Source organism: Anolis sagrei, chromosome 5 (genome assembly GCF_037176765.1).
Source record: "Anolis sagrei isolate rAnoSag1 chromosome 5, rAnoSag1.mat, whole genome shotgun sequence".
NCBI classification, from domain to species: domain Eukaryota; kingdom Metazoa; phylum Chordata; class Lepidosauria; order Squamata; family Dactyloidae; genus Anolis; species Anolis sagrei.
The window spans coordinates 98,518,177-98,619,612 of record NC_090025.1 but is presented as its reverse complement, the minus strand read 5'-3'; the positions used below and the strand labels follow the sequence as shown (position 1 = coordinate 98,619,612).

Sequence of the window (101,436 nt, the reverse complement as noted above, 5' to 3'; positions counted from 1 at the left end):
TGACGTTTCGCCTACATCTATGGCAAGCATCCTCAGAGGTAGTGAGGTCTGTTGGAATTAGGACAAAGGGTTTATATATCTGTGGAATGGCTGGGGTGGGGCAAAGAGCTCTTCTCTGCTGGAGCTAGGTGCGAATGTTTCAACTGATCACCTTCATTAGCATTTGAAGGCCTGCCTGAGCCTGGGAAAATCTTTTGTTGGGAGGTGTTAAGATGTGCCTGGTTGTTTCCTCTCTGTTGTTTTTCTGTTGTAATTTTAGAGTTTTTTAATACTGGTAGTCAGATAGCCAGAAACAACAGAGAGGAAACAACCAGGCACAGATTAACACCTCCCAGCAAGAGATTTTCCCAGGTTCAGGCAGGCCTTCAAATGCTAATGAAGGTGATCAGCTGAAACATTCACACCTAACTGCAGCAGGGAAGAGCTCCTTGCCCCACACCAGCCATTCCACAGATATATATAAACCCATTGTCCTAATTCCAACATACCTCACTACCTCTGAGGATGCTTGCCATAGATGCAGGCGAAACGTCAGGAGAAATGCCTCTAGAACATGGCTCTATAGCCCGAAAAAACCCACAGGAACCTAAAGAAACTTACATTGAGAAAGGAAAGCGTGGGTGACCATCCCTTTCAGAATAGAGAATCACCCCTCTTGTATCCTCAGGAGTCCCCTTCACACACCAATACATTTATTGGGTTGTTGTAGGTTTTTTCGGGCTATATGGCCATGGTCTAGAGGCATTCTCTCCTGACGTTTCGCCTGCATCTATGGCAAGCATCCTCAGAGGTAGTGAGGTCTGTTAGAACTAGGAAAAAGGGTTTATATATCTGTGGAATGACCAGGGTGGGGCAAAGGACTCTTGTCTGCTGGAGCTAGGTGTGAATGTTTCAACTGACCACCTTGATTAGCATTTGAGTACCTGGCAGTGCCTGGAGCAATCTTTTGTTGAGAGGTGATTAGATGTCCTTGTTTGTTTCCTCTCTGTTGTTGTGCTGTTCTAATTTTAGAGTTTTTGAATACTGGTAGCCAGATTTTGTTCATGTTCATGGTTTCTTCCTTTCTGTTGAAATTGTCCACATGCTTATGGATTTCAGTGGCTTCTCTGTGTAGTCTGACATGGTGGTTGTGAGAGTGGTCCAGCATTTCTGTGTTCTCGACTAATATGCTGTGTCCAGGTTGGTTCATCAGGTGCTCTGCTATGGCTGATTTCTCTGGTTGAAATAGTCTGCAGTGCCTTTCATGTTCCTTGATTCGTGTTTGGGCAACGCTCCGTTTGGTGGTCCCTATGTAGACTTGTCCACAGCTGCATGGTACACGGTAGACTCCTGCAGAGGTGAGAGGATCCCTCTTGTCCTTTGCTGAATGTAGCATTTGTTGGATTTTCTTGGTGGGTCTGCAGATTGTTTGTATGTTGTGTTTCCTCATCAGCTTCCCTATGCGGTCAGTGGTTCCCTTGATGTATGGCAGGAACACTTTTCCTCTGGGTGGATATTCTGGGTGGATCTTGAGAACACAAAAATGCTGGACCACTCTCACAACCACCATGTCAGACTACACAGAGAAGTCATTGAAATCCACAAACATGTGGACAATTTCAACAGAAAGGAAGAAACCATGAAAATGAACAAAAGCTTGCTACCAATATTAAAAAAAATCTAAAATTGCAACAGCAAAAACAGCAGAGAGAAAAACAGGCAGGGACATCTAATCACCCTTCAAGAAGAGTTTGCTCCAGGCACAGTCAGCCCATTGTATGCTAATCAAGGTGGTCAGTTGAAAGATCCACACCTAGCCCAACTTACAAAAGCCCTGTGTCTCACCCTGGTCATTCCACAGATATATAAACCCCTTTTTCCTAGTTCCAACAGACCTCACTATCTCTGAGGATGCTTGCCATAGATGCAGGCGAAACGCCAGGAAAAATGCCTCTAGAACATGGCCATATAGCCCGAAAAAACCCACAACAACTGAGAGATTCCAGCCATGAAAGGCTTCGACAATACATTGGAATAAAGAAACTTACATTGAGAAAGGAAAGTGTGGTTGACCCTCCCTTCCAGAGGAGAGAATCGCCCCTCTTGTATCCAGAGGAATCCCGTTTCTGGTTCAACCTCCCCACCATCACACTCACACCAATGCATTCATTGTTTACATTCATCACAAATGACCTCATCACACTAGAGCAGCATTTCTGTTGTTCCTGGGGGTTCTGTGTGGGAGGTTGGGCACAATTCTATCATTGGTGGGGTTCAGAGTGTTCTTTGATTGGAGGTGAACTATAAATCCCAGTATAAGGACCAAGTAGCAACAGTAAGAACTGACCATGGAACAACAGACTGGTTCAAGATTGGGAAAGGCGTACAGCAGGGTTGTATACTCTCCCCCAACCTATTCAAATTGTATGCAGAACACATCATGCAATGTGCAGTATTTGACGAATGCAAGGCTGGGGTAAAAATTGCTGGAAGAAACATCAACAACCTGAGATATGCAGATGATACCACTTTGATGGCCGAAAGCAAGGAGGAGCTGAGGAGCCTTCTAATCAAGGTGAACGAAGAAAGTGCAAAAGCTGGATTGCAGCTAAACATTAAAAAAACCAAGTTTATTGCAACAAGAATGATTGACAACTGGGAAATAGAGGGAGAAAACATAGAGGCCGTGACAGACTTTGTATTTCTAGGTGCAAAGATGACTGCAGATGCAGACTGTGGCCAGGAAATCAGGAGACGCTTACCTCTTGGGAGGAGAGCAATGTCCAATCTTGATAAAATAGTAGAGACATCACGCTGGCAACAAAGATCCACCTTGTCAAAGCAATGGTATTCCCCGTAGTCACCTACAGATGTGAGAGCTGGACCATAGGGAAGGCTGAGCGAAGGAAGATAGATAGGTGTTGGAGGAAAGTTCTGAGAGTGCCTTGGACTGCGAGAAGATCCAACCAGTCCATCCTCCAGGAAATAAAGCCCAACTGCTCATTGGAGGGAAGGATAGTAGAGGCAAAGATGAAGTACTTTGGCCACATCATGAGAAGAAAGGAAAGCTTAGAGAAGACAATGAAATGGGGAAATGGAAGGAAAAAGGAAGAGGGGCCGACCAAGGGCAAGATGGATGGATGGGATCCTTGAAGTGACTGGATTGGTGACGTCCGACAGGGAGGTCTGGCGTGGACTGATCTATGAAGTCACGAAGAGTCGGAAACGACTGAATGAATGAACAACAACAACAATAAATCCCAGTAACTACAACTCCCAAATGTCAAGGTCTATTTTCCCCAAACTCCGCCAGTGTTCACATTTGGGCATATTGAGTATCAGTGCCAAGTTTGGTCCAGATCCACCATTGTTTCAGTCCACAGCACTCTCTGGATGTAGGTAAACTACAACTCTCAAAGTCAAGGTCACTGCTCACCAAACCCTTTCAGTATTTGCTTTGGTCATGGGAATTCTGTGTGCCAAGTTTGGTTCAATTTCATCCTTGGTGAGGTTCAGAATGCGCTTTGATTGGAGGTGAACTATAAATCCCAGTAACTATAACTCCCAAATGTCAAGGTCTGTTTTCCATCCGTGTTCATATTTGGGCATATTGAGTGTTCCAGATCCATTAAGTTTGCTCCAGATCCATCATTGTTTGAATCCACAGTGATCTCTGGGTGTAGGTGAACTACAGCTCCGAAACTGAAGGTCACTGCCCATCAAACCCTTCCAATGTTTTCTGTTGGTCATGGAGTTCTGTGCCAAGTTTGGTTCAATTTCAACATTGGTGGAGTTCGGAATGCTTTTTGATTGTAGGTGAGCTACAAATCCCAGCAACTACAACTCCCAAATGTCAAGGTCTGTTTTCCACCCGTGTTCATATTTGGGCATATTGATCAGAGACTGGATGGTCATCTGTTGGAGGTGCTTTGATGGTACGATTCCTGAATGGCAGGAGGTTGGACTAGATGGCCCATGTGGACTCTTCCAATTCTATTATTCCATGATTCTAGGCAACCAGAAATATAACTTCCAACTTTCTTTTCACCAGATTTGACTAAAATATCCATGTAAATATCTAGAGGAGCCACTAGGTGGCATTCAGAAACCTTTTACTATTTCCAAATTTTTCACAACCCCCATTTTTAGTTAGGGAGATCCCATTTGGGGTCAGGACACACAATTTCAGTCCACACACAATAACGATATCACACTGCTGAACATGTTGGAGCCCTGCTTGCAGTGGAAAGGAGAGAAACCAGATAGAAACTGTCTCTTTCCACTGTTACCAGAGCAAGAGAAATTCAGCATTTTGAAAATGCTTTTAAAAAGGAGTGAGAAAAGAATCCAACACTTTTCACCAATCAAAACAGTTGTAAAATACAGGGAAAACTGTAGAAATGATACTGTTTCCAATGAAATTGATTGCATCCACAAAAATATACACTCAACATATCTTCTTCCCAGTGGACTGGTGGATTCCTTCAAGTCTTTATATCTAGAAATACTAATTTTTGAATCATGGTTTTATTCTAGTTTCTAACTTGATTTTATTGCAGCTTAAAAACTATATATTTCATTATATGATCTCAGTTAAGTCCATATATAGAGAGAGGGAGGGAAGGAGGGAGAGAGCCAAAGGTTAAGTCAGTGTATTGTTTTAAGTGTAATTTTGGAAGCAAAATAAATCTTTAGTTTTTCATTAGTTAGAGTTGTGAATTTTTGGCAAGGCTGGTGGCCACCTTTTTGGCTGAAAAATAAGGAGAAGTCAGCAGGGAAAGTCAACTGACAGCTTTTTTACAAGGACAACATGAGGAAGAAATCAGGGACTGCAACAACAACAACAAAAGGTATACTTTGCCACCCTTGTTTTAGTGTTATTTGCACTGTGTTTCCATCTTAGAACATAGCAGATGTGATTTTTAGTTAAATTTGAGTGCTGAAAGATGCTGCCTTCGTGAACAAGAGAAAGGAGAGAGGAGACAGAAATGATAGCACCTGTGTAGTTTTAAATCTATATAAATAAAAATGTAATGTTCATTTGTGGGATTAACATAACTCAAAAACCAGTGGACAAATTGACACTAAATTTGAACAGCATACACCTAACAACCCAATGTATGTCTTTCACTCAATTTTTTTTTTTGATTTTGTCATTTGGGAGTTGTAGTTGCTGGGATTTATAGTTCACCTACAATCAAAGAGCATTCCGAACTCCACCAATGATGGAATTCAACCAAATATGAACACAGATGGAGTTTGGAGAAAATAGACCTTGACATTTGGGATTTGTACTTACTGGGATTTATAGTTCACCTACAATCAAAGAGCATTCTGAACTCCACTAATTATGGAATTGAACCAAACGTAGCATACAGGACTCCCATGACCAACAGAAAACACTAGAAGGGTTTGATGGGCATTGACCTTGAGTTTGAGAGTTGTAGTTCACCTACGTCTATAGAGCACTGTGGACCCAAACAATGATGGATCTGGACCAAACTTGGCACAAATATTCCATATGTTCAAATATGAACACAGATGGAGTTTGGGGAAAATAGGCATTGATATTTGGGATTTGTAGTTACTGGGATTTATAGTTCACCTATAATCAAAGAGCATTCTGAACCCCACAAGTGACAAAATTGGGGCAAATTTCCCACACAGAACCCCCATGACCAACAGAAAATACTTAAGGCCATCCAGTCCAACTCTCGTAATCAAAGCCTTCCTGACAAAGAGTCGTCCAGTCATAAATATAGATAGATATATATGATTCACACACAGAGAGATATAGTATTATAGATTTGAAACAGACCCCTAAAGAAAGACAATTATATGTTGCATGTTCCAGAGTAGGCAAACCAGACAATCTACACATCAACACTGACAAAGAAACAACAAGAAATACTGTTTACCCACAAGCATAAAGAAATTCTATATATTAGAAACCCACACTCACATTACTTTATTTTCAAGATCACAAGATTGGGCCACAGCAGGGGACGGCTAGTCAAGTAATAAAAATATCATTTAATGTTATGACAATTTCACTATGTAACAAAATTTGAAAAATGTTCTCTCCTGGTTTGCAAGTGTTTGTTGTTGTTCATTCGTTCAGTCATCTCTGACTCTTCGTGACCTCATGGACCAGCCCACGCCAGAGCTCCCTGTCGGCCGTCACCACCCACAGCTCCTTCAAGGTCAGTCCAGTCACTTCAAGGATGCCATCCATCCATCTTGCCCTTGGTCGGCCCCTCTTCCTTTTGCCTTCCACTTTCCCCAGCATCATTGCCTTCTCCAGGCTTTGCTGTCTCCTCATGATGTGACCAAAGTACTTCAACTTTGTCTCTAGTATCCTTCCCTCCAATGAGCGGTCGGGCTTTATATCCTGGAGGATGGACTGGTTGGATCTTCTCGCAGTCCAAGGCACTCTCAGCACTTTCTTCCAACACCACAGCTCAAAAGCATCGATCTTCCTTCGCTCAGCCTTCCCTAAGGTCCAGCTCTCACATCCGTAGGTTACTACAGGGAATACAAGTGTTATTTCCTGTTTAATTGTGTGGTACTTACTTTGAAAATAGTTGTCATACTCTAGAAACTTCATTTTTGTGGCTGCCGCAAACTATGTTTTATTGGTTGAGACTCTATGAGATATTCATTGAAAAACTATAGCAAAATCTGCTGCAGGATGTCCCATAAAAACAAAGCGTTTGCAGTTTAATAAACTTTTTCCATGTTTTTATGACATAATCAATTAGGAAGTAACATTTATAACACAGGAATAAAATTGTGTTACATAGTGTTATACTATTCAGAAGTTAAGATTTTTTTAAAAAAAATTGTGATCAGGAAAGTTGATAAAAGTTTGTCCTGAAAAATCAGGCAGTGGGAAATAGTTTTGGTGGCAATGCTGCTCTAGTGCATTTCTGATTGCTAAGCTAGTCCTGTGGATTTGTTTCAGTAAACACAGCTGAGTATTCTTGGTAAAAACAAGCAGTTTTATCATTTATCTGTAACCAGAAACTCAAGAATCGCCTTTGACAAGAAGATGCATTGTGCCAGAATTTGATTTTGATTTGAAGAAGGCATATCAAGCAACCTTTGAAAGTGGTGGGTGGGGAGTTCTGCTTTAAAGGGAAGTGCTTTGTTCCTCTTTCATGGAAGTGAGGCTGATGAGTTGAAAACTCTGGATCTCAAGCTGCAGAACAGGAAGTTTTCTTAGTCATCTGAAGAGTCAACCCTTCCTGACAGAAATGTTTCCATGGTTCACCCCCCCCCCCCCCCCAAAATCAATTTCCACCACCTCGCTACACAATGATAGACAACAAAAAACCTAAACATATGCCTGGGCATACATTTTATTTTCATGATAACAGCAATGTAAGGGGAAAGTAAACATCATGGATAGATTTTCATTCTGCTTCAAGCACCATCCTGTTAAATTGCTTCCATGCATACTTTCAGGAATATGTCCAGTAATGTCCATTGCATATCTGACCATTCTGTTTTCAATTATTTATTATTTTATTTATTTACAGTATTTATATTCCACCCTTCTCACCCCGCAGGGGACACAAGGTGGATCACAATGCATATATACATGGCAAACATTCAAAGCCAGAGACACACAACATATATAGACAGTAGGCATGTGCAATCCATGGTTCTACATGGTTCTAAAATACTGACAAAACTAAAGTTCTGGTGGTGAAAACTAGGAGGCGTTGGTGCTTTGCTTCTACAGTGTTGCTAAAGTTCTGGTGGTCAAAATGTCAGAATTCTAACAAATTTTTCAAAAAATCATTATAAATGGCAGTTACTAATTGGTTCTGTCATAAAAAATCATCAATAATGAAATAATAATGAAATGTTGAAAGTTTTGTTAGAGTTCTGAAATTTTCACCACCAGAACTTTAGCAACTCTGTAGAAGCAAAGCACCAGCGCCCCCTAGTTTTCACCACCAGAGTTTTAGTTTTGTAAGTGCTTTAGAACCATTTAGAAGCATGGATTTCACATGCCTAATTGACAGAGGCTATTTAATTTCCAGCTTCATGAGGGTATGCTTTGAATTCTGGCCACCAGGAGAGCTGTCGTTCCACTGTCCAATTGTGACACAGATGGAGTACTTCCCAATTCTTTTGCACGCTGCTGGAGAGTTTTATGGCATCGTAAATTAGTTAAATTAGTCTCCCCGCATAAGCAGTACCTACATTTCCTACTTATTTTTATTTATTTATTTATTTATTTATTTATTTATTTACAGTATTTCTCACCCCTAGGTCTTTCGGGATGCAAAGGTCGACAGCCAACTAGACAAATGGTTAGGAGCTTACTCTGACCCAGGCTGGCTTTGAACCCATGACCTTTCAGTCAATGGAATGTCATCTCCCAGGGTTCCCTAGAATCATGAATGGCAAACCAAATACTGCTATAATACAGCATAGCACAGTGGTTCTCCTACCTATAAATCTTACATTATACCAATCACTTTGGGTCAGAAAAAAACAAACATGGGTTTTCTTGGGGACATGTATACATTTAATATTTTTTATTTATCATTTATAATCCATTCCAAGGCCATAAAGATTGTAGAAATATTGAAATGATTCTTTTATACACTGAAAACTGCAATATTGTTCATAGTCTTCCTTCTGCATTTGCAGTTTTGACTTGCAGATTTGATTATTCATGGATTTGATTAAGAGTGTTCTCTAGGTCCTCCAGTGCAACTTGGTGGTCAGCTTCCTCCATTCATGCTGGAAAAAGTAGTGAGTTTTTAGAGAGAACACCTCTCTATGAATCTCTAGGGTCCTACCAATGTGCTTCTATGTTCAGTTTCCAGTGGAAGTTGACTATAGCGTTGTGCTGGAAGACCTAGAAATTCCTGGAAACTTCTCAAGTTATTTGTGCATTTTTACTTTCACGGGATCCTGTGCCCCTTACCTTAGTGAATGTGGAGAGCTGACTGTACTACCAAAATAAGACCATTGATAGTCTGTGACGGATAGCATCTGTTTGAGGTAAGGTCATCATACTTGTAGGTAGATCTGTTGAGAACCAATGTATAATAGGTATGTGATTCCTCTCTACTACGCGCTAAAGCTAAGCTCTTGTGTTTTCCTAATTGCTTGTAAACACAAAGATATTTGGTGGTGGCCTCTTAGCTGTGGAACTCCCTCCCTATAGATATTAGATCGGCCACCTCCCTTTTAACATTCCGGGGAAAAAGTCAAGACTTGGCTTTTTGAACAAGCATTTGCAAATGCAGAGTAACTGACACAGGGGAATGGAACAAGTAGACAATGAGTCCGGACTACGTTTTTAACAAGGAGACACTATGAATTTATATTTTACTAGCCGTCCCCTTCCACACGTTGCTGTGGCCCAGTCTGGTGATCTGGAAAATAAAGTAATTAGAAAGTGTTGGTTTCTAATGCATGTAATTTGTTTATGCTTGTGGGCAAACAGTATTTCTTGCTGTGTCTTTGTTAGTGTTGATGTGTCGATTGTCTTGTTTGCCTATTCTGGAACATGCAACATATAATTGTCCTTCTTTAGGGGTCCCTTTCAAATCTGTGATATTATATCTATGTGTGTAACTCATATTCATCTATCTATATCTATGGCCGGATGGCTCTTTGTCAGGAGGGCTTTGATTATGTTTCTTGCCCTGGTGAAGGGAGTTGGACTGGATGGCCTTAAGTATTTTGTTGGTCATGGGGATTCTGTGTGGGAAGTTCCCCCAATTCTGTCATTGGTGGAGTTCAGAATGCTCTTTGATTGTAGGTAACTACAACTCCCAATCTTCAAGGTCTATTTTCCACCGAACTCCATCTGTGTCCATATTTGGAATATTAATGCCAAGTTTGGTCCAGATCCATCATTTGAGTCCACAGTGCTCTCTGGATGTAGGTGAACTACAACTCCCAAACTCAAGGTCAATGCCCACCAAATCCTTCTAGTGTTTTCTGGTGGTCATGGGAGTCCTGTGTGCCACGTTTGGTTCAGTTCCATAATTTGTGGAGTTTAGAATATTATTTAGAATATTATTTGAATTTAGGTTAACTACAAATCCCAACAACTACAACTCCCAAATGACAAAATCATAATGTTTTGAGTGATCGTCACTCCTTGTGATGTTTTGTTGCCAAATTTGGTGTGATTTCATTCATGGGTACTTTTGTTTTCAAGGTACTCATTACGCACAGAGCATTTATATATATATAGATTGCCCAGATTTACCCCAATGGACAAAAGTAGCAGCTACCTTCAAATGCAGAAAATATTTTTTTTTTGCTTCTTGCAAAACCTTTTTGAAGAAGAGCTCTACCAGAACCAAGATAGTTATGTCCGCAGCTGAAGTTCTGCAATCTTGAGAGCAGAAGAATGGAAATGGACTGCACTTTATTTTTTTTTAAAAAATCCAAGATATGAACCATAAGAATATGACAGCTCTGAGATGTAATAGCTGATGTTGGAAACCAGCCTGAATTTTTTTAAAAATCTGCCTATCTCATCAAGCATCTGAAACAACCCTTACTTTTATATACCACCTTCCATTCCTTGTAGAAAATAGGCAGTGTACACTGCCTTCACAATGGTCCTTCCTCAGACAATAACTAGATCGAGAATTTCTTAGCTTCAGCAAGTCCACTGCTTTTGTTCCAAGGAATATAGTAGAGAATCTTTGAAACAGAAAACTTGGGAAATTGCGTTACTAAAATTGTTCCTTCTTTTCATAGGCTTCAAATGGCACACTTTCAAGAAATGCTTGGGTATGGGAAAACAGCAGCACAGTGGTAGGAGGATTCAAACAGCATGCTGTTATGCCTCCTCTTCAATAAACTTACTTTAAAGGCCTTTCTGAAAGTAAGTGGGATTTATGCACTGAATTCTCGGTAGGCATGTCATCTAGCTTGCCCAAAAGGTCTTTCAAGCTCTGCCACTTCTTGGGTCATGGGGTGTCTCGACTGAAGGATCATAGAAAAAATCCTGCTATGTCTGATCAAAACCAAGGACTCAAGACACCATCAAGCATACTCCTTCTTAGCAGTTATCTTTATTGAAGTTAATCTCTTATACCTAATTATATTTCAGTAAAAAGCCCTGGAATATCACCAGACCACAGTCAAAGGCTTTGAAATTACAAGAATCTTATTCCAGCTCCAAACTGAACTCCATCACAGATTCTGGAAAACAAAAGAAATAATTAATGTACTAATCCCCTCTCTCATGTGATTTTAGTTTTATAAACATAATTTACATGTCATTAACCTTTATTATGTTTTAAAGCTGATGATACCAAATTCTAATTTTGCACTCAAAAATAGTTTCTGCACCAGCATCACTCCCAAAGAAATTGACTGCTGATCCTTGATGGGTTTCCAGAAAAGAAAGTAATAATTGTAGCTAGTGGACAAAAGTATGGTGCTCCTTCCTGGTACATTGGTGGAATATCCCTACCGATCTTCTAAATCAGGGGTCCACAATCTTTTTAAACAGAGGGCCAGGTCACATTCCCTCAAACTGTTGAAGGGCCAGATTATAATTTGAAAAAAACACGACTGAATTCCTATGCACATGGCACATATCTTATTTGTAGTGCAAAAAACACTTAAAACAATACAATAATTAAAATAAAGAACATTTTAAACAAATATAATCTTATTAGTGTTTTAATGATAAGTGTGGGCCTGCTTTTGGCTGATTGTTGTTGTGTGCTTTCAGGTAGTTTCAGACTTAGGTTGACCCTGAGCAAGGGCCGGGTAAATGACCTTGGAGGGCTGTATCCAGCCCCTGGGCCTTAGTTTAGGGACCCCTGTTCTTAATCAAAGAGATGGGATTGATTGAATCAAACCCAGATAAGAGTGAGTTTACAGACTGGAGGTGCATCTACACCAGGCATGGGCAAACTTCAGGTGTTTTGGATTTCAACTCTCAGAATTCCTAGCAGTCTGGCTGTTAGGATTTGTGAGAGTTGAAGTCCAAAACACCTGGAGGACCAAAGTTTGCCCATGCCTGATCTACAGTGTAGAACTGATGTAGTTGACATACCTTTAACTGCCATGACTCAGTGCTAGGGAATTCTGGGAGATGTAGTTTTACAAGTTGTTGTTTTAGCCTTTTCTGCCAAAGAATGCTGGTAACTCACCAAACTACAAATCCACAGATTACATGGCATTGCGTCATGGCAATTAAAGTGGTGTCAATTTACGAGTTAGACATCCAACTTACATACGACTTCTAGTTTCAAATGGAGCTGAGATAACAGGAAGCAAGAGGAAATTTACCTTTTTGGAAGGAAAATTCACTTCTGGAAGAGTTACTATGGGAAAAAGGTGTCCCCACTGAAGCTTCATCACCAATCCAGATTTCCACAACAACTCATAATTTTCAAAATTTAATTGTCACAAGGACAAAAAGTGAATCTTCTAAGGAACACAGCAAAATAAACCTTACGGGGTATTCATCTTTCTCTATGCTATCCAAAACTCACTCACTCTCCCTCTCCCCCGCCCCCTCTTTATATATATTTGGCTAGTGTGACACTTAAAATGTACTATTTTGACTTACACACAAATTCAACTTAAGACCAAACCTATACAACCTATCTTGTTAAAAACTTGGGGACTGCCTGTAAGTTAATTCTACAGCACACCTTGAGAATGCTCCTGGTAAGCTGTAGGTAAGCTGTAGAAATGCATGGTCACAGCCTATATTATTTTTTAATAATGATTTTTATTGATAAGTGGCATAAAAGATATTAAACAAAAGGAATTTTGTACACACAAATAATTAAAATACCATATACCTTCCCAAGATATTGATTTTGATACAGCGAAAGTAGCCAATATTATTAAATGACAACAATGTGCACAGGTCTGCATTAGTGTGTCAGCATGCATGTTGCCACCATTTTAGATATAGACTATGACAATCCACTGTCAGTTGAAACAATGGACCAGGAGGACCTATTGTATTGTATAATGGATCTCTTGGGAACTTAATACTACAATATACTCAATCTGGCAGTGTCCTTAAGAACTATTTGAAAGCTATAACTAGTACAGAATATCACTCCAGGACAGGGAGAAGAGATCACACTATTTATTGTGCAAGCAGACTGCTTATTGCTTTGTTTCTGAACTTGTTTCAAAGTGCTGCCTATGACCACTTTGAAGTCCCCAAAGTCCTTCCATATTAGCCAATATGCCTTGTAGACAGATATGTCAAAATTTTGTGCCTTGACTGACTTGTGAACTATGACCAGATTTGGGTTGTTGTAGGTTTTTCGGGCTATATGGCCATGTTCTAGAAGCATTCTCTCCTGATGTTTCGCCTGCATCGATGGCAAGAATCCTCAGAGGTTGTGAGGTCTGAGGATGTAATCTGAAACATTCACATAGAGTTCATTGTCCCACCCTGGACCTTCCACAGATATATAAACCCATTTTCCTAGTTCCAACAGACTTCACAACCTCTGAGGATGCTTGCCATAGATGCAGGCAAAATGTCAGGAGAGAATGCTTCTATAACATGGCCATATAGCCCAAAAAACCTTCAACAACCCAGTGATTCCAGCTATGAAAGTTTTCAAAAATACATTATGACCAGATATTTTTTTTTTGGTATTACTATATACAGTGATTTGGTCTAACTATATACAGTGATTAAGCAATTGATATTTAATTTTTACTGAAAGTCGCAACACACTATCAGAATTCAGACAATAAAACTACATATAAGATCAATAGTTTCCATGAAAAGATTATCACCAATCTAAAATAAAAACCCCTAACATACCTGTCTCCACTTTGTACTCCCATTGGGATACAATAATTGAGTTCTAATCGAGCAATGTTTCCAAGCCTGAGAACTATTCCAGCGCCGTAAGACCACCGGATGCATTCTGCCAGTTTCCGAAGATGGGCTTGAGGACCATCACCTGATAAGGAAGAGGAGTGCATAAATATAATCAGTGGTTATTTAGATGCAGTGAATCTTTGGGCTATTAAGCTGAATTTATCTGCATTGGTACCTGGATTTTTAAAAACTCGTCCAGGTGTGCATAATTCAAATTAAGTATTTTGCGGATATGGCCACACACTTGGGGTGACTGTCTTACCACTGCTATGGTCTATTCCAGGGGTCCTCAAACTTTTTAAACAGGGGGCCAGGTGACAATCCCTCAAACTGTTGCAGGGCCGGATTATAATTTGAAAAAAAAACATGAATGAATTCCTGTGCACACTGCACATATCTTATTTGTAGTGCAAAGAACACTTAAAAGCAATACAATAATTAAAACGAAGAACAATTTTAACAAATATAAAATTATTAGTATTTCAATGGAAAGTATGGGCCTACTTTTGGCTGATGAGATAGGACTGTTGTTATTGTTGTGTGTTTTCAAGACGTTTCAGACTTAGGTTGAAGCTGAGCAAGGGCCGGGTAAATGACCTTGGAGGGCCGCATCTGGCCCCCGGGCCTTAGTTTGAGGACCCCTGGTCTATTCATTGAGGCAGATTACTATATAGTCGTCAACTTTATTTCTGGAAAAGTACTGCTCTACTAAGGAAATGTATACGGGGAGCTTTGCAACCTTTTTTTCACTTAAATAGATGCAAATGTTGTTTTATGAAGTTTGATTTTTGTTTGTCAGACTTCAGTTTACTTTTTGATCTGTACAAAAAGCTGTCAAGTACAGTTTTATTTAAATACTCCTTCTTGGGGGATTCTGAAATGAATCTATTTGGCAAGTATCCATCTAAAAAGGAAATACGGTGTTACCCCTGCAATTTCTGTAAGTAGTTACAATTAGCTCTAGATAGTCATCGTAAATTAAGTCTATGAAGTAATACTAAATGCCCCCGGTGGCGCAGTGGGTTAAAGCCCTGTGCCAGCAGGACTAAAGACCGACAGGTCGCAGGTTCGAATCCGGGGAGAGGTGGATGAGCTCCCTCTATTAGCTCCAGCTTCTCATGCGGGGACATGAGAGAAGCCTCCCACAAGGATGATAAAAACATCAAATCATCCGGGCGTCTCCTGGGCAACGTCCTTGCAGACGGCCAATTCTCTCACAACAGGAGCGACTCCTGACATGACAAAAAAAAAAAAAAAAAACTAAATAGATTATTATACAATTCTCTGTGGATTTATGATTGTGGCATTTATAAATTAAATGAACTGTTAAGGCCTGATCAAGTATTTTGACCATTTTCAGGACACAATTTATCTGCTCATACAGTGTGACAATAACAGTGGGACAAAGTTGGAAATATAGTCAGCTGACATTAATTCATTATTTTTATATTATTAAGATCTGTTTAAAAAAGAAACATAACAGCATACATTGTTGTCTCCATCAACCCAAGCTTTCTTTTAGATATATAAACAGACAATATTTGAAATGCTCAACAGATTTTAACTCAATGAGGTATAGAACACTAGGTTTCCAAAAGGACACAGTGTTTAATAATAATAATAATATTAACTCAATGAGGTATAGAATACTAGGTTTCCAGAAGGACACAGTGTTTAATAATAATAATAATAATAATAATAATAATAATAATACTTTATTTATACCCCACTCAATCTCCCCCAGGGGGACTCGGTGCGGCTTACATGAGGCCACGCCCAACAATACAGTAACACAATACAATACAAAAGCATAACAAAACCAGAAAATAAAATGCATAAAATGCAAAACCAATATTATAAGCAAACAGCAAAAGCAAATCAAACATTAAAACACAGAGGATTAGGCTGGGCAGGGTCGAACTCAATTATAAAATTTTAAAACACTTGGAGAAAGGACAATATAAATTATCAGGATGAGGCTCCGGGGATAAGGAAGGATTTAATTGCGCATATTGCATATATTTCATATAACCAGTCCAACAGACTCATTTAAAGAACTGCAAATCTCAGTTATATATATTTATTTACCATAGTGAAGGTTGCAGAGATTGCCAGCATTGAGGAAAAAGTGTGTCCGAAAGAGATCTCCAAACCCTCCTCGACCTGGTCGAAAAGGAAGAGGTGTGTACATATGGAGGCCTCCCGCCCAATAAGCTTCACCTCCTAGGTAGTCACCTAAAATAGAAAAGCAATACAAAATATTCATCACGTTGAAATTCCAAGGAAGACTTGTCAATTCAGAAAGAATTTATACACTAATTAAGCTCCTGTTCCAAAAGTAAGTTAAAATATACCTAAGTTCCTTAGCGGACATTTGTGTAACCAGGGCAACACAACACAAGATTTCGGCCAATACCAGAGACAAAGAATTTACTCTTAGAATTAGATCTGTAACCTTGGCTAATGGAGAACACAAAATGGCTGATCTGTGTGCAAACCAGTGGGTAGAAAATCATCCAAAAAGAGACAGATCCAAAAATCGTCCAAAAAAGAAAAAAAAACCCTATTAAAACAGCTTTTGAAAGCATTAATTAGCCCCAGTGGAATTCTTAAAAAGAGATATAAATATATAAATGTTTGTTTACAATCAGCCTCTCCTTTTCAACTTTCTACTGGGATTAATTACTGCTTTCAAAAGCCATTTTCTCCTCCTTATACATTTCTCAAGACAAGACCATGGCAATTCTACTGAGGAGGATAGTTAATGTTGTCAATAACAACAACATTTTATTATGGTCCAAAGACCCTTATTGCACTGTAGGCACAAAAAGTATAAAGGTAATGAGATTAAGAACAACCAGTTGATTGAACACACTTGACTGTGTAATCATCAGTAATCATCTTCCTTGATTCTATAATTTGCTGATAGACCTGTGCATTGTATGTTTTTGCCCTGTTTCTCCTTCTGTTCCCTCACCCCCTATTGTTCTTCAGTATTTATATTTACATTTTAAATGTACTGAATGTACCAAGTTCGTAATGAAAATGTGACTTTGCTTTCCTGTGCTGGTCTATGACTGACATAAACAATTTGATTTGATTGATAGAACACACAAATGGATAAAATTTACAACAGTATTTATTTGATTTTATTTATTTAAAACATTTATATTCTGCCCTTCTCACCCCGAAGGGGACTCAGGGCGGAGCACAGCATATATATGGCAAACATTCAATGCCGGGACAAGAATTCATATACGCATACATAAACATTAAAAACATTTATCTCAATATTAAAATACATTGTTTAAAACCGTCTTAGTCATCTGCGTCAAATCTAATTGGCCTGGTAATCTTTCCTATTGCTGCTTTATTGCCCTGTCCCAAAAGCTTGGTCCCACAGCTAAGCTTTTACCATCTTTCTGAAGGACAGGAGGGAGGGGGCCAATCTGATCTCACCAGGAAGGGAGTTCCATAGCCGGGGGCAATCACCAAGAAGGCCCTGTCTCTCACGCTCACCAATCACACCTGTGACAATGGCGGGACGGAAAGCAGGGCCTCCCCGGAGGATCTTAATCCCCGCTATGGTTCTTAGGGGGAGATGCGTTTGGATAGGTAAATTGGGCCAGGGTCGTTTAGGGCTTTCTAGGCCAAAGCCAGCACTTTGAATTGTGCCTGGTAGCAAACTGGCAGCCAGTGGAGCTGGCGTAACATGGGAGTTGTATGCTTTCTATATGCTGCCCCAGTTATTAACCTGGCTGCCTCTCAATGGACTAGTTGAAGCTTCCGAACAGTCTTCAAAGGCAATCCCACGTAGAGTGTGTTGCAGAAGTCTATCCTGGATGGACAACTGCTTAAAATAAAAACTGCTTAAAAACATGTTGGCTAAAAACATAGGTAAAAGACTACAAGAAGTGATGCCGTGTTTCAGCTTGTGTCTAAAATTGGGAATTGTCTAATTCTGGCTGCCTCAGAAAGAAACTTGGCAACTGCCAAGGTCACGTGTTGTCCTGTTATCTTTGATATGAAGCCACACATCTACAGATATCTTATACACTAGGTATCCACCAATGGAATGACATTGTCGAAGGCTTTTATGGCCAGAATCACTGGAGTATTGTGTGGCTTCTGGGTTTAGGAGAAAATGCTGCTAGAACATGGCCATACAACCACACAACACCCCAGGAATGACATTCTTTTTCTGCCCCCATCCCATCTTCCATGAAATCTTCCCTATAATGAGTTGGTAAATTTCCCAAAGCAGACCTGGCTATGGAAGGGATGTGGGAAAATTCTCTGGAACTGGCAATTAGACACCTAATACTAGATGTTGTCTTCAAGTAATGCGATACTGAGGTGGAAATTGATACCAAAACAGAACTTGGTCTGCAATCACAACGACAAATTGAAGACAGATGTTTAAAGAAAGACCAGTTTGTCATTTCTGCTCCCAAATGTTAATAACCTTCAAACACCAGCCTTCTCTGGAAATGACATCTTACCCCAGCAGCCCTCCGCTCTTCTGATTTATAAGCTAAAATAGGGAGTTTCTAGTCAAAAGGAGCAGGGGACTATTAAACAGATTTATGCAGTAAGGAAAAGTGCTTTTGTTCCTTTAGGAACCACTCATTCAATGAAACCATAACAGCTGCTATTAAAGGAAAATGGAAATCCATCCAGCACTTTTAAATAATTTTAAGCTTCCGAGTGGGTTGGAGAAAATATTACACCATTACAATCAAATAGCAAGTTTGGAAATTGTACTAATACTTACAAAATTAACATGTGATAGCTCTGATGACCAGTTCTATTCACATTCACATAATATAATATAATATAATATAATATAATATAATATAATATAATTACTTTATTTATATTGCGCCCTTCTCACCCCGAAGGTGACTCAGGGTGGAACACTGTACACATACACGGCAAACATTCAATGCTGCTTTGCATAGAATCATAGAATCAAAGAGTAGGAAGAGACCTCATGGGCCATCCAGTCCAACCCCCTGCCAAGCAGGAATATTGCATTCAAATCACCCCTGACAGATGGCCATCCAGCCTCTGTTTACAAGCTTCCAAAAAAGGAGCCTCCACCACACTCCGGGGCAGAGAGTTCCACTGCTGAACGGCTCTCACAGTCAGGAAGTTCTTCCTCATGTTCAGATGGAATTTCCTCTCTTGCAATTTGAAGCCATTGTTCCGCGTCCTAGTCTCCAAGAAAGCAGAAAACAAGCTTGCTCCCTCCTCCCTGTGGCTTCCTCTCACATATTTATACATGGCTATCATATCTCCTCTCAGCCTTCTCTTCTTCAGGCTAAACATGCCCAGCTCCTTAAGCCGCTCCTTATAGGGCTTGTTCTCCAGACCCTTGATCATTTAGTCGCCCTCCTCTGGACACATTCCAGCTTGTCAATATCTCTCTTGAATTGTGGTGCCCAGAATTGGACACAATATTCCAGGTGTGGTCTAACCAAAGCAGAATAGAGGGGTAGCATAACTTCCCTATATCTAGACACTATGCTCCTATTGATGCAGGCCAAAATCCCATTGGCTTTTTTGTGGCCACATCACATTGTTGGCTCATGTTTAATTTGTTGTCCATGAGGACTCCAAGATCTTTTTCACACGTACTGCTCTCAAGCCAGGCATTGTCCCCCATTTTGTATCTTTCCGTTTCGTTTTTTCTGCCTAAGTGGAGTATCTTACATTTGTCCCTGTTGAACTTCATTTTGTTAGTTGCATAGACAATACACAGGCAGAACAGAAGGAGGTGGTTTGTTTTGACTCAGTGTCCAGCTGTTTTTGGTGCCATGGAAGGTTCGGCTCAAGCCCAGAGGGTGCTGTTGCTCTATCCTCTATGACCAAGAGCCCTCGGGACTTTCTCCTTCCTTTTGGTCACCCAGCATTTCCTGATCTTCTTTCTTTATGGCATCGTAAAACACCTCCCCCACCTTTAGTGGTACCTAACTGCTTTGAGATTGTGGCAGGGGAGGGGGGAGGAAGAGAAGTTTAAATGTTGTTTCAATAATACAATCCACAATCTGGTGCCTCGGATATGATGCACTTCAACTTCCATCAGCCTCTACCAATGAGGTATGAATTTTGAGAGCTGGAAGCCAAAATATTGGCAGATAATAGGTTGGAAAATGGCAGTGCAGTCTTTTGCTGTTAAAATTGAAACAGTCACAAATCACAGTGGTCATGCTCCCAAGTAGTTTTTTTCTACTTCAAGTTTATCCTTCACATGTTAACATGTTAAGAAGCTTTGGTACGAGATATACAAAAAGCTAGGAGAAATCCTCCAGCTAAAATTCGAGTTTAAGCCAGAATATTTCTTGTTGGGAATGACAGATTTCAAGTTAGATACGAATGACGATAAGATCTTTTTTTTATTTAACTACGGCAGCAAGAATCTGTATAGCCCGTTTGTGGAAAAATAAAGAAACAACAACCCTTAACTCTTGGATTGAGAAGGCTATGGACATTATGAATATGGATCTGTGAACTCAGAAAGTATCTCAAAATAGATCACAATCTAACAGTACGGATTGGAAGAAATTCTTTAATTTTTTGGAAAAAGAACAAATAATTTTTTTCGTAAAATAGGAATAAATGAAGGACCTCCAGCGCCAAGATATGGTAGATTATAGGATAACCTTTAATCCAACGTTATAATGTGAATGAAGGAATGTATATTTTCACTTGAGGGATCTGGAAGTTAGAGGGGGAATGTAACAATAGATGTTTGGTATTGTTGTCAATATATGGTGTTTTCTTATGGGTTTTTTTTTGTCTTTTTAGTGTATGGGTGGCTTGTCCAAATTTGCATAAATCAATAGATTTTTGCAAATTATTATTTCTGTATGTGAGTCTTGTGAGCATTGTGGATGTGTATTTTTATGTTTGTTATGTGCAGTTCATATATAATAAAAAATGTAATTAAAAAAAAGTTTATCCTTCACATTTTGATGTCACCCTTCCTTTAGCCAGCATTGGACTAGCTTCCTTGCATCTTGCAGGCCCCACCTACACTGACCATTTAATGCAATCTGAAACCACCCTCAAACTGTGGTGGCTAGATAACTCCCACAAAAGTGCACAAACGAAAGGCCTTAATGTGCATCGGTACTCTGTGGTTTGTGTCATCTCCATTTAATAATAATAGTAATAAACTTTATTTATACCCCACCACCATCTCCCCAAAAGGGACTCGGGGTGGCTAAAAAAAAGGCCAAGCCCAAAAGTACAGACAACAAAATTCCATCAGAATAAAATACGTACACCAGCAAAATAAAATAAAACAAGTTAACACACTATAAAATCGAACAGAATGGGCGGGTCGAATGGACGACGTAAAATGATAAAACCGTGAATGAGATAGGACAAGAAAATATGTAATTCAGGGGAGCCCAAAAAGAATAAACAGTGAAGTAGGCTTTCAGTTTAGGCCGTAGGGAAAGTGCATCATAGGGACAGCACTATAGATGGAGCAGACAGAAATGGGATAATTGGTCACTCTCCGAAGGCACACCAGAACAGCCAAGTTTTAAGGTTTTCTTGAAGTCTGCTAAGGTGGGGGCTTACCTAATCTCACCAAGTAAGCCACAAACTGGTTTCAGGATTCCCTATATAAACATCTGATATAGCAAAACCACTTTCCTGAATATTGTTTTGAAACTGCATTAATTAAATGGTCAGTGTGGATAGGGTCTCAGTGAGTATCTCATCTGGCACTGATCAGGGAGAGATCTGTTTAATTTTTACAGTATTAAGCATCCTTAATCTATTCTCTAGGCTCTGCTAGCAGTAAGAGAGTGTCATTGTATGGAAAGCAGCTTCTTACCTTCACTCTGAGGACCAATGCTGTACATACTGAATCCACGAACACTAGTTGGTCCGCCAAGATAAAATCTAGAAAGGCCAAAAGGGGCATCATTACAAATAGGAAAACATTCCCCAGTCACGTTGAAATATAAGAGAGTATGAGATGCCTGGATGTTCCTGCTGAAGCTGCCAAGCAAATACATCATCTTTTAATAAACTGATAGTTAAATCTGATACATGTAAATCCCATACATGTCTACTCAGAAATAAGCCTCACTGATAACTCTGTATTGTGGCACAAGTATACAAAATATTGCTGCAAGCAAAGCGAATGTTGATGTTTAATGGAAGATAATCACGAACATATCTTTTGTATCTGGAAAAATAGAATGCTAGAGCATGTCCATTCACCTAATGCAAAACTGGCCACAGGGTCACATTGGAAACCCTAGTGATTCCTAGAGACATGTGTGCTCTCTAGGAATCTCTAGATCCCTGATGGCAAAGCTATGACACGTGTGTTAGCACTGACATGCATAGCCATTTTGAATGACACGCGGCCGCATGCGGCCACATACAGAGAAGTATGGGGCCGCATGCCAGGTGCAGTAGCCAAAGATGAATAGTTTGAACCTGAGCCATATAGATGTGCATATTAAGCCCACATAAGATGCTTTCCCAAACTGAAGATATACTAGAAGCAAACAAAGGACATTGAATACTTGCCTGTCCGCAATACTGGATGGTTTGTCTCCAATTGGAACCAACATTCCACCCCACAAAGAGGCTGAAAAAACCTTTAACGAGACATATTTTTACAGTTAGCTTGAGAAGTTTTACAATGACTTTGGTGCAAGGCTGTGTCTGTATGTCAGTGTCGGCTTGCACACACATCATCCAGAACATGTGTACACATTCTCCCATACTTTGCCTTTTAAAATCTTTATCTCATTTTGGAAGCATTTACCTTAAGAAAAGGTTGGTTGCTCATAAAGACATCTGTCATTGTCCCTAGATTGCTCTTTCTTTTCTGAGTATCAAATTCCAAGCCATATCACCCGCCCACTGTCACTGTGATTGTGTTTATTATAATTTTATGTTGTTATGTTTTCACATGTTTTATGTAATTATGATGTCATTGTTTACTGTCTGCGTTTTCGGGTTGCGTTTTCGGTTTTATGCTGCTGTAATTTGTGTTTGGGTTTGGCCTCATGTAAGCAGCTCTGAGTCCCCATTGGGGAGATGGTGGTGGGGTATAAATAAAATTTATTATTAATAATTATTAATAAATGATAATAATAATAATTATTAATAATAATTAATAATAATAATCATAATCATCATCATCACCAAACAGTTAGGAAATGTGTTCAAGTTTCAGAAAGTTCTTGTCATGTGGCATGGAGGACACTTATTATTCAAAAAAAGCATGTCTGATGTTTCCACAGGCAAAAAACCCCCAAAAAACCCTCCATTAGCATGTTTTGTGAACTCTGGCACAAGGATCCTACAAAATAATCATTGCAGCCACATCGGCACTTTCTGAAAAATGCATATTCCCCATCCTTTCAATATTTTTAGCATGAGTCCTGAACAAATGTCACACTGTGCTACTAAAACAAAAACAGTGTCATTCCAATGTATGAACTGTAACTCAAAACCCAATAAATCAAAAGGTATTCCTCCATCTGAAAATCATTTCAAAGGTTCTATAACATTAGAGCCAATATGGCTTTGTTTTGCATATTTTAAGAAGTATTTTGTGGAAATATGTTTTAAGATGTGTATTTTAAAGAATGTTTTTATATGAATGTGTGTTTAGCAATGTTCTAACCCACCTCGAACCATGAGGAGAGGCGGCAAGAAATAAAAATTATTATTATTATGGTTTCAGCATTAGAGTATAGAGACTAAAGTCCAAGGCCTCTTCTACACTGCCATATAAAATCCAGATTATCTGCTTTGAACTGGAATATATTGCAGTGTAGAGTCATATAATTCACTTCAAAGCAGATAATGTGGATTATCTGATTTGATAATCTGGATTGTATGGCAGTGTATTATTATTTATTTATTTAAAACATATATATTCCGCCCTTCTCACCCAGAAGAGGACTCAGGGCGGAGCACTGCATATATACGGCAAACATTCAACTTTTTTTTTTTGTCGTGTCAGGAGTGACCTGAGAAACTGCAAGTCGCTTCTGGTGTGAGAGAATTGGCCGGCTGCAAGGACGTTGACCAGGGGACGCCAGATGATTTGATGTTTTATCATCCTTGTGGGAGGCTTCTCTCATGTCCCTGCATGAGGAGCTGGAGCTGATAGAGGGAGCTCATCTGCCTCTCCCCGGATTCGAACCTGCGACCTGTCGGTCTTCAGTCCTGCCGGCACAGGGGTTGAACCCACTGCACCACCGGGGGCTCCCATTCAATTCAATGCTGGGACATAAATTCACATACAATACAAAAACATGAAGGGTTTTGAATCCCCATTTGGCCATGAAACCCACTGGGTGACCTTGGACAAGTCACACACTCTCTGCCTCAGAAGATGGCAATGACAAAACTTTCTCTGAACAAAAATTGCCAAGATAGGTTCACCTTAGGCTCATCATTGGTCAGAAACATACTGGAAAGCACACAACAATGAAATGAATGTCATTAATTCCCATTACTCTGTAACATCTGTTGAAAAACTTCATGGACTTACTGAATCCCACAGGAACTGTCTATTCATCTGAAGTTCAAAGTCCTCTTTTAGAAAGCTCACATCACCACCGGTAAAACCAGCCAGTTCCTTAAAAAATAATAATAGCGTATCAACTAATTTGAAAGTATAATGTCTAAAACCGAATAATTAAACAAAAACAACATATACTCCAAACCCCATAAACTTTTATCTAATCATCTGTCATTTCCAATCTTGGTGCTATTAGAAATATTGAGGACTTGTCAACTGTGCTGGACATTCACAATCCACCTGGAGACCTCAACAAATACAAACACTTTTTTGAATCTCTTCAGGCAGATACAAGACAAGCACACGAAGACACTTTATTAGATCAGGCATTAATACCTGGTTTATTTTCAGCAAGGCTCCTCGTTTCGGCAGGATGGAAGAGTTTCGAGAGTCAACTACCATGGCATGCTATGGAAAACATCAACAACAAACAGTTATTACATTTTGTAATGTAGAGGGGCAAATCGCATATAGACTTATTATAGGCACCGAAAAATTTACTTGCCATCTCTTAATATTTATCACCATTGGTTTAGAAAAAAACATTATCTCTGTTGTGTCAGGATGGGTTTTTTTTCAAAAATCATATTGTTATTTTCAGTTGAAATCAGAATTATGCAGTATTCTTAGCTGGCCTTTTGTTTGAAAGTTACTACAGATGGAGCAAAATCCTCAGGTACTCTGACATATAGCTGATATAGAGAAGCTGCTTAAGATTTGAAGTTGTTTTCTTTCTACCCCACACCAATTTTCTAATAAGGCTAAATTCAAGTCCGGCTGAAACAAAACTTGAAACAAAGTTATAGCTATATGGGTCACCTCATCTCTCCGAGGTGTGAAATAGAACAATTCCCAGGCAATGCATTACAGATGTTGAACATCAATGTGATATCAAATATCAACACTTTACTGACAGAGCAGCTCAACTTTATAAACCACCCTTATGTGCTATTTGGCCAAATGCATTATATACTTCTTTCCTTAGGAGTTCTGGAAGGAAGATTTAAATTGTGATGACAGGAATCCCTATAGTGAGTGATTCAGGAAAGATTGGGGCCCCAAAGAGGAGGGCAAAGGAGAGCAGCAGCCAGACCACCTCCACTCACCGTCCCTGCCTTCCCCTAGAAAGGGAGGCCCACCCCTGCCACCCTGAGGCCAGGAGAAGGCACCTGGAAAGGTTTCATGGCTTCACCTCAGATTAAAAGGGTAGCAGGAAAGGGTGAGCCATCTTCCCAGGGAAGAACATTATGCAAAGAAGGAATCTTAGAAGTAGAGGACACCACATGTGCCATGCAGAAAAAGAACAATTAAAGTACCCCCGACAGATGGCCATCCAACCTCTGCTTAAGAGCCTCCAAGGAAGGAGCCTTGTGGACCGTATTTTAGTTCTTGCAGACCATTGGTAGTCTGCAGACCACTGGTTGGGAATCACTGGTTTATTTGAATGCTGGTTGTTCATTGTAACAAAAAACGCTGAAGATCTGCTTCTACATCTTCAATGGCTAGTTTCTTTGTGAAACTGGTAATTAATTAATTAACATAGCATGAAGGCACTGGCATGCATGTCTGCATGCAAATAGCACAGGAAATACTTGTGATTCCCCCCCTTCCCCCGCCCCTTTGTGGCTAGCTAGATCCCAGCCACACTGGTAAACATGCATCATTGATCTCTCTTAGGCCCCTTCTACACTGCCAGATTATCAAAGCAGATAATAGATAATCCACATTATGTGCTTTGAACTGTATTAAATGAATCTACACTGCCATACAATCCACTTCAAAGCAGATAATCTAGATTTTATATGGCAGTGTAAAAGAGGTTTTACTATATAGTGCCCTGAAAAGAAAAGATAAATTCTGTGCAGGAAAAAGGTTGCACTTATCCGCTACTTTATAAAATCATAGTATTGGAAGAGACCACATGGGCAATCCAGTCCAACACTGTTGGACCTCAGCCTGTGACTGTGTTTCAGGATCAGGGTGCTTTGGATGTGGGGAATGATGTCAATGGGTTTCAAGATGGCAATGGTTTTGTCAATTATATTGATGCAGAGAATAACCAGGAGATCCCTGTTCAATGTGTAGTTTCCCATGAGAATGTTCCTGGGGGGTGTGGGGATGATGGTGTGCTCCCTGAATTGCTACCAGAGAGTTTCCATGATTTGGAGCTTGAAAACAGCTCAGCACCAGGTGCTGAAATTAATGAGCAAATAGATAGACAGGAGGAGATTAAGCAAAACAGAAAAGCCGAACAATGACTTCGGCATTCTGCCAGGCTTGAGAGAAAAAGATAAGGGATTCTAAACTAAAGCGAAACCAATTTCTGAGTGCTTGGAACATAGCTAATAAGGAGGTAAAAGTCCCAAGTACAGAATATGTATTCAGATGAAGCATCATTTGGAATCAAGTCAAGATCTTGTCCTTGTTTCATGGAAGCCTAGCTTGGAAGATTCATGTTTAAATGCCTTTTGTTTCATGGTTTTGATTCTTGGATTCTATGATTTTGTATTAATGCCTTAGATTCATATTTCCTGGTTTCTTGGATTTTATTAGAGAAGTTTTGACTCTGTTTTCATGGACTTTGCTGTACTATTTTCCCTGGACTACTTTGTTCCTGCTGATCTTCTTACCTAATTGGATTTACCTATTTCTTTAAAGTGCTTTTTATTTTATTACTTTTTAATTATTTTCAATAAAAGGATTGTTTTCCTACTCAACAGTGTGGTGTTAAAGTCAGAGGGCTTTTCCTGTTCTGGAGTGCAACAAACACCTTGCCATGCAGGAAAACGCTGTGATGTACATAACTTAAAATTCTTGGCAAAAATACCAAATAATCACAATAAAAATTGCTTTAAAACTAGGCATATTTATTTCATTTGGTACCATTAATTCAGGATCATTAAGAAAGGTATCTTTCTTCAAAATCACAAAATCTTACAGACACAGAAGACTTGAGGGAGTGTCCACTTTCTTCTCGAACAGAAAATGACGCAGTTCTGGCAAGGCAGCCAAGCTCTCTCCAAACACCTTCCCATTTTACTGTGTGGTTAGTCTTCCAAATCGGAAACTGTAAAAGAAACCATGTATGACTTTGAAGGAGAGAAACATTAGAAAAATATTCAGCATTTTCCACTTATTTGTTTATGGAACAGAGGCAAGGTAGGCAGACAAAAGCACTGGGTTTATTACTGCTGCAATAGCCAATCTCAAAAGCAAACCCCGACTGCTTTCAATTGCACTCCTACACGGCACTGACTCTCCACAAAGCTATGGAATTCAGACACCTTGCCTGTCCATTTATCAAGTGCTTGCTCAGTCTGATAACCTTCAGAAAGACAGAAAAAGCTCTCTAAAATTTCCAGCAACGACGGTTCTATATGGGGACAGTTGCCAGACACAGAGGTGTAATGAACACAGAGTATCACATTTATGCCACATTCTCCAACCCAAGAATAGACAAGTGTTGCTTTTTTAAAACCTACATTGAACTCTGTTGATATTCCTCGGTCTGTTTCACGAAGGGAACTCCAAGGAAATTGTCCAGTTACTTTGTACAAATTGAGAGAAAAGCTAGACGTAAACATAATAAGAGATTTGAGGTCATAACAACAAAATAATAACCTGGAATATAAATGTATGCTTAAAATATGGAAGTGCAGAGCTAATTTTTACTTTTTCTGTGCCAGCAAAATGACCATGGTTCTTATTACTGCCAAGATTGTATTAAGGGTTCTATTTCCTGGATCTCTAAAATCATTACAAAGACAATGCAATGGGAGTGACATTATTTTCTCCTTATCACCCAAAATGCGCATTCCTTGAATCTTTACATGCTTATAAAATGATCCACTTTCACATCACTATTTATTTATTTACGGCATTTATACGCCGCCCTTCTCACCCCGAAGGGGACTCAGAGCGGCTTACAAGATATATTTTCATACAATATATTATATTATTAGCATAGTACAATATCAGTGTTATATATTACTATACCATTATTTTGTAATACTAGCCATCCCCTGCCATGCGTTGCTGTGGCCCAGTCTGGTGATACGGAAAATAAAGTAATGGTTTCTAATATGTGTAATTTCTTTATGCTTGTGGGTAAACAGTATTTTTTGGTGTTTCTTTGTCAGTGTTGATGTAGAGACTGTCTGGTTTACCTACTCTGGAACATGCAACATGTAATTGCCCTTCTTTAGGGGTCCCTTTCAAATCTATGATACTACAGCTGTCATATACATATGTGTGTGTGTGTGTGTGTGAATCATATATATCTATATCTATGTCTGGATGGCTCTTTGTCAGGAGGGCTTTGATTATGTTTTCTTGCCCTGATGAAGGGAGTTGGATTGAATGGCCTTAAGGCAGCATTTCCCAACCTGGGGGTCGGTTGTGAGGGGGTGTCAGAAGGGTTATGAAAGACCAACAGAAAACACAGAAAACACACCCCTCACTACCTCTGAGGATGCTTGCCAAAGTGCAGGCGAAACGTCAGGAGAGAATGCCTCTAGACCATGGCCATACAGCCCGAAAAAACCTACAACAACCCACAGTATTTTCTGTTGGTCATGGGAGTTCTGTGTGGGAAGTTTGGCCCAATTCTATCATTGGTGGGGTTCAGAATGCTTTTGATTGTAGGTGAACTATAAATCCCAGCAACTGCAACTCCAAATGCCAAGATCTATTTTCCCCAAACTCTTTCTGTGTTTGTATTTGGGCATATGGAGTATTCATGCCAAATTTGATCTAGAGCCTTCATTGTTTGAATCCACAGTGTTCTCTGGATGTAGGTGAACTACAACTCCAAAACTCAAGGTCAATGCCCATTAAGTGCTTTCTGTTGGCCAAGGGAGTCCTGTGTGCCAAGTTTGGTTCAATTCCATTGTTGGTGGAGTTCAGAATGCTCTTTGATAGTAGGTTAACTATAAATCCCAGCAACTACAACTCCCAAATGACAAAACCAATATTTTATGAGTGATGGTCCCTCCTTGGATGAGTAGGTGTCTTGTGGCCAAATTTGATGGCAATTCATCCAGCGGATTTTGAGTTATGATGTCACTCAAAACGAACAGCATTTTTATATATAATTAGTATATATATAATTAGTATTATTACATGTAATGTAAATATATAATTATAATTATAATATTGTATTATTATTACGAGTATTATATTGTATTACATTATAATATTATAAATATTATATGTATATACAATATACTATATTATATTATTCGTAAAGACAAGATGGAACTGTCTTCTGTTCCCCTCTGCCTTCACTCTGGCCAGAGCAGCAGTTGGTGCCAGAGGGGGGAGAAAATGAGTCTGGCATCAGCTTTCCCCACAAAACTACGAACACAGGATTGAAGCATAACATCATTTAAGAATCAGCCAGTCCCAGAAAATGAGGCACAATTCTACTGCAAGTCTGATTGGCTTAACTGCCTGCTTAAAGAAACTTCTGCTTTCACATACTGCCAATGAACTAAATGATACTCATAGGACAATATGCCATACAATAAACTTGAACAACTGCTATTGATTCAATGGAATTTTCACCCAAGTACCTCCGCACAGGATTGCAACCCCAAGACCTATGTACATGGCATTTCAGCCTACAATATACTCCGGAGATGGCTTACTTTCTTTCAAAGTGACCAGGTTGGGGTTTGAAGAAAGAGAGACCGTAAGACGTTTCTTTTGTGCCATAGGAGAACTGAAATGTCACCTTCTCAGCTCGACCAAAGATGTTAGGCAATTTGAGTCCCAGCACCTGTAAAACGCCAGAATAAGCAATGTGTGATATTGTTGTTGTTGTTATCATTATTAACGTTATTTATACCATGCCTTTTTCCCCGTGGGGACTCAAGGCGGCTAACAATCCCTTTAAGGTAAAAGGTAAAGGTTTCCCCATGACATTAAGTCTATTCGTGTCTGACTCTGGGGGTGGTGCTCATCTCCATTTCTAAGCCGAAGAGCTGGCATTGTCTGTAGACACCTCCAAGGTCATGTGGCTAGTATGACTGCATGGAGCGCCGTTACCTTCCCACCAGAGCGGTACCTACTGATCTACTCACTTTTTAAAAAATATTTTATTGCGTTTATATTTATTTCATTTTAAAAAAACACAACTCTATAATTCATATAATTATTTCTTCTCCTTTCGCTAGTTGTGTTACCCCTTGTGCTCCCTATTGATCTATTCACATTTGCATGTTTTCAGACTGCTAGGTTGGTAGAAGCTGGGGCTGACAGCAGAAGCTCACGCCGCTCCCCAGATTCGAACAAGTTTAGCAGCTAAGCAGTTTAACCCACTGTGCCACTGGGGCCTCCCTTTACTCAAGTTTTAAAAGCGCAATATAAAATATAAAGAACAAATAGAAAAGTATGGTAAAAACAGTTTAAAATAGAATAAATACACTGAAAATAGCCTTTAAAAATTACAATTCTCACCCACCCCATCACACCCACAACCTCCCCAAAGCCTGCCCCTTATCCTTTCCCAAATACATCTTTGCCAGGACACTTGTGCATGTAAGCATTTTATACAGTTATCTAGACATTATTGGAAATAATTCTAAAACTCCCAAATTTTAATCGTTATCCTTTCCCAAATACATCTTTGCCAGGACACTTGTGCATGTAAGCATTTTATACAGTTATCTAAACATTAATGGAAATAATTCTAAAACTTCCAAATTTTAATCATTAGGGTTATTTCTAATGGCAAATAATTATCAAGCAGAATTAATGGTTCTATTCAAAATATACAGCAACATTCATTCCTGTAAATGTGTCATTTACCCAACTATAAAGCATACAGATTTTATCTCAGGGTTCTTTTGATTCTACCTTGAACCAAATTGAGATAATAAAATATTTCATATGTAATTGAAAAGAATATTTGAAAGTCATCTTAAAATAATATATATTTATGAGTTCAGCACTCTACATACAATATAGACATCCAAAGGTTTAGAGACACTAAGGGCAGGCATAGATTTTTTTAAAAAAATCAACACATACAACATCATGAGTAACATCTCATTGATTTTAAGAAGATTCCCTTCCAACAAAGTTTGCTTGGGGATTTTAGAATAAGAGAAACTGTGTCCACATCACAATAATTAAAACTACAATTGATTATGTGGAACCTACCATGCTCCCTTCATTGTTGCCAACCATAGTGTTATAACTTCCAGTTAATCTTCTTAATTCTGTTACTTCAAATGTTACATCTAAACCATTTGGAAGGGCATCATCACCTAAATTCATATAAACACAAGGTAAAGAATGCAATATTCGCCTTTTGTAAAATAATATTAATAAATTTCAGAAACAACAACAGCATCACCAGACTATTTTGAGAACATATGTGTTAACTGTTGTATGCCTTCATTTTTGACACATAGCAACCCTAGAGTGTACCCACAGCAGGCCCTGTTCAGACAGGAATTTCCCTTTCACTGAACAAATAGAAGTCCACAAGAATAATGCTGGATTCGTGTTTTCTGCTGCCCTGGAGACTAGGGCTCAGAGCCATGGGTTCAAATGACAGGAAAGGAGATTCCACCTGAGCAGTAGGAAGAACTCTCTGATCGTAAGAGCTGTTCAACAATGAAACTCTCTGCCTCAGAGTGTGGTGGAGGCTCCTTCTTTGGATGCTTTTAAACAGAGACTGGATGGCCATCATGTCCGGGGTGCTTTGAGCTTTTCCTGCATGGAAGGGGTTGGACTGGGTGGCCCCTGTGATCTCTTCAACTCTGACTTTATGATTCTATCTCTGCTAGTGAAAATGGAAATGTCAACCCCAGGCCACCAGAAAGTGGAGATTTAAGCCACCTCCCTTTGCTGTTTGTCTCACTTTCTAGCAACCTTTTAAATATTTGCCATACGTCAGCAGGAGACTTAAAGACACCAGTAAAAATATGCACACAGTTATACTGCTTCTTTTTCCCTTCTGGATTTTTTTAAAGCAGGGAAACTTATATGGTAGCAATTAGCAAATTTGAAAGTTTTTGTGGACAACTGTAAAGAAAACATCATACTACATAGGCATGGCTCTTAGAAAGAAACCTGCAAAATTTCAGAAGAGCAGATGGAAGATTTTGGAGTGGAGCCAAGTGATTTATTTTCCTTTCCCATATTCCATGGCTCTCTTTGGCAACTTCACAAAAATGGTGAATATCAAAATGAAAAGCTATTGAACACCATGTTTTACTATTCACTTGGCACCAGTCATACAGAGTGCAATAGGCCAAGTGAAGACATACTGTCCATATCCTTACAGAGAGAGGTCAACCCTTCTGTTTAAGGAGCTCCATTGGCTGCCGTTTACCTACTGAACCCAATTCAAGGTGCAGGTGCTTACCTACAAAGCCCTAAATGATTTGGGACCTGCCTACCTGCATGACCGCATCTCCGTTTATGAACCAACGCGCTCCCTTCGTTCATCCAAAGAGGCCCTGTTCGTGATCCCACCTGCATCGCAGGCGCGTTTGGTGGGGACGAGGGACAGGGCCTTCTCTGTGGTGGCCCCCCCGACTCTGGAACACCCTCCCCAAAGACATTAGATTAGCACCCTCGTTGGCAGTCTTTAGGAAGAATCTGAGGACCTGGCTATTCCGATGTGCCTTTCCGGAATAGGATAACCTCCAGCACTATGTCCCAGAAGCACTTTATTAGAGTTTAAGACTCTCTGCACTCTGCACTTGCCCAGAAATCCAACATACCACCTGCCACACCCAGCACTTTTTTAATCTGTACCCATCACTGGCCCGGCCCTGGTTTTTATTGCGTAATGATGTAATGTTTTGTTATTGCTTATTGCTTATGTTTTTAATTTGCTTTAAATTGTATTGTTATTGTTTTGCTGTTGTTGTGTTGAGGCCTTGGCCTTTGTAAGCCGCATTGAGTCCTGCGGGAGATGCTAGCGGGGTACAAATAAAGTTTAATAATAAAATAATAATAATAATATCCCAGGCCACATAGAAACAATGGCTTGCTGTTTTCATCTACTCTAGGCCAGCTGGTTGTTGTGAAGCACACTGATATAGAATTGTTTGTGCATTAAAAAGTGAAACATACTAAGCAATTTAAATCTATACGGCAATACAAAGCACTGATAATAATTACCTTGACACGTATCAATCAGAACATCCACCTGTCTAAAAATTCCTAAGCGTAGCAGCTTCTCACGAGCTTCATGTGACTTCCTCATAACCTTAATTAAAAACATTTAAGATTTAATTTGGCATTTCACTACAATAGCATAATGTTTGCTTAACAGTTATCTGGCAATTGTACAATATTATACATCAAATAAAAATTGATGTAAAAGGTTTATTTTGTGACCTGTGCCTTTTCATTCAAGAAATAGATTTCCAAACCACAGAAAATATTGTCAAGGTATATTTTCCTTGGATTACCTATTTTTTCAGAGATATAACCAAGTTAATTCTTTTTCAACAAAACACCAAAGAACCTCATGTCAAAGTTAAATTTAGCAGATTTTATTTAACATAAGCCTCCACAATTCAATTTATTCATCTTTTAAAATATGTCAAGAATTTTGGTTGTCTTTAATCCAAAATTGTATATAGAACTACACCTATAAACATTTAACTTATACTAGCCATCCCCTGCCATGTGTTGCTGTGGCCCAGGCTGGTGATCTTGAAAATAAAGTAATATATGCAATGTCTTTCTGCTTGAGGGTAAACAGTATTTCTTTCTGTTTCTTTGTCAGTATTGATGTGGAGATGGTCTGCTTTGCCTACTCTGGAACATGTAACATAGAATTGTCCTTCTTTATGGGCCCCTTTCAAATCTTTGATACTGCATCTGTCATATACATATATGTGTGAATGGCTGAATGTCAGGAGGGCTTTGATTATGTTTTCTTGTGCTGGTGAAGGAAGTTGGACTGGATGGCCTTAAGGTAGCATTTCTCAACCTGGGAAGTCAAGACCCCGGGGGGGGGGGGGTCACCCGGGGGGGGGGCGGTCAGAAGGGTGACTAAAGACCACCGGAAAACACAGTATTTTCTGTTGGTCATGGGGGTTCTGTGTGGGATGTTTGGCCCAATTCCATCGTTGGTGGGGTTTGGAATGCTCCTTGATTGTAGGTTAACAATAAATCCCAGTAACTACAACTCCCAAATGTCAAGGTCTATTTCTCCCAAACCCCATCTGTGTTTATATTTGGGCATACTCAGTATTCATGCCAAGTTTGATCCAGATCCATCATTGTTTGAGTCCAGTGCTTTCTGGATGTAGGTGAACTACAACTCCAAAAATCAAGGTCAATTCCCACCAAACCTTTCTAGTGTTTTCTGCAGTCAGGGGTGTCCTGTGTGCCAAGTTTGGTTCAATTCCATCGTTGGTGGAGCTCAGAATGCTCTTTGATTGGAGGTGAACTATAAACCCCAGCAACTACAACTCCCAAATGACAAAATCATAATTTTTGAGTGATGGTCACTCCTTGTGTTGTGAGACGTTTTGTTGTAAAATTTGGTGTGATTTCATTCATTGGTTCTTTTGTTTTTAAGGTACTCATTATTCACAGAGCATTTTTATCTATATAAATAAAAATATAATGTTTATTTGTGGGATTAACAGAACTCAAAAACCACTGGGGGAATTGACACCAAATTTGGACACAATACACCTAACAACCCAATGTATGTCCTTCACTCAAAAAAACACTGTAGTTGGCCACAGCAACGTGTGGCGGGAACAGCTAGTGTGTGTGTATGTGTTTGTGTGTGTGTAGATATGTAGATATAGATAGATAGATAGATAGATATAGAAAACACCTCCTTTGTTAACTGACATATATCCGTACCTTGGTTTGAATTAAATGAAGATACCAACACATTTTATATTTGGTAATAATTCCAGGCTTTCAAATATTTCAAAACACATACACCCAAATTGTTTCACTACTTACATCAATGAGATTTTTAGCCTTGAAAACGCCCCCAATTTCATACATGATAATGTCATCTTTAGTCCTTCCAAGTCCATCAAAGTGTACATGCTGAACCACAACCTAAACATAAAGATAATTTAGCAAACAACCCTACAGAAAAAGTTAATAAAAAGAAAATGTCAAAAATACAATGAAAACACAGGAATTGCGTGGTTTGTTTCATTATTAGGTAATAATTCCAAAATGATACATAACATTGTATTATCATGTATTGAAGTCAAACATTTTTACTTCTTTAGCTATGAAGATGCCAGCCTCAAAAAAATTTATTATTGAAAATATATTTAGTTTATGTTGACATATATGCCTGGCCCATATACATTAGGTTCTTCTCCTTACCCCTTTTTTCATTTTTCCATACTTAAAAAAGGGGAATGTTACCATCAAAGTCTAGTCAGATTATTTTACTAGATTTTGCATTTGACTGAACTTAAATACATTTTGCATGTGTTTATTAAAGCTTCAACCAAAGTTTTCATCATTAAGATAAATGCAACTTCTTCTCCCGTCCTGGTTGCAAACTTGTTTTTTAAAGCTTCAAGTGACCAGAAATCAACAAATAGCTGAACTTTTATCGGACTCGTGTGCAGTTTTGCATTGAAAAGATTGATTTGGAAATGCGGGGGGGGGGGGGGGGGGCAAGGGGAAGGTTATGCCACTACTCACATCTTTATTTTCAAGAATTTCTTGTTTAGTTTCTGGTTCAACTTCTATTAGTTCAGCTTCTTCTCCTATACCACCAAAATCAGGACCGCTCACTGGAAGAGGCTCCAAACTCTGAACAAGATACAGATTCACACTATTATTATACATTATTTACAGATTTTATATTCCGCCCTTCTCACCTCGCAGGGGACTCAGGGCGGATTACAGTGTACACATATATGGCAAACATTCAATGCCAAATTTTGACATACAAACATATACAGACATACACAGAGGCTATTTAACTTTTTCTGGTCGCCAGGGGAGCTATCGTTTTCATCACCCATCTGCGACGCTGATGAAGCACTTCTGCGTTCCCGCATGCGTCCCCGCTGGAATGCTTTGCTGGAGTCTTCTTTATGGCCTCATAAATCAGTTAATTTAGCCTCCCCACACTTTAAGGCGGTACCTTATTTTCCTACTTGACAGATGCAACTGTCTTTCGGGTTGCAAAGGTTGACAACAGGCTACACACAACTGGTTGGAAACCCACTTCAACCCGGGCTGGCTTCGAACTCATGACCTTTTGGTCAGAGTGATCTTAATGCAGCTGACACTCAGCCAGCTGCGCCACATTCCCGGTATTTAAGTGTATAAATATGTTTTATTTTTTATTTTAATGTCTAATGTAATTTTATATTTTATATGTTTTATGTCATACTGTGGCACTGAATTATTACCAATTTGGAAGTTGCTCTGAGTCCCCTTTGAGGTGACATAGGGCGGGGCAAAAAATATAGTAAATAAATAATATATAGGTCGCTGTGAGTTTTTGGGGTTGTATGGCCATGTTCCAGAAGCATTCCCTCCTGATGTTTCACCCACATCAGTGGACAAGTCTACATGGGACCACCAAACATAGCGCCCAAACACAAATCAAGGAACATAAAAGGCACTGCAGAGTAATTCAACCAGAGGATTCAGCCATAGCAAAGCTCCTGATGGAAGTCATTACCAGGTAAGATTAGGCAAGCTGCCACCCTAGCAGCTTTTAAGAAAGAGCTAAAAACTTGGCTTTTCCAATGTGCCTTCAGAGAGTGTCCATCCAAACCCATGTTTGTTAGTTTCCATCTACAGTTTGTTTACACGATGCACTTTCCTCTACCCCTTATGAAGCCCAAACCCCACTGCTCCCCCTGCTCGGGCTCCTCCTTTACAAATACACTTTTTCTACTTTCTATCTCACCCAGAGTTTTAACATTTTTAACATTTTATATTGCACATTTGGCCCGCCCTTCGTGATTGATTTTATTATGTTATTTTGCATTGTCTATTTTACTTTGTTGCATTATGTATTTTGTTGTGTTTAATTTTCTATTGTTTTGTATATTATTTTGTTGTATTATTTTTGGGCTCGGACTCATGTTAGCCGCCCCGAGTCCCCATTGGGGAGATGGTGGAGTGGTATAAATAAAGATTATTATTATTATTATTATTATTATTATGAACCCACCTGGACAGAGCATATTATTTGAGAACACAGAAATGCTGGACCACTCTTAACAACCACCATGTCAGACTACACAGAGAAGCCATTCAAATCGACAAGCATGTGGACAATTTCAACAGAAAGGAGGAAACCATGAAAATGAACAAAATCTGGCTACCAATATAATAATAATAATAATAATAATAATAATACTTTATTTGTACCCCGCTACCATCTCCCCAAGGGACTCGGTGTGGCTTACATGAGGCCGAGCCCAAACACAACAATACAGGCAATAAACAACAATACAAGCAATTAAAAATAAAACATAGACAATAAAATATATTACATTATCAATAAGACAACACAATTAAAAACAGTGGGGAGGCCAAATGTAGAGTTAAAATTGGAAATAATGTTGGGACGTAGACGAAAAGGTGATAGTGGTGTTTGTGGAAGGGCATACGAGCAGACCCAAAGAAATGTAAAATGCTTTGGAGGACAAGGTGCTATAGGATTGTTATTCCAGGAAGGCACACTGGAACAGCCACATCTTCAAGCTCCTCCTGAAGACTGCCAAAGTTGGGGCCTGTCTGATGTCTTTAGGGAGTGCGTTCCAGAGTCGAGGGGCCACCACTGAAAAGGCCCTCTCTTTCGTCCCCACCAATCGCGCCTGCGATGCTGGTGGGATCGAGAGCAGGGCCTCTCCGGATGGTCGAAGGGATCGTGTGGGTTCATATATGGAGATGCGGTCACGCAGGAAGGCGGGTTCCAAACCGTTCAGGGCTTTGTAGGTAAGAATCTGCACCTTGAATTGGGTCCGGTAAATGAATGTCAGCCAGTGGAGCTCCTTGAACAGAAGGGTTGACCGCTCCCTGTAAGGAGCCCCAGTTGGCAACCTGGCTGCTGCCCGTTGAACCAATTGAAATTTCCGGGCCGTTTTCAAGGACAGCCCCACATAGAGTGCATTGCAGTAATCCAGTCTAGAGGTGACTAAGGTGTGGACCACTTTGGCCTGATCCGCCTTCCCGAGGTACGGTCGCAGTTGGCGCACGAGTCTTAATTGTGCAAAGGCCCTCCTGGCCACCACCAGTTTTTTAAAAAAAACAGGAAACAATCAGGGCCAGCTAACACCTCCCAACAAAGGAGTAACCTGGGCAGGAAGCAGCCAGGCTTTGAAGCTATAAGGCTTTTCAATGCTAATCATGCTGGCCAACTGGAACATTCACACTTGCCTCAAATAGACAAGAGTTCTTCCTCCCACCCTGGGCATTCCACAGACTTGCCTAGTTTCCAACAGAACTCACAACCTCTGAGGACGCCTGCCATAGAAGTGGGCGAAACGTCAGGAGAGAATGCTTCTGGGAAACTGACAGCAACCCAGTGATTCCGGCAATGAAAGCCCTCGACAACACAAATAATAAATGCAGCTAGACCAAGAAAACGGGGAAAGAGCAAACACCAGGCTCCACTGCCTCAAAGATCCTCCAGGCAGGCAGGACACTCTGCCCAGGCTCAAGGACATGTCGCTATGTGAAGTACTTCCAGTAGGAAAAGCCCTGCAACAAGGCCCAGTTATAACTGCGAAGCTGAGGGCCACTGCTCTGTCGGGAGGGAGGGAGGAAGGAAGGAAGGGCAGGGCTCGGGACAGACTGCCTGAAGGCGAAGCGGGAGAGCCTTCCTGCCGGGCGCGGCCTTCCTTCCCTCTCTACCCCAAGGTCGCCACCACTCCCGCTCTCCCCGTCCGGGAAGCAGACATAACAAGCCTCTCACCCGCGCGTGGACCGTCCCCATCGCTCCGTAGAGCCGCTGTCGCCGGACTCGAGGAGCAAAAGCGGAGGAAGGCGATACCAGAGGAGTGTCAGAGCCGGACAGTGCTGGAGGGCGCCATGACAGGACCGCCGCCGGCCAAGCCGCGCCCCTCGGGCGCCTGGGATTGGTTGGGGCGCAGGCGGAAGAGGCGGGGCTTCGCTAAGCGAGAGCGAAACGGAGACCCTAGAGATAGGAAACTAAAGAGGACGAGAAGGGATTTGTTGTTGTATTGTCGAAGGCTTTCATGGCCGGAATCACTGGGTTGTTGTAGGTTTTTCGGGCTATATGGCCATGTTCTAGAAGCATTCTCTCCTGACGTTTTACCTGCATCTATGGCAAGTATCCTCAGAGGTTGTGAGGTCTGTTGGAAGTAGGAAAATTGAGTATATATCTGTGGAATGACCAGGGTGGGACAAAGAACTCTTGTCTGTTGGAGCTAGGTGTGAATGTTTCAACTGGCCACCTTGATTAGCATTTGATGGCCTGGCAGTTTTTTGGTGTGGCTTGTTAGTGCCTTTTCTAGATGTCCTAATCATCCACAAACCAGATCAACAATTGGGTTACACAGTTTACAGAAAACACACACAGATATCTACATAAAAGCTCCAACTATCACCCAAGTAAAAAAAGAAACACCATTAAAGTCTTGGCAGACCCTGCAAAAAGAATCTGCGAACCCCACCTCCTCCAAAATGAACTGAACCACCTAAACTGGGCTTTACAGGCCAGTGGATACTCCACCTCAGACATCAAAAGAGCTGCAAGACCAAGAAGCCATGAGAGTAAAGACAAAGATCCACCCAGAGGAAAAGTGTTCTTGCCATACATCAAGGGAACCACTGATCCCAAAGGGAAGCTGATGAGGAAACACAACATACAAACTATGTACAGACCCACCAAGAAAATCCAACAATTGCTACATTTGGCAAAGGACAAGAGGGATCCTCTCACTTCTGCAGGAGTCTACCGTATACCATGCAGCTTTGGACAAGTCTACGTAGGGACCACCAAACGCAGCATTGCCCAAACACGAATAAAGGAACATGAAAGGCACTGCAGACTACTTCAACCAGAGAAGTCAGCCATAGCAGAGCACCTGATGAACCAACCTGGACATAGCATTTTATTTGAGAACACAGAAATGCTGGACCACTCCAACAACCACCATGTCAGACTACACAGAGAAGCCATTGAAATCCCCAAGCATGGGGACAATTTCAACAGAAAGGAAGAAACCATGAAAATGAACAAAATCTGGCTACCAGTATTAAAAAACTCAAAAATTACTTGAAACTGCATTAGGGGGTCAGTATAGTAGACTCAATGTGTTGTCTAAGGCTTTCAAGGCCACAGTCACTGAGTTGCTGTAAGTTTTTTTTTGGGGGGGGGGGGGGAGGGCTGTATGGCCATATTCCAGTAGTATTCTCTTCTGACATTTTGCTTGCATCTGTGGTAAGTATCCTCAGAGGTTTGTTCAGAGGTCCCTCCCCAAAGATCTTAGACAGGCCCCTACATTGGCAGTCTTCAGAAAGAACTTGAAGACCTGGCTGTTCCGATGTGCTTTCCCAGAATAGGAAAGCTCCAACACCAAGTCCCATAAGCACTTTATTAGAACCAAGATTGCTGCACACCGCACACTGCACTTGCCCTATAAGCCTTATATGCCACCTGTCAAATCAGCACTTTTAATCCTGTACCCATTACTCTGGCCCGGCCCAGTTTTATTGTGTCTTAGTGTATTGTTTATTGTGTTGTCTACACTGCTTTAATTGTTTTTAATTTGCCTTAGGTTTTGTATTGTTATATTGTGTGTTGAGGCCTTGGCCTTTGTAAGCCGCATCGAGTCCTTCGGGAGATGCTAGCGGGGTACAAATAAAGTTTAATAATAATAATAATAATAATAATAATAATAGGCAAGTGGAGTGTATAGATCTGCAGAATGTCCAGAATGGGAAAAAAGAACCCTTGTCTGTTTGAAGCAAGTGCAATTAGCTAGCTTGATTAGCACTGAGTAGCCTTGCAGCTGCAAAGCCTGGCTGTTGTTGCCTGGGGGCATAAGTTGTTTCCTAATTAATTCTATCATAAAAATATGGTTATACCATAAAATATGGGGAAAAGTTGATTAAACTGCAAAAACTTGGTTTTGCAGGGCATCCTACAGCACATTTTGTTATAGCTTTTCAATGAATATTCATAGTCTCAACCAATTCAACATAGTTTGTGACAGCCACAAAAATAAAGTTTGTGAAGTATTACCACTTCTTTCAAAGTAAGGACCACACGATTAAATAGGAAATAGCACTTTCAAACCAGGAACAGAACGTTTTTCAAAATTTCTTAGATAGTGTTATGAATTACATTATAACAATCTACACTGACCCTATAATATGAATCTACATTGACCATATAGTGCTGTTTCAAACTGCATCATAGGACAGTGTAAATGGGGGCCACATCTAAGTGAGCATATATTAAAACCTATCACTCCACCTCATATCAGACCTAAGTCAGAAACAGCAGGAGGCGCTGCCTTATTTCTGCATTGCCCCTTTGCTCAAAGACTGAATCTACACAGCAGTGAACTGCATTATATGGCAATGTAGATGGGGCCTAAGAGGCTGAAGTTCTTGGTTGTGTTGACAGTTCACTGCCATCGAAATAGTGCATTTTTAAAGAACTCTATACACACGGATAAGCATTGAACTATTTCTTGGCATGCCCCTGCAGAAAATGCCACACGCATACTTTCCTTTGAAATGTAAAAATATGAAAATGGGGAGTGAGTCACGTTTTTTTGTGGCAGGGAAAGATAAAACACTGAACTAAGCCAATAAAATTGTGCAATAAACTTATCGCATGATAAAAGTTTGTTGTATCTACAAGGGGATGGATCTTAAGCCTGCCTTCAGGCGCCGGCCAGGAACATTTGTGACATTGCAACTGAAGGTTCTCCTTCATTGACCCCTGCAATCCCAAGGAAGGTGGATAACCTTTATAGGATTGATTTACCCTCATCAAGTTGGATAGCTAGACCGCCTATCCCTAATACGGTTATAGCCGAGGTAGTGAATGGTCAAAAGGGCAAGAAGTTAAATCCTACCCCTTCTGATAAAGAAGGAAGAAAGGTGGACGCTATGGGTAAAAAGGCCCACATGGCCGCTGGACTCTTCACTAGGATGGCTCATTATGCCACTTATATGAGCGCCTATCAGACTCATTTATGGAATAAAGTGATCCCATACATAGACCTCATTCCAGAAAACGAACAACGTTTCCCACGAGCATTCCACTCAGAAGCTCTACTTTTAGCAAAGTACCAAAAGGACTTCGCCAAACATATGGCTGAAACTGCTGGGAAGATTTTCAGTAACGCTACTTCAATAAGAAGGCATGCTTGGCTACGTGCGTCAGCTCTATCGGAGGACTGGGGAGAGTGGAAGGTTTATGCGTTCCCTCCGTTTCCCCTCTTACATCGGGTGGTATCGAAACTAGCCCAAGACCAGGCTCAAGGGATCCTAGTCACCCCATGGTGGCCCAGACAACCATGGTTCTCCCTAGTAATGGAAATGTCCCAAAGGATTTTCAAACCACTTCCTCAGAGGGAAGACTTGCTGACAGAGAAGGACGGCCAGGTGTTATACCCGGATGTCCAGAATTTGAAGCTAACGGCTTGGCGTATATTTCCAGCCCAGTAAAATTAATTATGGAAGCAGCCCAAAGACAATCCACAAGAAGATCATACATCTATAAGTGGTCGAGATTTTCGAAGTTTGCAGATGTTGCACAAAGAGGAACAATGATTGGTAATTGGTAGAGAGGCTTTCAGTATGCCTGTCTTATGAAGCTAAAGTATTAGGGGACCCTTAGTATATTACTCAATCAGAAAGGTAAAGTTCCATTGATTTCAACAGAAAAATATATATGTCTAATCCCAACAAGAAACAATCAAAGACATTTAACGTTGTCTGCTAAACATGGGTTTTTTGTCAGGTCACTGGGGCTTGGACTAAGAACTTCATTACTTAAGCCTCTGAAGTTGGGATCAAGTCAGGCTATAGTTTGGGAAAGAAATGAGCTTTTAAAATGCAATAGTCAAATACTTTCCCATATACTTGCACACCTATGTATGTAAAATGGGAAGATAGAGCCATATGCACTATTCTGAGCTATGGTAACTCAGTGCTATGGAATCATGGGAGCTGTAGTCTTGGAAGAACTTTTGCAAAGAGTACTGGTGCCTCAGCAAACTGCATCTCCTGGGATTCCACAGCATTGAGCCATGGCATTAACTTTATAATGTAGATGCAGCCAATAGGTTTGGAACAGAGTATGTTGGTCTTTAAAAACAATTTGTCCCCAGATTACAAAACAAGAGCCAGCATGGAGTAGTGGTTTGAATGCTGGTCTGAGACTAAATTTCATTTTTAAAAGCCCCGCAAAGTGCTATTTTCCATAGTCTATTAATTTATATCAGAATCATAAATATATATAGTTTTTGAGAAGCCGAAGAAAGAACCCTGGACTCTGGGCATAGTTTTTACGGGGACAGCACTAATCCTTTTTATGTGTGTACACACACACTTTGCACTCATTTCAACCTCCCCCCATTAGTAGTTATCTTCATTCTGCCTGGACAATTTTTCCCAAACAACACAGAATACAGCAGCAAACAACTCAGAAGCAGCTCAAGAGGCATTGATAAGATTTATAAAAAGAGAGGAGAGGGTTCTCTGAGGTGGTACTGTTAAAAGAAAGTATGTTATGATCAGTTTGCTGTTATAAGTAGACATGGGAAACAGTATATTTTATTTTGTTGCCTTAAAAAGATCAGTAATTGTAACAATACTTCTATTAATTCATTTTGGAAATACAGTCAAGATTTTAGAAAGAGTTAAGTACAACACTTTTCACAAAACAAACTGTTAAAGATAGGTCTTGGATCAAAAAGCACCAACATTTATATAAATAAATCAAATTCTGCACTATTATAGTGCACGGGGAGCCTTTTAAAGTAGTTCCATTTCTTCCTGAAACACAGCACTTCTTTTGGTTTTCATTAGCAAGTCACAACCAAAAGACTGCCTAAATGTTTGGACAAAATTAAATTTACTCAAAGTTGACAATTAAAATAATCTGAAATACCATACTTCCTGCTCCATCTGAGCATTAATGTTTTGCCAGTTTATAAGCAATCTCACAGGTAACAAGCAATCCCCTAAGCAAATTCTATTTGGTTGATGCTTTGACAGTTTTAACAAGAAGATAATTTAATACAATTATCATAAGAGAGCATTAAAACAGTCTTACAAGTATTTGGGGGGGGGGGGGGGGAGAAATGGGACACAAGTATTTATAACAATGATCTGATTTTTGAAAACAGGACTGAAATCTGGCACCATAAATAAATGTTCCTATCACTTCAAGCACTGAATTTGTGAAGTAAAGAATAACCATGTATTGCTACCAACTATTTCAGAGAGAAATGATTTGCTATATTCCCAACATGCGCTGTTCAAAATTAAAACAAAATTGAAAAATAGTATATTTTTCATTTTATCCTATTGACAGCTATGAGTACAAGAAACTTAAGGCCCTAACTAATAAATTATTGGCACCTTTTGACATTTTTGTCAATACAACCAGACTAAAAATGATTTGAATGTAACGTAACACAGGACAGAATGACTACTGTGATTATTTTATGGATTTCACATGCATTTCTCTTTTCAGAGTTTTGCTTTATACATTTCCTGTAGTTCTTGTAAATCTGGAAACAAATAAGAGCAAATGAAGCCTTCTGAGTTCCCAAAATTTCATGTCACGTAGCATCTGTGTATTAATTATGTGTCCTGATGATATTTTCAGTCATGTTCTTCCTTACTAGCTTCCGTTAGTGATAAAGGCTGTAAACTAGCTTCTCAAGTAGGATATTTTATAATCTATTCTTGTTTACTGGGAATTAATATAGCCCTTAAAGTAGTCCTTCACATATCCATCACACTGAAATCAGGGTTAGCTTTTAGCTTCTGTTAATTCCCAAAGTTATTCTGGGAATTACATGCTGTTTCAACAGAAAAACAAATGTTCTGTCAACAGAAACAGTGCTCCTACATGATGATTCTGAAAAAGGATGCCTTGCAATAGGGAGTGTAACCAAGATGATACTTTGTATCCATGCAACACATTTAGACATAAGGCAATTGAAAGGATTCAAGAAACTTCCAAAATGTTCCCATATGCGACATCCCCTTAAGTACAAAGTGTTTTTCTTAAGTGCTAACAGCATTATAAAGACAAATAGAAGAAAATCTATTTTAAAAGTTAAATATGATAAAAATCTATATTTTTCCTAAGAGTGCTTGTCCCAATATGAGCAGAAGAAGGTTCATTTTTTCCCTGCTGAAACATCTTGTTTTGGGCAGACAGTGATCTATTGCACTAGGATCTTTTTAATCCTAAAACAGTTATCAGGAATCTAGACCAGAGCTGCACATTGATCTTTCCACACACGATTCCTCCAAGGCAATTAGTCATCTATTGTAAACAAAGTCTTCCAAGAGATTGTTTGGCAAGATGCTAGGAGAAAATGTGCCTCCTCCACTGAAATTTGCTTATCTGATGCTGCGGTTTGTGAATTAGTCTTCAGAAGCAGTCTGGAAGCTCTTCTCAGAGGAAGAGTCAAAATCTACTTCCACCCCAGTTTCTTCAGGATTTATGAAAAAGGGATGAATAGAGGCAAATCCTTCATTTAAACCACCTGCAAGTTCCTTCTTAGCTGATTCTTCACAGTAGGGAAGATCCCAGAGCCACTCCTCAAGATGTGAAGAAGAATGGGATATTTTAGGAGGGCAAGAGGATGACAGAAGATTTGTGTTCACTGGCTCAGTCTGGCATTTTCGAAGCACCATATCACTTTCTTTACTGCAAAGGAAACAGATAACAATTTTTCAGCAATATTATTTTTTGGTTATACATAAAGATGGGGTAAAGTCCCCATGTGTGCCAAGAAATGGCTGAAAATATATTTTTAAACAGAAAAATGTTCACGAAAGATCTATCTCTATGTAGTAAAAAAAAAAAATCCAATGAGTTTCAATGATCTGCAACATCTATATATATAAAAATGCTCAGTGCATAATGAGTACCTTATAAACAAAAGAACCAATGAACAAAATCACACCAAATCTGGCAACAAAACGTCTCACTACACAAGGAGTGACCATCACTCAAAAAATAATGATTTTGTCATTTGGGAGTTGTAGTTGCTGGGATTTATAGTTCACTTACAATCAAAGAGCATTCTGAACGCCATCAACGATGGAATTCAACCAAACTTGGCACACAGGACTCCCATGACCAACAAAAAACACTAGAAGGGTTTGGTGGGCATTGACCTTGGGTTTTGGAGTTGTAGTTCACTTACGTCTAGAGAGCACTGTGGACTCAAACAATGATGGATCTGGACCAAACTTGGCAGAAGCACTCAATACGCCCAAATATGAACACTGGTAGAGTTTGGGGAAAATAGACCTTGACATTTGGGACTTCACAGTTCACCTACAATCAAAGAGCATTCTGAACCCCACAAACGACAGAATCGGGGCAAACGTGCCACACGGAACCCCCATGACCAACAGAAAATACTTAAGGCCATCCAGTCCAACTCCCTTCACCAGGGCAAGAAAACGTAATCAAAGCCCTCCTGACAAAGAGCCATAGATATAGATAGATAGATAGATAGATAGATAGATAGATATTATTCACACACAGAGAGATATAGTATCATAGATTTGAAAGGGACCCCTAAAGAAGGACAACTATATGTCACATGTTCCAGAGTAGGCAAACCAGACACTCTCCACATCAACACTGACAAAGAAACAGCAAGAAATACTGTTTACCCACAAGCATAAAGAAATTATATATATTAGAAACCAACACTTTCTCATTATTTTATTTTCCAGATCAACAGACTGGGCAACAGCAACGCGTGGCAGGGGACAGCTAGTATATATTAAAAAATCACTGTACTGAATCTACAAAAACTTGCACAGGTAAATCGACTTTTCTGCTTCCTGTCCCTGTCCCTCAAACTTCTGTGTCCTCCGAAAAGAGGCCACTGGATGTAGTGAATGTGGGACCTCTCCATCCCACTCAAATCCCTTAATCCACAAGAACTTTTAAGGGTTGAGGGATCATAGAATCATAGAGTTAGAAGACACTTCAAGGGCCATCCAGTCCTGCCACGCATCCCTCTTTTCCCCTAATGATTTTGATAAAACCAAAAAGCAGGTATCTGGCTACTTGCAGTTTTGTATTTTGGGGGAACTGCAATCCACAAGTGAGTCCCAGGGATTTAAAATCACACTTCATATCCCACAAACTTTTTGCTGTTGTGTACAAATGCATCTAAAACCTCTTAAATTCTTACATCTAACGATTTTTCATTTTTTTTTTGTTTTCCTTAAAGGAAAAATGCAGCTCATTGCTCTGATACTTTCATTTGAGCTATGATAGGCAAGGCAGAAAAACAGGGTTAGATGTGATACTCAAGAAACACAAACATGTATCTTGTTTTGTAGTTAGCAAAAAATCCACTTGCAGACATCACTTAAAAAATTAGTAACTGAAATAATACATGAAAGGACAAAATATACAAGCATTGCTTTGTAATGCTATATATCCAGACTATATCTCACCATTATATACCCAATAACAGGGCCAAAGTGCATGTAAATAATGTATATGACTATCTTAAAAAAAACAGATACCTGTTTAAAGTGAGGAAAAAAAGCTACAATGTGTAGAAAAGGTTAAATGATTTGTCCCAACAAAGCACATATAAGCAACATGAAATATACCTGGGAATACTTAGTAGTCTTTCCCTTGCTTTGGAATACACAGTACCCATAATTTGACTGAGTTGCTCTTGCATCCATCGCACATCATCAGGAATATCAGGAAACCAGTCAACTAATCTGTAGAGATAATAATGTTTCAGATTTGTGAGAAAAGCCATTTGAAATCAAAAGAGGAAACAAACTATTCTTCTAAAGTTGCTTCTTGACTACATTATGTTTCATTTCAGTCCTTTCCAGCATTATTTCTGGTCGTGTAATGTGTTTACTTTACTATCATTCTCTTTCTACAAAAATAGTTTTTTGGGAAAAATAAAACCAAAGATACCTCAAGTGAACAAAGCTGTTGAAAAATAAGCTCCTTTTTACAAAATCGTTTTATGCCTGTGCAGCTCACTTTTCCTTCTTATCATTGCTCCAGCTAACAGGGGTTTTTTTTAGCCACAAAGAGAAGATGGTGAAGGGGAGTATGGATAAGTACATATTTTATGTCAAAATATGGATCCCTTCTACACACAGGCACAAAATGCAGCTTGGCATAAAAATATTGGTTCCAAGCTGCATGGTGGCCACAAAAAGCTTCCCTAAGCCACTTCCATGGGTGGACACCAGCCCGACAGATTACCTGGGAAGGAATCCCACTGGAGCATTGCAGCACACCCAAATATCTGGGAGTCACTCTGGACCATGCTCTGACCTACAAGAAGCACTGCGTGAACATCAAGCAAAAAGTGGGCGCTAGAAACAATATCATATGAAAGCTGACTGGCACAACCTGGAGATCACAACCAGACACAATGAAGACATCTGCCCTTGCACTATGCTACTCTGCTACTGAGTATGCATGCCCAGTGTCGAACACATCTCACCACACTAAAACAGTGGATGTGGCTCTTAATGAGACATGCCGCATTATCACGGGCTGTCTGCGCCCTACACCACTGGAAAATTACACTGTCTAGCCAGTATTGCACCACTTCACATCCGCCGGGAAGTAGCAGTCAATAGTGAAAGGACCAAGGCAGTGACATCTCCAGCTCATCCCTTGTTTGGGTATCAGTCAGCACATCAACGACTTAAATCAAGAAATAGTTTTCTAAGATCTACAGAGACACTCGCTGGAACACCTCAGCAAGCGAGAGTCCAAAAGTGGCAGGCTCAAACCCAGAACCTCAATCAAAAGTCTGCTCCAGGCACAGTCAGCCCATTGTATGCTAATCAAGGTGGTCAGTTGAAACATACACACCTAGCTCCAGCAGACAAGAGTCCTTTGTCTCACCCTGGTCATGCCACCGATATATAAACCCTTTTCCCTAGTTCCAACAGACCTCACTACCTCTGCGGATGCTTGCCATAGATGCAGGCGAAAAGTCAGGAGAGAATGCCTCTAGGCCATACAGCCCGAAAAAACCTACAACAACCCAGATTAGGAGGTGTTTATTTAGAATGTGTATAGGCTGTATGTTGTAGATAAAGGCGTAATGGTTACTTTTGTATATAATAAAATATTTTTATAATAGCTTTAATTTAATTTTGTGTTCTTGTATTTTATAAGTTTTTTTTTCTTTTTTTGTATGTTTGAATAAAATAATTTACAAAAAAAAGAAAAGAAATTCATTCCACTTGCACTTCCCATTATATTTGTAATAAAGAGATATCACTGGCACATCTTGCAATGTATTTTCAATTTTCTAAGAAAAATTTTCTAAGAAAATTTTCTAAGAAAAGCAAAGGTGGTCTGCAAATTAGGAATGTTTCTAAGAACTATTCAATGAGATATTGAATCATGTGAACAGATTTAAGTACCTAGGAAACGTGCATAAGGAATATTGTTCAACCTAGGGGCTATATTTGAATTTGGGAAGGATCTTGGGCGCTCACTGCAAAGGCTAAAAGCCTGGAGGAGACACAGCAAAGAGGACAAGGCCAGATGGAATCTGGATTATTTACTACCAAACACATGAAGCATAACTCGGTTCTATTGATATGCTTCAAGAATAAGCCTCCATGTAAAAGCTTCCAAATGTGCCAAGAACAGATTAACTTTATGCGTATCTATTCAAGCATTAGCTTTAGTACAACAGTGCCCAGGCTGTAAGACACGTGAATTTCATGCAACGTACTTCCTGAACTCAGGATTTAGTTCCACACAGCAGGTTTCTAAGCTTTGAAAACCTCTTACATGTTATCTCTGAAGAGAGATAATGCAAATAGGACCCAGGGGTTCCCAATTCTTGAACTATATAAAAAAAGATTTCCAATGAATCTCATCACACTCACCTCAAAGCTACAAAATATGCTGACTCAACTGGTAGGGTATATGGCAGCATCATATAGGACATCAGTCGCATTGGTAGAAATTTAGAAAGCTGGGCGTAGAGTCCACATTTTTCTTTACAAGCTTCCTGCAAAGCTGTCATTTATACAATCATTAATCTCAAAATGAACATAAAATAATGGCTTCTAGATTCTAGAAAAATGAACAAGCACTTTTTTCATCATTAATTGTCCATAAAAGGGCTTCTAATTCTAGAAATCAATGAATACTGCTGACTTCTAACATCTCTGTATACAAAAGTTCCAAGTCATCCCCAGTTCTATTATTTTAATTGGAAACAGATTTAGTTGACTCCCACTGAAACAGATACGACAACCAGCTCTGTTGTAGAAGAGACCCCATGGACCATCCAGTCCAACCCCCTGCCAAGAAGCAGGAAATTTGCATTCAAAGCACACCCAACAGATGGCCATCCAGCCTCTGCTTAAAAGCCTCCAAAGAAGGAGCCTCCACCACACTCCGAGGCAGAGAGTTCCACTGCTGAATAGCTCTCGCAGTCAGGAAGGTCTTCCTAATGTCTTTTCTTGTAGTTTGAAGCCATTGTTCCACATCCTAGTCTCCAGGGCAGCAGAAAACAAGCTTGCTCCCTCTTCCCTATGACTTCCCCTTACATATTTATACATGGCTATGTCTCCTCTCAGCCTTCTCTTCTTCATGCTCTGCTCTTTAAGCCGCTCCTCATAGGACTTGTTCTCCAGACCCTTGATCATTTTAGTCGCCCTCCTCTGGACACATTCCAGCTTGTCAATAATAATAGTCTGACCTTTAATGGGTCTTCAAGGCATTTCTGACATTTCTCTAAGGCTAAGAGTTTATGGTTTCCTCAAGGCCACCCAGTGAGTTTTAATGTCTGAGCAGGGTTTCAAGTCTTGTGCCCTGCAGTTTAGCCCAATATTCAAATCACTACACCATGCTCACTCTGTACTGAATTCCCTCACTGAGCTGGAACTTACAACAACAGAATTTTGGCTGGATTGTGGCAATTGTCTTTTGTAGCTATCATCAAGCTCTTTTACCTTTGCGAAGTCTTGGAGGTAGTTTCTCATAAATGGTTTTATCCAGTGGCCAAGGTGATAATTTTAGCTGCTCCATAAGCATGTCTTCATTTTCCATTTCTTTTTTCCCTTGATACAGTTCAATGGGAGGTTTATCCGTGTAATTTGGTATCTGTACATATTCCCAATGGCCTTGCCTTGTTAAAGACAAGTCAACAAAGACTGAATCCTGCAGTATATCTGAAGGGATGAAAGAATGATAGAATGTTAAGTGTCCTTAATGCAGCACCAAGAGAACTTAAACATTTGTGACAGTCCAACTTTCCAGTCAAAGATATAAACTTTCAAATTTTGAAATAAGAGGTTCATATGTTCCGGAACGAACTAGCATTGAGGATGCAGCACTGCCATCTAGAATTTTCTAAATGTATTAAAACTAGTCGCTAATCACTGGTAAAGTGGAGGTCTTATACTACTACTGTTATAGTAAGAATGGAGTTGTGTTAGCCTCAGCAATTTTAACTGGTCCATAGGAATACAGACTATATAGTTAGAGAAGAACTTTGATAACATAACAGTCACAATCACATCCTAGTTATGATCTTTTAAAATTCTTCATATAACACTATGTAACAAAATTGGAAAATTGTTCTGCTCCTGGTTTGAAAGTGTTATTTCCTGTTTAACTGTGCAGTACTTACTTGAAAGTAGCTGTTATACTCCAGAAACTTTGTTTTTGTGGCTGAGGGTAATACTATTATTTTCTTTCTGTCTAGGCACTTTGTTTGTAATTTTCCTTAATGTAAATAAGCCATTTTCAGACCACAAAAACAAAGTTTTTACAGTTTAATAAACCTATTCCATGTTTTTATAATATAGCCCATTAGGCAATGACACTTATAACCCAGGAACAAAGATTGTGTTACATAATGTAATAGTTGCATTCCCTGTCCCTTGGAACAGTCCTCATAACTCTGAGAAGCAGGTGCATGGGTGGGTGAAGGCATGAGAGTGAGGAGGCTTCCTTTAGCTGCCACCAGCTGAGAGATGCCTCATATGTCTGTCAAAAAGTTGTGCAGGCAGGTGAGCTTTCACCCACCCACACGCATGATGAGGAGAGCTATAGGGGCACGCACGTCTGCCAGCAATCAAAGAAGGCCCTGGAGCTCTTGCCTGCCTGAAAATTTGAAGACAAAATTGATAATATGCAACAAAGCATAACAGCATGCAGCTTTTTGGAAGTGTATGGCCCTAAAAAAAGGATATTCTGTGCAATCAGCAGTATACTCTGTTATTTTTAATGTAACACGCCAGCTAGCCTACTGCTTTAGTAATTTTATGCTCAGTTTTCATGTCCTTGAAAAAAAACATGCTACTCATACACACACAGAGACACACACACATATATATGGACAAAACCTGTCACTAAGAGCAAACAGGGTAGTAGCTCCTGGTAAGCTTAGCATTATCATCCGATATGCAATTAAAACTGAAGAAGCAATTCTACTTTCTCAGATTCTATGCAGGCAATGCTGGGTTCCTATTGCTTCTGGTCTACAAACCATGCTAACAGGGCTAACAAGTTAAAAATCCAAAATCATTTTCGTGGAGAGGGGCACAGGGCTTCCTTCCTTGACTTCATTCATGGGGATGACAATATGGTAGTGTTTCTCAACCTTCCCAATGCCATGACTGTTTAATACAGTTACTAATGTTGTGATGATCCTCAATCATAACATTATTTTCGTTGCTACTTCATAACTGTAATTTTGCTACTGTTATGAATTGTCATGTAAATATCTGATATGCAGGATGTATTTTCATTCACTGGACCAAATTTGGCACAAAGACCCGATATGCCCAAATTTGAATACTGGTGGGGTTGGGGGGATTGATTTTGTCATTTGGGAATTGTAGTTGCTGGGATTGATAGTTCACCTACAATCAAAGAGCATTCGGAACTCCACCAAAAATGGAATTGAACCAAACTTGGCACACAGAGCTCCCATGACCAACAGAAACTGGGAGGGTTTGGTGGGCATTGACCTTGTGTTTTTGGGAGTTGTGGTTCACCTGCATCCAGAGAGCAATGTGTACTCAAAGAATGATAGATCTGAACCACTCAATATCCCCAAATGTGAACACTGGTTAAGTTTGGGGAAAATAGACCTTGACATCTGGGAGTTGCAATTGCTGGGATTTATAGTTCACCTACAATCAAAGAACACTCTGAACACCACCAACAATAGAATTGGGCCAAATTTCCCACACAGAACTCCATGCCTTGAAGGGACTCAATGGTGTGAACCTTCTTCCAGCATCGCAGGCTCTCCCTTGCCCACACATGCGCACTACGCTGCCATGCACCAAGCATGCCTGCTCTCCCCTCCCCACTTGGGCTGAGAGGCCAGCCAATCACTGAGGAGGAGGGCTTTTGGTGGGAGAAGGACAGGCAGAGAGATCTTCAGACTTCTCTGCCAAAGGAATTCCTAAGGTCATCAGAAATATATGTTTTCTGATGGTTTTTCGTAACCTCCTGAAACCCCCTTGCGACCCCCAGGTTGAGAAATGTTGCAATATGGGAATAGATTATCCTCTAATGCCCATATCACAGGAAGTGTAGGTCAAAGCCAGCATTTTAAAACGGATTCAAAAACAGTATGAGAGCCAAGGGAAATGATATCATATAACATATTTCAGTAAATTCTAGAATCAACAAACAAATTAACTGAATATTTAATTTTTTAAAACATTTGTTTTAGATGTGTTACAGTAATCCCATCTGGCTGTAATACAAGACTTGAGTGTCAATGTATTTTGCAACTGCAGATCTCAATACATTTGCAGATTTGATTTTTGTGGATTTGATTATTCACTTATTTGATTACAATGATCACTAAAGGTCTTGCAATGTGACTTCATGGTCAGCTTCAGCTGGAAGTAGATCACAGTAATAGCACAGAACCTAGAGATTCCTAAAAAGAACACGCCTCAGGTGCAATTTAATGGTATACTTCTGGTGAAAATTGATCATAAGAGTCAGATGGGAAAAGCTAGATATTCTAGCAATGTTCAGGGGAAAAATAGCAGAGATTTTTCACATTTGCAGGAGTCCTGTACCCCCAATCCCAGTGAATGTGGAGGCCTGACTAAATTACCAAATATGCTTGCCTCTGTTCCCTAACTGTTATAGAAATGAAATAACATACAGTGACATACCATTTTCTCTCAGGTACCTAAGAGCATCTGAATATCCTTGCTCACAAATTTCTCCAAGTACCTGAAAAGAAGGTTACACAATATTTGTAAACTGAAGAAAAAGATTTAAAGTGCTGGAGTAAAGATATTAATATAAACATTTTTTATAGATGACATAGTTGTGAATGTGAATGATAACATATTGCACGACATCAGATGAATCTATCTTTCCACATTTACAAAAATGTTAAATATACAAGGCATTCTTGACTACTACCATTCTTTTGTAAGTATACACTAACACATATGTTAATTGACTTCACTTTTGATTTCGTAAAGTAGATGTTGAATATGATGCAATACGGTGAAGAAAAATCACAATAATGCATGCATGGCGGACTGTTCTCACTGTTGACCATTTTCTCAAACACCAGTCAATTAAATATGCAATTCTCCCAAGGAGTCGTTCCCCGCAAGGTTAGTCCAAAATTTGGTTCTCCAAAAGGATAACCAGTGATACAGCAAAAACCACCAGGCCACCTAGTATTGCTAGTTTCAGAATCCTACACAAACCTAAAAAGAAAACAGAACATTTAGAAACTACACAATTGAGACATTTTAAAGAAAGATGTACATAAATATGCAGTTTCTAGATATCAGAATCCTATTTAACATGTATCTTCATTTGGTGCATCCAATGTGATACCAAATATCCAACTATATATATCAGGCTGAAACACACTACATAACTGTAGCCATGCTAGGGACTAAAAAAGAGAGATAGAAGGACTCCAAAGTCTGCAGAACTTCCCAAAATTTATCAGATACAATTCTGTCTGCTGTTTTTGACATTCAAAGCTACTGATTCTTTTATATGCACCAATTTGGGAAAATACCTCTTCTACTACAGAGGATTAGCCCATTTAAAGCTTTTTGTAGCTACAGGCATGACACTGCGCTAAATTTTCTGCAACACATTTTTATGTTCTGTACCAGTCAAGACTCACATAGTGCTTCTGACATACAATATCTATAACCCTTGAATGGTGTCATCCTGGACTTCTACCAACCCTGTCTGGATATGCTAGTGTTGTCAGAGTATAACACAAAATCTTGCAATACCAGCCTTGAATTTATTTCTGTGTCAACTCACATCAGAGTTTGGAAGTATGAAGTTACAAAAAACATACTGCCTACATCTAGCTATTTTTGATGGAAGCAAAATAGGCAATAGTTGGATCTATGTGAAATATAATGGAGTTTGGAACTGCATGATATGGTCAGTGTAGACCAGGCATGGGCAAACTTAGGCCCTCCAGGTGTTTTGGACTTCAACTCCCACAATTCCTAACAGCCTCAGGCCTCCTCCTTTTCCACCTCAGCCAGTGACCGAGGTGGAAAAGGAAGAGGCCTGAAGCTGTTAGGAATTGTGGGAATCCAAAACACCTGAAGGGCCCAAGTTTGCCCATGCCTGGTGTAGACCCATATAATGCTGTTCAATGCAGTTCAAACTCCATTATATAGGTTTACACACTGACTATATTATGCAGTTTCAAACTGCATGTTATGGCAATGAAGATTCAGGCATAATTGAAAGAGTAATTTAATGAGTATCCATAACCCTTGCATGGTGTCATCCCAGACTTCTACCAACCCTGTCTGGATATCTTGTTGTTGCCAGAGTATAAAACAAGATCTTGCAAGACCAGCCTTGAATTTATTTCTGTGTCAACTCACATCAGAATTTCGAAGAAGTTACAAAAAACATACTGCCTAAATCTAGCTGTTTTTGATGGAAGCAAAATAAGCAACAGTTGGATCTATGCTGCCATATAATGGAACTGCGTGATATAGTTAGTGTATATCAGGCATGGGCAAACTTGGGCCCTCCAGATGTTTTGGACTTCAACTCCCACAATTCCTAACAGCCTCAGGCCTCTTCCTTTATTGTCATAATGAGTAACAGTTTCTGGTTGCTTTCAGAAAGGTCATTTTGAGGGAATTTCAATGTGATTTCTTTTTTTTGGGGGGGGGGGTTAAATTTTATGCCATTTTCATTTATTTTCAAGATTTTTCTTTCAAAAACAATAGAAGATAGTAAAAAAGTAACAAGCACATAACCAACAATGTAAAAACAGTGAACTGAAAAACAGCCAAAAAATTCCTTCCAAATATTATAATGTGTAGCAGGAATAAATTACTCGAAAAATAAGTTTCCAAGTTCTGAGTCCAGGACAGCAGTTGAAAAAAGATATATGTCAACATTTCCTCACAAGTTGAATCTATTTCACTGAAAATTCACTACAACTCCTTTGGAAAAACTGAAAAATATACCAAGAATGACCGATACGCTAAGTATATACTCTCATAACGGCCACCCTCCAATTCATCATTCCCACCGGTTGCAAAGATCTTTAATCCTTCAATATATGGATCAGATATGTGTATATGGATCAGATATATATACGTGGGGTGGGGGTGAGCCAGTATTGTGTGGTGATTTTGAGTGTTGGACTAGGACACTTCCACAGTCATATAACCCAGAATATCAAGGCAGATAATCCACAATATCTGCTTTGAACTGGATTATCTGAATCCACACTGCCATATAATCCAGTTCAATGTGGATTTTATACAGCTGTGTGGAAGGGGCCTGAGAGACTAGGATTTGAATCCCCATTTGACCATGGAAAACCACTGGATGTTCTCAAGCAAGTCATGCTCCTCTGAACAAATATTGCCCAGAAATTACAGTGATAGGTTCCTTTTAGGGCTTTTAAAAACAAAAACAACTTAAGAGACATATAACAACAACATATGGATTAACACCACCACATTTAAAGTCCTTCTGTCCTGCAAACTTACATCCATAGGGAACACAAGGCATTCAATATGGTGATGTCAATCAATGGAGAAGGTATGTGTAGACATTGTTAGCCTAAGTACATGGATGCCATAACATAGGAAGGCTGCTGTTGCCAGGATTCACGTGGAAATCAAAATGTGTCTAATAGCTCTTAAGTAGTTTTTCAGGTCAAGGATTATACCTGTATAGGGTTGTATTTTAATCAGATTATCACTCTCTCTGTACGTGTGTACATGCAAATGCTGCACCTTATTGCTATTCAAGACTTTAACCTGCTCCCAAAATTCAAAGCAAGATAAACTTTAAATGGATATTCAAATAAAATAATTCTACCTTGCCACTTTGAGTCTCTTTTAAGAAAGGAATGCAGGATGATGATAATAATAATAATAATAATAATATGGATGCAGATAGATGATGAGTCACTTAAGGTAGCCTGCAAATTGGCATGAGACGGTTATGAAGTATCTTCCTAAATTTCAACTCTGATCTATCCACCCATGAAAAATAGTAGATATAATTAAAATAATTCACATAAGAATAAAATGCATTGGAGAACTGAAATGAATTCATTTTGCAATATGATAAAACCAAAAAAAGGACACTGAAGAAATCCCAAGTACACAAAGAGCTAATCTTGGGAAATCATAATGATTTCATGTAATTACACTGAACAGTATTTATACACTATACCTTTCTGGCATATGAATTGAATCAAAACTGCTCTAATCAACTGACCCCTAAAATACAAGGGTACCGCTTTTTATATTTGGCCTTTCTAATATTCTTAAGCTTACAACTTCCATCATAAGTTTTGATAGATCATACTAACAGATCTGGGGGATCAAAGATTCAGAAGGCTATTTACATTGTTTACTATTAAAAGGAGTTGCTTTCAGTGAATTTATTACAGATGAATTTACCACAGAGGGTCTCAAATTTGCGTATGCTCTTCCTGAGACAGTTTTGTATTTATATAGCTATCACACGGGAACACAGAAGTATATATGTTAAGACCTCTAATGAGAGAATTCATTTTGCAGAAAACAGAGAATATACATTACCTTGGGTTCTGGGGGGAAAAGTGCTTGAGTTAAACGATAGATGTTCCCTAAGCTAAATTGAATGCTGGTGTTGGTTAAATTCATTTCATGGAAGTTTGCAGAGTTCCCCTTGGGACAAATATCACACTCTCCAGAGAAAGGCGAAATTGTGATGGTATTCTTTGAGTTGTACTGAGGTAAGTTGTCACTTATTCCACCATCCACATAGCGCTTTAAAGTTGGGAGAAGGGGAGAGAAAAACAAGAAGACTTATTTCCATAAGTAAAAATTAGCTGGTTTACTTGATTATGTTACAGATGCCAGGAAGGACTGAGAGAGAAAAGATGTATGGCCTTGTGTTACTTTGATAGGCATAGTACTTAGGTGACACTGTATAACCACAAATAGATTTTGGTTTTAGGATTACAATGTGCAGGAGGCTGTTGAGTACCTGTCACAGACCCCATCTGTTTGTGACTTATATATTTTCACTATTTTGGGCAGACATGGATATTAGCAGCCTTCCAGATTGTTGTTATGCAATTCCCATCAGCTTTGCCAACGTAGCTAATGATAAGGAATGCTGGAAGTTGTAATCCATCACCTGCAGGACTACAAGATTCCCACTCTTGGTCTAATGTTTCATGATCTTTAATCTTCGGCTATGTCCATTACGGCTCAGTAATCTTATTCTACATGACCAAAGCTGACCCATTTACAAAGTTACTTGGAGTAGAGACAGGTATAGTACAAAAGATATATCTCAAGATGGCGTTCAGTGTCATTCAGAATATATAAGGATGCAGTTCTCAGTTAATATGCTTGCCCAGTAGCTTTTGCATCATGAAAAGCAATCGTATATTATCTCTTTTTGGATTACACAGTATGTCCATTTGAGGAAACAAAATGTCTATGGTCAGCAAAAATATAAACTTTACTTCTAGAAAATATTATAAGTCTCTTTGATCTTTCATTAGACTTACATTTTTCTTCCACTGCATTGTGGGATACTTTGCATCCCACAATGCAAGTGGGGTTCTATTTTTCCATTTTACAGGTCTTTTTTGTAATAATCACAACCTCCTCCTCCTCCTCTTTTTTCCCCACTTATGCACATTGCAGTTAAATAAGTGACATCACTAAGTGGAAAGCCAATTCAGAAAATGTGTAGAACATCAGGCATATCACGTTTGTAGTTGAAGTAAATCCTTTTAGATGACATAATTGTCCAGCCATAAGGACCAGGCAATCAGATTAACCTGACTCTATCCAAACCACAGATTTAGTGTAATATACTATTGAACATCTTGTATAGGATTTCCACTTTGAAAAAGTAGCAATGTGTTTAAATCAGTTTATTGCAAATTTCACCAAATCATTGTCTATTATTTGTGGGTGAGTTTTTAAAGGAAAGAACAAGCAAATAAAATCTCCATAAAAAAGAATAGGATTTGTTTTTATCTTCTAGCAGGTATACATGAATTCTTTGCATTATGTTTTCGTTCCTTTTACTAAAGTAAGAAGGACAAATCACACTAGCAAAGATCAACATTGGCATACTTTCTTTCACTCGAATTGCAGGCAGCCTTTAATAGGATTGTTGAAGTTCTAAGTATGGCCTTGAAATACACTACTTAAGAAAGGGCCTTAACACTCTTAAGAGGATAATAATTAATTACCATTTCATCTTTAAGATTGCCTCCTCATCTGGATCCTACACATACTTTCTAGTAATTAAACATATGAATGCAGTATACACATGTATGTATGTATAACACACTTTCAAAGATGGTTCACAGAATTCTAATATGATCATGATCCAGCAGCAGTAGACATATTCTTTTGTCCCACACTCAACATAAAATACATATTGAGATTCTTCATATGTACACTGAACACATATGCATTCTATTTCCTTAGTCTTCACATTTTTACTCGGTACACGTGCTGCTATTGTTAACTAACTTTATACTTTTTTTCTATGTAATTTTGATGATGTTGCTTGTTGTTTATGTTCTGGTTTTATTTTGCTGTAACATGTTGTCCGGGCTTGGCCCCATGTAAGCCACTCCGAGTCCCCATTGGGGAGATGGTGGCAGGGTATAAATAAAGATTATTATTATTATTATTATTATTATTATTATTAAATCCACAAGCATGTAGATAATTTCAACAGAAAGGAGGGAATCATGAAAATGAACAAAATCTGGTTACCAGTATTTATAAACTCGAAAATCAGAACAGTAAATAAAGAGCAACAGTCAAAAAGCAGGGGAATTCCAGACAAGAAACAATCAGGGACAGTTAACACCTCCCAACAAAGGACTCCCCCAGGCAGCAACCAGCCAGGCTTTGAGGCTGCAAGGCCATTAAATCCTAAGCAAGGTGGCCATTTGCAACATTCACACTTGCCTCAAGCAGGCGAGAGTTCTTTCTTCCAACCCGGACATTCCACAGATATATAAACCTCACTTACCTACATTCTAACAGACCTCACAAACTCTGAGGATGCCTGCCATAAATGTGGGTGAAACGTTAGAAGAGAATACTTCTGGAACATGGCCATACAGCCCGGAAAACTCACACTAACCTAGTTTAAAGTAGTTTTATTAAGAAGTATTAAGCATTTACCATAACAAAAAGTTTCTGAGAAACAGGCATATGTAGATAAAAATAAACAAGTACTTACCACTCCTCTAAATGAAGGTGGAATGAGGCCGCAATATATTGGCACAAATGAACTACAAAGCAAAGCCTGTGGAAAAAGAATAGTCAGTTTTACAACTCATTTCTGGTAGTTTAAACTAAGCTAAACTGAATGCTGGTGTTGGATGCACTAAATGAAGGTGCACGTGAAAAAATATTTGAATATCCAGAAACTCCATATTTAATGGGAACGATGTGGTCTTCCACTGATCTAAGGGAACAAACAGATCATTTTCAAAATCTGTATTTTGGAGGAACTCTTTCTAACCCGATTTGTCAATTGGAGAAACGTTATGTTCAATCAGGGTAGCTAGCTTTTCAGTAACACCAGGGATGTAGAAAAGAGACAAAGTGTCAGGATATTGAAAAATCTTTCTATTCAATCAAATGAATTTCTTTCTAATCTAGTCTTCTTCAGAGGAATACAACTATAAAATCACCTGCAGGGATTCTAAAAAGAGTGATTTCTGACTTTATGCTTGGAACTGATCCCTCTCATCTTCTCCATGGCTCCGTTCTACTAAGTTGTTCCATGCCAATGAGCTAGGTAGCATGGGAGCAGAGGGTGAAGGGGGGTGCGATTTCAATTGTCTTTCTCTACAATCTCCTCATATTTGTATGAATATGGATGTGCCTTTGTATGGTTAGAACAAGAGTATATAGCGCTGACACCCATTGTCACTTTTGGCATCCATCCCTCCTGGCTTTGGCTTCATTCATAGAACGAAGATATGGCTTTATAATTGCATGCTGGATTTTTATCCACAGGATGAAAACAGCTCTGCACTCTGTCCTAAGAGAAAAGGTAGAAATGCATGTACAAAAAAATAAAAAAGAACCCACATTGCCTACCCAGAGCTCCTGCACATTACAAATTCTACTGGAACCAGCCAACCTCCCGTATCTCATCACTACCCCTCTATAAAATGAATTTATTCAAAAGCAGAGCCCCTTAGGTCACACACTGCAGAAACATGTTGACCGTAGGTAAACCAACTATTCAGTAGCATCATTTCTCTGCCATTGCTAATATTCTTACTGAGAAGACCTGTACTGCCATCAGAAGAACACCCTGGTCTGCACAGGACCCTCCCTATGTGCTTTTAATATATGAAGTGAACTGAAGGGAGAGCAAGTATTTCCCTACCTACCATTGTGCATACTTTCAAAAGGAAACAGGCTTTCCATACTGTAAAGGACGTCAAGCTTAATAGTATGCTAGGTAAGAAAGTTGCAAACAGTGAGGCCGCCATGTAGTCCAGTGCTATCTCCACATACAAAATAGGTTAAGTTGAACTTTTAAGTAAGCCAGAAAAGGTACATTTTTAAATGTAACTTCTGCCATTTTTAAGGGTTTGGATAGCATAGGGAGGAGTTAACACCCTTGTTTTGCTGTCTGTGTCCCTATTCAAAAGATTCACCTCACTTTCTTACCTTATAACAATGGGATTTTGAAAAATTTGGGTCATTGTGGAAACAAGGATAGGTGATAAAGCTATAGGTGATAAGACACCCCTTTCCAGTGATATATCTTATAGGGGGAATTTCCCTTTCAATTGATAGATTTCCTCTCCTCACTGTCTCAGGGACAGAAAGTGAGATAAAAACTTTCTAAGGACACAGACAAAAAAAAGCCCACACAGTGGATCTAACCCCACACCAAACTAAACAAAAGTAAAACAATAAAATTTGAAAGGAGTTCTACTTCAAATGCAAATGAGAAAGATGCTTGTCTTAACATACTATTTATTTCTACCTGTGTATTGTTAATGCTTAAATCGTTTCAAATATTGCAAAAGGCCCGAGGCATGCTGTTGACTGGTGCACAGTCTCCCAGATCACCTAGAGACACTCCCAACCCCTAACGTTTATAATTAAGGGTTGGATATAAGTCAAATGTTTGTAACGTGGGGACTGCCTGTATTTGACAGAGACTGGGGGATGGGGTGGGGGGACTTTTGCTACACCCATCCAATTTATGTATACTGACAAGGAGAGTTCTTTGTTTAGACCTAGCTAATGAAATGTGTTGTTTTCTTTATGTTAATAATAGGAAGATACAGTAATCTAAACTTTCAATTGAATGGACTTTAAGTAACTGCAAAATGTAAAGGTATTTAAAGAGAAGAGTATTTAAAAAATATGTGAAATCTTATCTTCCTGCATTTCCACAAAAATCAAATTCACACAAATTAGCTCTTGCTTATTGCATGCTCTTGCAATGGGGTCTGTTTCTGAGCAAACATGTAAAAACTTTGCTTTATATATTTGGTACAGAATTTGGTAGTAATTGTATTTGTGTATGTGCCAAAAAGCTGTGACCACAACAAAGCTTTTTTTTATACACAGCTCTGTTACAGAAAGTCACTGATAACAAATTTATTGGCTGATTTGTATGATGTTTTTAAGATGTTTTTACTGTCTTACTACTTTAATTGTATTTTTATGATGTATACATTGCAAGCATCGTTGATGCCTATGTGAGGCCATCCTGAGTCCCCTTTGTGGGGAGGGCGGGATAGAAGGATATGAAATAAATAAATTAATTAAACCAATTTACACAATTTTACAAAACACACGTGTAAAAACTAAATTTAAGAGTAATATTCAGCCACTGGATCAGTAATCTGGACATTATTCTAAGCAATGTTAAAACTGCAACATTCTTGAGTTATATTCTATCTTATTTACTATTACTAGTTTTATTTCTGATAATTTAAATTGTTTGACTTGTTATGTGTTTTATTACTACATTAGTTACAACATTAGCTCATATACTACTAATTTATTCTTCAACCTGACCAACTCTCAATCATAAATCTGCCACCCCCTTTCACGCAGACCATCCATACCTCTTACTTATCCCAACTCTTAACAAATGAAGCACCAACTGTTTGCCACACAAATGAGCCTTTGTACAAACCGTTTGTATGGCTTTTCTTTGGGCACTGAATGTTTGCCATATTTGTTAAAAACTGCCCTTAGTCCCTTTGGGGAGATAGGGGGGGGGGGGTCTATAAATAAAGTTTATTATTACTACTTATGTTATTGTTTTGTTGTAATCTGCTCCAAGTCCCTTTGAGAATTGGGGCAGGATATAAATAAAGCTTCATTCATTCATTCATTCATTCATAACACAGTGTCTTCATGGTTTTTTAATAAACTTCAATAAGAACTAGAGCCATACCTGCACAACTTCTTCTTTAGATTTAAAGTTGGATACCAACACGTTTTTGCCATCAGACACTCTGGTAAGTGAAATCTGAAGCTTTCCTGATATCAACTGATGAGTGTTTTCTGGAAGATTTTTGCAGAGTCCATCTCTTATTATTTTCATCACATTGAAGGATGGATGAAGAGGGCCAAGATTTCGCTTTCTTGCTTCTTTGGCTAAACCCAAAACATCTGCACAGGCTTCAGCTAAAAGATGAAAAATTATATGTAAGATGGGATATATATTTTAGGTGCTTTGAAAAGACAAATTATCTCAGTGGCTCTCAACCTGGGGTCCCCAGATGTTTTTGGCCTTCAACTCCCAGAAATCCTAACAGCTGGAAAACCCAAAAATAAGCCACTCTAAGCTCCCTGGAAGAAAAGCAAAACCTAAAATATAAATAGGCCAAGGATAGGATTAGTAAAAACGAGGTGGTCAATTGATTGGTGAAATATTGTCAAATATTTAATTTTGCCTTATTAAAATATATATACTTTAATCAAAAAGTTCATTTATTATGGAAACAGTCACATTAGGCAAACATTATAGCTATCTGAAAAGTGGTGTTCACCATGTGCCTCACTTCCTCAAATCAAATTTGCCTTGAACAAATTCACAATATATAATTTTAATATTTATCCATTTTATTTAATAAAAGTTCTATCCATGTAAGGGTTTGCTGGTTAGTTCCTCTCTTTGGCTTTCAGCATGGAACACCAAAGTTAAAATTACTGAATTTCAAAAATAAACCCCCAAAAAAACAAATTAATATACAAATCAAGCAACAACTACGATAAGAAGACAGCAGAACCAAAAACCTAGCTTTAGAGACAGTTCTGCTAAATTAGCAGCAGTCCAATTCTTCAACTGGTAAATCAGTTGAAAATATTTGACCAGTAAATTGATTGACATGCATACAAGTCAATGACAAGGCGGAAGAGAGAGGAGGCTTTATATGTAATGAATTGTTACATATCATTAGCATTTACTGATTTATTTAGTACCAACAATAGTTTGAAAATGTATTTTAGCAGCAATGTTTCATGGATACGAATAACTTCATCATTCCAAGTCAACCATAATTAAACACGTTAATCCTGGCTTTGATTTTCTTTAATATTTCAGCAAAAACTTGCACATTACAAGCTTTTTCTAAAGCACTGTCTTTTGCTGAGATCAGATTATATTCATTCATTTCTTTCCCCCCCTGAAAGCTACTGAAGAATTGGAAAAGGCTAGTGTCCTGTAGTAACCTCCTGCATGAAGGAAGATAACCAATCGCACCATATGTCAGCAGAGTCTCTGCTCATTTTCTTTACCCAATCACAGGACAGCAAATGCTGCACACCACCAGTTTATTACTGCTGCTTTTCACTCCCTTCACAGCTTCTGTCCCCTACTTTACTTCCAAAGAGGAAGGGAAAAGCAGTGTTCCCAAAGGAATGTGCCCTATGAATGCCAGCCAAAAAAACAACAAAAAACAAAACAGTCTGAAGATCAAAAATGCCAATACAAATCAAACACAAAAGGAAGTCAACAGTTACATCTACAATCTTTTACAGTCAAAATCTTTGATGACACCTATGATTTACTTACAATTACCTGCCACTGAACTGGGGATTCTAATCAAATGTAAATAAGTTATTTAGATTACAGTAGCAACATTAACCGGTGGCGCACCAAGTGTTTTTAGGTCTGTCATTCCCTTACCAGTGGCTGTGCTAGACAGTGCAATATATTCTTGGCCACAAATTCCTTCTACTGGGTTAGAACAACCCAAATAATAACTTTTGGGGGAAATATATGTTTATATGTATACCTAAAACCATTTCCAAGGCAAAAATCTGATGATAATTGTTCACATGTTTCCTATGTTGTTTTTTTTAATAAACTGGACTAGCAAGAAACTAAATTTAATCAGCGGCAGCAGTGGGTACCTAATATTTTTTTTTCTTTGTATGGGAGTGTGTATGCAATTGCTTGCTGACTTACAGTGACCTCAAGTTTCATAGTATTTACCTGGCAAGAGTATTCAGAGGTGGTTTTGCCAATTCCCTCCTCTAAAAAATAGCCCACATCAGCTTGGATTCCTTGGCAGTCTCCCATGTAGGCACTAACCAGGACTGACCCTGCTTAGCTCCCAAGATCAAAGGGAATCTGGTGCCTTGAGGGCATTCCATGGTTTAAATCAAAGCCATCTCCCTTACCCCACCTACTTTTCTATGAAATTTGAGTAAGGAGCAAATGCATAGAGCAATTCTTCAGTCAAATTAATCAGGATGAAAATCTTATGCATTACTGCTCTAGTCAAATTCCTAGTCTCTCCCTGTTCACATGTCTATGATGTTATTTCTGAATCTTCAGTCATCCACTGTGCATCAACCTAACTCAGCCATCATTCATTCTAATTGCTCTCAATTAAATGTCACAGGCTCTTTTCTAGCATGGTAAGTAGTTATTAATGTCTTTGGAGTATCAAAAAAAAAAGGCAACAGTGAGTGCTAATATCCAAGTCTCTCTATGCTTTCATCTATTATTCAGTTTTTCACATAACTTCTCATGTGACAAAAATCTAATTAAATGTGTAAAACCACTACACTATTATTTAGAACACGGGTCCTCAAACTAAGGCCCGGGGGCCGGATACGGCACTCCAAGGTCATTTACCCGGCCCTCGCACAGGGTCAACCTAAGTCTGAAATGACTTGAAAGCACACAACAACAACAACAACAACAACAACAACAACAATCCTATCTCATCAGCCAAAAGCAGGCCCACACTTCCCATTGAATTACTAATAAGTTTATATTTGTTAAAATTGTTCTTCATTTTAATTACTGTATTGCTTATATGTGATTTTTGCACTACAAATAAGATATGTGCAGTGTGCAAAGGAATTCATTTATGTTTTCTTCAAAGTATAATCCAGCCCTTCAACAGTTTGAGGGACTGTAACCTGGTTCTCTGTTTAAAAAGTTTGTGGACCCCTGATTTAGAAAAATAAATGCAGTACAACATTTTTTCTTGATTGTTGTAGAAAACCAATTTGAAGCTGTACATTAACTTACAAAAGTAAAAAAAAAGGTATTTTAAGATAAGGTAAACCAATTATTTAGAAAGCTTAACTCTAAATTCAAGTAAATTTCCTACAACTTCGATAATCTGTGTTTTGTCCATATATTTATATTTACCTGTCACTCGAAAAAGGGTGTCCCTTCCCTTGACAAAATACCCCAGTTATTAAATTTTCTATAAAAATCTTTGAAAGATACTAGACAATATGGAAAATATAGTTTCAATTATTTAAAAAGGAACCTATGATAGGGTTGAGTTTTTGCCAACTCTTCTCAATTGAAAGTGAACTCATAGTAAGTAAATCTTAAGAACTTTACTCTTGATCTGCTATTAAATATTGCGCTTAGGTTCATAATAAACACTGTCACAATTTTAGAGAGAATGTGGAAAGTTTTCTGTCTCTAGTTATTTGAATATTCTGTAACTTTCATGATAACACCCCTCATCCTTAGGACACTAGGCAGGATCTAATCATGATTATCTTCTACACAGAAAGGGCCATCTTGCTCTGATAGACTAGAGTTGGCGAACAAAAACTGAAACAATTCAAGACAAAACAGGAACCACTTACTCAAAACTGAGATAACCCCAACCCAAAATTTCTGATAGAACTGAAAGTTTACAAAACAGAGCCTTCGTTCAATCCTCCCTATGTATCTGAAACATTTATCAGACAAGTCAAGGAGTCCTTTTGAACAATGTGACAATGTGCGGAGGTACAAAGAGATTGGGGAATTCTCAGCAAGGAGGTCAATAAATGATGGGCGAACATGTAATGACCAATGTTTCTAGTTTGCCAAAGATATGTCAGACCTTGAATGCTTAACACAAAGTGACATACACATTCTCTTTAACACTACAAAGAATTTGGGGGCTCTCTCACTTCATAGATGCTGTGAGATTTTCTCCTTCTGATGAAGTGAGATTCTCTACATGCTGAATGAATAGTAGATCACTTTCTCTTGGCTTTAAGGACACTCAGAAGCTTTTCTCACTGCTTCCAAGAGTTTTTGAAATATGTAGCCACCTCCAAATACAAGCTAAAATTTGTGCAGCCTTCCAGACAAGTTTCCCTAGCAGAAATGGAAAACTTCCAGATTTCGATCCAATTCTGGGTGCTGAGACCATTTGATCTTGACACCTTCCCCAGGTCATGCCTCCTCTCCTCAGATCAGTCTAATTATAACTGTTATGGCAGTACTCCATGCAGCGCAGCAATGAGAACACCTTGCTATACACCCTACTTTAAATGCTGCCAAAGATTAAGTGCAGTTTGCATATATAAGAAATAATGGAAAGCTACTTTATTTTCCTAATGTATATATAAAAGTTTAAAAAATGTGTGCTGTATAAATGACCTCTGAGTATTCCATACTTAAGAATTCCATGCTAAGTATTCCATGTTTAAGGTATTGAATTTTGCCTCTGCTGTAAGCCACCTTGAGTCCCCTTTGGGGTCAAGAAGGGCAGGATATAAATATAGTAAATAAATAAATAATAAATAAATAAATAAATAAGAAAACGCTATGAAATTCATGAGATTGCTATTAGTCAATAATAACTTGAAGGTGTGTACACATACACACAAGCCCCAAAATGAGCAGTAGGTAGTGGAAAAATGTTTGGGGACCATTTTGTTACACATTCCTCCACTCTTCAAAAATATTGACAAAGGGGATGCAAGGCCTCATATGGGCCCAATTAATTTTCCTAATCCCTGGAAGCTGACTACTCATGCATTGTACCCACTCAAAGAAAGGAAGGGTTGTAGTGAAAGCAAAAATAATGAAAAAAAGTTGCCATGATATACCCTTTGAAATCAATGTGGCATGGTTTACATTGGCGAATGTACTGTTGACTGTTGGGAACGAAAGATTATTAATATAAGCTTTGCAACTTCCACCTGGATAAGAGAAAACAAAGCTCTATAGATGAACATTACCTTAAGAACCCTCACAGCCTTGCTTCATACTTCTACAATTTGATAACAAAGACACCCAGTTCAAAAATACAAGTGTAATGTAAATATAAATGTATGGTATATACAATCATACAGGTCACTTTGTCCCTGTGAGTTATTTCCTTTTAACCAATCTTCAATCAGTAACAGTGGTTCCCATCACAAATCTCGGTGGAAATGATGTTTCGTTTATAAGAAATAACCTAAAAGAGGCACATATTTTATTTCACTGTTTATATAAAGTTTAAATGCATTAATACTCTTGCTGTAAAGAATATATAAGCGACACTTTTTCCCTCAACTGCACTTCCTTCCAGTTAGTGAAGCAGGGCAAAATATTCAACGTTCAATACATTAGCAGCATTCAGTAAACATAGTAAGCCAACAAGATAGCAAATTAATACATGTTATTCAATTGCTCCCAGCAAAACCTAAGTAAACATATGGTATACATTCCATCTATGGTTTATAGTCAAAAACCAGAACTCATCACTCTCTAGACAAGCTAGATCAGTCCCTCCAAGTGTTTTAGACTCCCAGAAATCCCAACCATCTTACTGGCTGTTAAGAATTGTGGGAGTTGAAGTCTAAAACACCTGGAGGGCTGAGGTTTGCCCATGCCTGAGCTAGATGCAGAAGGCAATAACAAACTGGTTTATGGCTCTGATTTTTACAGGTAAAGAAAATCTGAGTTACTACTCTAAATGGCAGTACATTCTCCTGGGACATGGTTTAAATAGACCGTTTTGCAGTAGGAGCAAAGTAGGTTCTCTCATTATTCACTCCACTGACTTTGGAGGAGGGAAGAGACAACCTATGCTAGTACACAAGGACACTGGGAAACCATGGAAGAAACTGTTTTTAGCTGATCCTGAAACCTTTACCTTTTAAACACTCCATCAAGCTTCAAAGGTTGGCAAAGTCAAACCCTCTCTGAATAATCTTGCCAAGAAAACTCCTGTGATAGCTTTCCCTTAGGATCACCATAAGTCAGAAATTACTTGAAGTCACACAACAAAATTGTGCATGAGATTCCCTTCTGATCTTGGAAGCTAAGTGGAAAGAGAACTGGTTAGTACTTGGATGGAAAACTACCAATGAAACGAGGTGCTGTACCAGATGAAGGTATTGGTAAAGCCACCTCTGAGTATTTCTTGCCTAAGAAAACCGCATGAAATATGTGGGGTCTCTGTAAGTCAACAGCAACATGAAGAAACTCACATACACTTGTGGCAGGAATCAAGAAGCAACCAAACAATATGCACCATTCAAAAAATGTGTAGCCTAGAGTAACATCTAAACATGTCACAACCCAATGTCTTTGCTCAACTTTCATAGAATCTCTTGCTCCAACATTATGTTGTTAGTTTTAAAAATATAACTATAAAATGTTCAAAGAGTTTTTTTATATATATCTTCTTTATTTTGGAATCAAAGTAATGAGTAGACCAAGGCTACAGGAATTAACTTTCAAATACTATCTGTCATCCTTAGGATTGACCAAGATACAGTTATCTACTGATGCCAGAGCAATAGTAACATGTCATGATTATTTTAAGACTAGTGTAATTGTTCAACATTATGCAACGCCTCCTACATTGCACAACTCACTCAATGAGTTTGGGGAGGTGGTGTTTCTCAGTTCCAGAAGATTCAATGCACAATTTTCTTGTTGCCTTCTGATATCCCAAATCGCTGCAAATTATGCAACAAGACATTCTGCTTTTCCATTCATATTATACAGTCATCATTCTGACATTATAGCTTCTCTAGTCTACAGACCTCAAATTTCCAAACTTTCCATTCTGGCTCCACACTGAAACCCCAGTTTCTCTGATCTAGAAGTCCTATCAGTCTCGAATGCGGAAAGGCTGTTAAAAGGAGAAGAGTATACTGCACATGGTTGAAGTAACTTTCTCCATTGTTACTATGTTGAAACCCTGACATTGAAAACAGGATGTCACTGATCCCTGACTCAAATTAAGCTAGAGTTCTCAGTATTGTCTTGAAGACTTGCTCCTTTTTAACAATTGTAAACAGTCAACTTTATAGCCGAGACTACCAACTTGGTTCTTTTAGCCAGTTTTATGCACTTTTCAGTATCTGCTTGAAAAGAGGAAACCTGAGCAACAAAAATTCAATCTTGTTTCATTACTGTATTTTAATGTTGGAAAAACTTCACATGTTGATTCTGCCTGTCGTGGTTTTGCCCTAAAAGGGTAACAATTCAAATGCAAAAGCAAAATAATTTAATTTTAAAAGCAAAAGAATTTACATTCTCTTGGTGGACCCACTTTAGTTTATCTCTATTCTTATTTGCCTGGCAATTTGACCAGAAAGGCTGTAACTATTCAGATATTTCAAAAAAAAATGGCAGATGCATCCTGCTCAGCACTCTCTTCAAAGACCCAAATGCTACAGTGAACAGTTTATGACTCCATCTACACTGACCATTTAATGCAGTTTCAAATCAGTATTGAAAAAAGTGGTTTTAATGTGCAGATTATTACACAGGAAATCCTGGACCTAGTCTGAGGCATAGATGGTGGATACACAAATGCACTGATGCACATTAAGGGCTTTCTTTTGCACAGCCTTGTGGGAGTTTGTTATCTGGCTGCTACAGTTTGAAGCTCACTTTGAACTGCATTAAACAGTTAATGCAGATACAGCTTACTTTAAGGACAAGCCAAAAAAGGAAGTATGAAATCATAAACAGGTCGAAGTCTTTAATCAAGCATTCAACAAATAAGGGCTTCTAAAAATTTGAGCTTTTTCTTGAAACTTTGTGACCTGTTGAAATATACTGGTCAACAGGGCTTATCCTCATCTTCCACGGTGTGCAACTTTTTAAAGTGCTGTTGAAGACTCAGATTCTTGCAGGTCTGTCACTCCAAGGGTTGCCACAAGTAAAATTCAAAGTGTTGGCTTTGGCCTATAAATCCCTAAATGGTTCCGGACCAGCTTACCTATCCAAATGCATCTCCCTTTATGAGCCAGTTAGAGCATTAAGATCGGCTGAGGAGGTCCTTGTCTCAGTCCCTCTGCCCTTGTGGGCGCAACTGGTGGGGATGAGAGACAGGGCCTTCTCAGTGGTAGCCCTTTGGCTGTGGTACTCCCTCCCCAGTGAGGTTAGATCAGCCCCTCCTCCTGGCATTTAGGAAACAATTTAAAACATGGCTTTTTAAGCAAACATTCAAGGAGTGAGATGAAATAGTCAAGACAACTTCAGGATTGGTGAAGCCCCTTAGTTACAAATATCCAACTTACAAAGGACTCCTGGTTAAGAATGGGGGTGAAACAACAGGAAGTGAGAGTTATCTGCCCCTACAAAGGCAAATTCACTCCTGAAAGAGTTTTCATGGGGAAAATTAGTCTTCAATTAAGCTTTGTCACCAAGCCTTATTTCCACAACAAGCCAGATTTGTCAAAATTCAATTGTCTCAGGAATAAAGTGAGGTGAAATCCTCTAAACAGTGACACAGACTGCAAAACAAACATCACCACTCTTCCCTATGCTATCCAAAGCTAATATCTCTAGATCTCTATCTCTCTATATATCTATATACCTTTCTTTCTTTCTTTCTGTCTCTCTCTCTCTCTCTCTCTCCCTCTCTCTCTATATATATACAGACACATATTTGGCTGGCGTTACACTTTAAAATGTGCCTGTTCAAACTTACATACAAACGCAACTTCAGAACAAACCTACAGAATGTATCTTGTTTGTAACTTGGGGGCTGCCTGTATATAATTAATACTAACTATAGGGAATATACACTGCAAAAGATTATGAATATCAATTCATCAGAGTATCCCATTATTTATGGATTATATATAAATACTAGACCCAATAGGCAGGCTAAAACCTTTTTATTCAGACAGGCTTTTAAATATAGCATTTAAGATCTAGTCAGGCGGTGCTATGGTTTTTAACTTTGAATGTTTTTGATGGGTTTTAACTGTGCATTTTAAAGTGCTGTTTGTGTTTAATTCTGTTTTATATTTTAATATTTTAAATTGTATACTAATGCCTTAGTTACATCCTGTCTGGATTACTGGAATGCGCTGTACATGGGGCTGCCTCTTAGGAGTGCTCAGAAACTTCAACTGGTCCAAAGAGCTGCTGCCAGGTAGCTCACTAGGAATGGCTACAAGGAGCGGACAACCACCCTACTGCAGTAGCTCCACTGTCATTTGGGAGTTGCAGTTGCTGGGATTTATAGTTTACCTACAATCAAAGAGCATTCTGAACTCCATCAACGTTGGAATTGAACCAAAAGTGGCACACAGGACTCCCAAGACCAACATAAAACACTAGAAGGGTTTGGTGAGTATTGACCTTGAGTTTGGGAATTGTCGTTCACCTACATCCAGAGAGCACTGTGGACTCAAATAATTATGGGTCTGGACCAAACTTGGCATGGATACTCAGTATGTCCAAATGTGTACACTGGTGGAGTTTGAGGAAAATAGACCTTGACATTTGGGCGTTGTAGTTATTGGGATTTATAGTTCACCTACAATCAAAAAGCATTCTGAACCCCACCAATGATGGAATTGAACCAATCTTGGCACACTGAACTCCCATGACCAACAGAAAATACTGGAAGACTTTGGTGGGCATTGACCATGAGTTTGGGAGTTGTTGTTCACCTACATCCAGAGAGCACTGTGGACTCAAATAATTATGGGCCTGGCCCAAACTTGGCATGGATACTCAGTATGTCCAAATGTGTCCTCTGAAGCACTTTATCTATCCATTGGATTGATCCCCCCATATCACTTTTTAAAAACCCCATGCCTAAACATACCCTACTCCAGGGGTCCTCAAACTTTTTAAACAGAGGGCCAGGTTACAATCCCTCAAATTGTTGGAGGGCCGGATTATAATTTGAAAAAAACATGAATGAATTCCCTTGCACACTGCACATATCTTATTTGTAGTGCAAAAGACACTTAAAAACAATACAATAATTAAAATAAAGAACAATTTTAACAAATATAAACTTATTAGTATTCAATGGGAAGTGTGGGCCTACTTTTGGCTGATGAGATAGGATTATTGTTGTTGTGTGCTTTCAAGTCATTTCAGACTTAGGTTGACCCTGACCAAGGGCCGGGTAAATGACCTTGGAGGGACGCATCTGGCCCCTGGGCCTTAGTTTAAGGAACCGTGCCCTACTCTGTACACGCCCAGGGTTTTAAAATTTTAATCTACATCTGGTCCTGCCATAATGTTTTTAAACCTTTTGTGTGTTATTGCTTATATTTATATTGTTTTATTTGCTGGTTTGTTGATGTATTGTATTTGATGGGCTTGGCCTCATGTAAGCTGCCCCAAGTCTCTTTGGGGAGATGGTGGTGGGGTATAAATAAAGTTGTTATTATTATTATTATTATACTGGTGGAGTTTGAGGAAAATAGACCTTGACATTTGGACGTTGTAGTTGTTGGGATTTATAGTTCACCTACAATCAAAGAGAATTCTGAATCCCACCAAGCAGGCCCGTAGCCAGGATTTCGATTCGGGGGGGGGGGAGGGGGGCTGAGTTTGTTTCGGAGGGGGGGGGGGGCTGAGTCTGAGTGAAAGAAGGTCTACCCTAGGAAATCTTTTGTATCATTACCCCAATACCCCCATGCATATGGGATATATTGAGTATCGTGTTCAGATCATGATACGAATAAACATAACAGTTTAACAGATGATCTTAGGACAGTAAGATCATCTGGGGAGGCCCTGCTCTCGATCCTGCCGGCTTCACAAGTACGCTTGGCGGGGACGAAAGACAGGGCCTTCTCAGTGGTGGCCCCTCGGCTGTGGAACGCCCTTCCTACGGACATTAGATTGATCCCCTCCCTATTGGCATTCCGGAGGAGAGTGAAAACCTGGCTGTTCGAACAGGCATTCAACTAGGCAGTGCAATTGATTATTGGAACATAGAAATGGATATGGAGACTGGATTCTGATTTTATTGATGAGACGTGATGGATTTGTTAAATTGATGTATTGATGTTTGATGTTTAATCGCTTTGTTTTAAATGTCCAATGATTTTGTACTGTGTATATTGGAATTGTTGTTAACCGCTCTGAGTCGCCTAAGGGCTGAGAAGAGTGGTATACAAGCGAAGTAAATAAATAAATAAATAATGCACCAGTAAGGCCTTTTTGCGAACCACCATGAGAATTTGGGGGGGGGGGGGGTGAAGCCCCTCAAGCCCCCCCCCCCCCCCCGGCTACATGCCTGCCACCAAGGATAAAATTGAGCCACATTTTCCACACAGAACCCCCATGATGAACAGAAAATACTGTGGGTTGTTGTAGGTTTTTCCGAGCTATATGGCCATGTTATGGAGGCAATTTTTCTCCTGACGTTTTGCCTGCATCTATGGCAAGCATCCTCAGAGGTAGTGAGGTCTGTTGGAAGTAGGAAAAATGGGTTTATATATCTGTGGAATGACCACAGATGTTTGCTCTCTGTTGTTTTGCTACTAAATTACAGGTGATTTTACTCTGTTGTTTTGCTAATAAAATGGGTTTTGCTAAAAACCCATTTTTCCTACTTCCAACAGACCTCACTACCTCTGAGGATGCTTGCCATAGAATTGCAACAGCAAAAACAGCAGAGAGAAAAACAGCCAGGGACATCTAATCACCTTTCAAGAAGAGTTTGCTCCAGGCACAGTCAGCCCATTGTATGCTAATCAAAGTGGTCAGTTGAAACATTCACACCTAGCTCCAGCAGACAAGAGTCTCAACCTGGTCATTCCACAGATATATAAACCCTTTTTCCTAGTTCCAGCAGACCTCACTACCTCTGAGGATACTTGCCATAGATGCAGGCGAAATGTCAGGAGAGAATGCCTCTAGACCATGGCCATACAGCCCAAAAAAACCTACAACAACCCAGTGATTCTGGCCATGAAAGCCTTCGACAATACGGTAAAATGACTTTTCTGCTTCCTGTCCCTCAAACTTCTGTGTCCTCCCAAAAGAGGCCACTGGATGTAGTGTATGTAGGACTTCTCCAGTTGAAAGATTCGCACCTAGCTCAACTTACAAAAGCCCTTTGTCTCACCCTAGTCATTCCACAGATATATAAACCCCCTTTTTTCCCAGTTCCAGCAGACCTCACCTCTGAGGATGCTTGCCATAGATGGAGGCGAAACGTCAGGAGAAATGCCTCTAGAACATGGCCATATAGCCCGAAAAAATTCACAAGAACTGCATGGCCATATAGCCCGGAAAAACCTACAACAACCCAGTGATCCCGGCTATGAAAGCCTTCGACAATACAGAAAATACTGTGTTTTCTGATGGTCTTTGGCGACCCCTCTGACATCCCCTTGTGACCCCCCCCCCCGGGGGTCCCGACCTCCAGGTTGAGAAACGCTGCTGTAAGGTGAGAGCTAACGAGGGATGGAACCTGTCTAACCCTGTGGTATGGACAGACACCAATTCTGAAGAGGGCTTCCCTTTTATTTGGCTTCCTCGCCCTCCCTCCTCAGAGCAGTCCTTCCTGCCAGGTATTCTGAGGGAAAGGCCTCGCTCTCTGTCCCCTGAGGGAGGGAGAAGACTCACCCAGAGTTCCGCCTCCGATGAGGACGGCGCCGGTGAGGGCCCCCGCCGAGGCCCCGTAGATGCGGCGGGCGTCGCGGATGAGGTGCGGGGCGCGCTCCTGGAGGCAGGTGGCGGCGCCGATGTGGTAGACCCCCAGGAAGCCGCAGCCCGCGAAGGACACGCTCCAGCCGCCCTCGCCTTCGACGCCCTCCGCCCCCACCATCCTCCGGCGGAGGAAGCTCCCAGTCGCGCGCTCGGAGGAAGAGGGAGGGCGCGCGCTCTCCTCAACACCGCCGATTCATAATAACGCAACGGCGCTCCGCGGCGCGAGCCGGCAACGACGTCGCCGAAAAGCCCCGCCCTTTTTCCCTCGTGCCAAAGAGGTGGTCTCAGCCACGGCGGCCAATCGCGGGAGGGATGCAAAACAAGCCGCGCCCACTTTCTGCGTGGTTGCCAAGGCTCTGTCGCTTTTGGCTCGGAGATGTAGGTCACGTGGCAAGGTGCCAGGCCTGCGTCCTCGCGTCGCCTCTAGGCCTGTTCCTTGGCAGCAGCTCCCGAGTGGGCGGGCTGGGACGCCACCACCAAGCAGGAAGGAGGCCCCCAGGCCCTGGGTTTGCCAGCCTGAGAGAATTAATACCACTTTCACTGCCAGGGCTCCATCATCACCATCATGAATGTATTACCCACTTCTCCGTGTGCCTCCAGGCAGCATTGAAACAAGACTTGAAACAGTAGTAATACATATACCACAACAGACAGAGTTCAAGAACAGCTTGAGAACACTGAGAACTGGGAAGCCTTGGCCCTTGAGCGCTCCATCTGGAGGTCAGCTGTGTCCAGCAGTGCTGTAGAATTCGAAGAGGCACAAATGGAGGGCGAAAGCGAGAATCGTGCCAAGAGGAAGGTGCATCAAGCAGGCCCGTAGCCAGGATTTTGATTGCGGGGTGGGGGTAGGGTTAGAGCTGAATTTGATGGGGGGGGGGGGGAGGCAGAGGATCTACCCTAGCAAACCTTTTGTATCATGATATATTGATATATTGATCATGGTGATTAGATCATGATATGAATAAACATAACAGTTTAAACAATGGGTTGTAGGTTTTTTCGGGCTATATGGCCATGTTCTAGAGACATTTTCTCCTGACGTTTCGCCTGCATCTATGGAAAGCATCCTCAGAGGTGGTGAGGTCTATTGGAACTAGGAAAGTGGGTTTATATATCTGTGGAAGGACCAGGGTGGGACAAAGAACTCTTGTCGGCTGGAACTAAGTGTGAATGTTTCAACTGACCACCTTGATTAGCATTTCATGACCTGGCAGTGCCTGGGACAACAACCCAGTGATTCTGGCCATGAAAGCCTTCGACAATACAGTTTAAATAAAGTACCAGGGAGCCCCCGGTGGCACAGTGGGTTAAAGCACTGAGCTGCTCAGCTTGTTGATCAAAAGGTCGCAGGTTCGATTCCGGGGAGCGGTGTGAGCTTCCGCTGTCAGCCCTAGCTTCTGCCAACCTAGCAGTTCGAAAACATGCAAATGTGAGGTCAATAGGTACCGCTCCGGCGGGAAGGTAACAGCGCCCCATGCAGTCATGCCGGCCACATGACCTTAGAGGTGTCTACGGACAACGCTGCTCTTCGGCTTAGAAATGGAGATGAGCACCACACCCCAGAGTCAGACATGACTGGACTTAATGTCAGGGGACTACCTTTACCTTTACCTTTAAGGCTTTCTCATGGACCACCCTGAGAATTTAGGGGGGGGGGCTGAAGCCCCCCAAGCCCCCCCCCCCCCCCCCCCGGCTACATGCCTGGCGTCAAGCCAACCCCGACCGGGACTGCCTTCTACCTGGAAACCGATGCCCTCACTGCAGGAGAGCATACAGAACAAGACTAGGGCTCCACACTCATCTTCGTATCCACCGCCAGGACACCGATCTTGGAGGACAATCCTACTTGGACTACGAGGATTCACCTAAGAAGAAGACAAGTAAGAATTTTATTGTATTGTCAAAGACTTTCATGGCCAGAATCACTGGGTTGTTGTAGGTTTTTCGGATAATAACAATAGGAGTCTTTCACAATCTGAATTAAATATGGGTTCTGTTTAGCATCTTTGGTGCCTGTTGCTCCGAGTGTACTATTGTGCGCATATGGTGCTTTTTGTCATGGCCTTGGTGCCGTACAATAAATTATTTTGATTGACTGATTTAAAAAAAATCATTATTGCAGGAACTCAGAATCACCTTCTCACCGCAAACACATTCTTTACTGACAGCCAAGAACTTTGTCATATTCTAACATTAGGTTCTTGAGTTACGAAATGGGACCAGAATGCACTTCCAGCATTATATTCCTTCAGTGAGCTAGATAGTGTGTTAAGTATTTGTTTTGGTGCAGATCCAAGTGAGTAAGAAGTCATCATCACTTTTTAAAATTTGAGAGTCATGGATTCCCCCCCCCCCCCCCGACTAGTTGTCTAACTTACCAATTCTGAAAAATACAAGCACTTTGAAGACGTATATGCTCAAAAATCCTGCAAAAACAAAAAAAATGTATTTAATTAATTTTTTAAACTCAAGAAAGGGGGTTGCACAAACTTTATAAGGGCAAGAAATTTCACAATTGGAATGAAACCGCGAAACACATGCTCCCATGTCCAAATCAAGTAGTTATTTCTCCATAAATGATTGCTATTATAACAATGTCTGAACATATACATGTCATTCTAAGAAAGAAATGTGTTTTTATCTTTCTATCATGATGAAACTCATGTTCTTTGACAGAGTAACTGGTAGAACACTGAATATAAAAAGTTGAGCTCTGTGCTGTGTTAGAATTTACACCTTAGTTGTAGTGTCAGAGGCCTTTACTAATAACAAGTTTTGTTATTAGTAAGAGCAGGATCCTGCTAGATGGGGTCAAAGTCTGGAAGAACTCCTGGATTCAGCTCTGAACCTGGAGGCCCAGGTTTTAGCAGTGACTAAGAGTGCTTTTGCACAGTTAAAGTTGTCTGCGCCCTACACCACTGGAGAAATTACACTGTCTAGCCGGTATTGCACCACCTGACATCCCCCTCAAATGCAATAAATACAGCTTAATGGTGTAACATTAGAAAATGTTCACCATTTCCGCTTCCTTGGCAGCCACCTCTCCACAAAAGTCAACATTGACACTGAAATTCAACATCGCCTGAGCTCTGCGAGTGCAGCATTTTTCCGAATGAAGCAGAGAGTGTTTGAGGACTGGGACATCCGTAGGGATACCAAGGTGCTTGTTTATAAAGCTATTGTCCTCCCAACCCTGCTATATGCCTGCGAGACGTGGACTGTCTACAGATGTCACATGCAACTCCTGGAACGATTCCATCAGCGCTGCCTCTGATAAATCCTGCAAATCTCTTGGGAAGACAAGTGAACAAATGTCAGCGTGCTGGAAGAAGCAAAGACCACCAGCATAGAAGTGATGGTCCTCCGCCATCAACTCCGATGGACCGGCCATGTTGTCCGGATGCCCGACCACTAACTCCCAAAGCAGTTGCTCTATTCTGAACTCAAAAATGGAATATTGGAGAACAGGAAAAGAGATTTTTATGGCATCCTAAATTAGCCTCCCCGCATAAGCGGTACTTAAATTTCCTACTTGACAGATGCAACTGTCTGTTGGGCTGCAAAGGTCGACAGCAAGCTACACAAATTGGTCGAAAGCTCACTCCGATCTGGGCTGGCTTCGAACTCATGATCTTTTGGGTCAGTAGTGATCTTAATGTAGCTGACTCCCAGACAACTGTGCCACAGTCCCGTTGCATTGCTTTTTGCACTTCTCTCCCCTTCCCTCACTTTCTTTCCATGTACCCAGTGCTGTTTTTCCTTCCTCTCCAGCTTTCTCGTCTTCTACACAGGCCCCTTGTACACTATCATGTAAAATCTACATTATCTCTTTGAACTGGATCATATGGCAGTGTAGACTCAAATAATCTTTGGGCTTGACCTCATGTTAGCTGCCTCTAGTCCCCTTGGAAGATGGTGGCGGGGTATAAATAAAGATTGTTGTTGTTGTTGTTATTTGAAACACAACAAGATGAGTCCACAACAAACAAGATCACTCTGCTGGCTGTTGTATTGGATCACATGTCGGAGACTTCCCAAGTGTCTAGGACTATGTGATATATTGGCGAATAATGCATGCAGATCCCAGTAGGGTGGTCTTTTGCAGCTGGTAGATGGTAATCTTGTCAGCGCCAATTGTGTTTAAGTGCAGGCCAAGGTCTTTAGGCACCCAGTGTGCCGATCACCATTGGGACCATCTTTACTGGCTTGTGCCAGAGCCTTTACAGTTCGATCTTTAAATCCTCATATCGTGTCAGCTTTTCCAGTTGTTTCTCTTCAATCCTGCTGTCACCTGGGATTGCAACATCGACAATCCACACTCACAAAACTCTTGTCAGTCTGAATTTGGAAGTCCAAGAGTAGTTTAACGTGTTGTTGTTGTTGTTGTTGTTGTTATTTTGCCTTAAATTTAAACATACTTTTATAAGTACTTATATCATATTGGTGCCCAAACTTATGATTTATTTATTTTTTTTCGTGTCAGGAGTGACTTCAGAAACTGCAAGTAGCTTCTGGTGTGAGAGAATTGGCCGTCTGCAAAGATGTTGTCCAGGGGATGCCCAGATATTTTACCATCCTTGTGGGAGGCTTCTCTCATGTCCCCGCATGGGGAGCTGGAGCTGACAGAGGAAGCTTATCCCCGGATTCGAACCTCCAACCTTCAGTCCAGTCAGCACAAGGGTTACACCCACTTGCCACTGGGGGCTCCTATTTAAACTATGAAAGGAGTGTTAAAAGGCATGGGAGCCACTTTGGGATTGTGGCAAAGAGGTTTGTAATAACATTAGTATAATGGACGGCAGGAAGGCATTGGAAAGACAGATCATTAAAAAAAGAATTCAGAGTGGATAGGGACTGCAGTTACTCGTGTGATGGTTCAGAATGCAGGATAGAGTGGGAGAAGGCTGGGAAACAAAACTTCTGGTGGGATTTGTAAAATGAAACAATATATTTTAAAATGGAAGAGGATGATACACTTTTCTAAGAAGACAATTCCCCCCCTCCCCCCCACACACACCCGTTTTCTGCAATGTGTCTGATGAAGTCCTTGAAGTATGCAGTGCTTCTGAGATTTTAATACCTGTCTTCAGTGAGAAAAGCTATAAGGGAGAATGTAGAGAAGATTATAATAATGGGGATTATACTTTTTTATATATATCAAACAGTGGAAGTGTTAGAGACCCTAAATTGGGTCTTCTTAGGTCCACATCACAGGAGCCCGAAAGGAAGGGGGTAGTTCCAAAAAAAAAAAGATCAAGGTTTTTTTTTGTTTCTTCATGAAGAAGACGGACAGCCTGACAGCATACGCAGATGCTACCCTTCAAGTGACTGCCGCGTCTCCTTGGCTTTTTGACCACTGATATATAACCTCAAGTAAACAAGAACATTTTTTTTGTCATGGAAAGTACTCTCTTTCCACCCCCCTCCCTTGACCTTTTGATGGAAAGTACCTTCTTGTACCTGCAGACTCTGTGCTTAACCACAACCTTTGAACTTAACCACAATACAACTTCCGAACTCTACATGTCACATCTTGTTTCTTAAAAACATTTTCTTCCGTGTTGCTCTTTTTCTACAGAAGAAGGGTATATTTCGCTTTTGCTGTTAATTTCATTCAAAGCCCCTTGCTTAGCATTAGCAAATTTCACTTAAAGACCCTTTCATAAGAGCAATTGCATGCTGTCCCTCATAGAAAGAAATAGGAAAAAAATCTGGAATTGAAAGTAATGAGAATTGACATAGAAAAAAACTGTATGTCACAGCCACAGAAAAGCAAGCGAGTGAAAACAAGACTTTATGGCACTTTAAATGCGAATTGTTGTACTGCAGGTCAGGCCCGTAGCCAGGATTTCATTTCGGGGGGGGGGGGGGGCTGAATTTTTTTCAGGGGGGGGCTGAGTTTCGGGGGGGGGGCTGGGTCTGAGTGAAAGAGGGTCTAGCCTAGCAAACCTTTTGTATCATTACCCCAATACCCCCATGCATATGGGATATATTGAGTATGGTGATCAGATCATGATATGAATAAACATAACAGTTTAAATAATGCACCAGTAAGGCCTTTTCGCGAACCACCATGAACATTTCGGTGGGGGGGCTGAAGCCCCCCGAGCCCCCCCCCCCCCGGCTACATGCCTGCTGCAGGTTTTACTTTTCTTTATTGCCCCCCCCCCCCCCCCAAATTCAATTCAATGATCCTGTAGTCTTGGCAAGAAACTCTGCAAAGCAGACCCGTCATCAAGAAACTAGACTGCTTCTAAAATAGTAACGTTGAATCAGGGATTGAGGGAGAATAGGAAAAGTATATAATTTTAACTCTATACAATTTGCCAGGCATAACCATGACATTTTATTCATTTGCTAAATGCATTGAAAGCAACAGACTTGTTATTGCAAGAAAAAAATAGGTGAGATAATTCATGTTTTGCTCAATGACTCCACTTCTACAAGGGCAATAGCTCTGAGTTTTTTTTTTAAAGCTTGAATAACAAGCCAACTTGTGGTCTAAACAGACATCGGGTGAGGTGCCTATGGCAAGTCCTGACACACCAGGAAATATTCAAATATTCAAGAAGGATGTTAACATTGACATTTGGTGTCAAATCATATTTCTCCTCCTCGTTTTCTTTTTTTCTCTCCTTCTCTGCCTGGTTTATTATTTATATTTTAGACCTAAAGGGAGGGGTATTTTTTCTTTTATTCATTTGTAAATTACTCAAGGAGATTTTCTGTTTGAAAAACATGATACAAATGCTTTAAATAACTGTACTTTCAGTATGAATGATACTGCACATATATGACAGAATAGTACAGTCATCACAGGTGATGTTTGTTTTAACATTCCTACAGACTTGTTTTGTGGTTATTATGCAATAGCCTCATGATTGATTCATCATTGCCTGGAGATTGTTCCTGTCATAAACAGCACTGCTCCTGGTTAGCATGACCTTTCCCATCAATCACGGAAGATGAAGTATACCTTCAATTTCTAATGGAAATGTGTTGTGTGTAGCCACTGCTATCAAATAGATGGATCTATAGTGCATGTTGTTATCGAACCACAATATCCTGCCCCCCCCCCCCCCCCCAATATTTATAGTTCATTAAGAGACTTCAAGAAAGTATATGATTTTTTAAAATTGAAAACCCGGAGGTCCGGAGTTGTGAAATTCCAAAGCTTGAGAGGATCGGAAGCAGATCTAGCAGCAGCTGTACCCTACAAACCCTATTGGTTCGAAACCTTTTAATAAATTTTATCAATTTGGTGCTTTTGGTATAACTAGTATCTTTCATACTGTGTACTGTACCAATTCCTTATATGAAGTGTATAAACTGTTTCTAAATGTATGTATCAAAATATAACTTGAAGGCAGCCACCTCTCCATAACCCAGTTTTCATACTCCCTTTGGAAAGGAGCCATGGCCAAGATCCCTCCTGCCATTTCCCAAGTCAGATAACTATCCGACCCTTTGTGTAGATATATAAGTAGATGATCCTCACACTGGCTTGTTTAGGATGGTGGAATGAGTGGGGGGTGGGGGGAGGGGGTGGAGAGAGATATCTGTTAGGCCTGGGTAACAACGGAAAAATTTGTTTCTAATATCGTTTCGTTTTTAAGGTGCCTCAGCGTTTTGTATTTAAAAATATATCCGAAATTTTCCATAAAAAAAAGTTTGGTATTTACGAAATTTCGTTAATATTTACAAAACGTTTTGTAAAGATGGCGCCCGCGGTTGCGCATGCGCAAAGCGTCAACGAATTTTTTTCCAATATTTTTTCAATATTTTTTTAATTTAATTATTAATTTTTTTTAATAATAATAAAAATATTTGGCAGAAAATGCTTGCCAAAAAGAGCCACAGGGCAAACAGACTGAGCCTCCCCGCTGCTCCCAGCTCCATCCCACCCTCCTGAGTCCTGCGGGCTCTCTCTCTCTCTCTTTCTCTCTCCACCAAGAGGAGGGAAAGGAGAAGAAAAAAAAGAGGAAGGGAAAGGAGGGAAGGCAGGCACTCACTCTGGCGGGCCCTCAAGCGTTGCCGCCGAGTCAGGCCCGGCTCCTCCAAAGCACACCCACCGCAAAGGTGAGGAAGGAGGGACGGGGCCGCCTTCCCGCTGAGGGTCGCTCGCCCTCTCGCTCGCTTGCTCAGCCGGCGCCTTCCCCGCCCTCTCCTCCTCCTCCTCCTCCTCCTCCTCCTCCTCCTCCTCCTCTTTCAAGCTCTGACTGGCTAAGGAGAGGAGAGAGAGGAGAGCTCCCAGCAAGCATCTAGCCATCTTACGTATTTCCGAAATGGACGGAAATACAAAAATATTTGGCGCATGCTGTTTCGATTTTGAAAATACACTTCCGGGTTTGGAAAAAAGTTTGATATCGTTTCATATATGGGAAATTAACGGAAAAAAACGATATACAAAATTAACGAACGAAACCGCCCAGCCCTAATATCTCTATCTATCTATCTATCTATCTATCTTTACAAACACACACACAATTTTATGTCAAGTTCCCTTTTCAGAAAGGCTTCCTGTCCCATTCCTGGTAGCATTGAAGACAGCAGACAGCTTTGGTCCTAAACTTTAGTTTCTACGATGCCATATAATCCAGATTATCAAAGAAATTCACATTATCTGTTTTGAACTGGATTATATGAGCCTACACAGCCATATAATCCAGTTCAAAGCAGATAATCTGGATTTTATATGGCAGTGTAGAAGGGGCCATAGTAAACAAACTGCAGGGGGAAAGGACTTGTGACTTTTTCAGTTGCTTTTGCTTGCAGCAAAGGGTATTATGAAGCATATAGCAGTATTTAATCTAAGCTCTAGCAAGCTGTTGTGTGGCAATGCACACTCGAAGTATTAATACTTGACTATCAATTATTAAGTGGTAATTTTATCCACAACTAAATTCTTGAATTCCTACTTAGCCAAGGAGAGATAGCTTTGGGCAAGTTACAAGAAGAATGTGTCGGCAAACACCCTCTGCACAAACCTTGCCAAGAAAACACCATGGCCACTAATTACTTGAAGTTATAGAACAAGCAACTGGTGTCTGTAAGGTGACTATTTTTAAATTGAAAAATATTAAAACCATCTACTTTAAAATGAAATTTATATACTTTCAAAATTGGTTTTGGTGATTTCATACTCCATTCCTTGCATTAGTGTTTATCTGCACCTCAACTGGCAAGAGCACAACAGGGAACTAAAGTGTGTTTTCCATAATAGCAACTCCCACACCATCAGATATGTGTAATATACAAGCCTTCTCTTCCTCACACACTTCTTCACCCCAAGAGACTGAGTGACATTTTACTAATAATAAGGACACAGTATTTATAATCAATACTTTTGACCATTGATTTAGGCAATAGGAATAAGAACTGTGGGTAAGGCCAGATACTAGTTGGGACAGCCCCATAGTTGCCATGGTGGCCATGAAGTCCTGAGCTACTCCTGATAGGATAGTCTCTGCATGGACATCGAAGTTCCCCAGCACTACGAGCCATTGCGACTCCAACACCAAGCCTGAGCTCTCGCCGGCTAGCTCCGGCAGGGAGACTGTAGTGCAGCGGGGTGGCCGGTACACTAGAAGAATCCCTATTCTGTCCTGATCAGGTAGACACACTCAAAAGTGGTTGACTGCAGGATGGGGCACCTGGTCAGAGGGACCGCCATCCTGGATACTCAGTAACACTATGTAACACGATTTTTGTTCCTAGGTTATAAATGTCATTTCCTAATTGATTCTATCATAAAAACATGAAAAACGTTTATTGAACACTCTTTTAAAAAAATATTCATGAGTTTTATAAAGTTAAAAAGAGGATATGATTTTTACATTGAAAGTGTGAGAATATTGATTTTATAGCTAAGAGAGTAGTAGGAAAGGAAAGAATAGCATTGAAAAGTATGGAAAAGGGGGGAGACCCCAAAAAGAGAAAAATAAAATAAAAATGTTGACTTCCCTCTGATTTTGTTGGTCTTTGGTAACTTTTGTTTGTGTTTATAAAAAAAAGTTATTTACTCCCCCACTGCTTCTTCTTTAGCTACAGTTAGTTTTTCAAATAATGATCTCTATTTTACATTGTCTAAAGTAGTCTTTTACCACGTCCCAGTTTGTACATTTCTTCGGTGATCCTTGATTCGGCATTAACCAATATGTCTGTTCATCCATGTTCATCATCACCATAATTTTGTTGTGCCATTCTTCCTTGTGAGGTATTTCTTTCATCTGCCACTTCCTAGCAAATTTTTGCTGCAGTGGTTAGATAAGTGAATAATTTTTCTTTATTTTTTCCCCCTACAAAGTCAAGCATGCCTAACAGAAAGAACTCTGGCTCTTTTTTAATTTGTACTTTTAAGGTTTTTTGGATTTCTTTTTGAATGGTGTTCCAAAACTCTTTGGCTTTTGGGCTCGTTCACCAGGTATGATAAAAAGTGCCTACTTGTTGATTACACTTCCAACATTTATTTGATGTATTTTTATAGCATTTTGAGATTTTCTGAGGAGTTATGTACCATCTATGCACCATTTTAAGTATGTTTTCTTTCAAATCATAAGAATATATTTAATTTTTTGGTTCCATATTTTCTCCCATTGATTTAGTTCTATTTGGTGGCCTATATTTTGTGCCCATTTAACCATTGATTTTTTATCTGTTCTGTTTTGGTTGTCCATTCTAGTAATTTTTTGTATAGTTTTGTGATTAATTTATTTTCCTTCTTCATCATATTGTCCCCAAAGCCCTCTCTTTCAGCAAAATCTAGCTCTTTATCTTTCTTAAAACAATCTAACATTTGTCTATAATTAACCTTAAACACTCTTGCTTACAGAAATCGACTTCTTTCTTCAGTCACTGTATCATCCTTGCCCTCTATTCCTTTATCCTCATGCTGATCTAGCTCTTGTAAATGAATGATCAACTATGCATAGCTAATCTGCCCACACCTATCCATTGTGCATTCAAATTTTGCCCCGTTCCCTTACAGACAAAAACTGAGATAAGAGGAACATGCTTGGGATATCACAGATAATGGGCCTCATGTAACAACTGCAAAATGATGCATGTGCCTTTGTATATGTGTGAACATGAAAGGGTGAGACAGACAATATCTATTTCCGGCACCTATTAAAGAAATATTATGCACACCATGTAGGTAGCTAGAGGTTCCAGTCCTATATACTTATGAACTTCTCCAATTTGGAAGTGACAGCCCCAATTAATTCTCCATTGTCCCACTTTTCTAGCAGCTTTTTAAATGTCCCAATTTCTTTATTGTCATCTCCATTTTCACCTTTTGTCCTTGGATTACTTGACTTGCTGCATAACTGTGTTTCAAATACAAAAGTAATTTAACTTAGGAGAGGGAAGAAGAAAAGAAGGAGTTGAATCTAGCCCTTTCATGTAGGATTAGCAAAAAGCAAACTGCTGCAGTTGAAACGGATAGAGCTATGGATAAAAGGATTCATGCCCGGTGAACGTATGCTAAATTGAATGGGCCAGGACAGAGAAACACTCACCAGGTTGAAGACAAGCCACAGAGGTTTATTCAATTCGGCCAAAAGGGATGCAAGTACAAGCGGATGCTTCAAAAGTACAAGCATAAACATACAGAGAAAGCACGGATGTCTTATACAGTTTGACAGCTATTCAAAACTCACACTCCCTTCTCTGATTGGTTGAAAGAGCCCCTCTTTCCACACCCTGGATCCACACCCTGTTTCGCCCTGGATCCATGCACTAGATCAGTGTTTCTCAACCTGTGGATCGGGACCCCTTTGGGGGTCGCAAGGGGGTGTCAGAGGGGTCGCCAAAGACCATCAGAAAACATAGTATTTTCTGTTGGTCACGGGGGTTCTGTGTGGAAAGTTTGGTCCAATTCTATCATTGATGGGGTTCAGAATGCTATTTCATTGTGGGTGAACTATAAATCCCAACAACTACAACTCAATGGCAAGGTCTATTTTCTCCAAACTCTACCAGTGTTCACATTTGGGCATATTGAGTATTTGTGCCAAGTTTGATCCAGATCCATCATTGCTTGAGTCCACAGTCTGGATATAGGTGAACTACAACTCCAAAAACTCAAGGTCAATGTCCACTAGACCTTCCCAATATTTTCTCTTGGTCATGGGAATTCTGTGTGCCATGTTTGATTCAATTCCATCATTGATGGAGTACAGAAGGCTCTTTGATTTAAGGTGAACTATAAATCCCAGCAACTCCAGCATTACCAAATGACAAAATCAATCACCCCCAACCCCAACAGTATTCAAATTTTGGGCATATTGGATATTTTTGCCAAATTTGGTCCAGTGACTGAAAATACATCCTGCATATCAGATATTTACATTACAATTCATAACAGTAGCAAAATGACAGTTATGAAGTAGCAACGAAAATAATGTTATGGTTGGGGGTCACCACAACATGAGGACCTGTACTAAGGGGTCGTGGCATTAGGAAGGTTGAGAACCACTGCACTAGATCCACGCTGTGTTTGGACGAAAGTTCAGCTGATGTCGCTGCTTTCAGGCTGGTATTCCCTTTCGAGGGGATATGACAACTAGGGATTGGTCAGCTGAAGAACCAGTCAGTTGGTGGGATGCTCCCTTTGGGGGAGGGAGTCCAGTTCTGTGTTTGACAAAGGTAGGCACTTCCAAATACAAAAATTTGAGGCTCTGAAGGTTCTGTACCTTTCTCCAAAAAGGAGTCGGGCAATCAAGGGCTGGACTCTCAATAAAGAAGTTTAAAAAATCTACATACTCAGAGCTTCTGTTTCTACAATCAGAAATCTCTCAGCCTTAAATGGTCCATTGAAGTATACAAACAATTCTGGGCTGACATGAGAAACTGTCTATTTCTGTATATACATATATGAACAATAGATTTTGATAATTATCTGGCTTGGGAAAGAGCCAAAGGAATTTGACAAGCCTTCTTGTTCTCACGAATATACCCCAGCAGGGTTATCAAAAGATGGCTATTTCTGGGATACATCTTGTTACATTTTATAAAGAAGCATATACATATAAGAAATAGGTAGAGGACACAGAAAGATATGTTACACAGAAAGTCAGATAAAGCAAATACAATTTATTAAAGGGTTAAAAACAATAGAAACTCCACTTTGGCAGGAAAAACGAAATGCAAAGATACAGAATGGGGGACAATGCCTGGCTCGAGAGCAGTACGTGTGAAAAAGATCTTGGAGTCCTCGTGGACAACAAGTTAAACATGAGCCAACAATGTGATATGGCGGCAAAAAAGCCAATGGGATTTTGGCCTGCATCAATAGGAGCATAGTGTCTAGATCTAGGGAAGTCATGCTACCCCTCTATTCCGCTTTGGTTAGACCACACCTGGAATATTGTGTCCAATTCTGGGCACCACAATTCAAGAGAAATATTGACAAGCTGGAATGTGTCCAGAGGAGGGTGACTAAAATGATCAAGGGTCTGGAGAACAAGCCCTATGAGGAGCGGCTTAAGGAGCTGGGCATGTTTAGCCTGAAGAAGAGAAGGCTGAGAGGAGATATGATAGCCATGTATAAATATGTGAGAGGAAGCCACAGGGAGGAGGGAGCAAGCTTGTTTTCTGCTTCCTTGGAGACTAGGACGTGGAACAATGGCTTCAAACTACAAGAAAGGAGAATCCATCTGAACATGAGGAAGAACTTCCTGACTGTGAGAGCCATTCAGCAGTGGAACTCTCTGCCCCGGTGTGTGGTGGAGGCTCCTTCTTTGGAAGCTTTTAAACAGAAGCTGGATGGCTATCTGTCGGGTGATTTGAATGCAATATTCCTGCTTCTTGTCAGGGGGTTGGACTGGATGGCCCATGAGGTCTCTTCCAACTCTTTGATTCTATGATTCTATAATAATATATTTGGGATGGGGAGTGATGGTTCTGCTGGTATGTTCCCGATTTTTGATACTTTGAACTTGTGAAAGTTCAAAAAAATATTTTTAAAATAATAAAAATTAATATATTTATTAGAGAGCCCTTGGCAAGTTATACATTTTCCAGGAATGGGGGAGGTCATTGTAGTATAACAACATACCTTATCCAAGTTGTCTGTTTTTCCTCCTTAATAAGTTTTGGCAATACTCTGATGTTGCTTGGCCACATCAGTAAAATGTTGAAAAGTATGGCCTATACAGGCTACTAATAATACTTAACATAGCAATTTCTGTATCTTACTCTAAAAAGGAATTTGTATCACACACACACACACACACACACACAATATTATATATATATATATAGAGAGAGAGAGAGAGAGAGAGAGAGAGAGATTTTCTGGATATTATCACATCAAAATAATTTTAAAAGGGGGAAGCGAGTGAAAGAAAGAGCACCTAGAGCTTCGGAGAGCTTCTGTTCAACCATCTCAAAGCTCCCTGCTTGAGCGGTAATGGCATGATCATCAGCATAGATGAAGCTCTCTGTCCCTTCTGGCAATGGCTGGTCATTTGTGTAGATGTTGAACATGGATGGAGCAAGCACGCTCCCCTGAGGCAGGCCGTTCTTCTGTTTCCACCATCTGCTTCTCTGGCCCTGGAACTCAACAAAAAAGCTCCTGTTTTGTATCAGGTTTCCTATGAGGTGGGTGGGGTGGTAGTCCTTTGTGTTATTATACATATCACAAGAGGAGGCTTTTCTCATGTCCCCCGGCAGGAAAAATGAAGAGTTGTCATTTGTCCATTTGGAGCTGGGGCCATTTGAAAGTCCACCCAGGCTGGGCTTCTTAAGTGGTTTGAGGCAATATGCAAAAATTCCTTGATAGGATTATAGGTTGGGTCCGTTGTATATAAAAGAGGTGAGCCATCAAGAAAATGAGGAGGTTATTAAAACACAAAGAGTTCAATTGAAGGCATACAGATTTAATCAGTATGCTGATTATGTTTGACTATTCCCAACCTCCGGTTCACTTTGGGAGATGGGAGATCCTTTGTTGACGGAATTTCTCCTTTCCTGTTTGTGTTGTCTCACCTCATAAGTGGATGCCAGACCCCCCCCCCCCCCCAAGCATGCACAATATATTTTATTAAAGATTTCCTAGATGCGCTGGATCGTATCAGGGCATCTCAATTCCAGTGCATCTTAGTTATTTAATATATAGGATATAAAATATACATATGTCCATGAGCCCCAATTAAAGTGTAATCATGCGCATTTCATAAAACATGTTGTCCCAGAACTCTGACACAGATAGTTTCCAAGCAGGGATCAAAACTCTTTTGTTAAGAGGATTAGGTGAGGCTTAAGGACACATTTTCCTTCACCTCCCCCTGGCATCCTGATCTTTAAGAAATAATTATGGTAATCCTTTCTGAAACAGTCTCATTTTTGATCAGCCATTGGGAGATTTATGCTATTTCGAAACCTTAGAGCGGGGAGACTTTACTACTGCAGAAGTTGTATGGATTCAAATAAAAATGTAAATTCAAATTTGCTCTAGAGATTTATTTAAAGTTATTTGTTTGGGAGGCCGGAGGGGTGTGTGTCAATTTCTCCATAAAATCACTACACTCCGAGGCAGTGAGCACCGCAGCTGAAAAGCTCTTGCTTTCCTCTAAATGGCATGATGTGACAAAGTACATGTGCTCACCACATCTCTCCCTAGTTGCCTTCAATTATCCCTGGATTCTTAATCTGTCAACATAGTATAACTGCCACATGAATCAGTGAGGATTGCTGCCAATTAGAAGGGCCCAGCATCATATACCTGCAAGGGAATGGTGGGTAATCTTGCCATATGTTTTGCCTGCACTGAACTGTGGTAAGCCCAGAATCACACACTCACCCTGAAATGTCTCTCTTCAGCTGGAGATCCAGAGAAGCATAGTCATTCCCCAGGAAATTGTCAGACACCATGAGAACTGGCAACCTACTCTCAGTATTAAAAACATTAAAACAATACAATGAAAATCTACTAAGAATTACCACTCTGGTGGCCATTATTAGCTGAAAACTGTGGTTGGATGCTCCATCAAACTTATCCACAATCCATTTCCAAACCATTGTCAACATTGTTATTGTCATTGTCCGCTTAATTACTTGAAGACCTGGTCCCACATCAACATTTTTAACTTTTTTCTAAAGGTGAGGAGGGATGAAGATTTCACTGGGGAGTGAGTTCCACAGGCGGGGGGCCACCACCGAGAAGGCCCTGTCCCTCGTCCCCGCCAAATGTGTTTAAGACGGAAGCAGGGCCGAGAGCTGGGCCTCCCCAGAAGATCTTAAACTCTGAGGTGGGACGTCGAAGGGGATATGTTCGGACAGGTACACTGGACCGGAACTGTATAGGGTTTTATAGGTCAAAACCAGCACTTTGAATTGTGCTCAGAATTGGATCGGCAGCCAGTGGAGCTGACATAACATGGGGGTAGTATGCTCCCTGTATGAGTACATATCTTCTCTATTTAGCTTTCCATTGAGTTATACACCAAAACAACGCTTCCAGTTCTTTGTGACCTTTTGATGTCTGGATATAATCCTAAGTGATGCAGGTAGATAACAGAGACAGGGAGACAGGAAACAAGATGCAATGAGACAAGGAGCCTGGAGCAATTAACTGTTCAAGTATTTTATCAGGGATAATTAACTGCTTGAGTATTTTATTAGATAGCATCCTTTGTAAGCACTCTTTTAGGTATGTTATATGACCAATTGTTTACCTACACACAGAGAGAAATGTCCCGTACAACAATGGTGACTGGTGACTCAAGTATCAAGGAGAGAATGAATCTCCACTAATGTTCAGTTTAGTATTATCCAAGGTGTTGAACATATTTTGGTCATAAGTTTTAGGTCCCTGGTTAAGGAAGGGATGGCGTCAAAGACACCATTGTCACTGCAGCCTTTGGAAGCAGTACTTAAACCAACATATAATGAGGAATGGAGAACGTAGAGGAAACACCTAATGCCACAAAAAGGACAATGGAAATTAAAAGGGAGAGACTGATCTAGAGATAAAATTTAGGGGTCTTTGCCAGGAGGCAGAGACCAATTAGACTCATCAAAGAGTTCTTTTTCCCTGGCGAGAAGAAAAGCACCCAATGTTTTTCCCTAATTTCCCAATGAAAGGTCTCACCAAGTTGAAGAAGAGCCATCGAGGTTTTATTTGCGATTCAGCTGAAAAGGATGCCGAGCTGTAATCATTCGCCAGCAAAGCATGAGGAGAATACACCAATGCAGTCATATTTATAGTAAATTCAAAATTGCAAAGTTCAAACTTCCTGCCCCGGCTTCCCTGTTGTTCCCCGCCGTGATTGAGCAATGGGCGAACAGCTGGGAGGTGGCCCTCCCACCCCCGGCGCCTCTGGAATTAGCTTTGAAAAAAATAATGCCATGTGGCTCGCGAGACAAAAAGGAAGTCTCCAGCAGGGCTGATCTATTCTGTTCACGAGTGTTGTGAATCAACATGTGTAAAAATTATCCAGATCCTTCCTGGCTGTGAGACAGGAGAACAATGATGGCAGCCTGAGGTTAATGCTATCAATGGGAAGTAAACAAAAGCAGAGGGGAAGATTTCCCCTTATCTTACTTGAAGAGTGATAGAAACTTTGCCAAACCATTCTTTACTTTAGTGGGCCATCTCCTCCTATTATCCATGCAAGTGTCTCTTTGGCTGGGGGTTTCAGTAATCGCTAATAGCTTTTGTTTCTGAAGGCCAGATGGTTCCCTTACATATTTCTTTGGAGGAAGAAGGGGGCAAAGGGTCAGGCTAGGGTCAGGAATACAAGGAAACATAAAAATCATATAGAAATTATACACAGGGAAATCATATGCAGGTATCTTCCCATCCAGGACCCCAGAGAGAAATTAATAATCCCAATTATAAAAAGGCAGACGATATCAGGACACAGCATGAATTCATAAGTTGTCTTGAAGAAAGTTCATGGGTAGAGAGTGAGTCCTTGAAGAGAGTGGAGTCCAGGAATGTAGCAGAAATCGAAAAGCCACCAAAAGGAGTCTATGGAGTTCCACTGGGCCAAGACACAAAGCCCTGCAGCGCTGGGATGAAAGTCGGTCCCATGGTCCTTGGAAAACTACAGCTCTCTCTCTCGAGAGAGAGAGAGAGAGGCAGAGACCCCAAGGTCTAGCCATTCCCGAAGCCTCGTGGGGTCCTCACTGTTGTTAGGGTCTTGGCAAATTGACCTAGACCCAACCCCTATTGTGCAGTCTGGTACCCTTGTCCTTGGCAGAACTATAATTTACCATCCCTTGTTAGGAGGGGGGGGGCATGCTCGACTTCAAGATGAGCTAAAGATAAATGACTGGTATTAAAGCAGGGTTCTCCAAAAGGAAATTGGATTTGGAGAATATTTTGGAGAAAGGAAATAAAGGACTGATTTGTAGATTATACAAAATATATTCTGGAGTACAATCTGGAAGAAAACCGAATAAACATTATTGATCACCTGGGCTAGAGATTTAGGGAAAAATATAGACATGGATAACTGGGAATACTTATGGAATAAAGGATTTAAATTTTCAATAGCAAGGTCCATTAGAGGAAAACATGTACAAAATGTTCTACAGAAATTATGAGAGTTGTCCGGAAAGCACGTAGCTCTCGTGGAGACTTTTCTTGGGGAAAGTTGGTATAACTGCTGTGTAGCAGGAAGCCAGTGGATGAAAATGAACAGTGCCAGTCATCAGTATCTCATTGACTGGCATTATGGTGAAGGTTAGAGATGAGCATCCTCATTCCGTGTCTCTCCAAGTGCAAAGTTCACGCTGTAACACGCTACCGAAATGCTAAGGGAATGAACGCCATTGCGATTCATCATAAAATAATTTTAGTTGATGGACAGGGCATAATGTGAAGACAGCATGTGACAAAATGGATATGGAATATATTGTGAAACCATGAAGATCCTTCACAGAGCCATCCAAAACAAACGTTGTGGGATGCTGACGGTAGAAGCCTGTCTCCGTCATGAGAATGTGCACACCGCTGATGCAACACAAGAGTTGTTGACTTCATTTGGTTGGGATATTTTAAGCCACCTCTCACAGCACCAATCTCACACCCAGTGACTATCATCTGTTCACTAAATTAAAGGAACACCTTGGTGGAAAACACCTTTCTAGTGATGACAAGGTGAAAATCAAAGTGTCAAACTGGCTGAAAAAGATGGAGGGAAACTTCTATGACTCAGGCATAAAAAACACGTCCCATAGATGACAAAATATATTGAACTGAATGGTGATTATGTGGAAAAATAATGGAATACCTATGCTACAATCCATGTAAGTTTTATTAAAATATATTCATTCTTTCTATATATATTTTTTAAAATCTTGTAACTTTACTTTCCGGATAACTCTTGTACATAATGCCTGAATTAATGGCTAAAATTGACAAAACCCAAAGGAGATAGCGTTGGAGATATAAAGTGCAGAAAGACACGTTTTTCCATGCTTGGTGGACGTGTAAGGAAGTTAAACATTTCTGGGAAACATGATGAAAGAAACCAATAAAATGATTTCTAAAAAGAGACAAGAAAATCCAAAGAAAATAAGTAAAGATGGTATAAAAATTTGCAAATATACGAGGGTTGAATGAAAAGTAATGCCTCCACCTTCGTAACTGCTCAACAGATGGCAGTACTGGTATGCGGCAGGTACTGGCTTGTTCAGTAGTCTCTACGGTTCCATTTGGCAGGAAGCCTTAGCATTGAACAGTTGTGTTGTTAAAGTGCAAAGTATGGAACCCTGTGCAGACAGTCGGTCAATGTGACTTAAGCAACATGCAGTCATTGAATTCTTGACAGCAGAAGGTGACACCCCAAAGGAGATTCATCAGAGAATGCAAGCTGTTTATGGTGGTTGTGTTGATGTGAGTACTGTGTGTCATTGGGCGAGTAAGTTGAGGTAGGAACATCTGACTTGTGTGACAAAGAAAGAGTTGGATGTCCTGTGACAGCAACCACCGAGTTTCACAAGCAAAAGGTTGACAGATGGTCATATCACTCAGAGAGAAATTTCAAGCATAATCGGCATTTCACAAGAACATGTGGGTCACATGATTGCTTTGCTTGGCTGTTGGAAGATCTGTGCATGATGGGTTGCGGAAACAGAGTGTTCTGTTTCCGCAACCCATTGACTTCTTCCGTGACAAAAAACTTGTTCATCGTTGGCAGAAATGTATCCAATTGTCTGGTGATTATGTGGAAAAGTGAATAGTGATAGTTAAAGAGGATAATTCTAAGGATTATTTCTGCGTTTGATTTATTGAAATATTCCCATCCAAACCCAAGTAATGAAGGTTGGAGGCATTACTTTTCATTCAACCCTCGTAGTTTTGTGTCTGTGAGAATTACAATAGCATTACAATTACAATAGAATTACAATTTCCCCCTTCCTTCCTCATGGAAGGGTGGGGGGGGGGGAACTACTCATTAAAGATTGGAGAGTAAAGTTAGTTGAATATATCCAAATGACCAAGATCTCCAATGGTTTAGGGAACAATTATGAGTTTGTTAAAAAATGGGGTCTTGCCTTTGGGTATTTTTTTAAAAAAAGACAAAAATAGATTTTGAAATCATTGTGTAAGGAATGTATTAATGTAAAGCTAAGCATTGAGTTTTGTTAGATACTAGTTCTGTAGGGTGTAGTGTCAGAAGTCATGGGTGGTGGTTCATGGGTGGGAAGAGGAAGGAGGTGGGATTGGAGAAACAATGTGTGTATTTTGATTTGATGACATTTGGAAAATTGTATGTTTTTTTGTTTTTCTTAATATACAATAAAAAATCCCCCCCCCCCCCCCCCCCAGAAAAGAAGTCCCTGCTTAACTCCATTAAAGTCAAACTGAAACTTGGAATTGATTCATTGAACTATTGCTGTAGAGCAGTGTTTCTTAACCTGGGGGTCGGGACCCGGGGGGGGGGGGGGTGTCGCGTGGCAGTATCAGGGAGGTTACGAAAGACCATCAGAAAACACAGTATTTTCTGTTGGTCATGGGGTTTCTCTGTGGGAAGTTTTCGCCCAATTCTATTGTTGGTGGGGTTCAGAATAATCTGAGTGTAGGTGAACTATAAATCCCAGAAACTACAACTCCCAAATGTCAAGGTCTATTTTCCTCAAACTCCACCAGTGTTCACAGTTGGGCATAATTGAGCATCCGAGTTTGGTCCAGATCTATCATTGTTTGAGTTCACAGTGCTCTCTTGATGTAGGTGAAGAGTGGTCGGTGCCCACCAAACACTTCCAATATTTTCTGTTGGTCAAGAGAGTTCTGTGTGCCAAGTTTGGTTCAATTACATCATTTTTGGAGTTCAGAATGCTCTTTGAGTGTAGGTGACCTACAAATCCCAGCAACTACAACTCCCAAATGACAAAATCAATCCCCCCAACCCCATCAGTATTCAAATTTGGACCTATCAGGTATTTGTGCCAAATTTGGTCCAGTGAATGAAAATATATCCTGCATATCAGATATTTACATTGCAATTCAGAACAGTAACAAAATTACAGTTACGAAATAGCAACTAAAATAATGTTATGGTTGGGGGTCACCACAACATGAGGAACTGTATTAAGGGGTCGCAGCATTAAGAAGGTTGAGAACCACTGCTGTAGAGACTTTGATCATGAAATTAAGAACCCCAGCTTCATGGGCAAAAACATGTCTTCAAACAAGAAAATAGCACTGATAAATCATGTCCGCTAACAACTTTCTTTTTATATTAAACCTTTTTAACTGCTCCACATGTCAGTCAATGTTGTGTCTACAGACTAAGTGGTGTGACTTGTCTTTCCAGTTATGTGGTGTTTGCTTCCAATTCTATTGCTGCAATCAGTGTACGTACGATGTGTCTGATTCACAAAGATGTTTTTCTAATTACATCATGCAACATTGCTATTGCTATTGACTGTGAGTAATCAGATGTCCTCATTTCTCCGAAGTGTTTCATAGCAATTTCCCTGTCAGCTTCTCTCACCATTCCTCTGCAATATGTGAAGCCGACCAGTAAAATTGTTGAAACAACAAATAGGATGGAGCAATGTTTTGGTCTGGCTAAAGTTTCCAAACACTTTCCAAAGGCAACTTTGGTTAGAAAATATTTTGCTCCCAATCAATCAAAAGTAAGTTGCAGTGTTAATATCTCCCTGAAAACTCAGTTATTTTATTTATCGTGTCATCAGCAACCATACCATTGTATTACATTTCTAACAGAACAAAACAAATAAACAGATAAAAAAACACAAATTTTGCAAACTTGGTAGTTGATTAAATGTCCTTTGACCAGTATCTGGCCACTTGGAGTGCCTCTGGTGTTGCCACAAGAAGGTCCTCCATTGTGCATGTGGCAGGGCTCAGGGTGCATTGCAGCAGGTGGTCTGTGGTTTGCTCTTCTCCACACTTGCATGTCGTGGATTCCACTTTGTAGCCCCATTTCTTAAGATTGGCTCTGCATCTCGTGGTGCCAGAGCGCAGTCTGTTCAGCGCCTTCCAAGCCGCCCAGTCTTCTGTGTGCCCAGGAGGGAGTCTCTCATCTGGTATCACCCACGGATTGAGGTGCTGAGTTTGAGCCTGTCACTTTTGGACTCTCACTTGCTGAGGTGTTCCAGCGAGTGTCTCTGTAGATTTGATTTCGTTTCAACTGATAACTTCTTATCTTTTTCTCTCAAAGCCTGGCAGACCACTAAAGCCACTGTTCAGCTCTCCTGTTCTGACTAATCTCCTTGCGTCTATCTATTTGCTCGTTATCCATTTGTTCATTAATTTCTGCAGCTGGGCCAGGTGCCGAACTGTTTTCATGTTCCCTATTATGGGAACTCTCTGGTAACAATCAGAAAGCACACCAACATCTCCACACCCCTCGGGGACATTCTCATGGGAAACTACACTTTGAACAGGGATCTCCTCGTCATTCTCTGCATCAAGATCACTGACCAAACCATTGCCATCTTGAAACTCATTGACATCACTCCCCACATCTATTTTTTTAAATTTTCAGTTTGTCTGAAATTTGTCTGAAAATTTATTGTTTATAGATTTTCATATTATGGGACTTGAAAAACAGTAGCACTAATCTGAGTACTGATTCTGTCCAAATACTGGCCTTCATGATCACCAGGAAAGTGACAAAGGAAGGGAAAATACAGCAAAAACAAAACAAAAACGAAACAGTGATACTTTTAGTGGGCCAGCTAAAATGCACAAAATGCAACACACAGGTTTTTGAAGCTTCACTGGCTTCTTTATCATATGAGCCTCGGGACTACATTTTTGTTCTCACTTACTTCTGTGGTCAGTTAAAATGTTCTAAATCTAAGGGATCTCAATGCAGCCAGAGGCCACTTCCATTCCTGGCCACATGGGGACAAAGGGCAGTGGAAGACAAGTGATAAAAGGAAAATAAACAAGAGATAGAAAGGGGACAGTAATGGATATATCTTTTCTGAGTATGTGATCTTTGTTCCCTCAACATTTTCTGCTCCTTGTTTTCAACAAGAAAATATCTTTCATGGTGTAAGAAAATTGGGACACATCTGGCCATGCAACCTCAGAGAGTGGTCAAGGTGACAAAAGTGATTAATGAAGGAAAACACACAACCTAGGACAGAAAAGGACAATATTGTGTCCTCCTTCTACTGAAGGAAGGAGGAGAAACAGAGAGTTTAAAAAGCAGTTCAAAATGTGTGGCAGCAGACAAATAACTGGGGTTGACCTTGCCAAATCAGGCCAGTTGGCAGGTATGATTGGCGAGGCTGTCCTTGCATAGAGAGTGCATTATCTGTCTAGCATCTTAGTTACAAGGGTTGAATGAAAAATAATGCCTCCACTTTCGTGACTCCTCAACAGATGCAGTACTGGTATGTGGCAGGTACTGGCTTGTTCAGTATATTCTCCTCTACAGTTCCATTTTGGCAGGAAGCCTTAACATTGAAAGGTTGTGTTGTTAAAGTGCGAAGTATGGGACCCTGCGCAGACGGTTGGTCAATATGACTTAAGCAATGTGCAGTCATTGAATTCTTGACAGCAGAAGGTGTCACCTCAACATCTTTAAACTTACTTGCCCAATGATACACAGTACTCACATCAACACAATCACCATAAACAGCTTGCATTCTCAGATGAATCTCCTTTGGGGTGACACCTTCTGCTGTCAAGAATTCAATGATTGCACGTTGCTT

General features: G+C 40.0%; 2 protein-coding genes across 2 annotated transcripts; both read right to left on the bottom strand.

The window, feature by feature from the left end:
* Positions 1-11,022: 11,022 nt before the first annotated feature.
* Positions 11,023-39,481, bottom strand: SAMM50 (SAMM50 sorting and assembly machinery component). The gene is made up of 15 exons (XM_060778163.2): positions 39,325-39,481; positions 36,084-36,194; positions 35,376-35,477; positions 33,561-33,648; positions 31,584-31,690; positions 30,068-30,198; positions 27,902-27,989; positions 27,358-27,486; positions 24,756-24,827; positions 24,390-24,476; positions 22,406-22,476; positions 21,699-21,766; positions 15,935-16,081; positions 13,787-13,928; positions 11,023-11,172 (listed from the first exon to the last, which is right to left on the bottom strand). Exons 1-15 carry the CDS (start codon positions 39,343-39,345, stop codon positions 11,127-11,129), a joined length of 1,410 nt encoding a protein of 469 aa, XP_060634146.1. The 5' UTR covers positions 39,346-39,481; the 3' UTR covers positions 11,023-11,126.
* A 4,651-nt stretch (positions 39,482-44,132) lies between these two features.
* Positions 44,133-77,534, bottom strand: LOC132776475 (1-acylglycerol-3-phosphate O-acyltransferase Pnpla3-like). The gene is made up of 9 exons (XM_060778164.2): positions 77,200-77,534; positions 64,555-64,787; positions 61,351-61,416; positions 58,683-58,892; positions 54,774-54,834; positions 51,576-51,794; positions 50,502-50,634; positions 48,225-48,341; positions 44,133-46,284 (listed from the first exon to the last, which is right to left on the bottom strand). Exons 1-9 carry the CDS (start codon positions 77,399-77,401, stop codon positions 45,999-46,001), a joined length of 1,527 nt encoding a protein of 508 aa, XP_060634147.2. The 5' UTR covers positions 77,402-77,534; the 3' UTR covers positions 44,133-45,998.
* Between the last annotated feature and the right edge of the window lie 23,902 nt (positions 77,535-101,436).

What these genes read in the sequence shown, in the direction of transcription:
- LOC132776475 (XM_060778164.2), bottom strand. Translation starts at nt 77,401, where the DNA reads ATGGTGGGGGCGGAGGGCGTCGAAGGCGAGGGCGGCTGGAGCGTGTCC. An exon ending in CTAAAGAAGAAGTTGTGCAG is followed by an intron (nt 61,417 to 64,554) that starts GTATGGCTCTAG and finishes CTTTTTCCACAG; the next exon opens with GCTTTGCTTTGTAGTTCATT. An exon ending in AGACTACTAAGTATTCCCAG is followed by an intron (nt 46,285 to 48,224) that starts GTATATTTCATG and finishes TTTCCTTTGCAG; the next exon opens with TAAAGAAAGTGATATGGTGC.
- SAMM50 (XM_060778163.2), bottom strand. Translation starts at nt 39,345, where the DNA reads ATGGGGACGGTCCACGCGCGG. An exon ending in TGGGGACGGTCCACGCGCGG is followed by an intron (nt 36,195 to 39,324) that starts GTGAGAGGCTTG and finishes TATCTTGTTCAG; the next exon opens with AGTTTGGAGCCTCTTCCAGT. An exon ending in GACAGTTCCTGTGGGATTCA is followed by an intron (nt 22,477 to 24,389) that starts GTAAGTCCATGA and finishes GTCTCGTTAAAG; the next exon opens with GTTTTTTCAGCCTCTTTGTG.